This window comes from Mercenaria mercenaria, chromosome 16 (assembly GCF_021730395.1).
Source record: "Mercenaria mercenaria strain notata chromosome 16, MADL_Memer_1, whole genome shotgun sequence".
NCBI lineage: Eukaryota > Metazoa > Mollusca > Bivalvia > Venerida > Veneridae > Mercenaria > Mercenaria mercenaria.
Window position 1 is genome coordinate 63,262,151 of NC_069376.1, and position 122,617 is coordinate 63,384,767.

The 122,617-nt window shown below is 35.7% G+C and overlaps 4 protein-coding genes and 1 long non-coding RNA gene across 5 annotated transcripts; 2 read left to right on the top strand and 3 right to left on the bottom strand.

The window, feature by feature from the left end:
- Positions 1-11,718: 11,718 nt before the first annotated feature.
- Positions 11,719-20,783, bottom strand: LOC128549759 (uncharacterized). The gene is made up of 2 exons (XR_008367918.1): positions 20,605-20,783; positions 11,719-20,192 (listed from the first exon to the last, which is right to left on the bottom strand). It is a non-coding gene; the product is annotated as an uncharacterized LOC128549759 (long non-coding RNA).
- Positions 20,784-28,310: 7,527 nt separating this feature from the next.
- On the top strand, positions 28,311-30,425 carry LOC123539306 (uncharacterized). The gene has a single exon (XM_045323872.2). It carries the CDS (start codon positions 28,311-28,313, stop codon positions 30,423-30,425), a length of 2,115 nt encoding a protein of 704 aa, XP_045179807.2.
- Positions 30,426-55,248: 24,823 nt separating this feature from the next.
- On the top strand, positions 55,249-63,025 carry LOC123562931 (uncharacterized). Its single transcript, XM_053527256.1, has 3 exons — positions 55,249-59,731; positions 61,044-61,172; positions 61,492-63,025. Exons 1-3 carry the CDS (start codon positions 55,419-55,421, stop codon positions 61,679-61,681), a joined length of 4,632 nt encoding a protein of 1,543 aa, XP_053383231.1. The 5' UTR covers positions 55,249-55,418; the 3' UTR covers positions 61,682-63,025.
- Positions 63,026-65,173: 2,148 nt separating this feature from the next.
- Positions 65,174-67,389, bottom strand: LOC123562930 (gastrula zinc finger protein XlCGF26.1-like). Its single transcript, XM_045355511.2, has 2 exons — positions 67,364-67,389; positions 65,174-65,660 (listed from the first exon to the last, which is right to left on the bottom strand). Exons 1-2 carry the CDS (start codon positions 67,387-67,389, stop codon positions 65,174-65,176), a joined length of 513 nt encoding a protein of 170 aa, XP_045211446.2.
- A 493-nt stretch (positions 67,390-67,882) lies between these two features.
- On the bottom strand, positions 67,883-113,457 carry LOC123541503 (uncharacterized). The gene is made up of 2 exons (XM_045327053.2): positions 113,332-113,457; positions 67,883-77,570 (listed from the first exon to the last, which is right to left on the bottom strand). Exons 1-2 carry the CDS (start codon positions 113,417-113,419, stop codon positions 76,354-76,356), a joined length of 1,305 nt encoding a protein of 434 aa, XP_045182988.2. The 5' UTR covers positions 113,420-113,457; the 3' UTR covers positions 67,883-76,353.
- Positions 113,458-122,617: the final 9,160 nt, after the last annotated feature.

A 122,617-nucleotide genomic window follows, 5' to 3' on the forward strand; every position in this document is an offset into this window, starting at 1 on the left:
TATTATGACATCATATACTAATCAGAGGTTGTAGGTCATTGTTTAAGGTTATAGTAGAGATCATAGCTAATTATCATCAGATTTATCTGTTTATTGTTTTCACTGTTTTACTGAATATGTACAGTGAATGTTCAAGAATATGCAATTTTTTAGACAGCCCTGTTATATAACTTGTCATTTTGTGAATCTTAGTATATAATAAATCTATAGGCCAAGTGGCAACACAGTCTGACAGGTGATTCCTAAGACAAGTTGCAATTACACAAAATGTCAATTTGTAGAGTTACCTGACTTGCTGCATAATAATAAAAGGCAAGTAGTTGCTTGATTCAGATGACTGCTAAGACAGGTTGGACTGTATCATATTCTTTGTTATATTTATGTTAATATGCACAACAGACACACACTTAATTCTCTGCACTTATAGAAATTGTTATTAACTTTATAGTAACATTTAAGACTGTATTTGGTATAAAATTTATTACCACACTGAAAGAAGCTTTTATTTGTTTCTATTTCATATATGTTATTTAAATGTACACTACAGTGATTTGAAAGTTTCAGGGAAGTTAGACACTTATATTAACAGACTATTTTGACTGGATGTATGTCCTTGTTTAAAGGGCTCTTTAATGTGTGTGTGCTTGACACATCTATAGTTCTGCTATCATACTTACATAATAGATATCCAAGCTCATTTACCACCTGCATTTGTATCTGCACACAATAAGTGGGAGTAATAAGAAGTAGAAACAGTTATATGCATTTGCTTTATTTAACCCTTACCATGCTAAATTTCTATAATGGACTGGTCCATCTTCCAATATGGGCAGTACCATTTATCATTTGAAGGGGTGTTTACTAAAAATTTACTGACTGAATAGCGAACAGTGCAGACCATGATCAGACTGCATGGATGTGCAGGCTGATCTTGGTCTGCACTGGTCGCAAAGGCAGAATCACTTGCCGCCAGCAGGCTAAGGGTTAAGATATAGAAAGTATTGATAATAGTTTTTAAAGATATTTGCAAATGTAAAAAATGCCATGTTTTATTCTCATTAAATAATAAAGTTTTACTTTTGTATTTCCAGAAGTGCTTACAAGTGTGTTGTCATGTGAAATGGAATTTACCCCAACAGTGCTGCTTGATGTATCTTTAAAATTGTGAGACAACCATGCACCAGTTGTAAACTGAGATGGACCCATACATGACATAATGTTGACTTTTCTATGTATTATCATCTGTACAGAATATGTTTATGACAAGACTGTATACATATATTGTAAATCATCTTTTATTAGCCCACCATCATCAGATGGTGGGCTATTTAAATCACTCTGCGTCCGTGGTCCGTCCGTCCGTCATTCCGTCCGTCCGTCCGTCCTTCCGTCCGTCCGTTAACAATTTCTCGTTATCGCATCTCCTCAGAAACTACTGGGGGGATTTTGACCAAACTTTGTCAGAATGATGTATTGGTACCCTAGTTGTGTCCCCCTGAAAATCAGACTGGTTCAACAATTTATGAGTGAGTTATGGCCCTTTGTTTATTTCTCTATTTTACATAGATTTATATAGGGAAAAACTTTGAAAACCTTCTTATCCAAAACCACAGAGCCTAGGGCTTTGATATTAGGTTTGAAGCATCATCTAGTGGTCCTCTACCAAGATGGTACAAATTATTTCTCTGGGGTCAAATATGGCCCCGCCCTGGGGGTCACATAGTTTATAATGACTTATATAGGGAAAAACTTTGAATAACCCCTTGTCCAAAACCACAGGGCCTAGGGCTTTGATATTTTGTATGTGACATCATCTAGTGGTCTTCAACTAAGATTATTCATATTATACCCCTAGGGTCAAATATGGCCCCGCCCTGAGGGTCATATGATTTACATAGACTTATATAAGGAAAAACTTTGAAAATCTTCTTGTCCAAACCACAAAGCCGAAGGCTTTGATACTTGTAATGTAGCATCATCTAGTGGTTCTCTACCAAGTTTGTTCAAATTATCGCCCTAGGGTCAAAAATGGCCCCGCCCCAGGGGTCACATGGTTCATATAGACATATAGGGAAAAGCTTTTAAAATGTTCTTGTCAATAACTACAACATTCAAATTTGGACCACATGTATATTTTTGAGTGGCAAGATGACCCTTGACATGAGTTGACCTTGATTTTGACCTAGTGACCTACTTTCACATTTCTGTAGCTACAACCTTCAAATTTGGACCACATGTATATTTTTCAGTGGCAAGATGAACCTTGACATGATTTGACCTTGGTTTTGACCTAGTGACCTACTTTCACATTTCTCAAGCTACAGCCTTCAAATTTGGACCACATGCATAGTTTTGTGCACTGGAAAAAACTTTGACCTTGATTTTGACCTAGTGACCTACTTTCACATTTTTGAAGGTACAGGCTCAAATTTGGACCATATGCATAGTTCCGTGCTTCAAAATGAAATTTGACATTGATTTTGACCTAGTGACCTACTTTCACATTTCTCAAGCTACAGCCTTCAAATTTGGACCACATGCATAGTTTTGTGTACCGAAAAAACCTTGACCTTCACATTGACCTAGTGACCTATTTTCACATTTTTAAGATACAGGCTTCAAATTTGGACCACATGCATAGTTTTGTATTCCGAAATAAAATTTGACCATGATTTTGACCTAGTGACCTACTTTTACATTTCTCAAGCTACAGTCTTCAAATTTGGACCACTTGCATAGTTTTGTGTACCGAAATGAACTTTGACCTTTACATTGACCTAGTGACCTACTTTCACATTTTTAAGGTACAGGCTTCAAATTTGGACCACATGCATAGTTTTGTATTCCGAAATAAAATTTGACCTTGATTTTGACCTAGTGACCTACTTTTACATTTCTCAAGCTATAGCCTTCAAATTTGGACCACATGCATAGTTTTGTATACCGAAATGAACTTTGACCTTTACATTGACCTAGTGACCTACTTTCACATTTTTAAGGTACAGGCTTCAAATTTGGACAACATGCATAGTTTTGTATTCCGAAATAGAATTTGACCTTGATTTTGACCTAGTGACCTACTTTTACATTTCTCAAGCTACAGCCTTCAAATTTAGACCACTTGCATAGTTTTGTGTACCGAAATGAACTTTGACCTTAAGATTGACATAGTGACCTACTTTCACATTTCTGTAGCTACAGGCTTCAAATTTAGACCACATGCATAGGATTGTGTACCGAAACAAACTTTGACCTTGACATTGACCTAGTGACCTACTTTCACATTTCTCAAGCTACAGCTTTCGAATTTGGACCACATGCACAGTGTTGTGTACAGAAATGAAATTTGACCTTGAGATAGTCAGTAAGTCTTGAAATTTGGAACACTCAAAAATGGCACATTGGTGGGCGCCAAGATCACTCTGCGATCTCTTGTTTCCATTATGGCCTGCATGTAAGAAGCAACTATTTATGTACCAGTTACGTTAATAGAAATGTTAAAATATGATAAATCTGATTTGAAGAGTAACCTTTTGCTAGACTTTTGAAGTTTAATATTATGTGTCTGTGATTTATTTAAGGGACAAACAGTTATATTACATAGAGTAATTATTTTATTTTGTTAAATAAATGTAATTAAACCCTTAAAGCCAGAATGCATTAAAAGAGGCATAATAATTTTAGATGAATAAAATATTAAGTAAAATTGAAGTTCGACATTTTCATTTAATAGCTATTGATAATTTTGTCAGTCAGAATCAAACTGCTTAAAGCTTTGTTGAGAAATACTGAGGTGTTTTTTTTTCCCTATGAGTGGTGGGGGTATATAGATTTGCTCTTGTCCATCCGTCCTTCCGTCTGTCATTCCGAGAATGTTGTGTAGCGCCTAGCTCCAAAAGTATTTGACGTAGAGTCACAAAACTGTACAGGAATGTTTGTCAGCATGTGTAGTTGTGCACCTAGGGTTTCGCGTCCGGATTCATTCAGTCTTGTTTAAGTTATGGCCTCTGACTCTGTAAAAATTGGTAATTTTATTGTTGTGTTGCGCCTAGCTCCAAAAGTATTTGACTTAGAGTTACTAAACTTTACAGGAATGTTGTTCAGCAAGTGTAGTTGTGCACCTGGGGTTTCGCATCTGGATTCATTTAGTTGCGTAGGAGTTATGGCCCCTGACTTAGTAAAAAATTGTTCATTTTAATGTTGTGTCATGCGTAGCTCCAAACGTATTTGACCAAGAGTCACCAAAGTTTACAGGAATGTTGGTCAGCATGTGCAGTTGTGCACCTGGGGTTTTGTGTCTGGATTCATTCAGTCATGTAGGAGTTATGGCCCCTGACTTATTTTGTTTTTTAAGTTTTTTCATTACACAAGACCAGACTTCTTATCCAGACTTACTAAAAAAAAAAGTTTGTGAAACATGTATGTTAAAATGTACTTGACCTAGAATCATAAAACATTAGAGGATTGTTTTATAGCATGTGAAGTGTTCTCTTTAGGATTTTACTCGGCTAGGCCAGAGTTATAGCTAACTAAGCGAAAAATACACGTAAGGTTCTTAAAAGTTTGTGTTGCAAATATCTTAAAAATTACTAGTATTTAACCTATGTCATAAAACCATGTTACAGTGGCAGGAGGTGGGGGGCACCTGTGTCCTATGGACACACATCTAGTTACTTTCACAACACACATTTTTGAGGAAAATCCTGAAGAGTTAGAATCAAGTTTTTAAAAAAGATATTGTCAGTGAAAAAGTTCCCAACACATCTAAAGCTTTACTAAAATCAGATTGACAACATTTTAAGTTATAATACTGCCAAGATGATATAACTGTTTCTATGAGAGTTTCTACAAGAGAGAGTATTTGTATTATACTTAATATTTGATCTGGTATTATTGCAAACATAAACTTCTATATCTTATAAATATTTTGAAGGTTATTTGAGTTACAATATAATGCAGGTAATTGATAAAATATTGGGAATTACAGTATAATATTCAGATCAATAAAACTTTAAACAATACTGGAATTGTAAACACTGTAAATACAGCTGAATATCATGCCCCAATCGAAGGAGGGGTATATTGTTTTGCAGAGGTCTGTCAGTAGACCAATCTGTTTCCGGATTATAACTCAAGAAAGCTTGGGTTAGGATCATGAAAGTTGATATGGAGGTTGATCATAAGTAACATGACCCCTATTGATTTTGAGATCAGTAGGTCAAAGGTCACAGTGACCTGGAACAATTAAACGGTGTCAGGATGATAACAATGCTTGGGACTAGGATCATGAAAGTTGATAGGGGGGAGAGGGGGCTAGTCATGGGCAGCAAATGAGCCCTTAGTATTGCTTCTGAGGTCACTAGATTAAAGGTCAATGTCACAGTGACCAGAAAAGTTAAATTGTTTCTTCACATCAACTTGAGTATGCTTGGACCTAGGATCACAAAACTTGATAGGGAAATTGATCATGATCAGCAAATGCCCCCTATTGATTTTGAGTTCAGTAGGTCAAAGGTCTAGGTCACAGTGACCCAGAACAGTTAAACGGTTCTCAGATTATAATGCAAGAACATCTGGGCCTAGGGTCATGAAAATTGACAGGGAGGTTGGTTATGACCAGCAGATAATCCATATTGCTTTTTAGGCCAGAGGTCAAGGTCATAGTAACCCAGAATAGTTAAACTGTTTCTGGTCGATAAATTGAGAATGCTTGGGCCTAGTATTGTGAAAGTTATTAGGGAGGTTAATCATGACCACCAGATGACCTCTATTGATTTTGATGTCAAAAGGTCAAGGTCACAGTGACCCAGAACAGTAGAACTTTTGTGTACAGTGACCAAATAATTTCTGATTCTTGTGCAATTACAGAATGCATTTTGTGTTCTATGAGCTCTTGTTTATAACTTTTCATATTTATGTTGTACAATACTGTTTGCTTTATGTACAGTAACTGTTAATTTTATTTTTCTGCACTGTAAATAATCCAGTGAGTCAGTTTTTATTGAGAAAATTTTTTAAGCAGCTTTTGTAATCTGAATTATTATTTAGTTTTTTGATTATTTATGTTGGGTAAATATATAATATATGTTTGCATCTTATGTTAAAACATAATCGTATGTTCATCAAGTCTTTACTTAATAATACATTATTAAACTGTTTTATTCATTTTTTGCCATAAGTCTCATTTACTGAATAATAGCAATACAATGAGTTTTATAACATGTTATTTTATCTGCGTTTTCAAAGAAAAATCTGGCTTTTAGATTAGGTCCATGCAGGCTGATGGATGGGCAGATGGGCCGATGGATGGAATAATGTTAACCTTTTCGTTTACTCAATATTTGGACATGTATTTCTCCTAGGACCTTGAAACATCATAGGTGTCTTGGTCTTAAAGTGTATATGACCCTAATTATTTTAGGGTCACTGGGTCAAAGGTTAAGGTCACAGGGACTTGTTTTAATATTTTGAACAGTGGCAACAAGGCTCAACATTATTTTTGTGTATATCTTGCATTCATGTGTGATAAATGTTTTTATGGTACTCTTCACTAATAGTATATGTTTTTTTGCCTTATTTTGGATTAAAAGATATACATTATTTACTTTTCGGAAAATAAAGGTCAACATACTGACAGATTAAAATGCAATCTGAGAAAGCTTAAGTGATAAAAGGGAGGTAATTTCGATATAAAATATATGGTACATATAATGAAGGGAGGTAATAAAATATTGTGAAGTTCATTGTCTTTATTTCTTTGATTAGTTATTTAATTGTAGTACTTGTTAATTAGTTAGATATAAAGATGACTTAAAATGTGTACCCATCTTGAAGGAAAATAGTGATATGTTTAGTCATTCATCAATAGCAGCTCCAAATATAGCCCAGTTTTGACCGCTTTTTTTCCTGTCCCTAGCATAGGTGTGTACAATGCAAGTTATTTTTGCAAAGGTACCGGGTACTGTTCATTTGCACACAAAGCATGAACTAAAAGAACTAGGGTAAATGTGGATTTTAAAACACGAAATCTTACTGTATTGAGTGATATCTATTTGCATTTTCAAATATTCCTTCATACTAGTTTTAAATACACAGTTTGCAAGGTATTTCATAGTATCATAGAAGTTTTAGACCCAAGCAAGTTGATCAACTGCAACTGCAATTCTTAAATAAAAACATAATAAACGTTATACAGAGTTTGCAAGAAAATGAAAATATTATTTGGAAATGGTGACCACAAAATGTATTATTAATGAGCAAGCTTTGCCTTCTTCATGTATGTGAAGAAAATGTAGTAAAAAAAACAAAAACTTTTTCACGTGGGGTTCGATTTCATAAAATGCAAGTAAGATATCAAAACAAGAAACATTATGCTGATAAAATAATTGATTAATTCACAACGACAAATCACGTAAATCGAAGTATGTGCAATTAGCTGCTTTAACAACATCTGGTGACAAATGGGTAATTTCATGAAGCAATAGTGTAATGTATATTTGAGGCTTGATAGTAAAAATACAAAATGATACTAATATGAACTAAAATGCTTTTCTATTTCTAGAGTGATTTTTAATGAATTATTATATCTACTTCCCTATGGAAGATCTTTGAATGAATATACTCAATAATGCATTATAGATAATTTATCAAAATGAACGATTTATGCAACACTCTGCCTGATTGGACGAGAGTGTCTATTCGTTTCACTTTGCTGATTGTGCTATGCTGGGTGAAATGTAGACAAAGCATTTATGCTAAATGACGCTGTTCACAGTTTTAAAGCAAAGTTTCGCTCAGTATATTTAGCAAGAATATTGATATATCTAAAAAATGATAAGTAAGTTTAATAAATATGACAAAAACATGTTCAAATACCAACATATATCAATTTACAGAAAGAGATGAATACGGTCTGCGTATCACATGAATAAGGGTGTGATTAGAGTCTTCTATGAAGAGAAGTTCGTTTTCTTTTATGGCTGTAGAAATTTCAGTCATATAAATGACAGTGTCTGCTTGTAGCAGTGAGCACAATGCCCTATCCTCTTTATGCTGAGCACCAAGCGAGGAAGCTACTAGTAACATTTTTTAACATCTTTGGTTTGACGCAGCTGGGGATCAAACCCATGACCTCTCAAACTTGAAGCGGACGCTCTACCACTAGGTTACCGAGGCAGTTATCATTGATATATGAACAGTAAAATTGTGTGTATATGGCCCATGGCTGCCATGTGTTTTGACAAATCATAATAATTTGAACAATCTTGACAGAGGTATACATAAGGACAATTTGTGTGAAATTACTTTGAAATCAGACCAGCAGTTTAATCCTTATCATGCTGGACATGATTAATTCTGCTTATGTGACCAAGATAAGCCTGCACATCCATGCAGTCTGATCATGGTCTGCACTGTTATTTAATCAGTATCTATTTGGTAAGCAACCCTTTTAATAGTTAATGGTACAGTCCAAATTGGAAGATGGACAAGTTCATTATAGAAATTTAGCAGGGTAAGGGTTAACAGCAGATGTCATTAAATGATTTTTCTATTTTTAGATTTGGCAGCCCCTATGTGCATCCAAGCAGTTTCCTTTGAACAAGAGGACCATGATGGTCCTGAATCGCTCACCTCTTCCCACATGACCCAGTTTTGAGTATGACGTCGTTTTTTCTATTATTTGACATAGTGACCTAGTTTTTGAGCTCATGTGACCCAGTTTTGAACTTGACCTAGATATTATCAAGATAAAAATTCTGACCAATTTTCATGATGAAGATCCATTGAAAAATATGGTCTCTAGAGAAGTCACAAGGTTTTTCTATTATTTGACCTATTGACCTAGTTTTCGAAGGTACGTGACCCTGTTTTGAAATTTACCTAGATATCATCAAGGAGAACATTCTCACTAATTTTCATGAAGATCTCATGAAAAATATGGCCTCTACAGAGGTCACAAGGCTTTTCTATTTTTATACCTACTGGCCTAGTTTTTGACCACACGTGACCCAGTTTCGAAACTAACCTAGATATCATCAAGGTGAACAATCAGATCAATTTTCATGAAGATCCATTGAAAAATATGGCCTCTAGAGAGGTCAAAAAATTTTAATAATTTTAGACCTACTGACCTAGTTTTTGACCGCAGTTGACCCAGTTTCTAACTTGACCTAGATATCATCAAGATGAACATTCAGACCAACTTTCATACAGATCCCATGAAAAGTATGGCCTCTAGAGAGGTCACAAGGTTTTTTTATTATTTGCCCTACTGACCTAGTTTTTTATGGCACGTGACCCAGTTTCAAACTTGACCTAGATATCATCAAGGTGAACATTCTGACCAATTTTTATGGAGATCCATTCACAAGTATGGCCTCTAGAGAGGTCACAAGGTTTTTCTATTTTTAGACCTACTGACCTAGCTTTTGACCGCACATGACCCTGTTTCGAACTTGACCTAGATATCATCAAGATGAACATTCAGACCAACTTTCATACAGATCCCATGAAAAATATGGCCTTTAGAGAGGTCACAAAGTTTTTCTATTATTTGACCTACTGACCTAGTTTTTGATGGCACGTGACCCACTTTCGAACTTGACCTAGATATCATCAAGATGAACATTCAGACCAACTTTCATACAGATCCCATGAAAAATATGGCCTCTAGAGAGGTCACAAGGTTTCTCTATTATTTGACCTACTGACCTAGTTTTTGAGGGCACGTGACCCACTTTCGAACTCGCCCTAGATATCATCAAGGTGAACATTCTGACCAATTTTCATGAAGATCCATTGAAAAATATGGCCTCTAGAGAGGTCACAAGGTTTTTCTATTTTTAGACCTACTGACCTAGTTTTTGACCGCATGTGACCCAGTTTCGAATCTGACCTAGATATCATCAAGATGAACATTCAGACCAACTTTCATACAGATCCCATGAAAAATATGGCCTTTAGAGAGGTCACAAGGTTTTTCTATTATTTGACCTACTGACCTAGATTTTGACAGCACGTGACCCAGTTTCGAACTTGACCTAGATATCATCAAGGTGAACGTTCTGACCAATTTTCATGAAGATCTTGTGAAATATATGGCCTCTAGAGAGGTCACAAGGTTTTTCTATTTTTAGACCTACTGACCTAGTTTTTGATGGCACGTGACCCAGTTTCGAACTTGACCTAGATATCATCAAGGTGAACATTCTGACCAATTTTCATGAAGATCTTTTGAAATATATGGCCTCTAGAGAGGTCACAAGGTTTTTCTATTTTTAGACCTACTGACCTAGTTTTTGACGGCATGTGACCCAGTTTCGAACTTGACCTAGATATCATCAAGATGAACATTCTGACCAACTTTCATAAAGATCCCATGAAAAATGTGACCTCTAGAGTGGTCACAAGCAAAAGTTTACGGACGCACGCACGCACGGACGCACGACGGACACCGCGCGATCACAAAAGCTCACCTTGTCACTTTGTGACAGGTGAGCTAAAAAAGACCACCAAAGAAACATCCAGGCCATGTTTCATCAACTTTCACCCAATGCTTTCAGAGATGTTGTTTGAAGAAAGGGTGTGGACAGAATGACACCGGGCGATCACAAAATCTCACCCTAAGCACATTGTGCTCAGGTGATCTGAAAACTATCAACAAACATATTAAAGGCTTTTGAAAGAAGAAAACTGTTTTCGAGTATTTAAGCATTCAAATGCCGAAAAAGATTCAGTTTACAATTAATGTTTGAAATTTTGTCTTTCTTATTTGTGTAATGTTATTCTTATTTGTAATGTGACCAGTCATATTATCATTGTGTTTTATATACTAGGATTATTGATGCTTTGTTCATGGACCATAGATGGCTTATTACAAATAAAGATATTCTATTCTATTCTATTCTTTTATTTCATGTGATCTGATTACTGAGCAAGTTAATAAGTAATAAGAGAGACAAAGACGAGTATATCAAAACATTAAATAAGTATTAAAGGGACATGGTGAAAAGGCACCAAAATTGAACTACTAAAATTCAAAGCAAAGAGGCATAATTCATGTAATATTGGTGCAAGAGTTATGGTCCCTGAGTTAAAATGATGTGGAACAACTGTTTGAAGCTTGAATCAAATCCTCTCTCTAATAACTGAGATACAGTGAAAGTGCACCAAAATTCATGACGAGGTTGATGATCTGGAAAAACTAATCTAACTTTTAATCAAATTCATTAAGTCACCACAATTAACCTGAAAATCTAAGTAAAAGGGGGGCATAACTCATGAAATATTGATGCAAGAGTTATGGACCTTGTGTCACATGATGTGGGTGATGATATGAAACAACTACTTTCAGTTTGAATCAAATCCATGTAGTAATAACCGAGATAATGCGAACGTGCAAGTAAAAAGGGGAGATAATTCATGAAATATTGGTGCAAGAGTTATGACCCTTGTGTCATATGATGTAGTGATGATGAGGAATAACTAATTAAAGTTTGAAACAAATCCATTGAGTTGTTACAATGATAAAGGAAGTGCATCAAAACTTGAACAAAGGTGCCGACGCAGGACATAGAAGCTGGGACAGCTCTCCATACTTCATATAGTGGAGGTAAAAGTATTTGCAGATATCTGTCCATTACAGCCATGCATGAACAGTACCTTAATCAGAGTATACTTATCTAAGTGAGGTAATAAATAGAACAAACTAAAATCAAATAATGTTTAAAGTTTACTTACAGAAATCTCATAGACAAAACACGAGGACAATATACTATTTGCATCACGAGAGCATAAAGTAAAACAAGTTTCAAGAACAATTGATTTTACTTCTTAAAAGTTTCAAGCCACAATATAACAAAACCAAAACATTCATATTTTATTACCTACATGACCTGTTTTCCAAAGGAGTTTTACTGTATCTGCCTACTTCTATTTCTAGTTAATGAGCATTAATTTTATATTTGGCAAAACAGGACCTATTTTTAATTTCCATCATCTATGACACTTGAAACACAACTGACAAATAGATGTCCAGATTTCAGCAAAGTAGAAAATAGATCTTGAAGCATTTCCCTTCAAGCTGTAGAAAAAGTTTTTAAAAAAATCAATAATTAAATTCTTGACTTCTGGCTGTGATAAGTAATTCAGAACATTACCCTCTAAAATTTCACAAATATTTTTTCTTTGACTATGAACATCTTCCATTAGATTTTATTGAACTACTCAGTACTGAAAAACACACTATGAACAAAAAATTAAATACTTTCTTTAGATTTAGAAATTGACTAAAATTAAACATTGCTCTTGTAATGAAGTTGAAACACAGGTTATTATACGTGAAAACTAGCTGCCGCAAAGTTTGTAATTTTCAGGGGCAGATCCGGAATTTTGGTTTTGTTGGAGTGCTAAAGTTTTAGTGAGGTGAGAGGCATGCTTTATGTTTAGTTTAGTAAGAATACCCTTAAATGTTGCAACCTGATGTGTATTTGAGATGCATACAGAATAAATACTTGAAACAATGCGAAACACATTTTATGACACACACCCTAAAATGCTTGACAGAATAATATTACATTTTAAGGAATAAGTAAGCAGCCAAAGAAAACCCTAGACAAAATGTGGATTGTCTTCTGTTATAATAATGTCTTGACACCATACCTCACAAATAACAAAATACTTTTTGCAATGAGCTAAGCATGAGATTTATTTCGTTTGCCGAGCAGGATATCAATGCACAAAACATTAAATACTAATTTCGTAAAACATATATAGTTGTAAGTTAATATAAGTATATATTACTATTTACATTCCTTTTAATACCTACAAATTGTAACTTTTCCTCGTATTTTTTACAAAATACAAATGTATATAGCTACATGCTAAATAATTTACGCCAGTATTTAACCAAGTGTCATTAATAATTTGAACTTTAAGCTAACTCCTGTTTTTGTATTGAAAAGTTGTAAACGATTGTACCAAACTTGTCCATCAATGAAACAACAATGCCGCACAGAAAAAACTCCCGTAGAAGAAACCTGTACCCGTGGCAAATGCAAAGCTGTTCTCCGGACAAAGGATGTCGGGATATTCTCATCTCTACGGTACATCGTGAACATACAAAAACATGATTCTCTAAAATTCTGCTCTAAACTGCTTATTTACAGTCTGTACTTTAAAAATGTAGTACGTTACATATTTCAAACTAAATCTGAACATTGTAAAGTTTACTTTGAACAACTTTAATACCTATATTTTGAACTTGAATAACTCTGCTGACGTGTTACTTACGAAACAAAGTGTTGACAACTCGAAGCTTAGCGGACAACTGATTTTCAACACACCAAAATCGCTCACCAATATTTATAATCCCTTATACAACGCTGGCGCGATTTGTGATATACCGTGTCAAGACAACACTGTTCTCCTCTATACTACATAACGCGGAGAACTTTAAAATCTTTATCTATAGAAGGTAGCAAATAAAGATAAAGATTAGTGAAAAGTACAAATGGTACTTCTTACTATTAAATGTGGCCTTCTGAACAACAACAACAAAAACCAAATAAAATTTACACTATCACATATGCTAATTAATATCACATTCATTCTTATACAAATACCCCTTAAAATAGATATTACCTTTAAGTGTCCATTTATACAATTTCCATTTAGGCAATCAATTAGTGACATAATATATACATGCATAATTATATTATAATGGCATAGTTGTTATTCAGCTGATATAAACAAAGAGATTCTTTAGGCAGTGAAATGCAAGTACACTTTTTATATTTCTTTTTAAAAGATGCAAGAAAACATGTTGAGCAAATTTCATTTGGTATTGAATTCCAAACAAAAACATTCAAAACATTTTTAATTAAAGATCAGTATACTTATCTGAAACAGCCATTAACAGGCTTAAAACAATGCAAATTCAAACAAAATCTGCTCCGTCATGTATGCACAAATATTACGTCCGACTTCCCTTCGTAAGTCTTGCTATATCTCTATAATTCCACTATGTACCTTGTCTTTAATATTCGCTGCTTAGAAATGTTAAGATTCTATATTTGATGTTTACAGTTTTATTTCATATAAATCCATTAGGCTAAGAAGCCCATGAGGCATACAAGTACAAAATTTTATGGTGAATAGTAACAGCAATACACCAATATTGACTATGTATACATATAACACAAATAAGGAAATATCATAATTATATAGTTTGTCCCAATGGAGAAGGTTCTATACAGCTGAAAGCAATCTCTAGCTTTCATTGTCATTTTCATACATGTACATACAACTATACATTATATAACACAATCAAATGTCTGTAACATTCCAGTTGTGCGTCACCTTAAAAGAAAGGTGACTGGCTGGAATAGAACTGCATGTATTTACATCATGCAAGAATATATAGAAATATGCTATGAGAAAAATAAACAATCAAAAAGTGCAAATTATCAGAATCATTATTTATATTGATATTCTTATTCACAGCACTATGGTTTTGTTACCAAGGACTTTTCTAGACAATTCATTTATATTTTTGGGTATAATAACATTGCATAATATATCATTAATGATTACCATATAACACTTCATTGCATTTCTTAAAAGCATTGTATATGAATGTTCCAAGCTTTCTTACAATCATTTTGTTTTCATCATTTAATAAGTCTACATGCCCTGCTTCTATTTGTAATCTATGAGAAGAAACTCTTAATCTCACTAATGACTGACAAAATCTATTGTTTGTAATATATTCTAAGTATGGCTGGAACCTAAAATTTGAAATATTTCTGTAAAATAATGCTCTACTAGAGTTTCCTAATCTCTTGTGCCAATTTTGACTGAACTGATTGTGTAACCTTTAACTACCGATAGAAACATACCAATATCACCAACACTTTGTTGTAACCATACAACATAAAAACCAAGAGTACATAAGTTTTTTTTACTAAAGAACACCAGTTTACCTTATTTGGACCAAACATTTGCACCATTATAACAAAAGGTTTTTTTTACCATAATTTGTATGATGTTAATAAGGTACAACTATGTCATTATGAGCAGCGGATCTTAGATTGTATGTTTCATTGCTGAAAAAGGGTAACATTTCAGAGATGTATGGTGTCAAGAAAATAAGAGTTCTTTATAGAAAATAATGAAAATTTAAGGTAGAGCTGCAAAAAATTATTTTGAATAAAATGTTCCTTTTTTGCAAAGCTTGCAACAATTTTGCAATAGTCAAATAATGACATTACATATACATTATAGAGTATTTTTTTCCATTTCATACTATGAAATCATTAATATTTGTGGGGGACTAATTTTCGTGGTTGAGTCAATCCACGAGATTTAATCCCAGCGAACAAGTATATTTCCCATTCATTTTATGTTCGAAAGTTGAAATCCCAGAATTCATATCCCTATAAAATTGTGGTTTTGGCCAAAACCACGAAATTTCATGCCCACGAAATTAAATGATTTTACAGTATGTCATATATTACAATATTATACATCTCAACAATGCTACTTTTGAATCAAGTTTAGTGCAAACTGTTTCAATTTGAACATTACACAACAATGTGTTGTCTATATAAACACCACAATTTTTGCACCTTGACATTTTATGTTACTTGCTTGGAAATAAAAATAGTTCTTTACAGTTGTTACTTTTTGTTTAGTAAACAAAACCATGCATTTTGTTTTCTTTGGATAAAGTGACATTATGGTGGTTTTCAAAAAAAGTGTGACATAGGGGTTGAAAAATCAAACCTATTTCTTATGGTGGTCACAGTCACCTATTTTATATGATAGCAAATACTTCAAATTTTAAGAAAATAGCTTTGGGAAAGTGTTGAGAAATACCAGTCAGAAAATATTTTTAAGAAAATAGCTTTGGGAAAGTGTTGAGAAATACCAGTCAGAAAATATTTCAGCCTTTAATTCGAAAGTTTGGTGAATTTCCAGTAAAATGGGTGATAAATGCTGTATTATTTTATGACAAGGAAATATGTATAACAGTCATTTTTTCAGCATATTATGATGCGTAACAGGTACATGTGTGTGGTTTGAAACTTAATTTATCAAATATTTGTGGACACTGGTTTTTAAAATCACCATTTCTGCATAAATATTACATGAAAATAAAATTCTACCCAGAAAAGTTATTGCTCAATGAAAAATAATTAACATATTATTATAAAACCTATTTTTTTCTCGCAGTTTGCATGTTCATAAACCGCATGCCAAATTTCAAGAATGTACTAAAATCATCATCTTAAAACTGAGTTATTTTACAGGTGCACAGGGGACACATATTGAAAATCATTGTATTCATTTGTAATTAGTTTTCTGTTTATAAAAAGGCTATTGGTGGTCAACTTAAGACAAATTCTTATAAACAAATAGTGCGTTCCACAAAATAACTACAAAACTGAAATTTTTTTGCAACAAAAACATGAAAATGCAGCAGCATGTAATGTTTTAAATGAAAAATAAGTGACTTTAAACATAACTAATACATTGAAATCACTTGGTTTACATGCAATGCTTATTCAAAATATAACAAGAGCACCGCCTTGCGGGTGCTGACGCTCATCTGATTTTGTTTGTATAATAGAAATATTGTCCTACCCATGATTTCTAAGTCTAAAAAGGGCCATCACTCTTGCAAAAAACAGGATAGAGTTATGTTTCTTGATGTACAGTGTCCACTTATGATGGTGAAAAACTGTTGCAAGTTTTAAAGCAATAGCTTTGATAGTTTATGAGAAAAGTTGACTTAAACATAATATTCAACCAAGAAAATGATTTTTCTAAGTCCAAAAGGGGCAATAATTATTGCAAAAAGCAGGATGGAGTTATGTTGGTTGCTGTACAGGGTCAGCTTATGATGGTGAACAAGAGTTGCAAGTTTTAAAGCAATAGCTTTGATAGTTTAAGAGAAAAAGTTGACCTAAACATAAAACTTAACCAAGAAATCTGATAATTTCTAAGTCCAAAAGGGGCCATAAATCTTGCAAAAAGCAGGATGGAGTTATGTTTCTTGCTGTACAGGGTCAGCTTATGATGGTGAACAAGTGTTGAAAGTTTTAAAGGAATAGCTTTGATAGTTTAGGATAAAAGCTGACCTAAACATAAAACTTAACCAAGAAAACTGATTTTCTAAGTCCCAAAGGGGTAATAATTCTTGCAAAAAGCAAGATGGAGTTATGTTTCTTGATGTACAGGGTCTGCTTATGATGGTGAACAAGTATTCCAAGTTTCAAAGCAAAAGCTTTGATAGTTTAGGAGAAAAGTTGACCTAAACATAAAACTTAACCAAGAAATCCGATATTTTCTAAGTACAAAAGGGGCCATAAATCTTGCAAAAAGCAAGATGGAGTTATGTTTCTTGCTATACAGGGTCAGCTTATGGTGGTGAACAAGTATTCCAAGTTTCAAAGCAATAGCTTTGATAGTTTAGGAGAAAAGCTGACCTAAACATAAAACTTAACCAGGCAACGCCGACGCAGACGCCGACAACCGCTCAAGTGATGACAATAACTCATCATTTTTTTCCAAAAAATCAGATGAGCTAAAAATGACAAAACATCATGCATGGTAAAATTCATACATACTTTGTAATGTTACTGAGAAGATGCACAGGGGACAAACTGCACCAAAAATATATTTATAGAATATGTTTATACTTAGGAAAAATTCTTTCAACTACACAATATTCACTAGTGAACATTAACATTTGAAAGGGAACTTGACAGCTTAAGAAGCAATAAAGCTGATATTTCCACTTTTTAACTTGAAAATTGGCAACTACAGCAAAAATGCAAACAATGAATTTTAAATTGTCCAGGGTTTCTTAAATAATGCTATATTATCAAGTAAAGCCTAAATTTTGTTTACACATTGCTTAGTATATAGAACTGCCACCATATATTACAGCAATACTAAGGTAATTGATGAATTTGAAAAAGGGTGCACAGGGAACATCACTTTTGGTTTTGTGAATGTTTAACAGTCTGTTATATGTGAAGTTGAAAGCTGCTTTTGTATCCACTGTAACTCCCTTTCAAGGAAAATAAAGTAAAAACCCATTTTATTTAAAAAATAAAAGAAATCAGACACTTAACAACTGAAAAGGTGCACAGGGGACATTTTTGGGTGTATAGGCATTCATCAAGATTCTTAGAAAGTTGATTTATTAATCCCCCGCCACAAGTGGTGGGGGTTATAGGAATGGTCTCTGTCCGTCCTTCTGTCCTTCCATCCTTCTGTAACAGTTATTTCTGACAAATATCACAGAGTTTTTAAATATGTTTATACTCTTGACACATGCAATTTTTGTTTTAAATGTTGTTTTACTTGAAAGTTTGTGTGCCAAAAATCTTTTTTCTCTATAGTTTGCACAATTTAAAACTATAAAATGCACTGTAGCAAAAAAAACTGAAAACAAGAAATGTAATTTAAAGTTTTCAGACAACTGACTGGACAGTTTACTTTCATTTTGCCACTTGTTCACAAGTAGCTAGAAACATGGAAGGGCAGGTTGGAATACACTTTACACAACAGTGACAAAGGTTCCACGAAGCATCGTGTACAGACACATTTTTTAGATGAGTTTATGAATGATTTAGGGCCCTGAATGGTTACATTTCAAATCTAACCAAGCTTTTTATTTTTATTATCTGTATCACCTGGGTGAATAGTTTTTAAGATTTTAAATGATTTTAACCATTAAAAAAAAAAGTTATAAAATCATAACTCCTTATATGCAAATTTGACTTAAAAATGAAATAAACTACCTTAAATTCTACATACTTTTTTTCAAATTTATCAAAATACAACAGTTTCAGTGTAAGTTACTAAAACAATGTTGAATAAATATATATAAAGATTTATGACATACATTTGTACAAGAATTTATTTGAAATACTTTTCTTTTATACCCTCAGTCGTAAAGTTGGCAATTTTCAGGAAAAAATTCTGGTCTCGACATTTCTTTTTTTTTTTAAGTTATAAGTGTTGTATGTGTAATGACTACATACAAATTATCTGTATCATTGTATGAAACAAATACATAAAGAAAATCTACTTTTACCATCTGAATTTCTAAAAATACCTTCTTTTCGAGTAGGGGTAAAATATAAACAAAAGCTTTATACTGTAAACTTAAATTCACAAGATTTTAAAACAAAGAACTCCCATTTTTTTTTTACTTCTACTAATGAAAAATGCATGTAACACTTGTACATAAAAATAAATATAGTAGTAATAATCCTTTTAATAAAGTAAAATGTTGACATATAATAATATGTTCTAATAGTTCAAAAAAGATAACCAAATCAAAGCATAAAACTTGACATACAGATCAAGACACATCATTTTTGAACATTTCTTACTCTTTCAAAATTAAAATATGGGGCATAAGCAATGAGATATAATAAAATAATTTTTAAGTACTCCATAAGGTTTGGAGTAACTGTCTCTAAAGTATGCCCTCTTTGTGTTTGTAACACATGGTTGTCCTTCACTATATCAACAATGTACGTGTTCTTCAGCCCATCTTCTCCCTTGTGCTTGACAATTATTTACAAAATGATTTAGGTTGAGGCCTGAATATCTGATGTAGATTTTGGAGAATAATTAAATGAAAGCATTGTTTTAGGCGATATTGACACATATTTTCAAAGATTTCCTAATGCTTTAATATCCTCCTTGGCATTATGTGCTCCATAGCTTTCACTCTCCATAACTTCCACTCAAAAGTTTCTGTACAAGATCTTGTTTGTACGAGAAAGTGCCAGGAAAAAGTTTACTTAAATCTGTTAGAGAATCAAGAAATCCAGACACACATTTAAAAAAAACTCTCACGAACTTTACAACAAGCTACTGCTTTCATCAGAACTGGAAAGTCAAATCTTCTGCCACTGCTGGCCACCAGAATGACATTGTCAAATTGTTCTAGCCTTTTACAAAACCTTTTCCAGTGATGTAGTTATAAATTCTGCTTCCACTGGCATTCCATTTACTGACAGAGTTACTACCTGACATTACAATTCCAGTAACTTGTTGGGCTGTTGCGGTGATCAGTGTTTTAGGTAAAACTTATGTATTGAAGGAATGTCCACTGTTCAGCTCTGCAGCAGCTATCAGTGTAATATGAGGAAAATGTCCGCCTCGAACTGCAAAGACAACAACAATAAAATATGATATGAGCCAGATGGTGTTTGCTCTCTGGTGGTCATAACTCTGATGGTAAATTTTGACCCTTTAAGGTGCCATAACTCTGGAACCCATGATGGGATCTGGCCAGTTTTTTGAAAGGAACTGAAATATTATGCCAATACAACTTGTGTGCAAGTTTGATTAAAACTGACTGCAAACTGCTGTCTCTATCGTGTTCACAAGAAACTGTGGATGGACAACAGACTAAGGACGATCACAAAAACACCTAGTTTCTACGTGACAGTTGAGCTAAAAACATTTCTATCATAGTTATGATTCTCTACTTCCTTCAGTGCTGTTTCAATTGGAAATATTCAGATGTTTTTTATCTTACAAATATCATAGAAATATTTTGCAAGAAATATTTACTGAGGCTGATAGTTTCCGAATGTTGGCTCTCCGGGAACCAGGGTTACAGGCTTGAACTCCCCTCTTGAAACAGGATCAGTGGCAGCTTCTCAACATAAACTGTGTCCTTGTGACCAACTCCTAAATAAATATACTCTCACCCATTGAGCTGAACAGACTGGATAACACTATTACAGAATACGAGCTTACATGTTAAACTGTCAAATCCTCTTTTGTGCCAAGCCGTGTCGACTGCACATGACATTCCAATTCTAGTTTGGCATGGAAACTGTTTTTTCCATGTTCTGACAGCACTTCTGTTGACAGAGTGTTGATGATGACTGGGTTGACCTTTTTTCCTCATTTTTTAGAGATGCAGTCATTGTTGTCATCTACACAAGAATGCTTCGCTGCCTTGTCAGTTTCTACTTGCGCCACATCCCTGATAAGAAAATGGTCAGATAATACACAAACTGTCAAAAAATCAATTTATTTAAAAGCAAGGAGCTGCGTTCAATAAACACTGGATGACCCTGGTGGCATCCATGTCGATACAAAGCAACCTAAGTCCAAAACGAGGTCAACTTCAAGGTGATGTCTGAAGATGAGGAATGGTCACAAGTTACATCTGCATTAGTACCAACTTATTCTAGTTAAGGATACTGATGCTAGACGAAACGGTCCCATTTGGTTAACCTTGTACAGACGGACAAACAGACGTTCCCACAGATGGACCTTTATTGGGTATTTCTTTTGTTAAGAAGTACCCAATATGCGACAAAAAGTACCCAATAAACACTACGGAATGAACAGAATTTACCGTTACCTATCGTTCTCTGTACCCAACATTTCATTTGTGGGCTTGGATGGACAAACAGATAGGACAATCACTATATGCCTACTGCATCAGTACTAGGGGCATAAAAATAAACAGGACTTTCTAAGTGCAAATAAGGCATAATTTGGCTAAAATGAAGAGTTATGGGACTTGATGCCATCAACTAGTTTTATAACCTAGAAGACACATGTGAAGTTTCAATTCAATATCTGCATGGTAGCTTTTGGTGATAGAAAACACTGGTTGAAATTTTACATGCAAGTTACTAAGTTCAAAACGGGGCATAATATGCCAAAAATACATGTCAGAGTTATGGGACTTGACCCAGTGAGGTTGGTAATCGATCTAGAAAAAGAAAAAAGAAATTTCAAATCTATATGCCTTTTGATAATAGCTGTATGTACCTACATGCAAAACTTTAACCAGGATTTTCTAAGTCTAAAAGAGGGCATAATTTGACTACAAGAGGGTCATGATGACCTTGAATCGCTCACCAGAGTAATATGAGCTACATGTTTCAAATGTCAAACTGATGATTTTTAGAAATTTTTTGGAAGATTTTCAGATGTACAATCAAGTAACCCATGGGGCGGGGCCAATTTTACCCCGAGGGTCATGATTTGATCTAGGCCTTCTGGTTTATTTTTTGCAAATTTATGAAGATTTCCCTATGTACAATCAAGTAACCCCTGGGGCTGGGTCAAGATTTGAACAACTTTTGTAGAGGTCCACTAGGCAATGCTACATGTCAAATATCTAAGCTCTAGGCCTTCTGGTTTATTTTAAGAAATTTTTTTGAAGATTTTCCTATGTAAAATAAAATGACCCCCGGGGGTCATGATATGAACAAATTTTGTAGAGGTCATGATTTAAACAAATTTTGTAGAAGTCTACTAGGCAATGTCATATGTCAAATATCTAAGATCTAGGCTTTCTGGTTTATTTTTAGAAATTTTTGTATGTAAAATCAATTGACCCCTGGGGCGGGGTCAATTTTGACCCCGGGGTCATGATTTGAACAAATTTTGTAGAGGTCCACTAAGCAATGCTACATGTGAAATATCTAAGCTCTAGGCCTTCTGGTTTATTTTAAGAAATTTTTTTGAAGATTTTCCTATGTAAAATAAAATGACCCCCGGGGGTCATGATATGAACAAATTTTGTAGAGGTCCACTAGGCAATGCTACATGTCAAATATCTAAGCTCTAGGCCTTCTGATTTATTTTTAGAAAATTTTGAAGATTTTTCGATGCACAATCAAGAAACCCCATGGGGCGGGGTCAATTTTGACCCCAGGGGTCATGATTTGAACAAATTTTGTAGAGATCCACTAGACAAAGCTACACGTGAAATATCTAAGCTCTAGGCCTTCAGGTTTATTTTTAGAAGATTTTCCTACGTAAAATCAAGTGACCCCTGGGGTGGGGTCAATTTTGACCCCAGGGGTCATGATTTGAACAAATTTTGTAGAGGTCCACTGGGCAATGCTACATGTCAAATATCTAAGCTCTAGGCCTTCTGGTTTATTTTTAGAAAAATTTTGAAGACTTTTCCTATGTAAAATCAAGTGACCCCTGGGGCGGGGTCAATTTTGACCCCGGGGTCATGATTTGAACAACTTTAGTAGAGGTCCATTAGGCAATGCTACATGTCAAATATCTAAGCTATAGGGCTTCTGGTTTTTGAGAAGAAGATTTTTTACGATTTTCCTATGTAAAATCAAGTGACCTCTGGGGCAGGGTCAATTTTGATCCTAGATCTAGAGTCTAGGCAATGCTTCACACCAAATATCTAAGCTATAGGGCTTCTGGTTTGTGAGAAGAAGAATTTTGAAGTTTTTCCTTTCGGTTGCCATGGCAACCAGAATTCTGCACGGAATTCAATTCTTTGAATAACATCTAAAGAAAACCATCCAAGGAACTTCCCTGTGAAGTTTCATCAAAATTGGCCTGTTGGTTTAGGAGATGTTGTTTAAAGGAAAGTGTGGATGGATGACGGACATACAACAGACGGCCGGACGCCGGACGGTGAGCTAAAAATGCAGGTCGGAGTTATAAGACTTGATGCTATAAACTAGTTTTATAACCCTGAAGACAGATATTAAGTTTCAATTTAATATCTGCATACTTTTGAAGATAGTAGCTTGCATGTAATTTTCTAAGTCCAAATGAGGGCATAATTTGCCAAAAATACATGTCAGACTTATGAAACTTGACCTTGTGAGGCTGGTTATTGACCTAGAAAAAGAAACAAGAGCTGTCCATGTACAGCGCGCTCGACTATTCTCTGTGCTTGATAGTATAATATAAGCAATGAGTAAAACTTTAACATGACAATAAGCATATTCTAAGTCGAAAAGGGACCATAATTCAGTCAAAATGCTTGATAGAGTTGACTCCACCTTTTTACAGACTGGGGTCATCATGGTAAACAAGTTGGCAAAATATGAAAGCAATATCTCAATGGACTTTGAAAATATTTAGGGTGGTACACAAACTTTTAACATTCGTGTGACGCTCACGCCAACACCTGGGTGAGTAGGATAGCTCCCCTATTCTTTGAATAGTCAAGCTAAAAATAAGTTTCAAAGCTATATGCGTTTAAATGATAGCTGTATGTACTTGCACGCAAAACTTTAACCTGGATTTTCTAAGTCCAAAAGGGGGCATAATTTGGCCAAAATGAAGGTCAGAGTTATGGGACTTGGTGCTATCAACTAGTTTTATAACCTAGAAGACATATGGGAAGTTTCAATTCAATATCTGCATTAGTTTTGGAGATTCTCGTTAAAGTTTTACATGCAAGTTACTAAGTCCAAAAGGAGGCATAATTTGCTCAAAATACATGTCAGAGTTATGGAACTTGACCCAGTGAGATTGGTAATTGACCTAGAAAAAGAAACAAGAGCTGTCACTAATGGTGACAAATACCCCAAACAGCACCTTGACCTTTGACCTGGTGACCCAAAAGTCAGCAGGGGTCGTGTACTCAATAAGTACTATCAGCATGTGAAGTTTGAAGGTCCTGGGTGCAGTGGTTCGCGAGTAAAGTACCTTCATGCAAAAAGTTAACGTTGTGACGAACGAACTAACGAACTAACAGACAGACAGTTGAAAACTAATATGCCCCCAAAGGGGGGCACAAAAATAAGTTTCAAAGCTATATGCTTTTAAATGACAGCTGTATGTACTTGCATGTCAAAACTTAACCAAGGTGTGATGCTGACGCTGATGCCAGGGTGAGTAGAATAGCCAGATTAGTCTTCAAAAAGTCAAGCTAGAGACAAAATTATATTGTGGTATAGTTTAAACCTTGAACAGAGGATAACTACTACAGACAGGCCAAGACTTGAGTATGTATCTGGATACTGGGAATGTTAGAAAAAACCTTTTACTAATCTCAAAAATAAGTCAAATAAGTCACTGTCTGACTATATATATTAACTGAGCACGTCCGCATATCTCAGTAGTGAGAGCATTGGTCTGTAGATCACACAGGTTTTTTTTCTAGCTAATTTGGGAACATAGCCTATACCCTCAGAATTGGGAATTTGGACACGTAAATGTTCCGAACTGGGAAATATTTAGTCCCATAGGATGTAGTAAGGATGTGTGTAAGCACTTTGTCATACACTTGTTTCCCATTGTAGAACATCTTTAAACATACTTCCATTACGAAATTGTCCATAACTTGGGTCAATTTTTGTGCAATTTTGATGAATTTTCTTTTTCAGAATGTAGATTGGGAATTTTTGCATTAATTTTGGGAAAAATACATACTTTTTGGCATTGGGAATATAGCCGAATAACGGCTATAAAAACGGCCGAAAAAAAACTTGTCACAGTCGCTAGGTTCGATCAACCAGCTGGGTGTATGTTCTCCATGACTATCAAAAAAATGGTGTTAAACCCAAAACAAACAAATAGACTTTGCTTAGACTTCTTAATTTGATTTCTCTTAAATTCCTTGGCAATACTTATTTAAGTTCTGAAAAATATATTTCAGACCTCCTTATTACAATGTTAAGAAAACCCTATACCACCATGCTTAAAATACATGACATCACAACCTCTCTCAAACTGATACCAAGTTTAGAAATTACATGTACATCAATATTACTACGTCAAAGGTACTTAATTAATTTCAGCAGATTTCTGCAAAACACTGTATGAGAAGTCACACAACTTACCTAACCAATCTACTGCTTCTTTGACTAAAATGCACTGTTCCAAAAAAAACTTCTGCATTCAAATTGTCAGCCACTTTGCAAATAAACTACCTCTCCAATTGATTCATCAATGATGGGTAGTTCTGTGATTGGTCAACATTATATCCTCACTGAGTTCTTCCAAGACATCCCAACATCTACAAACACAAATACATGTACAGTCGACATCGTACTTGCAACCACCTCTATTAAGTGATTTTTATATTAAACGACCGGTCAAAATCCCTCTCGAAAGTTTTCAGTACATAAATATATTCCATTAAACAACTTTTTTATTAAACGACAAGCGACCACATTAATGTAGTCCCGACAGGTAAAATACTGGACAAAAGTATCTTTTAAGTGACCGGGTACCAAAATTCTACCGCATTTCTTCATCTGTGTAATCAGCGAGTACGTTTTGCACGTGACTGAATGCAATTAACCTCTGTATCAGTCGAACTGACAAACAATCTAGCCATAATTTTCACAGTTTATGGACTTGGAAAAGAGTTCACAATGTTTAAACAGATTTTTAAACCATACATGTATGTTCATAATAAATACAGTTACATTAACAGTTAAATGACTTTTCTTTTCATCTGACTGAAATTCATTAAGAGACCACTTCTTAGCAGTCCCTTGAGTGGTCTCTTAACCCTTACCCTGCTAAATTTCTATAATGAACTTGTCCATCTTTCAATTTGGCCAGTACCATTAACAGTTAAAAGGGGTGCTTAGCAAAAAAAATACTGACTGAATGGCGATCAGTGCAGACCATGATCAGACTGCCCGGATGTGCAGGCTGATCTTGGTCTGCACTGGTCGCAAAGGCAGAATCACTTGCCGCCAGCAGGCTAAGGGTTAATACAATGTCGACGTATATACCACTTCAAACTGGGTAAAAAATTTTCCCACCTATTCTGATACCTACAAAGCTTAGAACTGTAATCAACCTTTTCTGCAGATGTATAGACAACCATCTAGATCACTTGGTAAAATCCAGGATTATTCAGTGTAATAAGTGTCATCTTTATTATTCAATCAACTGCCTCATTTTGCAAGACACTACTTTCATCCTTTTACAAGAAGACTTGTATGATAAGGATTTTCATCAATGCAAAGAGGCCTCAATATTTCATATTCAACAAGAACACTGCAATTTGGAGCAATATAAGCCAAAAGGTATGACCTTTGACCCCTAAGTGTGACCTTGACCTTGAAGTGAGCCATCAGAAACATTGGCTCTGCATGTCGTCTTGATGTGGTGACTATTTATGCCAAGTTTCTTTTTTATCCTTCCAGCAGTTCAAGAGTTACAGAGCGGACATGAAACATAGTCATATGATCTTTGACCCCTAAGTTTGACCTGACCTTGAAGCGAGTCATCCAAAACATGCGCTCTGCAGGTCGTTTTGATGTGGTGAACATTTGTGTCAAGTCTCTCCAAAACCCTTCAAGGGGTTAAAGAGTTACAGAGCAGACACAAAATTGCTAAAAGACGGATGGACAACAGGTGGCATGTTGTTACTATAAATAGCTTATATTTATGGACCTTAGACCTAGGGACCTGGTTCTTGCGCATGATACTCCGTCTCATGATGGGGAACAAATGTGCCAAGTTTCATCAAAATCCCTCCATGCATGTAGAAGACATGCTTTGGACAAAGTCTGTGGACGCCGCCCACCTGCCAGAGGCGTTCCCATAATACGTCCAATTTTTCAAACGGGCGTATAAAAATGGCAGCCATATTAGACACCATCTTCAATTTCACAGCCCACACTAGCTTGAGAAATCTATTTTTGCCAGAATCATAAAATTCAGACATTTTCCAACATTTTGGTGCATAACATCCTTTGTTATACTTTTGTGACCACCCCATGTCCATTTTTGCCTTGAAAGTCACCCTATTAATTTATGTACAAGTCTTAAACATATTTTTGAATTTGCTGTAAGAAGCAACTTTTTTTGTAACTAATTCTCTAAACTTCTTATCAGTGTACATCAAAACAAATTTTCCTGCATAATGTTTTCCATCATAATACGATTAATGGGGAAAAACATACTTTTTGGTGAGGGGAATGTGATCAAATCTGGGCCCCTAAAATTACCCCCATAACACTGTATTATTACGTGATTATTGCCAGCATGCTCCATAACCTTTTCATATACAATCTCATTCATTATCTGGAACCTCTTCACTGGTTTCCACACTGTTACATCGATAAACTGTTGTTCTAGTGGTACAGGTCGGAAACTGTTATCAGAAAAGAGCAGACCTTCAGATAGTTCCAAGTGCAGGAAGGTTGCTACATCCTCTTAGTTTGGTAGTATGGCACCAAGACCAACAAGTCGTACATCTTCTTGTGTAGTTTCTGAAAGGTTGACATTTACAAGTTTTAACATTCATTCATTATTTTTAATGAGATATTTTTTAAAAACTTTCTGCATATTTTCAGCTTTTATATCAACTTTCTGCTAAGAAGTCCGCCATATTTAATGCTTATCAGTAGCACTTTTTACATGAATCTGGAACATGTAAAGAATTGATGGAAAGAATTCTGTCAAACAGGTTAACTTGGAAATTGGAAGTTGAGGGGGGTTTGTCAGAGTCTCAAAATGCTTATAGGAAAAACAGGTCATGTACACAGACTGTGGTGCGAATTGTTAATGCAATAGAAATGGCACAGAAAGCCAAAGAGTATGCTGTTCTAACAATCATGGACTATGAATCGTGTTATGAACGGATCTGGCGAGGAGGACTATTGAAAAAGGCAGCAGGTTATGGTGTGAATGGCAGACTCTGGCTATATTTGAAAACTTTTTTGAAGGATAGACAATACTATATTAAAGTAAATGATTATAAGTCTCCTACATTCATCTCCAAAGTTGGAATTCCACAGGGGTCGGTCATATCACCAATTCTTTGCAACATGTACACCAGTGACGCCCTCATAAGCACCAGGGGAATACATGCAGAGTTTGCTGATGATGCTAGTCTGCTTAACTCTGACAGTAGTTTGCAAGAAGCAGTTAAGAAGACAAACAGTGATCTAGACAGCATAGCGACTTGGTGTAATAAGTGGAACATGTCAATAGCACCTGAGAAAACAGAGGTACTTATCTTTGGAGACAATATCACTGATATGGACAGACAACATGCTGCTGTGAAAATGAACAGTATTTCACTCCCTATTGTTAAACACAAAAAACTATTGGGAATCACTCTGGACGATGAACTTAACTTCAATAAACATATATCTGATAAGGTTGCAAGTGGTTTTAGTGCTCTGAACAGCTTAGATAATTTTGCCAACTCTCACGCTGGCTGCCCACAATCAACATTCATGAGACTGTACAAGGCGTTAGTACTACCAGTAGTTGATTATGGAGCTGCAGCTTTGGTTTCTGCCGGAGACAAGTTCAGCCAAAATATGGAAAAGATCCAAAGAAGTGCAATGTTAAAAGCATCTGGTTGTCTCCGTAGTACTAGCACAGATACACTGGAGATACTAACAAACTGCACACCATTTGATCTTCACATCAAACTCAGACAGGCTCAAGAAGTGATCAGAATAGCAGCAAAACATAATACAGACCCTTTGAAATCTGACTTTGATAAATGGATGACAGACGCCAAACAGTTTAGAGGAAAACCAACATCCTTTCAACTTCTTTTAGCAAGATTCAACGAAGTACGAGACAATATTGAGATAGACAGTATAGAGAAAGAGTTTGAGTATAACAAGGAGTTATTTGGATTGTCAAGAGTTAAAGGTAAAGTAAATAAAGAGCAGTTTGGAGAAAGCAAAGAGGTACAGGTTGAAAATATTCGAGAAATATTAGAGGCATGCAACAAGCAAGACATCTTAGTATTTACAGATGGGTCATCATTTGGAAACCCTGGTCCAACTGGTGGTGGAGCTGCTGTCTATCTGGAAGGGTACAGCAGTCAGCCAATCCTTTTAAACAAAGGAGTAAGCAAAAGTGGTAACAATTTCTCAGGAGAGGTAGTTGGTATTGAGATAGCAATGGATTTTTTAGTAGAGGCAACTCACATAATGGATAAGAAAATACACCTTTTTACCGATTGCCAATCAGCTATCATTTCGGTCTTCTGCAAAGAAACACCTGCATATAAAGTGGAGACAATACTGAAAATAAAAGGTAAAATTGGTTTACTGGAAGATCGCCGAAACACAGTAACGGTACACTGGATACCTGGCCACAAAGGTCTGAAAGGCAATGAACTTGCAGATCAACAAGCAAAGTTAGCAGCAAAAAGCATGATTGACAGTACAGATGAAGGGACAGGAATGTTAGACTCAAGGGATGCAGTCAGAATTATGAAAGAAAAGGTTAAGCAAAAATGGAACAACAAGTATATACACTCCGATAAAGTTGACAAAACACAGGAAATATACACATCTGTAGGAACCAGGGTTTTATTTGGGGAATTCAGTCGCAACACATTCAGTATATTCAACCAAATGATCAGTGGACACTGTAGATTAAACCATCATATGGCCAAGATTAATGTGGAACAGGTTCCGGAGTGTGATCACTGCGGGGTTGCAGAGACAGTGGAACACTTTATATTTGATTGTGAAAGATACAACAGTATGAGGATTGAAATGGTGGAAACTGTGGAGGATTTGCTCCACAGAAATTATATTAAGTGTGGGCCAGTTACTCTAAAAGTATTAGCTGGAGAGATTGAAGAGGCTCCTGTGTCAGTTAGAGAGGGTATAGCCGCTGCCTTTCAAAATTTCTTAGTGAAAACGAAGAGATTTTAAAACTAAAAACAACGTCCCTCAAGCTATGTAAATTAAGTAACATGAGTAAAAGTACCTGGAGAATACAGTACCGAGAAGACGACAACAGCACATGTGTTCATTGGCGTCAGTCATCGCCATGACCTTCCGGTCAAAAACAGATCAACAACAACAACAACATGTAATCATTTGCAGCACCTGAATTCTATTTTGCCACTTCATTTATAAAACAAGAAATAGATAAAGCGAAGAACTAACTCCAGAAATATACTTTTTACTTCAAAACTAACATGTTTCGTCCATTGGACTTCATCAGAGTATAATAACAAAATAGTATGACGTCACAGGAAAGTACGACGTCAATGACGACGTCAAAAGACGTTACCCATTTTGGCGTAATATTCACATATAGCATAGGATCAAAAATAGATACTTATTCCCTGCAAAAATTGCAAAGCAAAAATAATATTAATACAGGCGAGGAAAACTAACTTATATGCAAAAATACATTAGGAAGAATCTGTGAAAAAATGAAAGACTAAAATAATATTTTAGCATTCATGCCATGAGGCCAGGCTGTATTCAATGTATGAATCCAACGAGTCTCTTTCAAGAGCCTAAACCAGTCATTTTTTACCAAGTCGATTGGCATGAAAGAAAAATCACTAACAGAGTGATTTTCAGAATTGAAATGTTCAGATACATTTGTAGGAGTATCAGGAAAATGTCTGATATCAAATTTATGGCTGTTCATTCTTTGAGAACATTTCTGATGTGTTTGTCCCACATATTGTAACTTACACTTTTTGCATGTGATGAAATAGATAACATTTTCAGACATGCAGTTAAGATTTTGTTTAACATCGTAAGTTTTTAAAGTTTCAGAGCTTGTAAACTGTACAGATTCAGTGATATTAGCGCAATGAGAACACCGTGCTCTATTACATTTAAGAACACCACCATTTACATCCGAAGACATCAGGCTACTGTGAACCAAGATATCACTAAGATTTGTAGGTCGCTTGTAAGCAATAATTGGTTTGCATTTAACCAGGTTGCGTACACTGCTTTTCTCAGATAGTTCAAAAAGCCCCCAATATTTATTAAGGATCTGACCAATGTTTGGTAAGGATGGGTTGTATACGCAAACAAAGGGGATAATATCATCTGTGTTCTGCCTGTGATTGGTCATAGCTTCTTCGGTTGACAATGCTGATGCTTTATCTAAAGCATCATCAAGGATATGACTTGGATAATTACGATTTTGGAAATACGTTCGCAATTTCTCCAATTCATTTGTGAACAAATCATCATTAGAAGAGAGACGCCTGTATCGCTTAGCTTGGCTATACGGGATCCCTTTCTTGCATGAAAGAGGGTGACAGGATGAAAATTCAATGTATTGATGCGTATTGGTTGCTTTTTCATGAACAGAAAAATCAAAATTACCATCTCCTGTTCTACCAATATTAACATCAAGAAATGTTGCTGTATCTCTTGAATAACTGTGGGTGAATTTTATATTGGGATGGACATTGTTTAAACTGTCAATAAATTTAAGTAGGTCTGCTTCACTGTGTTCCCATATAAAAAAAATGTCATCGAGGAAACGTAACCAAAGCGATGGCTTAACAGTAGTATTAGCTAGGAAATCGCTTTCCAGTTTACCCATAAAAAGTGAAGCATAAGTAGGAGCCATACGTGTACCCATAGCAGTACCTAAAATTTGAACATAATTTTCATTATTGAACTGAAAATGGTTTTTAGTCAAGACTAGTTCAATAAGCTGGCAAATATCATTGACTGACTGATGTGACAAGTATGAATGAGCTTTGTCCAAATATTCCCGGCAAGCCTCTATCCCGTCATCATGCGGAATATTAGTGTATAAGGATGAAACATCCATAGTAACCAAAAATGCATTAGGGGAGATATTAGGCATAGACCCTAGCTTTTTAATGAAGTCAGTAGAGTCTTTAACATATCAGGGCAGGGCTTCCATGTGTGGCTTCAAGATATTATCAATGTATTCAGATATGCCTTCAGTAACAGAGTTATACCCAGATACAATTGGCCGTCCCGGGTAACCAAGTGGTAGTTCTGAGTTAATATCTTTATGAATTTTGGGCAAGATGTAAAACTGTGGCGTTCTGGCATCACTAGGTACAACTAAAGTATCATTAGAATCACCATTAACATTCCTACAAATAACATCTAAAACATCAGTAACATCTTTTGAAAACTGTTCAACAGGGTTATGATCAAGTTTTTTGTAGTAAGTATTATTCAGCTGTCTGTTGACTTCAGCAATATAATCAGTTCTGTTCATTACCACAATAACCGAGCCTTTGTCAGATTTCTTAAGGATTATAACAAACAAGCAAATTCGATGAATTGGTATCCCCCGCCAAAAGGGTCTGTGGTGAGGAATGGCAAAAAAATATATACGGCAAAAAGTTAAGGATGTTACTAAAGAAGCAAATAATTTCATTCGTCAGGATCATTTTAACAGAAAATGAATGTTTTTTTGTTTGTTTTTTTTTTGGGTGGGAGGGGGGTGGGGTGGAGGGCAGCGGGGGTGACCAAGAAAGGGTACAAAATCTCTCATGTTCATTATAAATATTGTGGGGGTTGAGGGTTGAGGGAGGGAGGGGACCAAGGCAAGGTGGTGACCAGGTGTGGGTACAAAACTTCACGTGTTTATAATAAATTTTTGTGGAAAAGAATGAAAGAAGTTTAATGGTTGGTTTGATATGTACAAATCTGTAGATTTTTAATTAATCAAAGGGCAATAACTCTAAGAAAAATTAACCAATTGAAAAAAAAATGACAGGCATCATCAAAGTATGTTGGTTCATATTTATTTCAAGTTTCATGAAATTTTATCAGCTTATTACTAAGAAATTGCTGCAGACGCAGATTTTTCATTAAATCAAGGGCAATAACTCTAAGGGAAATTGACTAACCAAAAAAATACTTGACGGGCATCATCTCAGTAGGTTGGTGCATGTTAATTTAAGTTTCATGAAATTCTACCTGATAATTACTGAGAAATGGCTGCGGACTGACATTTTTGGGCATTTTTCATTAAATCAAGGGCAATAACTCCAAGGGAAATTGACCAATCAAAAACAAACTTGACGGGCATCATTGCAGTAGGTTGGTGCATGTTTATTTCAAGATTCATGAAATTCTACCTCATAGTTACTAAGAAATGGCTGCGGACTGACATTTTTCATTAAATCAAGGGCAATAACTCTAAAGGCAATTGACCAATCAAAAACAAACTTGATGGGCATCATCACAGTATGTTGGTTCATGTTTATTTAAGTTTCATGAAATTCTACCAGCTAGTTACTGAGGAATGGCTGCGGACGGACTGACAGACTGACGGACGGACAACGCCATTTCAATACCCCCTTCCAATTTTATTGGCAGGGGATAACAAGAAAATCCATGAATGTTACAATGAATATCAGACAAAAGAAAGCCATTGTTTTCCAACAATGCCTGTATTTCTCACTGCAAGAAATCGTAGTAGTATTTTATAAGACCTACATATTTTTGCAGCTACTGAAATCTTACAGAAGAAAACTACATAACAAAAGGTGAAAAACTCTGTCTAAAGTTTATTTCTCATGATATAATATTCCGGTGCACGATGTTTGGTTAAAAGACAACTAGTCTAATTAAAATTTTGCCAAATGGTCAAATACGTCAGCTGGTCTAGTAAGACAATTGGTCTTTTTCTTCTTTATAGATGCAACATTTCGTCCATTTCTTTTTTCTGTCCAAAAGATTATCAGATTTGTCTAAATGTCACAGATCAATTTTGTTTACCGTAAAATGAAGTCTGACTTATTAAAGCTTGTATTTGCGAACAATGTTCATCCCATTATGTAACCTGTTGAGCGATGTTCACCCATTTCGTACCGTGTTATAGATTTGCTTTAGGTCAGTATACTATATTTTTTGAGTGAAAACAGAACTATTTTTTCAAGTCGTTTTTATTAGTTTCGATTACCATGACAACAAAGCCAGATTTTTTTTCTAAGTTCAAGGGGAGGAAAAAAAAGCAAGTTTCAATGGATTTCCCTACTGTATGTTGCTGAAAAGGCACTAGGAAAGGAAAAAAGATAAGCACTATTTATATTTGGACTACTTGTGACTAGACCTGCAGAGGCTCACATTTGATTTGGTAGTGATAAAGCCTTACAGCTCAATGAAAATGAAAGTAGTATGATACATTGTTGTGTAAATTTTTGACCATATTTTGACCATTTTTCAATGAAATAATTATTAAGACTTATTAACATGGTCACCCTTGTGTCGCAGTAGAGGAAATTATCATGTAGACCAAATTTTAATTAGACAAAATGTCTTTCGACCAAACGTCACAGAAGCATAATATTCAGCCATGTATGTCTAATACAGTACTGTTGTATAAAATAATAGAGTTACATGACAGAACATACAGATGATTTAACCATGGAAACTTACAAAGATCATTAATCTGACAAGTTGTGTAAAAGTTCTCTCCCCTCCTTTCCTAGAGATGATATCCCACTTCTCCGGCGTGCACACGATCTGTGTGGCATTTATCTGTTCCTTAGTCACCAGAGAGTCCCCGTCAACTTGGGCGCGCACACGATGACCTGTGTGGTATTTATCTGTTCCTTGGTCACCTGACGTCATCTGATCCAGGTGCGTAGCACGGCTGTAACAAGTAGTTACCATTTTTTCTAACACTGTTGTACTAGTATTTCATGTTAAAATCGAAATAACAAGTTCCCAAGTGTGATTTATTATAAGTTTTTCGTTCTTATTCGAAATAATATATCACGAAGGCCATAGGCCTTCGTGATATATTTTTACCTATAAGAACTCAAAACTTTGGTTATTCTATGATAAACCACTTTTGTGAACTTACTATTTCTTAAAGCTATGTTTTAAATATCTTCAAAACTCTATGGAAGTCTTCTCACTCAGTGATAAAAGACTACTGTATTTCTGTGTAGTTCCAATAAGGCGTTAGTAGTAGGCATGCCTTACACAGGGACTAATACTGTAAATTCAACATCATTCAAGGGGAACAACTCTTTGTGGATTACATTGTTACATTAATTCATGTAGTACCAGTGAACTTTCCATGTTCTGCATTAAACCAATGTAAGCAGGTTTTTTTGCTCATAAAAATTTTATGTAACTAAACTCAAATTTTTAATGATTTCAAATCTTTCTTGCAAAAATTTTATGCCACTAAACTGAACAAAACTGCACTTTTTATGCTTTAAACAGGGCCAGTGATGTTGGTAATCAACTCACTGATGCTCTTAAGGCATTACCTTATTTGATTTCATTTTTTGAAACAAAAATAATTTCCAAAAAGTCTCCCTTAATAAAAAAACAAGAGGGTCATGATGACCCTGGATCGCTCACCTGTGTAATATGAGCTACATGTTTCAAAGATCAAACTGATGATAAAATATTAAGAAAGTCAGTAGGTCATATTCATGGTCAATGATATTCAGTTTTAAGGCTGGTGTGCAAAACGTTGTATGTCGTCAAAATTTCAAGGCTGTATCTTAAAAAACAAGAAAGTATGTCAGTAGGTCAAGGTCAAAGTCAAGTGACATCATATTACTTGGGTTCATCAGGTAATTATTATTAAACACAGTCTTGGAAATAGGATCAAATGATTTTTTAAGCATTTTTTTCCTGTATAACTCACATAGTAACTAAGTTACCCCAGGGCGGGGCTTCTTTTAACCCCAGGGGCATAATTTGAACAACTTTGGTATCGGACTACTAGACAATGCATCATACCAAATATCAAATGCATAGGTTGTATGGTTTCAGACAAGAAAATTTTTAAAGCTTTTTCCTATATAAGTCTATATAAAACTTGGGACCCCCAGGGCAGGGCCTCTTTTCACCCAAGGGGTACAATTTTAACAATTTTGGTTAAAGACCATAACACAATGCTACAAACCAATATCAAAGGTCTAAGAGTTGTGGTTTCAGACAAGACGATTTTTAATCTTTTTTTTCATAATAAGTCTATGTAAAACCTGAGACCCCTGGGGTGGCGCCATAATCGACCGTAGAGGGATAATTTGAACACTCTTGGTAGAGGACCACTAGATGATGCTAAATACCAAATATCAAAGCCCTAGGCTGTGTGGTTTTGTACAAGATTTTCAAAATTTTCCCCATATAAGTCTACATAAACCATGTGACCCCCAGGGCAGGGCCATATTTGACCCTAGGGGGATAATTTGAGCAATTTTGGTAGAGGACCACCAGATGATGCTACATACCAAACATCGAAGCCCTAGGCCATGTGATTTTGTAGAAGAAGATTTTCAAAGTTTTCCCTATATAAGTCTATATAAACCATGTGACCCCCGGGGACAGGGCCATATTTGACCCTAGGGGGATAATTTGAACAATTTTGGTAGAGGACCACTAGATGATGCTACACACCAGATATCAAAGCTCTAGGCTCTGTGGTTTTGGACAAAAAGATTTCTGCATGGAATTCTATTCTTTGAAACAAGAGGACCATAATGGTCCTGAATCGCTCACGTGTCTCCGTATGACCCAATTTTCATAAAGATCCATTGAAAAATATGGCTTCTAGAGAGGTCACAAGGTTTTTCTATTATCTGACCTAATGACCTAGTTTTTGAAGATACATGACCCAGTTTTGAACTTGACCTAGATATTATCAAGGTGAACATTCTCAACAATTTTCATGAAGAGTATGGCCTCTAGAGAGGTCACAAGGTTTTTCTATTTTTATACTTACTGACCTAGTTTTGACCACATGTGACCCAGTTTCAAACTTTAACTAGATATCATCAAGGTGAACATTCAGACAAATTTTCATGAAGATCCATTGAAAAATATGGCCTCTAGAGTGCTCAAAAGGTTTTTCTATTTTTAGAACTACTGACCTAGTTTTTCACTGCAGCTGACCTAGTTTCAAACTTGACCTAGATATCATCAAGATGAATATTCAGACCAACTTTCATACAGATCCCATGAAAAATATGGCCTCTAGAGAGGTCACAAGTTCTTTTATTATTTGACCTACTGACCTAGTTTTTTATGGCACGTGACCCAGTTTCGAACTTGATCTAGATATAATCAAAGTGAACATTCTGCCAATTTTCATGATGATCCATTGAAAAGTATGGCCTCTAGAGAGGTCACAAGGTTCTTCCATTTTTAGATATACTGACCTAGTTTTTGACCGCAGTTGACCCAATTTCGAACTTGACCTAGATATCATCAAGATGAACATTCAGAACAACTTTCATACAGATCCCATGAAAAACCTGGCCTCTAGAGAGGTCACAAGGTTTTTCTATTATTTGACCTACTGACCTGTTTTTGAAGGCATGTGACCCAGTTTTGAACTTGACCTAGATATCGTCAAGGTGAACATTCTGACCAAGTTTCATGAAGATCCATTGAAAAGTACAGCCTCTAGAGAGGTCACAAGGTTTTTCTACTTTCAGACCTGCTGACCTAGTTTTTGACTGCAGTTGACCCAGTTTCGAAATTGACCTAGATATCATTAAGATGAACATTCAAACCAACTTTCATACAGATTCCATGAAAAATATGGCCTCTAGAGAGGTCACAAGGTTTTTCTATTATTTGATCTTCTGACCTAGTTTTTGACAGCACATGACCCAGTTTCAAACTTGACCTAGATGCCATCAAGGTTAACATTCTGACTAATTTTCATGAAGATCCATTGGAAAGTATGGCCTTTAGAGAGGTCACAAGGTTTTTCTATTTTTAGACCTACTGACCTAGTTTTCAAACGCACATGACCCAGTTTCAAATTTGACCTAGATATCATTAAGATGAACATTCAAACCAACTTTCATACAGATCCCATGAAAAATATGGCCTCTAGAGAGGTCACAAGGTTTTTCTATTTTTAGACCTACTGACCTAGTTTTTGACCGCACGTAACCCAGTTTCGAACTTGACCTAGATATTATCAAGGTAAACATTCTGACCAATTTTCATAAAGATTCCATGAAAACTGTGTCCTCTAAAGTGGTCACAAGCAAACGTTTACGCACAGACGGACGGATGCATGCACACACGACAGACGCTGAGCGATCACAATAGCTCACCTTTTCACTTTATGACAGCTGAGCTAAAAATTGAAAGGGGGCCACACAAGGATCATTCCTGTGAAGTTTTGTGTAATTCTACCATGTGGTTTTCAAGAAGATATTTTTAGAAAATGCTGACAGACACACGACAGACAACAGACATTGAGCAGTCACAATAGCTCACCATGAGCCTTTGGGTCAGGTGAGCTAAAAAAACAAACAAAAAAAACCCCTAGAAATTGCAAAGTCCTATAGGCAAGAAGGCAATAGAGGTCAGAAGCGAAAGTCAAAGAGACACTGATGGTTGGCTGCAATAGGGATCATCTACTTGACATGTCCAGTCATCCCGCTAAGTTTCAACACTCTTAACCTAGTGGTTCTCAAGTCACTGTTCAGGCTCCGGTGACCTTGACCTTTGATCAAGTGACCCCAAAATAAATAGGGGTCATCTACTCTGCATGTTCAATCATTCTATGAAGTTTCAACATTCTGGGTCAAGAGGTTCTCAAGTTATTGATTGGAAATGGTAATCAATGTTCAGGCCCCTGTGACCTTGACCTTTCCAGAGTGACCCAGGGGTCATTTACTCTGCAGGAACTATCATCCTATGAAGTTTCAACACTCTGGGCTGAGAGGTTCTCAAGTTATTGATCGGAAACTGACTTCAATGTTCAGGCCCCTGTGACCTTGACCTTTTACAGAGTGACCCCAAAATCAATAGGGGTCATACTCTGCATGACCAATCATCCTATTAAGTTTCAACATTCTGGGTTAAGTGGTTCTCAAGTTACTGAATGGAAATGGTTTTCAATGTTCAGGCCCCTGTGACCTTGACCTTTAACAGAGTGACCCCAAAAACAATACGGGTCATCTACTCTACATGACCAATCATCCTATGAAGTTTCAACATTCTGGGTCAAGTGGTTCTCTAGTTATTGATGGAAATGGTTTTCAATGTTCAGGCCCCTGTGACATTGACCTTTGATGGAGTGACCCCAAAAACAATAGGGGTTGTCTACTCCAGCAGCCCTACAACCCTATGAAGTTTGAAGGCTCTAGATAAAATCGTTCTCCAGTTATTGATCGGAAATGAAGTGTGATGTAAGGACGGTCAGGGCAAAAACAATATGTCTCCCCCCAGGGGAGACATAATTCTGATTTACCTACCCTAATTCTTTTGCGCATGTTACCGGAAACAAAGAAATTTTTTAAAGCCTAATTCACTTGTAAAGTAACAGTAGATGTTAATCATATACAGTAAAATCACCAGATCATTCATAAATTATTTGATAATTTTTACATAAACCAATCAGGAATTTAAAACCCTTTTGATACAATAGTTGCATTTGAATTTATTGGCAATTCCATGAAATTATTGCCATTAAAACCTATAGCATGTAAAATGTCAGCAGCGATGAAAGTTTCATCTGAAATTGCTTCAACTATTTTGGTCTTTCTTGTGTTTGACGCGAGTGGAGATATTGCTCATATGATAAAATATCTCAGTATTTCCAAGGACCGCGTCAAATTAGTTTGACTACTGGACGGCTAGAAGGCAGGCTAGTAGTAGACATCCAGTTACTGAACAGCTTGACACTTCCAACAAGAAACGCCGCAATGCCACGAAACCAGGTTTTCAACACTTTTCATAAGAATAACAAGAGGACCATGATGGTCCTGAATCGCTCACCTCTTCCCACATGACCCAGTTTTGAGTAGGACGTCGTTTTTTCTATTATTTGACATAGTGACCTAGTTTTTGAGCTCATGTGACCCAGTTTTGAACTTGACCTAGATATTATCAAGATAAAAATTCTGACCAATTATCATGAAGATCCAGTGAAAAATATGGTCTCTAGAGAGGTCTCAAGGTTTTTCTATTATTTGACCTATTGACCTAGTTTTCGAAGGTACGTGACCCTGTTTTGAACTTTATCTAGATATCATCAAGGTGAAAATTCAGATCAATTTTCATGAAGATCCATTGAAAAATATGGCCTCTAGAGAGGTCAAAATATTTTAATAATTTTAGACCTACTAACCTAGTTTTTGACCGCAGTTGACCCAGTTTCAAATTTGACCTAGATATCATCAAGATGAACGTTCAGACCAACTTTCATACAGATCCCATGAAAAGTATAGCCTCTAGAGAGGTCACAAGTTTTCTTTATTATTTGACCTACTGACCTAGTTTTGTAAGGCACGTGACCCAGTTTCAAACTTGATCTAGATATCATCAAGGTGAACATTCTGACCAACTTTTATGGAGATCCATTCACAAGTATGGCCTCTAGAGCGGTGACAAGGTTTTTCTATTATCTGACCTACTGACCTAGTTTTTGACCGCACATGACCCTGTTTCAAACTTGACCTAGATATCGTCAAGATAAACATTCAGACCAATTTTCATACAGATCCCATGACATTATGGCCTCTAGAGAGGTCACAAGGTTTTTCTATTATTTGACCTACTGACCTAGATTTTGAAGGCACGTGACCCACTTTCGAACTTGACCTAGATATCATCAAGGTGAACATTCTTACCAATTTTCATGAAGATCTCGTGAAATATATAGCCTCTAGAGAGGTGACAAGGTTTTTCTATTATTTGACCTACTGACCTAGATTTTGAAGGCACGTGACCCACTTTCGAACTTGACCTAGATATCATCAAGGTGAACATTCTGACCAATTTTCATGAAGATCTCGTGAAATATATAGCCTCTAGAGTGCTCAAAAGGTTGTTCAATTTTTAGAACTACTGACGTAGTTTTTGATGGCACGTGACCAAGTTTCAAACTTGACCTAGATATCATCAAGATGAACATTCAGACCAACTTTCATACAGATCCCATGAAAAATATGGCCTTTAGAGAGGTCACAAGGTTTTTCTATTATTTGACCTACTGACCTAGTTTTAGAAGGCACTGACCCACTTTCGAACTTGACCTAGATATCATCAAGATGAATATTCTGACCAATTTTCATGAAGATCTTGTGAAATATATGGCCTCTAGAGAGGTCACAAGGTTTTTCTATTTTTAGACCTACTGACCTAGTTTTTGAATGAACATTCTGACCAACTTTCATAAAGATCCCATGAAAAATGTGACCTCTAGAGTGGTCACAAGCAAAAGTTTACGGACGCACGCACACACGGACGACGACGGCACCGCGCGATCACAAAAGCTCACCTTGTCATTTTGTGACAGGTGAGCTAAAAAAGTATACTGAATCACAGTGCACCACTTTAAAGCACAACCCTAACCCTAACTTTAAAGCACAACCCTAACCCTATTTTTAGTAACAATGACCTTGACCTTGATCCCAGAAACCCCAAAATCAATCCCAAGCTACAACATAAGAATAAAAAAGTATACTGAATCACAGTGCACCACTTTAAAGCACAACCCTAACCCTAACCAAACCCTAACCCTATTTTTAGTAACAATGACCTTGACCTTGATCCCAGAAACCCCAAAATCAATCCCAAGCTACAACTTTATATAAGTTTTCTATACACCAAGTTTCATCATGCTAGCTCATTCCTAAGTTATTGACTGGAAACCCTTTTTCTATTTTAAGTAACAGTGACCTTGACCTTGACCCCAGAAACCCCAAAATCAATCCCAGCCTTTGTCTTGATATAAGCTACATTCATACCAAGTTTTATTCAAATATCTTTACCGAAACAAAAGTTATTGACCGGAAACACCACTTTGACGCCGCTGCCCACCATCCGCCCGACCAACGACATACCCCAATCTAATAACTCAGGTTTTCGTTGAAACCGAAAACCTGGTTAATAACAAAATAACAATTTGTACACCATAATCAGAAGCTTTTCTTAAATTCTTATTTGTCCTGGAACTGACTGATGAAAATAATTAACGTTTCCTGCAGTCAATGGACTATAAAATATATTTATTTTTATAGCTTTTTGCTTTAGTACATAAAGCATGGATTGTGCTGTTAACTTGCTGTAATTACAAATAAAACATTAACAACAAGAGCTGTCGGAGGACAGCAATGCTCGACTATTTAACAGCCTTGTCAACTGAATTAATACAAAAGTCGAAAAAGGGGCATAATTTTGTAAAAATGGGAAGAAGCGTTATCAAACCTTCACAGTGCTTATCAGCTCATAAAGTGAACATGTGTGTGAAGTTTCAATCCTTTTCCGTAGGTGGATACTGAAATACCAGCTTACATACAAAAACTTAACATAAAACTGCTAAGTCGAAAAAGGGGCATAATTTTGAAAAAAAAATGCAAAGTAGAGTTATGGGACCTACACAGTGCATGTCAGATCATGACAGTGAATAAGTGTGTGAAGTTTCGATCCATTCCAACAAGTGGTTAATGTGATACCAGTTTACATACAAAACCTTAACCAAATCGGGACGCCGACGCATGGGTTAACCCAATAGCTCTACTATTCTTTGAATAGTCGAGCTAAAAATCATGATAACAACTAATCATAACTGTTTCCAGTAATTACTTGCTAACAGTACAAGTTACTTATTGTATACTGAGTAAAGAATCTCTAACCAATTCCATTAAAATTGGGGATGAACTGACTGGGGCGAAATTACGCCTTAAATTATCCTGCATAAACAGATAAATTTATACTTTCATTAATAAACTAGAGCATTTACAGATTAAATAAGCATTTTTTGTAAAATAAAGTTAAGATTTGCTGCGTATTTGCGTAAATACTCAATTAAAATTTGCAAAATACCCAATAGATTTATTTTTAATGAGTATCAAAACTCAAACAACAAGAGCTGTCCATAAGACAGCCAAGCTCGACCATTCGAAATATTGTCACAGAAGCAGGAAATTATTACCCAAAACGTTACATATCAAAAGAGTTCTAAGTTCGAAGGGGAAATAATTTGATCAAAATGCAAATCAGAGTTATGGGACTTGATGCTACCAACTAGTTTTATAACCCCAAAGAAACAGGTTAAGTTTCAATTCAATATCTGCATTAATTTTGGAGATAGTAACTTGCATGTAAACTTTAACCAGAATTTTCTAAGTCCAAAAGGGGGCATAATTTGCTCAAAATACATGTTAAAAGTTATGGAACTTGACCCAGTGAGGTTGGTAATTGACCTAAAAAAAGAATAAATAAGTTTCAAAGCTATATGCCTTTTGGTAATAGCTGTATGTACATGCACGCAAAACTTTAACCAGGATTTTCTAAGTCCAAAAGGGGCTATAATTTGCCCAAAATACATGTCAGAGTTATGGGACTTGATTCTATCACATAGTTTTATAAAGCCGAAGACACATGTGAAGTTACAATTTAATATCTGCATTAGTTTTGGAGATAGTAACTTGCATGTAAAACTTTAACCAGGATTTTCTAAGTCCAAAAGGGGGCATAATTTGGCCAAAATACATGTCAGAGATATGGGACTTGACCAAGTGAGGTAGGTAATTGATCTAGAAAAAGAAAAAATAAGTTTCAAATCTATATGCCTTTTAGTAATAGCTGTATGTACTTGCACTCAAAACTTTAAACAGAATTTTTTAAGTCCAAAAGGGGGCATAATTTGGCCAAAATGAAGGTCAGAGTTATGGGACTTGGTGTTATCAACTAGTTTTATAACCCCAAAGACACATATGAAGTTTCAATTCAATATCTGCATTAGTTTTGGAGATAGTAACTTGCATGTAAAACTTTAACCAGAATTTTTTAAGTCCAAAAGGGGGCATACTTTGCTCAAAATACATGTTAGAGTTATGGAACTTGACCCAGGGAGGTAGGTAATTGACCTAGAAAAAAAATAAATAAGTTTCAAAGCTATATGCCTTTAAATGATAGCTGTATGTACTTGCATGCAAAAACTTAACCAAGGTGTGACGCCGACGCTGACGCCAGGGTGAGTAGAATAGCTGGACTATTCTTCAAATAGTCGAGCTAAAAACCCAAAATACCCAATTCTCATCCAGATGCGTGTGTATCTTTGAAATAATAAATGATTCATCAGCATGTCTACTGTTCGAATAATGTTACTTTTGTCAGCTGTATCAGTCTCGGGCACTTGATAACAACGATGCAGTCTCTTTTAGCAAAATCGTGTTATGTAAAATTGAGTTGGAAAAAAAATCCAGAGGAATTAAAGCAGTCTAGTGTGATAACAAATGTTTTCCTGTTTGTCTCGAATGGGGAGAAGTGTATTAAATGATACAATATTTGTAGTTGTGTAAGTTAATCACCTGTAAATGAAATAGTGGGTGATCTACAGGACCAACTACTGTGTTATGCGCAGTAAACAATAATTCTTATAAAAAATTTACACATTCCGGCAATCTTTAAAAAAAAAAACAACAACTTTGAGTGAATGGAAATTCAAGCATGATGGCTGCTGATTAAAGGCGAGTTAAACGAAACGACCCAATGCGGGGTAATTATGTGTTAGAATATGAGCAACTGACTTTTAGACAATACCCAATTAAAACCAGAATGATGGGGTAATTCCCAATTTATTCTGAAAGCTTATCTGCTGCTCTGTCAGATCTGAACAGCTAGAATGAGATATTAACCTCTTTTTGTTCGTGGAAAAATATGGTATTGCTAAGCATGCAAAGGACGTAAATGAAACAAAGGGAGGCAACTTTTTTTAAGACTAATCAAACTACAGCGTTTCCCATGCTATCTCGGACTGTTTTTGGTTTTTTTTTCAGTTCAATAAAATCTTAACAAATAAATAATGTCAGGCGCAGGTATTTGTATTGAAGACTTAAAACCCATTCATGGCAGGTCGGGTTGTGAAGGCCTAAAAGTTTTTTCTTCAACAGTTAGTGTCTGCTCCTGAGAAAGCAGCAAAAATGTTGTTAAGTAGTTTGAAGAGGCCCGGGCGAGTCAATAGGATACTGTATTATATGATTACAAGTATAAAGATATAAGAAAGACTCTTTTACCGCAATATTATATAAGAAGACCTAGTATGTTTAAATCTTTGTAATAAGAGAATAACTTTTTACAATGTGTGAACATATGTTGAAAAAGCGTTAGTATGTGTGAATATTGTTTAAGAAATATACAAATGTAGTAAGTGAGAATTTCCGTGTAAAAGTCTAGATGCAGTTTAATACATTGTATATCTATCATCATCCTTTATTATCATTTACTATATATTAAAATACCTAGTATTTGTGTTAATGATTATGTTAATGGATAAGAAACTGTAAAGTTTAAATCCTAGATAAAATGCTCTGTTCTGTTCTCAGTTCTGATTATCCGTTTTTGTGAGAAAAAAAATGTAACAAAATACAATTAGTGAGTATCATTTATGATTTAATAAAGCTGCTTGTTTACATTTACAATAAATGGATATCTATAAATGATTCAACATAAACAACGTAAATCAACTGGTCCAGTTTTGACGTTTGATTCTCGGTGTTATTTACAACGGTATGTTTTGTTCGATAACAGAATAGCGAAAAATCTTACATGATGACCACCATATTTTTTTCCATGAATCATTTTGTTTATACATGTTGCACAAAATGTGGAAATATGAAAAATATTCACCGTTTAAAAACATGCTTTTTTCGCTATTTTATCTTACGGACGAGGCAAAATTTTCGGATGTCAGAAAAGGTTTTTGTGGTTGGTTGCACCGAATAATCGTTTCAATTTATAAAAAATCATTGAAAAATAAATTCAGTGATAAAAAAGAATGTCTGTAGAGTGCAATGAACATTTTACCACTGAAATCGGATAAAAATTGTCAAAATCATGAGCATTCAACACTAAAAGAACGCAAATTTATTGTTTCCGCTAGGGGGCGCTTCGACGCCAAAACTATATCAGACATTAATTTAAACAAGAGCTGTCACTAATTGTGACAAATGCCCCCACAGCACCTTGACCTTTGACCTGGTGACCCCAAAGTCAGTAGGGGTGGTGTACTCAATAAGAACTATCAGCATGTAAAGTTTGAAGGTCCTGGGTGAAGTGGTTCGCGAGTAAAGTGCCTTCATGCAAAAAGTTAACGTTGACCCCTGTGACCTTGACCTTTGACATGGCGATCCCTAAGTCAGTTGGGGTGGTGTACTCAATAAGTACTATCAGCATGTGAAGTTTGAAGGTCCTTGGTGCAGTGGTTCGCGAGTAAAGTGCCTTCATGCAAAAACTTAACGTTGGCCCCTGTGACTTTGACCTTTGACCTGGCGATCCCAAAGTCAGTTGGGGTGGTGTACTCAATAAGTACTATCAGCATGTGAAGTTTGAAGGTCCTGGGTGCAGTGGTTCGCGAGTAAAGTGCCTGCATGCAAAAAGTTAACGTTGGCCCCTGTGACCTTGACCTTTGACCTGGTGACCCCAAAGTCAGTAGGGGTGGTGTACTCAATAAGTACTATAAGCACATGAAGTTTAAAGATCCTGGGTGCAGTGGTTCGCAAGTAAAGTGCCTTCATGCAAAAAGTTAATGTTGTGACTAACGAACGAACGAACGGACGGACAGTTGAAAACTAATATGCCTCCCTTCGGGGGCATAAAAATGCATCATTTGAAAAGGAATGCATTATCGTTCAGTTATGCCAAAAATCATCACAATCTGTGATGGTGCCAAAATTCGTGAGGAAAGTAGCGAGCCACGTTAAGGCGAACCAACCGACACAAAAAGACCATATATCACCAAAAGCAAGCCCTTTGAAAACGTAAATTGTAAAGCATCTCTAAATAACTATTATGTAAATATGTATAAACATATAAAATGTAAAGTAAATTGTAAAGCACGTCTAAAAACATTTATGCAAAAACATATATAAAGGGTTAAAATATTAGTGACAAACAACAATTCTGCAAAATGTGTAAAGAAAAATATATGGTTTCAGATTGTGATAAATGCCTATCTGCTTTAAAAAGGACAAGGTATTGCTGACTGAAATGTTTTCAAATAACTCTTTCATAGATTGAACGTCAGTCAGCTAGATGACTTCCTCACAAAGAATTCTGCAATCCATATAAAGTTATTTCAGACACACATGGAGGCCCCGCACCCCCTCCCCGCCCCGCCGTGTCGAGTAGGATAGCTCTCCTTATACTTCGTATAGTTGGGCTAAAACTTATAACAGTATTGCATAGTACCTCTTCTGAATCAAAGGATTGTGGTTAGTGCTGCAACATGTACTTACTCATATCCTTTCCTCTGTTTCCTGAACAAACCGTCCCACAATTGATACTCCTTGTTTGCCATTAAGTTACTGCCATGTGTGAAGGACAGGTCCTCAAGGTCAAATTTACTCACAAACCAAAGCTGAAAATACACTCTGAATGGTCTTTACAGGTAAAGTTTGCATTTTGAAACTATATTTGTCAGACCCAATGTTTATTCAGTAATAATAGAGATAGCGTGAAAGTGCATCAAAACTTTAATCTGAAATTCTAAGTAAAAAGCTGGTACTGTGCAGACAAGGTCAAAACAGCTAATTTTGGCCCTTTCAGGGGCCATAACTCTAGAACCCATAATGGGATCTAGCCAGTTCAAGAAAGGAAACAAGATCTTATGGTAATACAAGTTGTGTGCAAGTTTGGTAAAAATAAAATCATAAATGAAAGCTGCTATTGTGCAGACAATCAATTGTTCATGCACAAAAATAGCAAATTCTGGCCCGTTAAGTGACAGTAACTCTAGAACCCATGATAGGATCTGGCCAGTTTTCAAAAGGAACCGAGATATGCCAATACAAGTTCTGTACAAGTTTGATCAAAATTGCTTGCAAAATGTGGTCTTTGGCGTGTTCACAAGAAATTGTGGATGGATGGCAGGAAGACGGATGGATGACGGACGAAGGGTGATCACAAAAGCTCACCCTGTCACTAAGTGACAGGTGACCTAAAATACATTAACCAAGGTGGGGATGCAGAGAGACGCCGATGCCAACATGGGTCGAGTAGGATAGCCCTCCTTATACTTGGTATAGTTGAGCTAAAAAAACATTTTGACCTTTTGACTTCCAAGTGCGACCTTAACCTTTCAGCTGTAAGTCTGGGTTTTACATATGACGCATAGTTTTATTCAGGGGAACATTTGTGTTAACTGATATATTAATCCTATTTTGCATGACAAAGTTACAGACCAGACAAGATAAACAAGAGGACCATGATGGTCCTGAATCGCTCACCTATCTCCACATGACCCAGTGTTCAACTGAGTATGACATCATTATTTCTATTATTTGACATAGTGACCTAGTTTTTGAGCACATGTGACCTAGATATCATCAAGATAAAAATTCTGACCAATTTTCATGAAGATCCATTGAAAAATATGGCCTCTAGAGAGGTCACAAGGTTTTTCTATTATTTGACCTAATGACCTAGTTTTTGAAGGCACGTGACCCACTTTTAAACTTGACTTAGATATCATCAAGGTGAACATTCTCACCAATTTTCATGAAGATCTCGTGAAAAATATGGCCTCTAGAGAGGTCACAAGGTTTTTCTATTTTTCGACCTACTGACCTAGTTTTTGACCGCACATGACCCAGTTACGAACTTGACCTAGATATCATCAAGCTGAACATTCTCACCAATTTTCATGAAGATCCATTGAGAAATATGGCCTCTAGAGAGGTCACAAGGTTTTTTCTATTTTTAGACCTACTGACCTAGTTTTTGACCCCACGTGACCCAGTTTCGAATCTGACTTAGATATCATCAAGATGAACATTCTGACCAATATTCATGAAGATCTCATGAAAAATATGGCCTCTAGAGAGGTCACAAGGTTTTTCTATTTTTAGATCTACTGACCTAGTTTTTAACCCCACGTGACCCAGTTTCGAACTTGACCTAGATATCTTCAAGGTAAACATTCTGACCAATTTTCATGAAGATCCATTGAAAAATATCGCCTCTAGAAAGGTCACAAGGTTTTCCTATTTTTAGACCTACTGACCTAGTTTTTGACCGCACATGACCCAGTTTCGAACTTGACCTAGATATCATCAAGTTGAACATTCAGACCAATTTTCATGAAGATCCATTCAGAAATATGGCCACTAGAGAGGTCACAAGGTTTTTCTATTTTTAGATCTACTGACCTAGTTTTTGACCCCACATGACCCAGTTTCGAACCTGACCTAGATATCATCAAGGTGAACATTCTGACCAATATTCATGAAGATCTCATGAAAAATATGGCCTCTAGAGAGGTCACAAGGTTTTTGTATTTTTAGATCTACTGACCTAGTTTTCAACCCCACGTGACCCAGTTTCGAACTTGACCTAGATATCATCAAGATGAACATTCTGACCAATTTTCATGAAGATGCATTGAGAAATATGGCCTCTAGAGAGGTCACAAGGTTTTTCTATTTTTAGACCTAATGACCTAGTGTTGACCCTACGTGACCCAGTTTCGAACTTGACCTAGATATCATCAAGATAAACATTCTGACCAATATTCATGAAGATCTCATGAAAAATATGGCCTCTAGAGAGGTCACAAGGTTTTTCTATTTTTAGACCTACTGACCTAGTTTTTGACCCCACGTGACCCAGTTTCGAACTTGACCTAGATATCATCAAGGTGAACATTCTGACCAATTTTCATGAAGATCTTGTGAAATATATGGCCTCTAGAGAGGTCACAAGGTTTTTCTATTTTTAGACCTACTGACCTAGTTTTTGATTGCACGTGACCCAGTTTCGAACTTGACCTAGATATCATCAAGATGAACATTCTGACCAACTTTCATAAAGATCCCATGAAAAATGTGACCTCTAGAGTGGTCACAAGCAAAAGTTTACGGACGGACGCACGGACGCACGGACGGACGACGGACACCGCGCGATCACAAAAGCTCACCTTGTCACTTTGTGACAGGTGAGCTAAAAATGCTATTGAACTTTGAAGTGTAACCTTGGCCTTTAAGCTAGGGTTCTTGGTGTTGCACATATAACATGTCATCTCATCAATGGAAACGTGCTGAGTAATATTGTAATCCCTTGATGGATAGTTTATGACCGGACAGGGAAAAAAACCTGTCGACCTTTGACCCCCAATTGTGACCTTACCTTTGAGCTACGGCTTCAGGTTTAGCACATGACACATCGTCTCATCATGTGAAATATTTGTGTCAAGATATATTTAAATTCCTTAATGAATGTTATGAACTGGACACGAAACAGACCGTTTATGCCATGTAAACATTTGACTGCCAAGTGTGAGCTAGGGGTCTCTAAGTTTTGCATGAAACATCGTCTTATTATGAGGTATATTTGTGTCAAGTAATCCTTTCATGGATAGCAGAGTTATGGACTGGACAGGAAAAAGGCCCTGCTGACCTTTGACCTCCTATTGTGATCTTGACTTTTGAGCCAGAGGTACGGGTCATATGCATGATATATTGTCTCATCATGGGGAACACTTGTTCCAAGTAATATTAAAATCCCTTCACGAATGACAGACTCGTGGACCAGACACGAAATTTTGAATGGACAGACGAATGGAAAAGTGCATTCCTATAGTCCCCGAAACTGGTAGGGGACTAATAATTCAATGCATCAAATGATCATGGCAGATGTAATTTACCAAATATCAAACAAAACCTTTGTATTTCAATGACCAAACAGTCTGTCTTCTCCTAAGCCTGCCCTTCATTGTATCACCTGCTCATTCTGTTTGATTTACACATATAAGCTCTTAATTCTTCCCACTGCTCTGCTAACATATCCATCATTAACCTCTTACCTATGTGTCATCTGTATCCATAGCCTCTATGTCTGCCACGACTTGACTTTTCCTTGCATGATCTCTCCTTGACCTCTCCCTCTTGATCTATAGCCTGAAGGGCTTGTAGAATCTTCAACAGTTGTGGTTTATTCTCAATCTTCTCTTTCTCATTCTGTGCCTGAGCCAGTCATGAACAGCAAAGGACTGAAAAAGAATTGTTTCAACCTCAGTAAGAAAACAATTCTTAGCCAAGGGACAATGTGAACTTTATCTAATGATAACAAATCATCATTTACATTTGTATAACAAAATTAAGAACCTAGATGCCTGTAGTCACCTCAGTCCATCATTTCAATCTACTTATTTTTCTTGCAACTGGCATACCAATTAATGTGACAGGAAAACTTGCACAACTGGTATACACCAGATGCACTGTTAATGCAGCAATTAAGCAATTCCAGTGATGAATGAAATACCAAGAAAATTAGATTATGATTACTTACTAATTCCTCTGTACTGTCTGAGGACTTCAATGAAAACAAAGGCATCCACACCCAGCAGCATGACTAGTTGGTTCTCTGCTTCCCTGTAATCACCAGATGCCTGTAATATAAAATTCAAACATTAACCAATCAGAGCCAGAATCCAAACACAGTAACATGACTAGTTGGTTCTCTGCTTCCCTGTAATCACCAGATGCCTGTAATATAAAATTCAAACACCAAAATATTAGCTTGGCCAAGCTTCTATCATACTGGTAACTCACTCACAAACCACCCTCTAGACTACAGTTTAATTCCCTATCTACCTGAAAGAGAAAGGGGCATCTAAGAATGGCTCTGGCAATGCAGAGTTCCCTATCCAGGGGCATCTATCTAAGAATGGCTCTGTCAATGCAGAGTTCCAATCCAAACTAAAAACAATACTTTCTTGTAGCTTTAGTTTCACACTTTGAAGGACAGCAAGATCAAACAGTCACAGGTTTGATCCCAGCGCAAGTGGTAGGTTTGATCATAGCCCAAGTGGTAGGCTCTCTGCCAGGCTACGGTCAAAGGTTTGATCCCAGTGACAGTGGTAGGTTCGGTCCCAGCCCTTGTGGTAGGCTCTCTGCCAGGCTACGGTCACAGGTTCGATCCCAGCCGAAGTGGTAGGTTCTCTGCCTGGCTACAGTCACAGGTTTGATCCCAGCACAAGTGGTAGATTTAATCCCAGCGCAAGTAGTAGGTTCTCTGCCGGGCTGAAGTCACAGGTTCGATCCCAGCGCAAGTGGTAGGTTCGATCCCTGCACAAGTGGTAGGTTCTCTGCCAGGCTACGGTCACAGGTTCAATCCCAGCCCAAGTGCTATGCTCTCTGCCAGGCTAGTCGCAGGTTCCATCCCAGCCCAAGTGATAGGTTCAATCCCATGGCAATGGTAGGTTTTCTGCTGGGCTACGGTCCGATCCCAGCGCAAGTGGTAGGTTCGATCCCTGCCCAAGTGGTAGGTTCTCTGCCAGGCTACGGTCAGAGGTTCGATCCCAGCACAAGTGGTAGGTTCAATCCCAGCCCAAGTGCTATGCAATCTGCCAGGCTAGTCACAGGTTCCATCCCAGCCCAGGTTCTCTGCTGGGCTATGGTCACAGGTTTGATCCCAGCAAAATTGGTAGGTTCAATACCAGCCTAAGTGCTATGCTCTCTGCTGGGCTACGGTCACAGGTTTGATCCCAGCACAAGTGGTAGGTTCAATCCCATGGCAATGGTAGGTTTTCTGCTGGGCTACGGTCACAGGTTCGATCCCAGCGCAAGTGGTAGGTTCTCTGCAGGGCTACGGTCACAGGTTCGATCCCAGCGAAAGTGGTAGGTTCAATCCCAGCCCAACTGGTAGGTTCTCTGCCGAGCTACGGTCACAGGTTCGATCCCAGTCAGTGGTAGGTTCGATCCCAGGACAAGTGGTAGGTTCAATCCCAGCATAAGTGGTAGGTTCAATCCCAGGACAAGTGGTAGACTCTCTGCCAGGCTATGGTCACAGGTTCAATCCCAGCCCAAGTTGTAAGTTTGATCCCAGTCCAAGTGGTAGGTTCTCTGCCGGGCTACGATCACAGGTTCAATCCCAGCGAAAGTGTTAGGTTTGATTCCAACCAAAGTGGTAGGCTCTCTGCCATCCTACGGTCACAGGTTCGATCCCAGCGAAAGTGGTAGGTTCGATCCCAGCCAAGTGGTAGGTTCTCTCCCGGGCTACAATCAAAGGTCTGATCCCGGCAAAAGTGGTAGGCTCGATCCCAGCCAGAGTTCTAGGCTCTCTGCCAAGCTACGGTCACAGGTTCGATCCCAGAGAAAGTGGTAGGTTCAATCCCAGCCCAAGTGGTAGGCTCTCTGCCGGGCTATGGTCACAGGTTCGATCCCAGCCCAAGTGGTAAGTTCTCGGCCTGGCTACGGTCACAGGTTCGATCCCAGTGGAAGTGGTAGGTTCAATCCCAGCCCAAGTGCTATGCTCTCTGCCGAGCTACGGTCACAAGTTCGATCCCAGTGCAAGTGGTAGGTTTGATCCCTGCCCAAGTGGTAGGTTCGATCCCAGCCAAAGTGGTAGGTTCTCTGCCGGGCTATGGTCACAGGTTCAATCCCAGCACAAGTGGTAGGTTCAATCCCAGCACAAGTGGTAGGTTCTTTGCCGGACTATGGTCACAAGTTCGATCCCAGCAAAAGTGGTAGGTTTGATCCCAGCCCAAGTGGTAAGTTCGATCCCAGCCCAAGTTGATATCTCTGCCGGGCTATGGTAACAGGTTCGATCCCAGCGCAAGTGGTAGGTTCAATCCCAGCGCAAGTGGTAGGTTCGATCCCAGCACAAGTTGTAGGTTCTCTGCCAGGTTACAGCCCGCCCGCTTAGCTCAGTAGGTAAGAGTGTTGGTCTACGGATCTCGGGGTCGTGAATTCGATCCTTGTTCTCCGTGACTATTTGATAAACGACATTGTGTCTGAAATCATTAGTCCTCCACCTCTGATTCATGTGGGGAAGTTGGCAGTTACTTACGGAGAACTGGTTTGTACTGATACAGAATCCAGGAACACTAGTTAGGTTAACAGCCCACGGTTACATGACTGAAATACTGTTGAAAAACGGCGTTAAACCCAAAACAAACAAACAAAAAAATCTACCAGGCTACGGTCACAAGTTTGATCCCAGCGCAAGTGGTAGTTTCTCTGTCGGGCTACGCTCACAGATTCGATCCCAGCACAAGTGGTAGGTTTGATCCCTGCCCAAGTGGTAGGTTCTCTGCCAGGCACCCAAACACCCAGTAGCTTAAGAGATTTAGCTTAAACAATTTTCACTGTTCGCCAAAATGTGAGCCTGTCCAATGTAATGTCCTAATCCTCTTTCCCGACTTGCAATTACTTACTGCTCTTGACACCACCCATTTGATTCTAAAGACCAGTTATATTATTTTTTAGCAGGCTTCAAATGCCTTTCCAAAGGAGACGCATTGTCCGCCTGCATACTTACATAACCTTATACTTGAGAGATCTTCCCTTATCTACATAATTTAGTTCCCTATCTAGCTGAAAGAGAAAAGGACACCTAAGAATGGCTCTGCAAATGCAGAGTTCCCTATCCACACTGTCTTGTAAGCTGTACGGCCGTAAATGTTTAGACACTTCCAAGATGGCGGAGGCTGAAAGTCAACACAGGTAGGTGTTCCAGTTTTTCATTAATAACATGTTTTCTTCAACACTTTGAACGGCCACACTTATAGCAAATGATAGCGGAATAACATGTTCCTCCTCGGCATTATCTAAAAGTTTGTTGATTTCATTGTTTCTCGAATTATATGGACTCAAAATGTGCCAATTTGATGAAATTAAAATCGAATCGAGGAACGCACATTATTTTCGGTCGTATCTTATTCAATAATCATATCTGTTTGAATATTTCTGTGGTATTTTGAAGCTTTTTACCGGTTCTTTACGATGGTAATGCTTGATTTTACGAAACATATCTGGAAATATCAAATTTTTTACGATTTTTAAATTGTCAATACAGCGGCGTAGACTATACCAACATATTCACGATGAGCGGTGTAGACTCGGTTTTTTGTGAACGGTTTATACTTAGAATTAAGCGAAAAAACTGTACGGTGTAGATACAAGTTCTGAATGGTGTTCATACTGATATCAATACATTGTTTTCTATTACAGGCTTATGCCATTCACGTGTTATTACTGTTGCTTCGAGGGAGACTTTGATAGGGTCGTTGAACACTGCACAGAACTCCACTCCAATCAAATTTTGAAAATAAGACGTAAAGAAATTAATGACAGAAATGGTAGAAAAGGTCTAAGAACTCTAAATTTCAATATCATCCCGGACATTTTAAAATCAACTAATAAACAAATTTTGCCTTCATATCAGCATGGAACTCCAAACATTGAAATAATTGACATCGACATTGATGAAGAGGATTTCGGACTCTGTGATTTATCGTTAGAAGAACCTTGTAACAGCCCTTTTTTAAAAAGAACAAAAACTTCAACCCCTCAAAAAATTGCCCAAGAAACTCCTAAAGATAATGAAATGCTTTTTACAGCATCATTACTTGAAGAAGACATGATAGAATGTTCAGTTGACGAGGATGATCAGGAAATGATAAATGAAATTAACCGGATTTTGCCCGATGTTATCAAATCTCTAAGAGATATCGACCAGCTTCAAAATTGGTTGTCTTTTCACCAAATGATAAAAGAGGGCCGTTTTCCACTTGAAAATATTGCATTTCACTTATTCATGGATGTCTGTAAATTTTATTCGCTGGGAAACACAGCTTCAATGCGTTTCAGTCCTGTAGTTAAACGCTTCTGGAGAATAGGATACTGTTTATTTCACGGTAAGTGGCTACATTTTATGAGTGGGCCTAAAAACTTAGGACAAAAGTTTATAAATCCTGACGAAGAGATATCAGCTGAGAACGCAGAGATAAATTTTGCAGTACCGTATAGAGCTACAGTTGGAAATCGTAATAAGCTGTTCAGTGAAGATGACGTCAAACCAGGCCTACTTATACCGATGATAGATAAATTGGCATCTCAAACTAGAGTTGATAAAACATATAAACTATGTGTAGACGGTAAGAAAATCAATGCTGGAAAAAGTAAAAAACACGGAGATATCGACTTGTTTGGGTTCGAAAAGCCACCGACACTATCAGACAGGAGAGCTACATTAGAAGGAGAAACTTTGTTATTGAAATCAGTAGCTGATATTTTAGATGTTATGTCTATATGTCAGAAGACTAAGCTGAAACAGATACCCGAGAACGAAACAAAACATTTAATTCAATTATTGATAGAAGTTGTAAGAGTAGTTGGAGAGAAATTGCATACACTAAGAAGCACGAAAGTGAGTAAAGAGCTAATGTTGGAAAAACTGAAGAAACAGAGCGGACCTGATTGGCGTAAATCAAAATTTGTGTTTGTAATAAGCTCATTGGAAACAGATTTGTATGACGTGTCAAACTGCATTAAAGAGTTGCTGGATATTGTGGACGAAATAGGATTTACAGTAGCTACTTTACGAGATGCAGAGAAGTTGTATGCTAAAGGAAGAAGCGTATCACTTCATTCACAGATGAATTATATCCACATTTCCAGCACATCTGAAGGAACTGGTTATGTAGAGCCGAGACATATTAAACAGCTGAGTGATAAATGGCATGCAATACGTAATTCTGCAAAAGTAACAGGAAGTTCTTTGAATAAAGCTCTTGGATTAGGCTCATTAAAACAGCAACTGGAGCACTTTGACAAAGTATTCTTTAAAAAAGAACCTAAACAGGTCTCTAGTGATGTACAATTAAAAATGAAATATGGTTCTGAACAGGAGATAAACGCAATTGCTACTTTAGTAAGCAAGGTTCTACCAGTATTCGAACCATCACTCATTTATGTGGAAGAAGGGTGCTATAAGAAGACTATAGGAACTGAACCAAATGAAGTTCCAATTGTTGTCAGTCCTGATGGGAGCATCAGAAACAGTGCAGATAGCACAGCGTCATTCGGCGTTGAATGCAAGTGTCCTTATCCTGGGAAAATATTTACTACCCCAGTATACTATGAAATCCCGAAATACTACGTCACTCAGGTTTTGGCAGAGATGTTTGTTATGGATTGTAACGCACTATATTTTATTTGCTATTCGAAGGATTCATCTACAGTCTTTCACGTTCAGTTTTGTCCTGATCTATGGAGTGACCTTGAAAACGAGACGGTAGCCATATATGGACAAAAACATGCAATAAGACCTGCAAAGAAATCAAACAGAGTTTTTGCAATAAATGAAAAAATTGATAAATTTGTAAATGAGAATGTGAAATTTGTTGGAGAATTTCCATCTATTTTGGGCGAAGAGTGTAAAATAAAAACAAGTGAAATATACTGTATCCATACAAAATCGAACAGAGAGATTGAGATTCCAACTCTAAGAGATCTACAAGAAACAGTTCAAAAGGCAATCGTGAGCATTAACAGAGCATACGAATTGAGCAGAACCAGGGCGAGCGAATTTTTAGGATTCATGGTTTCTGATCTGGATCGCGAGTACAATTCAGAAAGATATCATGCTGTTCCCGTTGCATATGGCTTAAAGGGTTACAGTTTACCTACGCAAACGCTCCGAGATATTATTGAATACGTGTTGCGGGAATGCTGGAGTAAAGGTTTGTACATACCTATTTGCAGTTTTGATGGGCAGTGGTTTCGAATGGCCGTTAGAGACAGAAATGAAAAACCGTTGACAGTCCTTCAGCTGCAAAAAGATGTATATGCGGATGTCAAGAGAATGTCAAAAGGCCAGATCATTAAAAGCATCAGTGAACTGAACTTAGTTCAACTGCAATCAGATGCCGTACCCGAGGATATTATTGAAATTCGTAGAGAAGGGACAAAAGTCATTCTCGCAAATGGAAATAAATCTGCAATGATAGTAATGACACCAACTCTGATACAATTACTGAAAAGATCGTTTGATGCTGAAGAAAGTAAACCAGATGAAAATGAACCAGACAATGTAATGACTGATGTCGTTATTAGTGCATTACCAGAAAAGTATGTTAATGAAATAGAGGAAGATTTACTAGATGAAGTTGCGGTTTTAGCATCGACATTGACGGGAGGAAATTATGAAATCGAACCTGGAAATGCAGATCTTGAACATGTAAACGCATTGTTCGATGAACCTTCAAGTCAATCAGATGACACTGTTATGGAAGTTGATATAATACCTGAAAATGTACATCACTCCACTGGAGAAGCAACAGTGTCGGAACCTGTTTCAAATTCCGAAGACTCGTTTTTAAAATCGCTAAACACACAAGAACATTTAGAATTAATGTTATTTGAATTGCAATCGAAAAACATAAATCTTGAAATCAGTTTAGCTGAATTAACCTCAAAATTGAAAACTGCAGAGAAAATAAATAAATCGTTTACGAAAAACCAAGTATTTACACTGATCTCACCGTTGTCTGGCATTTTAAAAAGTAAAGGTTTTAAATGCAATGTCTCGCAACCAAAGTACAAACTTACAAATATACTGTCCGAAATATTTGGAGATGGTTCAATGATACAACAAAAACCTATCCGAAAGGTGAAAGTACCACTGAGTCTTAAAAGCTTGGCCCGAAAGGCTGTCCAGAAACTGTCAAAGACAATTCTAAATTGTGTTTATGCACAGCATATCTACCCTGATGCTCTACAAAGGTGGCAGAATGATTCACCATTCGGTGACAATATTCAGATAGAAGAAGTTGATAACATAACACCGGCAAAATGGTATTCAAAACCTGAATTCAACGATGTAATCGGAAGCTATCTGTTTGTTATACTTGACGCTTATCATCAAATATGTGGTTTGCGTAGAGTTTTCTGTGGTCCAGGCATGCCAAAAGCTGGCGTGTTTAGTAAACCTGTTAACATTATAGCAGAAAACAGTGATTCCAACGGTTCTGGATTAAGCATTGCGTTAGTTCGCGATATGATTGACAAACAAAGTATTGCATACGCGGTACAAACATTTTCTGAGAATGTAGAAGAAGCGCTTACTGAAATAAATGCTTGTAATGAGGCATATTTTTGCAATATCGTAAGAAATTGGTATTTATCAGAAGATGAACCAGGACTGTCTGCACTAGATAGATGTAAAGCAAGACTTGAATTCAGAAAATGGCTGTTGAATGGAGTAAGGTTTGATACATTCCCACCCTATGGCTCTTATGTAAAAGATATACCTGTTGTACTTTACGAAGGATTACTTATTGGAATTGAGCGCAAGTTACAACTTTATCCGTTCACAAAGGCAGGCACATACAACGTACGTGCAGTTGGGAGTCTAGATATAGAAAACTTCTTTGGAAGTTTCCAGGACATTGATCCCCGTGGAACAGGAGTACTAAGACCTGCCGATGTACCAATTGCAATTGGAGTAGCCATGGAACTTCTTGATGCACGACTAGACCCAGAAAGGTAAATATATTTCTTTGGAGAAAAATTAACATTGCAGATAATACCTTCACCCTATATTTATTTTCATCTCATTTTCTTTCATTTTGATATAAATACCAATCAGTGTGGGGAATCACATAATAAAAATAACATCTAAACCAAAGTAATATTTTGAAGAACATGAATAAATTTAAACAAAGCCTATCATATGACTAATGAAAATTATTAAATTATTGTGCAGTTGACAATAATCATCGACATCCTGTAGTTACAAACACTAAGGACAATAAGAAGACTCAGTTTCTTAAAGTGTTCCAGATAATCAGAAGGTGATTTTGATTGAAATCTATGTAGTTTTAAGGAACCTCTATGTTGCCATATGATAGGCTATATTTTAGATTTAAAGCATAAGTTGCTTCAAAATTAATTTATATTATTCCAAGATTTATTTTGGTTTAGAGATTATTTTGATCATGTGATTCCCCACAGTGACCAATGAAACTGCTTATGTTCTGTTTCAATGAAAGAAGTAGCCCAGGCAAAGGCCTGAAATGGAATTGAACTTTTCAAGGAGTGCACGATTTAATGATTGAAACTAGAGCTGTCCGTAGACAGCGAGCTCGACTTTACACAGTGCTTGATTTTGAATAAGTTTTATCAGTGGAAAGTTTAAAACATTTTACTAAAAGTTTGAAGTAAAAGACGCATTACTTTGTCACAATTTATCCAGAGTCACTGGGATTGTTATTCCTGTTGTTGACTTTGATAGTGAATTTTAGAAACTGTGTTTAAAGTTTCATGTCAAAAGCTTTGATACTGACAGATATATGACTTTATAAAGAAAACTTCAAACCAAAGGTTCTAAGTAAAAATTGGGCATAACTCTGTCAAATGCAAACAGAGTAATTGGGACTTTTTCGCAAGATTGAGATTTTAATACTTAACTGTTTGAAATTTCAAGTCAATAGTTCTGATAGTAACATTGACATTTTACTTTATAAAAACTTTAACCTGAAATTTCTAAGTTTGAGATCATTTCTACTGATTTAGACATTGATTTAAGGTTCGAGTCAATACCTTTGATAGTAACAAAGATATTAAACTTTATCAATAACTTTAACCAACGCCGACGCTGAGACCGACGTAGACGCAGACGCCGTCGCCGACGAAAGAGTGACAGTAAGAGCTCTCCTTTCTTCGAAAAATCGAGCTAAAAATGTTAGAAACTCATTGAGAAAATTATAATGTGCGATCTGTAACTACGACTAGCCCCGGTCTATTTTATAATTGCCATTCAATGATTGACTGAATTATAGTTGAATTTTATTAACAGGGGATTTTACATGAACACATCCAGGAAAAGAGTTTACCCCTCTAAAGAAAACATGTCTGCCTGCACAACACAACAGATTATAGATGACTGGGATGGGCCTTTAAGAGACGTATCAACCATTCGTTTAAGGTATATTTATTGATTTTGAAAGCGTCTGTTCTTCTTTTTTCATCCTATTTGGAAATTTCAAGTTATTGACTGCGTAATTTAATTTGTAAGTATGTACACCAATAGCAATAATCATTAATATTTTCTACATAACTAAAAGTGTTACCATTATATCAGTAGGTATTGCTACTTTGTTTGTTTACAATCATCTTGAACCATACACCGCTCTGGATACGGTAACGATTACTCCATGTAAAATCATTGAAAAATAGTTCTGTTATTGTTTGTGTATCTTACTGACAAATGCAATCCTTTCATTACTAAAAATTTCATTTATTAGGGACCATTCGTTTGATCTAGAGGAGCGAAGGCGAGGAAAAAGAACCAGAAAATCTGGAAAAGTGTCTAAGCCAAATCAGCCAGCACGAAATCCGTTCCCAGTTCGGGAGTACCACAAGGCGTCAGAGGCAAAGATACTTCCCCATGTGCGTCGTGGGTTAAACCTGGAATCTTTTAACGACTCATGGTAACTAGACTCTTTGAAAGACTCATAGAAACACTACTCTTTTAATACCTCATAGAAACTGGACTCTTTTAACGACTCTTCATGTCAAAATAGTTACACAATGGTATATGAACTTGATAAGTTTATGTGCTACCATTTTTTTTAAACAGTTGCTTAAATACTTATATTTACACTGTTGGCTAAGTACTGATTATTAATAAATGGAAAGTAAAAATGATATAACATATAATCATGTAGTTTATCTTTTTATTAAATGTCTTATTTAGACTTCAATATTGCAAATCATAAATAAATATAAAACAACAAAACAAGTATATAATCAAATAACAATTGAAATTAAAACATAGAACATGTATAATGATTAATCTCATAAAGGTAAATCTCTAAAGGTAAAAAAATAACTTCTTTATTTCGGAATATTTCCAAATGATTTACATATGATTGCAATGCATATCACAATAAGCTTTAAATCACAATTATGTTTATCACGATTATTATGAAATCAAGAAATGAGCACAATTCCACACAAATGTGTGTCTACATATCAATGATCAATAAAATCTGTGATCAGACTACATATCAATGATCAATAATATCTGTGACCAGACTACATATCAATGATCAATAATATCTGTGAACAGACTACATATCAATGATCAATAAAATCTGTGATCGGACCATATCAATGATCAATAAAATATCAATGATCAATAAAATCTGTGAACAGAACAGAACAAAATAAGAAATACTGAAAATATTTACACACTTTTTAGTGTATTGAGAAAATGGTAGACAGGAAATAATAAGTTATCACTGCTTGTGACATACTTGAAGAAACACAAACCAAAAAGTTTTCAAAAGATTTCAAAATGATTGCATATGCTTATAATGTGCCAAAATGATGATTTTATGCATAACACTATTAGCTTTTTGTATCTGATCCATAAATAGCTCTAAAGACTTCGGCAAACATCGTCACTTTAGCAATAAAATCAATAAATGTCGATATCACAACGATATAAAATTATCACCTTTTACGGAAAGTGACAAGTTTTTCAGACTTTTCACCTATTTGTGGATCGGATACTTAAATCACATTTATTGTTTATCACGATTATTACAAAATCAATAAATGAGCACGATTTGATACAAATGTCCGTCTCCATATCGATCATTATGACTATTCAACAAACACAACAGGACAGACAAAATTATATAAAATGAGATATAGAGATAAGTGGTGAAGACAGGAAATTATCAGAATTATCAGTTATCAGAATTAGTGAAGAAAGATGAATCGATAGGCTGGAACAAACATTGAAGGGCTAATTTTTTTTAACTCGGAACATAATCTTTTTAGTGTATAAAAATGTCAAAAACAGTTTTATGTGTGAGTTTGGGAGGGAGTAAGTGGGGGGGGGGGGGGGGGGGGGGGGGGGAAGGGTTCAAGCAAGGTAAGGATGGGAATAGAAAATGTGAACATTGGGAAAAGATATTTAACGACAGTTGTCAGGTGGTCATGTCATCTACAGGAAGGAAAGAAGATAGAAAAGATTGCATGATATATAGATAAAATATTTAACATCGGTCAAGTATGCATTAACATTTACTATATGTTTGTGCGCCGTTTTCTATAGTCAAAACAAATAGATACATAAAAATTTGAACAGTCGAACGGACAGAACGCTCAGCTATTCGAAAGTGAGTTTATTCAAATTAAGATAGAAGTATGTATTTAAAAAAAACAACACAACATAAAGAGAGAACTACTTGCATGTTATACATTTGAAAACATTGCTGCTTTACTAATATCAAAAAGTTGCCAAAATGTTTCATCACCCTTGTGACAAAAAAGAAAAAAACACAGAACAAATAATGCAAATTTCATATAATAAATTTATGAAAAAATATCTTTTGCCTTCGATACTTTGTATTAAAACTAGTGGTAATTTATAACTAAATGTATATATGTAAATCGTCTCTTCAGGATAGCTTTTAGCTAATGCATGTACAAGTAAATGAATTGTTTTTGCATATACTATATATTATATAGATACCGGTTTGCTTGAATGTACGAAAAAATGTGTTCATGTTGCTTCTGGTTGAAATAATAAAGCTACTAAACGAAATATATCTCACCATTTTCCTTCCTCTTGCATTGAATGTGTTAGAAATGATATAAACACAAGTTCCTCTAATGTAAAACGTTCATTGTTCTTATGTTAGGACATTAATTAGATTACTCGGGCTTAGACCCTCATGGATAATTTCATGCGCATCATTATTCTGAGCCAGTATCAGTGTGGACATACCACATGGTATTTTACGTACTGTATTTTTTTATTGTACCACAAGAAAAAAACTCTCGACTGACAATATAAACAACCATAAGTAAGTCATTTTTTCACTGATTTCAATAAAACTTTAGCGAGGATTGGAGGGAAAAAAGTGAGCTATGCGCACAACTTACCACACCAGTTTCCTCAAAGGTAGGATCTTAGTACCGTCTTTGAAAATTGGAACCGACCTTTGAATAAGCTGCTGTGATTTTCAGCAAAATATTGTGTGATGCTTATAGCTTACTATTTTCCTTTGAACCTCGCAAAATCTTACTGAAATCTGTGAAAAACGGACGACTGATTTTATTGTTCAATCGAGAGATTTCTTCTTGTGGTGTAGCCCAAACATTACGTCAAAACACCCCGTGGTATGTCCAAACTTAGAATACATGAGACGAGATGCAACAGGAAAGTTTTAACTGATACATAGATAATGGAATACCTACAATATATACAAATTGTGTTACTGAAAAAGCTACTTTAAAGTACTCCGATTTTATGACAATTTAAAGCATTATAAAATAAGAAAAAGAAATTTAAAAATTCAGAGCCTTACCATTGAAAGGTTATTATATGAAATAAATCGGTTGTTAAACGTTGGTAAATGAAAGTGTATTTTGTAAAATATTAAAAAATTGTCAATGCACACATATTTCAACTGACAATGATGTTAGAATAACCGGTTTCAAATCTACTCTTAATTTTTCGCAATAAAACACTACAGTTTCCGGATATATTTCTCAAAATCGAAAGAAACAATAGGCTAATTAACAGTTAAAATATAATGTTTTATAATTATTTCAATTTTCATGCCAATTTCAATAATGGTGTTTTCTAAATGCCTGTTGAAATTTCTATTGAGGAGGTACTAAGGCGTTTTTTAGTTTAAGCTTATTTATTTAGCTTGATTGTGATGAAAGCTTAAAGCTTATTTGAACCACTTTCGACTCCGGCTGACTGGAAAACCAGTACTGGTGCCTTATGAGAGGTCATGATCATGACCTGGATGGGGTTCGAATCCGAGACCTCTGGTTTGAGCGGACGACACCTTAACCACTAGAGTACCGCTCCCCTTAAGGCGTTTTAACGTTGATTATACATCTGCATTACTTATAAAAACGTTCAGGAAACTCATCTTTCTTTTAAAGGTAATAAGTTCATTCTGTGTGTTTCTTCTTGTTGTGGTTGCAGAGACTAGATCTCCATTTGTAGTACTTTCCACAAATGGTACACTCATAGCGACGAGAACTCCTATGTACGCCATTTACATGATCAGTGAGTGTGTCCTTCCTAGTAAACTGAATGCCACAATCATCACATTTGAAAGAAGAGTGACCACCACTGTTATCCTCCTTTATGGAGCATGTCTTCATATGCCTCTTCACGGACTGTAAATGTGTAAAGCTTTTGTGGCATTTGTCACATGTTAACATATCTGATCCGTGTTTTCTCATGTGACCTTCATACTGGTGTTTTTCTACAAATTTCTGATGACATTCTGCACATTTGTATTTGTGCGAAAGTTCATGCCGGATCATGTGCTTTCTAAGCCCACTCCTGGTCTTGAACTCTCTCCCACAACCAGCACATAGCTTTGTCTGTGTTTCCTCATGAAATGATTCTTCAAGTGCATTGATTGTTAACCTAAAACAGGAAATCAAATAAAATTTAATAATAGGCCAAAGAAAAAACAAGGTGCAATGCCGTTTGCAAAATCTACTTAATTCGTTTCGGGGATATTTTAAAAATATCTCGGACATTTAAAAAATCCAGCTTTCATTGAAATGACAGCTCTAAATAGTTGAGGAACACCACCCGTTCCCCTCTGTGCATTATTTCAGAATTTCAGAAATGAATGGGCACCTAGGTAGAAGTACCGATCTTCCATAACCCATCTTAGCTTCCATACATGAAAGAATGGTACCATCTTTAGATTCGAACCAACGGCGAGTGGCAAAAGGTGGTAATCTGTTTTGATCTTCCGTGGATTTCTCTTAAACTTTGACAACTGATCTTATGCATTCATTGATAACCATTTTGCACCTTATATGTGAATGTTTCGACTTTAATTATTTCTAAAATCAGGTATTTCCTAGCCTAGTTGTACAACCAAGATAAGAAGTTGTTAACAAAAGTATTTTTATTACAAAATCGTTATCTGAAATAAATGTAAAAGCAAACGTATCATATTTGTTAAAAGTTGCAATTTTTAAGCTGAAAATTAATAGGAATCCACGTCTGTTTAATATTTATTATCTCCATTCTTCTACCTCAAGACGCAAACAGGATAATAAAAATAAATGTATTATCAAATTTCGAGCAGACTTTAGACTCGCCTTTTAAATCATTTTATTAGCTATTCAAATATAACTAAAATATAAAATATTTATTTTTATTGTCAGGGTATTAAATTACGGTAACATCGCAAGAGAGGGTTAAAATCCGTAGTGCGTCTTATATTAGAGCAAAATAATGATCTCCCTTTCAAATACTGCGTCTGAAGACGGCCAGAACAGCAAAAATACCTAACCTACGTACAACGTGTGTCCCCGACAACACTTTAAACTAAGATGAAACTGTTAACAATATAAACATTATATCTACGAATAAAAAAAAACAAAACTGAATTTAAAATTTAATGGTAAAAACAAATTGCTAAACAATTAAAAAAAAGCGAAAAACTAATGGCAGTGGCTAGGATTACGGATCCGAACAAATATAATGTATGATCTCCCTCAAATACTGCCGCTATCCTATCCTTTTCTGATAGAGTTGTCTAAGTACACCGTCGGAACTTCCTTTATCCTATACTCGGAGGCTAGGATTACGGAACCGTAGTTAATTTACATATATTTTTAAGTGGCATTTTTTAGCATAGACGAAATTAACTTGTATCTACACCGTACAGTTTTTTCGCTTAATTCTAAGTATAAACCGTTCACAAAAAACCGAGTCTACACCGCTCATCGTGAATATGTTGGTATAGTCTACGCCGCTGTATTGACAATTTAAAAATCGTAAAAAATTTGATATTTCCAGATATGTTTCGTAAAATCAAGCATTACCATCGTAAAGAACCGGTAAAAAGCTTCAAAATACCACAGAAATATTCAAACAGATATGATTATTGAATAAGATACGACCGAAAATAATGTGCGTTCCTCGATTCGATTTTAATTTCATCAAATTGGCACATTTTGAGTCCATATAATTCGAGAAACAATGAAATCAACAAACTTTTAGATAATGCCGAGGAGGAACATGTTATTCCGCTATCATTTGCTATAAGTGTGGCCGTTCAAAGTGTTGAAGAAAACATGTTATTAATGAAAAACTGGAACACCTACCTGTGTTGACTTTCAGCCTCCGCCATCTTGGAAGTGTCTAAACATTTACGGCCGTACAGCTTACAAGACAGTGATCCAAAGGACTTCAGACGAATGGTGATCACAAAAGCTCACCTTGTCATTATGTCGTCACCTCAACGCAACAAAGTTGTATCTTATTATAAATTTATAATAAGATATGACCGTTGCGTTGAGGTGATGATGTGACAGGTGAGCTAATACTTATCCTAGGCTTCACATTCTGGGGAAACAGCAAGAAAGAGGAATTTTGACATAACCAATAAAGAAACACCTTCTACAACCGGAATTACATGTGTATTTGTTTGTTTGTTTGTTTTGTTTTGGGTTTAACACCGTTTTTCAACAGTATTTCAGTCATGTAATGGCGGGCAATTAACGTTCCTGGATTCTGTACCAGTACAAACCTGTTCTCCGCAAATAACTGCCAACTTTCCCACATGAATTATCAGAGGTGGGGGACTAATGATTTCAGACACAATGTCGTTTCAAATAGTCACGGAGAACATATACACCCTGCCCGAGGATCAAACTCATGACCCCGTGATCCGTAGACCAACGCTATATCTACTTAGCTAAGCCGGTGGGCGTCACAGGTTCCATTCCAGCACCAATGGTAAATTTGATTCCAGCCGAAGCGGTAGGTTCTCTGCCTGGCTATGGTCACATATTTGATCCCAGCACATGGTAGGTTCTCTGCATGGCTACACAGGACAAGGCAGTCTGAAAAACAGCTTAATCCCCCGCCACTGTTATGGATAGTAAGAGGGTAAACCTTTCACCTTTAGTAGCGGGGGATTAAAAATGTTGCTGAAATCAAACAAACATATGTAAGAAACCTATGCATATATATTTATAAACAACAATTCATGCAGTTATCTTTTTTGGTTTGGAAATTACAGTCTAGTAGCCCAAGGTCAGTGTGATGTAGGAGACCTGTCAAGTTGTTTTGTCCAGAACGTATATACCTAGTAGACTCAGGTTTTCTTACTTACTTATTGCTAGATATGCAAGTCTTGCTTATAAAAATTATTAATTCAAACATAACAATAATTTAAAGATAAACATGGATGTACTTAATTAATTTCTGAAACTTAGTCCAAATGCTCTAACAGTTCAAAAATAAAGAATGGATTAATGATGGGTGACTCACAGCCAGAAATTATCTATTAAACAATGCATGTGGGGGCAAACATCCAATTAATAGATAATAACAAAGGAAATGGCATTGAATCAACTCAAAAAAACACCCTAAAATTTTAAATAATACTGGAAATTCAAAAATTTAATGATAGAAACAAATGTACTTATTAATTTCTGAGTCTTGCCTATAAAAATTATTAATTCAAACAGAACAAAAATTTAAAGATATACATGAATGTACTTAATTAATTTCTGAAACTTAGTCCTAATGCTCTAGCAGTTCAAACATATTAGAATGGATTGATGATGGGTGACTCACAGTCAGAAATTATCTATTAAACAATGCATGTGGGGGCAAACATCCAATTAATAGATAATAACAAAGGAAATGGCATTGAATCAACTCAACAAAAAACCCTAACATTTTAAATGATACTGGAAATTCAAAAATTTAATGATAGAAACAAATGTGCATATTATTTTCTGAGTCTTGCCTATAAAAATTATTAATTCAAACAGAACAAAAATTTAAAGATAAACATGAATGTACATAATTAATTTCTGAAACGTAGTCCTAATGCTCTAGCAGTTCAAACATAATAGAATGGATTGATGATGGGTGACTCACAGTCAGAAATTATCTATTAAACGATGCATGTGGGGGCAAACATCCAATTAATACATAATAACAAAGGAAATGGCATTGAATCAACTCAACAAAAAACCCTAAAATTTTAAATAATACTGGAAATTCAAAAATTTAATGATAGAAACAAATGTGCATATTAATTTCTGAGTCTTGCCTATAAAAATTATTAATTCAAACAGAACAAAAATTTAAAGATAAACATGAATGTACATAATTAATTTCTGAAACTTAGTCCAAATGCTCTAGCAGTTCAAAAATAAAGAATGGATTAACGATGGGTGGCTCACAGTCAGAAATTATCTATTAAACAATGCATGTGGGGGCATACATCCAATTAATAGATAATAACAAAGGAAAAGGCATTGAATCAACCCAACAAAACCCCCAAAATTTTAAATAATACTGGAAATTCAAAAATTTAATGATGGAAACAAATGTACTTACTTATTTTCTGAGTCTTGCCTATAAAAATTATTAATTCAAACATAACAAAAATTTTAAGATAAACATGAATGTACTTAATTAATTTCTGAAACTTAGTCTAAATGCTCTAGAAGTTCAAAAATAAAGAATGGATTAATGATGGGTGACTCACAGTCAGAAATTATCTATTAAACAATGCATGTGGGGGTAAACATCCAATTAATAGATAATAACAAAGGAAATGCCATTGAATCAACTCAAAAAAAAACCCTAAAATTTTAAATAATACTGGAAATTCAAAAATTTAATGATAGAAACAAATGTGCATATTAATTTCAAAGTCCTGCCTATAAAAATTATTAATTCAAACAGAACAAAAATTTAAAGATAAACATGAATGTACATAATTAATTTCTGAAACATAGTCTAAATGCTCTAGCAGTTCAAAAATCAAGAATGAATTAATGATGGGTGGCTCACAGTCAGAAATTATCTTTTAAACAATGCATGTGGGGGCATACATCCAATTAATAGATAGTAACAAAGGAAAAGGCATCGAATCAACCCAACAAAAAACCCAAAATTTTAAATAATACTGGAAATTCAAAAATTTAATGATAGAAACAAATGTACTTATTAATTTCTGAGTCTTACCTTTAAAACTTATTAATTCAAACATAACAAAAATTAAAAGATAAACATGAATGTACTTTATTAATTACTGAAACTTAGTCCTAAATCAAATGCTCTAGCAGTTCAAAAATAAAGAATGGATTAATGATGGGTGACTCACAGCCAGAAATTATCTATTAAACAATGCATGTGGGGGCAAACATCCAATTAATAGATAATAACAAAGGAAATGGCATTGAATCAACTCAACAAAAAACCCTAAAATTTTAATTAATACTGGAAATTCAAAAATTTAATGATAGAAACAAATGTGCATATTAATTTCTGAGTCCTGCCTATAAAAATTATTAATTCAAACAGAACAAAAATTTAAAGATAAACATGAATGTACATAATTAATTTCTGAAACTTAGTCCAAATGCTCTAGCAGTTCAAAAATAAAGAATGAATTAATGATGGGTGGCTCACAGTCAGAAATTATCTATTAAACAATGCATGTGGGGGCATACATCCAATTAATAGATAATAACAAAGGAAAAGGCATTGAATCAACCCAACAAAACCCCCAAAATTTTAAATAATACTGGAAATTCAAAAATTTAATGATGGAAACAAATGTACTTACTAATTCTTAAGTCTTGCCTATAAAAATTCTTAATTCAAACATAACAAAAATTTAAAGATAAACATGAATGTACTTAATTAATTTATGAAACTTAGTCCAAATGCTCTAGCAGTTCAAAAATAAAGAATGGATTAATGATGGGTGACTCACAGTCAGAAATTATCTATTAAACAATGCATGTGGGGGTAAACATCCAATTAATAGATAATAACAAAGGAAATGGCATTGAATCAACTCAACAAAAAACCCTAAAATTTTAAATAATACTGGAAATTCAAAAATTTAATGATAGAAACAAATGTGCATATTAATTTCTGAGTCTTGCCTATAAAAATTATTAATTCAAACAGAACAAAAATTTAAAGATAAACATGAATGTACTTTATTAATTTCTGAAACTTAGTCTAAATGCTCTAGCAGTTCAAAAATAAAGAATGAATTAATGATGGGTGGCTCACAGTCAGAAATTATCTTTTAAACAATGCATGTGGGGGCATACATCCAATTAATAGATAGTAACAAAGGAAAAGGCATCGAATCAACCCAACAAAAAACCCAAAATTTTAAATAATACTGGAAATTCAAAAATTTAATGATAGAAACAAATGTGCATATTAATTTCTGAGTCTTGCCTATAAAAATTATTAATTCAAACAGAACAAAAATTTAAAGATAAACATGAATGTACGTAATTAATTTCTAAAACTTAGTCCTAATGCTCTAGCAGTTCAAACATAATAGAATGGATTAATGATGGGTGACTCACAGTCAGAAATTATCTATTAAACAATGCATGTGGGGGCATACATCCAATAAACAGATAATAACAAAGGGAAAGGCATCGAATCAACCCAACAAAAAACCCAAAATTTTAAATAATACTGGAAATTCAAAAATTTAATGATAGAAACAAATGTACTTATTAATTTCTGAGTCTTGCCTTTAAAACTTATTAATTCAAACATAACAAAAATTTAAAGATAAACATGAATGTACTTAATTAATTTCTGAAACTTAGTCCTAAATCAAATGCTCTAGCAGTTCAAAAATAAAGAATGGATTAATGATGGGTGATTCACAGTCAGAAATTATCTATTAAACAATGCATGTGGGGGCAAACATCCAATTAATAGATAATAACAAAGGAAATGGCATTGAATCAACTCAACAAAAAACCCTAAAATTTTAAATAATACTGGAAATTCAAAAATTTAATGATAGAAACAAATGTGCGTATTAATTTCTGAGTCTTGCCTATAAAAATTATTAATTCAAACAGAACAAAAATTTAAAGATAAACATGAATGTACATAATTAATTTCTGAAACTTAGTCCTAATGCTCTAGCAGTTCAAAAATAAAGAATGGATTAATGATGGGTGGCTCACAGTCAGAAATTATCTATTTAACAATGCATGTGGGGGCAAACATCCAATTAATAGATAATAACAAAGGAAATGGCATTGAATCAACCCAACAAAACCCCCAAAATTTTAAATAATACTGGAAATTCAAAAATTTAATGATAGAAACAAATGTACTTACTAATTTTTAAGTCTTGCCTATAAAAATTATTAATTCAAACATAACAAAAATTTAAAGATAAACATGAATGTACTTAATTAATTTATGAAACTTAGTCCAAATGCTCTAGCAGTTCAAAAATAAAGAATGGATTAATGATGGGTGACTCACAGTCAGAAATTATCTATTAAACAATGCATGTGGGGGCAAACATCCAATTAATAGATAGTAACAAAGGAAAAGGCATCGAATCAACCCAACAAAAAATCCAAAATTTTAAATAATACTGGAAATTCAAAAATTTAATGATAGAAACAAATGTACTTATTAATTTCTGAGTCTTGCCTTTAAAACTTATTAATTCAAACATAACAAAAATTTAAAGATAAACATGAATGTACTTTATTAATTTCTGAAACTTAGTCCTAAATCAAATGCTCTAGCAGTTCAAAAATAAAGAATGGATTAATGATGGGTGACTCACAGTCAGAAATTATCTATTAAACAATGCATGTGGGGGCAAACATCCAATTAATAGATAATAACAAAGGAAATGGCATTGAATCAACTCAACAAAACACCCTAAAATTTTAAATAATACTGGAAATTCAAAAATTTAATGATAGAAACAAATGTGCATATTAATTTCTGAGTCTTGCCTATAAAAATTATTAATTCAAACAGAACAAAAATTTAAAGATAAACATGAATGTACGTAATTAATTTCTAAAACTTAGTCCTAATGCTCTAGCAGTTCAAACATGATAGAATGGATTAATGATGGGTGACTCACAGTCAGAAATTATCTATTAAACAATGCATGTGGGGGCAAACATCTAATTAATAGATAATAACAAAGGAAATGGCATTGAATCAACTCAACAAAAAACCCTAAAATTTTAAATAATACTGGAAATTCAAAAATTTAATGATAGAAACAAATGTGCATATTAATTTCTGAGTCTTGCCTATAAAAATTATTAATTCAAACATAACAAAAATTTAAAGATAAACATGAATGTACTTAATTAATTTCTGAAACTTAGTCCTAATGCTCTAGCAGTTCAAAAGTAAAGAATGAATTAATGATGGGTGGCTCACAGTCAGAAATTATCTTTTAAACAATGCATGTGGGGGCATACATCCAATAAATAGATAATAACAAAGGAAAAGGCATCGAATCAACCCAACAAAAAACCCAAAATTTTAAATAATACTGGAAATTCAAAAATTTAATGATAGAAACAAATGTACTTATTAATTTCTGAGTCTTGCCTTTAAAACTTATTAATTCAAACATAACAAAAATTTAAAGATAAACATGAATGTACTTAATTAATTTCTGAAACTTAGTCCTAAATCAAATGCTCTAGCAGTTCAAAAATAAAGAATGGATTAATGATGTTTGTTTGTTTTGTTTTGGGTTTAACACCGTTTTTCAACAGTATTTCAGTCATGTAATGGCGGGCAATTAACGTTCCTGGATTCTGTACCAGTACAAACCTGTTCTCCGCAAATAACTGCCAACTTTCCCACATGCATTATCAGAGGTGGGGGACTTATGATTTCAGACACAATGTCGTTTCAAATAGTCACGGAGAACATATACACCCTGCCCGAGGATCAAACTCATGACCCCGTGATCCGTAGACCAACGCTATATCTACTTAGCTAAGCCGGTGGGCGTCACAGGTTCCATTCCAGCACCAATGGTAGATTTGATTCCAGCCCAAGCTGTAGGTTTTCTGCCTGGCTATGGTCACATATTTGATCCCAGCACATGGTAGGTTCTCTGCATGGCTACACAGGACAAGGCAGTCTGAAAAACAGCTTAATCCCCCGCCACTGTTATGGATAGTAAGAGGGTAAACCTTTCACCTTTAGTAGCGGGGGATTAAAAATGTTGCTGAAATCGAACAAACATATGTAAGAAACCTATGCATATATATTTATAAACAACAATTCATGCAGTTATCTTTTTTGGTTTGGAAATTACAGTCTAGTAGCCCAAGGTCAGTGTGATGTAGGAGACCTGTCAAGTTGTTTTGTCCAGAACGTATATACCTAGTAGACTCAGGTTTTCTTACTTACTTATTGCTAGATATGCAAGTCTTGCTTATAAAAATTATTAATTCAAACATAACAAAAATTTAAAGATAAACATGGATGTACTTAATTAATTTCTGAAACTTAGTCCTAATGCTCTAGCAGTTCAAAAATAAAGAATGGATTAATGATGGGTGACTCACAGTCAGAAATTACCTATTAAACAATGCATGTGGGGGCATACATCCAATTAATAGATAATAACAAAGGAAAAGGCATTGAATCAACTCAACAAAAAACCCTTAAATTTTAAATAATACTGGAAATTCAAAAATTTAATGATAGAAACAAATGTGCATATTAATCTCTGAGTCTTGCCTATAAAAATTATTAATTCAAACAGAACAAAAATTTAAAGATAAACATGAATGAACATAATTAATTTCTGAAACTTAGTCCTAATGCTCTAGCAGTTCAAAAATAAAGAATGGATTAATGATGGGTGACTCACAGTCAGAAATTATCTATTAAACAATGCATGTGGGGGCATACATCCAATTAATAGATAATAACAAAGGAAAAGGCATTGAATCAACCCAACAAAACCCCCAAAATTTTAAATAATACTGAAAATTCAAACATTTAATGATGGAAACAAATGTACTTACTAATTTTTAAGTCTTGCCTATAAAAATTATTAATTCAAACAGAACAAAAATTTAAAGATATACATGAATGTACTTAATTAATTTCTGAAACTTAGTCCTAATGCTCTAGCAGTTCAAACATAATAGAATGGATTAATGATGGGTGACTCACAGTCAGAAATTACCTATTAAACAATGCATGTGGGGGCATACATCCAATTAATAGATAATAACAAAGGAAAAGGCATCGAATCAACCCAACAAAACCCCCAAAATTTTAAATAATACTAGAAATTCAAAAATTTAATGATAGAAACAAATGTACTTACTAATTTCTGAGTCTTGCCTATAAAACATATTAATTCAAACATAACAAAAATTTAAAGATAAACATGAATGTACTTAATTAATTTATGAAACTTAGTCCTAATGCTCTAGCAGTTCAAAAATAAAGAATGGATTAATGATGGGTGACTCACAGTCAGAAATTATCTATTAAACAATGCATGTGGGGGCATACATCCAATTAATAGATAATAACAAAGGAAATAGCATTGAATCAACCCAACAAAAACCAAAAAAAAATAAATACTGGAAATTCAAAAATTTAATGATAGAAACAAATGTACTTATTAATTTCTGAGTCTTGCCCATAAAAATCATTAATTCAAACATAACAAAAATTTAAAGATAAACATGAATGTACTTAATTAATTTCTGAAACTTAGTCCTAATGTTCTAGCTGTTTAAAAATAATAGAATGGATTAATGATGGGTGACTCACAGTCAGAAATTATCTATTAAACAATGCATGTGGGGGGCATACATCCAATTTATAGATAATAACAATATAGGAAAGGCATCGAATCAACCCAACAAAAACCCCAAAATTTTAAATAATATTGGAAATTCAAAAATTTAATGATAGAAACAAAATTAATGTACTTATTAATTTCTTATTTTTATTCCTAACAGTAATAGCAATTCAAAAGTAAAAAATTTAATAATGAAGGGATAAATGTGATTGGAAGAATAATGATATTTGAATGATGAACTTTAAAGATATATGAGGAAGACATCCAGTTGGCTTATAGCAGGTTAGTGATTGTACCCTGGTCATCTAGATATAGTCATGTCTAGGTTTGTGGAGGAAGAGTAGAACGTAGAACATATTTGTATATTAGAGTTCCTAATTAACCTTGAAATATCAATTAAAAAGTTATGACACCTTTGATCTGAGTATACATATCTGGCATACCAAGTTTGAAGAGTAAATCACTATCTTAACATATAACCCTTCTTTGTCTTATTCTTGACGGATACATTCTGAGCACATCACCGTTCCATTCCCTAAGATACCACTTAAGCAAATCATCAAAATCAGAGACCTGATCAACAACTGGTGGAAACACTGGAGGTTCATCACCATCTGTTGAGAAATACACAGTATATTCATCACTAATGGATGTTCTGTTCAAAGTGTCAACAGTGAACGTCCTATCTAATCTGTCCTCCAACGACACTAACGTGTACGTGGTGTTCAGACTCTCCTCCACAGAGTCCTCGCTCGTCGACTCTATCACGTACGTAGTGTCCAATCTGCCGTCGTCTCCTACATCAAGCAGCTCCGAGACACTGGTTCGATCCCAAACAACCTGGTCATCCTCTGCTGTAGCTGTACCTTCATACCCAACACAACTCTTACCATCATCCTGCTCCAAGTCAGTTTTACCTGTATACCTGCCAAAGTCCCTGTGTCCGTGCTCCTTAACATCAACTTGCTCCTTATATGGGCCAAGGAAGCTGAAAGTCAACGTTGGGAGCAACTCCACAACAAACACGGGACCTGGCTGCTCTTGCACCATCAAGAGCTGGTCTGTGGTTCTAGGTAGAGCGTTCTCTATGGGCTGTGGCTCACTCACAGACAGGAAAACAGGGCATATCTCCTCCACCACAGCCTGACCAACATCCTGCGACTTGACCTCAACAGCCACCGGAGAAGAGGTCTCAACCGTAGGATAAGAAGAAGAAAATGTCTCACCTACACCAAACCTGCCAGGGTCCTCGTTCCCATCCTCGTCCGCACCAACTAGTTCCTTATATGAGCCAAGGAAACTAACGGTCAGTGTTGGGAGCAACTCCGCAACAAACACGGGACCTGGCTGCTCTTGCACCATCAAGAGCTGGTCTGTGGTTCTAGGTAGAACATTCTCTATGGGCTGTGGCTCACTCACAGACAGGAAAGCGGGGCAAGTCTTCTCCACCACAGCCTGACCAACATCCTGTGGCTGGACCTCAACAGCCACCGGAGAAGAGGTCTCAACCATAGGATTAGAAAAAGAAAATACCATCCCCTCACAACTTGGCCCCAGCTGCACCAAGGACACAACATCTACTGGCTCATCATCATTCATCCACTCCACGGCCAGGGAAGGAGTGGGTTCCTCATCCTCATCCTGGATCTCACTTCGAGTCACGATGACAGGCACCGGCTCAGAGCCTGAAATGATAGAACACAGCCTTGAACTATGAACAAGAGTGTCATGATGAACCTGGATCACTCACCTGAGTAATATAAGCTACATGTTTCAAATGTCAAACTGATACTAAAATATCAAACAAGAGGGTCATGATGACCCTGAATCGCTCACCTGAGTAATATGAGCCACATGTTGAAAATGCCAAACTGATGCTAAAATATTAGAAAGTAGGTCAGATTCATGGCCATTGAAAGTCAGTTTTAAGACTGGTGTGCAAATTCAAGGCTGTATCTTAAGGTATTAGGCCCATAATAGAGTACCTCCTTTTTGAAGAGATTCAATTCCTACTATAAACCTACTTTGACTGCAATTCTCAGAGGGGCGTAGGTTCAAGCCCCACTGGGACCAATATTTTTTCTCTTTATTTTCCTTTTTTCTAGCACGTTTTTACTTCTTTCAAGACTTGTTATTGATTTATTGTACGAAAGTGGAAAAAATTCATTTGATAAGCGATTTCTTGCTGTTCGAAGTAAATTTACCTCTGTAACAGAAGGGGTAGAGTTCGACATTTTTAAAAATACTGAGTTACATATGGTAAAAGTTCTCTATTTTGCCTTCATTCTTTAGATTACATATTGTGGAAGAAATGTAGGTAGGTTTTACTTCTGCTCCAAGGTTATTTTTGAATGAAGTGAGCAAAATTCAAAACAGACCCGTAGGATTCAACCTTAATTTTACGGTGTTGGGAGTTAGAACTCTGGTCACATTAAATCCGTTAACTTGAGACACCCTTGAAAAAATGATATTGACTGTTCTATTTTATGTTTTATAATTGTTAACCAATAGTTTGATGTTTCTTCGTAAAAAATAATGGTATAATAAATTCTCTGCAAATGTTTTAGATAAAGGCCATCATTTTGAAATTTGTCTCTACTTGAGCTTGAGGAAATACCATAAATTACACAAAATTTATAAAAAACGGCACAGTAAAAGTTTATAAATTTTGCAACACTGCGAATCACGGGCAACTGTAAGAATATACAAAGCAAATGCCATTTTTTAAACATTACTATTAGGGGCCTAATACCTTAAAAAAACAAGTAGGTCAGTAGGTCAAGGTCACGATCAAGTGACACCTAATCGCTTGGGGTCATCAGGTAATTATGATTAAACAGTCTAGGAAATATGATCCGATAATTTTTAAGTATTTATTCCTATATAACTCATATAACAAGTGACCAAGGGCAGGGCCTCTTTTCACCCTAGGGGAATAATTTAAACAATCTTACTAGAGATCTACTAGGCAATGCTACATACCAAATATCAAAGGCCTAGGCCTTGAACTTGTAGACAAAAAGATTTTTTTTCTCATGTTTCTCAAGTCTATGTTAAATTTGGGACCCTTTTCACCCCAGTGGCATAATTTGAACAATTTTTGTAGAGGACTACACGGCAATGCAATATACCAAATATCAAAAGCCTAGGCCTTGCAGTTTAAGGCAAGAAGATCTTTAAAGTTTTTTCATGTATAAGTCTATGTAAAACTTGAGACCCCCACGGCAGGGCCTTTTCACCCCAGGGACATAATTTGAACAATTTTGGTACAGGACCACAAGGTAATGCTACATACCAAATATCAAAGGCCTAGGTCTTGTGGTTTTACACAAGAAGATTTTTAAAATTTCTCCTATATAAACCTATGTAAAACTTGAGACCACCCGAGGCTGAGCCTCTTTTCACCCCAGGGTCAGAATCTGAATAATTATGGTAGAGGACCACAAGGTAATGCTACATACAAAATGTCAAAGGCCTAGGTCTTGTGGTTTTAGACAAGAAGATTTTTATGTTTTTCCTATACAAGTCTAAGGGAGGGGCCTCTTTTCACCCCAGGGGCATAATTTGAACAATCTTCATAGAGGACCATAAGATGATGTCACATGCCAAATATCAAGGCTCTACGCCTTATGGTTTTGGACAAGAGGATTTTTATAATTTTTCCTTTCGGTTGCCATGGCAACAAGAGTTCTGCATAGAATTTAATTCTTTGAACAATTTTGAAAGGGGCCACCTGGATCATTCCTGTGAAGTTTGGTGTAATTTTGTAATTGTTGACGGGAAACACACCGCACGACGGACATTGAACAGTCACAAAAGCTCACCATGAGCCTTCCACGACAGACAACATACATTGAGTGGTCACAAAAGCTCACCATGAGCCTTAGACTCAGGTGAGCTAAAAAGTAGGTCTGTAGGTCACATTCATGGTCGCTAAAAGTCAGTTTTATTTAAGACTGGTGTGCAAAACTGTGTATGTCATCCAAATTTCAAGACTGTATCTTGAAAAAAAAAAGTAGGTCATTAGGTCAAGGTTACAGTCAAACGACACCTACTTTGGGTCATCATGTAATTTTAATTAAACAGACAAGGACATGATCAGATAATTTCTGAAGTATTTTTTTCTATATAACTCATATAACTAGGGTTGGATATCGTTAAGGACGAAGCAGTCCGATACCGATACGGTATTTTTAACGATACCGATACCGATACCATGCTTTGTAGTAAATTACATAAGCAATGATTTGCTTAGTATTATATACACCTATGTAGGTAGATATACATGAAAATTTGCTGTGATAAATAAACATTTTAAGTCTGTTAATGGAATGTTGTATGTATTAGATTATGAAAGTATAAAGCATATCTTACAGACTAAGTTTTCCAAAATAAATCTCTAGAGCAGATACCTCGCTCACTATGCAATTTAAATCTATGAATACTCTTACTGTAGCAGTGCTTTTAAAGCTCAGTATACTGTCTAGAACTGTTAATTACCCCTCTAACAAGTCATTCTCACTAGGTTGACTGGTAATGTTTTTAAAGTGAAACACTTTGCAACACATTTTTAATTGAACAATAACCTTCAAAACAGTTGAAACGAACATTCCAACAATAACATTATTTCTAATGGTTCGCGAAAACCGATTATTTGTTTACGTAGGTTACAGCTTAGTCTCGTAATTTTTTATTTACATCATTTTTTTTCATTGGTTTTAAAAGAAAACTACAAAGAAAAATAGTGTCGTATATTTTGAAATTAAGTATTGGTTTACGTTGTTTAAAACGACGGGAAAAGAAGTATTTCAGGTAATATTTAGCATACGAAACTATTCGCTGGTTAGCTCTCCATGTCAAGGGATGTTATTCTGAGTGGTATCACAGTAAACAATGTCGATCGCGTTGAATTACGCTATTTGCTTAAATTTCTGCTTTATTTTGCTGCAGATTTCGTAAGAATTTTGTTTTTACTTTTATGGAAATACCGAAATCGGAACCGGTTCTTTTACGAAACGGTATATACCGGTACTTTTCGAAGTGATTATTGGGTATTGTACCGATACCAGGAACCGGTATTCAACCCTACATATAACGAGTAACCCAGAGCAGGGCCTCTTTTCACTCCATGGGCATAATTTGAATAATCTTGGTAAAGGACCACTAGGCAATGCTACATACCAGATATCAAAGGCCTAGGCTTTATACTTTCAGGCAAGAAGATCTTAAGTTTTTTTTCCTATATATGTAAAACTTGGGACCCCCAGGGCAGGGCCTCTTCACCCAAGGGGCATAATTTGAACAGTTTTGATAGAGGACCACAAGGAAATGCTACAAACCAAATACCAAAGGCCTAGGTCTTGTGGTTTCAGAGAAGAAGATTTTTAAATGTTTTTCCTATACAAGTCTTTGTAAAATTTGCGACTCCTAGGGCGGGGCCTCTTTTCTCCCAAGGGGCATACTTTGAACAATCCATATAGAGGACCATTAGATGTCACATGCTAATATCAAGGCTCTACGCCTTGTGGTTTTGGACAAGAAGATTTTCAGAATTTTTCCTATATAAGTCCATGTAAACCATGTGAGCACTGGACGGAGCCATATTTGACCCTAGGGGAATAATTTGAACAATCTTGGTAGAGGACAACTATATGATGCTACATACCAAATATGAAAGTCCTATGACCTGCGGTTTGGACAAGATTTTTAAGTTTTTCCTTTTCATTGCCATGGCAACCAGAGTTCTGTATGGAATTCAATTCTTTTAACAATTTTGAAAGGGGACCACCCAAGGATCATTCCTATGAAGTTTGGGGTAATTCTGCCCAGTGATTTTTAAGAAGAAAATTTATTTAGAAATTGTTGACAGACGGGACGACTGATGATGGACACCGCATAATGGACAACAGACACTGAGCGGTCAAGTAAGCTCACCTTGAGCCTTTGGCTCTGGTGAGCTAATAAGTATTGAATTCAAGCCTACACTTTAATGTCTATGAAACAAGAGCTGTCTGTTGAATGAAGTATAGGGTCAAAATATTACCACGGAATTTTAGACAAATGGAAACAAGATGGCCCTGTATCCCCCACCAGAGTGATATTGGTGTCAGTGGAAGTATATCATATGACATAAACAAATAAACTAGGAATAGAAATGTGTTTGTATTGCAGATTTGCAGAGTGAAAGAAAATCCCAGGACATATCAAGGCAGTGGTGTAGAGTTAAGGTATTAGGTCACTATTAGTAATGTTTACAAAATGGCCTTTGCTTGGTATATTCTGAAAGGTAACCGTGTTTTGCATTATTTTGCAAATTTTAAACAACTTTTACCGTGCCGTTTTTTATTTATAAATTTTGAATAATTTATGGTATCTCCTCAAGCTCAAATAGAGACAAATTTCAAAGTGATAGCCACTATCCAAAACGTTTGCAGAGAACTCATTTTACCATTAATTTCAATGGAAGAAACATCAAACTATTAGTAAACGATTCTAAAACACGAAATAAAACTGTCAATATAATTTTTTTTATATGTTGCCTCAAGTAAACAGATTTAACGAGACAGAATTCATACTTCAACATTGAAAAAATAAGGTCGAATGATGTGTTTCTGGTTCGAATTTTGCTTACTCCATTTAAAAATAACCTTAGGGAAGACGTAAAACCTACCTAAATTTCTTCCACAATATATAATCTAAGAGTGAAAGCAAAATAGAGAACTTTCACCGTGCGTAACTCAATATTTTTAAAAGATGTGTAACTCTACCCCTTCTGTTTAAGTAGTAAATTCTCTTCGAACACCAAGAAATCACTTATAAGATTCATTTTTTTCCATTTTTGTACAAAACATCAATAATAAGTCTTGAAAGAAGTAAAAACTTACTAGTAAAAAAGGAAAATAAAGAAAAAAAAAATTGGTTCCTGTAGGGCTTGAACCTACGCCCCCCTAAGAATTGCAGTAAAAGTAGGTTTATTGCAGGAATTGAATACTCTTCAAAAAGGAGGTTCTCTATTAGTGATCTAATACCTTAAAATAATCTTATACTTCTCACTTTTGGTGTAGAACTGTGTGATAAATTTTGACACGATGAAAAAGTGTGAGAGTTTGAATTTTAAGTCTTTTCCTGGGCTGTACAGCACAGCCACAAAGAGTGAAGCATTCAGTGCCAATATCAAAGATCTTTTTACGTAGTGCAGTCATTTCTAGTGTCAAAAACCTATTTGAATTGTCAAAGGTTCTTTTAATTTACCATATTATGCTTAAATACAGTGAATTTCAGGAATGTTTGAAAATTATTATTATCTATACTGGTTTCCAGGTTTAAAATTTTTGAGGAGAGCTACACTTGTTGGAGTATAGACATGCACATGCATTTTTTTCTAGTAGGGAAACAAATAACTGAAACAAGCAGTGATTTGTTTTAAGTGCTGATGAGCCCTGTGTCACATGGCTAAATAGTATTATATGCAAAAGGTTGAAACTATTTAATAGTGCAAATCATATGTAAAGAAATGTAACCAACTGATTCTGCCTTTGTGACCAGTGTAGATCATGATCAGCCTGCACATCCTTGCAGTCTGATCATGATCTACACTGTTTGCCATTCAGTCAGTATATTTTGGTAAGCACTCCTTTTCACAGTTAATGGTACTGTCCAAAGTGAAAGATGGATGAGCTCATTGTAGAAATTTAGCAGGGTATGGGTTAAGAATGTTATCCAGTGTATGATTAGAGCATTGTTCGGAAGACTTACATTTATTATCAGAGGTATAAAGGAGTACTGTCAGTTCTACCAGGTAGGGCTGTCATCAATAGAAACAATATCGATGTATCAACAATATTTTTTTGTCGATCAATTATCGATTCCCATTTTCAAAAATCGATATTTTACAGAGAGAAAAAACTATCCAGATAAACACTCAGACCCTCAAAAACAATTAAGCTTACAAAGTTGTAAATTTAGATCAATGCAAAAGAGAAGTGAAGGCAAAATAAAAATGAAAGATTTTATTTATTTTTATTTGTTTCTTTTATTTTCATAAATACAAATACAGCACAATCAAACAGTAGTATGAAAAGTAGGCAATAAAACTAAAAATAGCACTTACAGGTGCATATGAACAAATAGGTTGTTAATCTAACTTAATAATCGATATATCGATGTATCATCGATATTTGTCTTCTGATATATCGGTATCGTCGATATGCCTAAGACCCAATCAATGACAGCCCTACTACCAGGCAAGTAGAGTAAACTAACTCTGAATTACCCAGTATCAAATGTAAACTACTTTGAACTTTATTGACATTAAAGCTGTGAGCTATTACAGTTGTACACTTGTATTTAATTTGAAGTAAATACACACTACAGTGCCAATTCCTAGTACGGAAGTCACAACTGTCCCATAGAAATTTCTGAATGTCACATAAATTTTTTAAATATCTCAATTTATTGTGTATGGTAGGCCATTGTCCCATGGACAAAATTATTTCCTAGTCACTGAACAAGTGAATGACATTTGTAACTGATATTTAAAATAGCTTCAATAGCTGCTGTCAAAACATAAACTCAGGATAATTTAGGAAACTTGCATGACAGAGTTATGGGTCTTATTATAATGACACTGACTATTTACATGGAAGACCGTGTGTGATGTTTCAATCCCATACTTACTATAGTATTGTACATACATTTGTATAAACTTTGATAAAGTGGCAGTTGAGTCCAATAAGTCCAGGGGTATTCAATGATAATCCATCATAGATCTATTGTAAAGCAAATATGGTTTTACCTGTATTGGAAATTAAACAGTGTTGATTGTATTTAGGTCAAATGCCACATTATCAAAGTTTATTAGTAGATATAAACTTGCAAACAAAAATTTCAAAGATCAAAAAATAGTTACGAGGATTGACCTTCTTATATATGTGTTGGTAGAAATGAAATATTCCTAGTTTCAAGTCAATACCTTTGATAGTATCCGAAATATTGGGCTTTAAATAAAATCTTAACCAAAATCTTAAGTAAAAACAAGAAGCTGCGTTCAATAAATGCTTGATGCTCCCTGTGGCATCCTAGTCGATACAAAGCAACCTAAGTCCAAAACAAGGTCAAGGTCAAACTGAGGCCAGGTGATGTCTGAAGATGAGGAATGGTAATAGGTTACATCTGCATTAGTATCAAGTCTTTCTAGTAAGGGATATTGATGCTAGATGAAACAGTCCGATTTGGTTAACCAAGAGGTGGCCCATATAAAGCAACCTAAGTCCAAAATGAGGTCAAGGTCAAACTGAGGTCAGGTGATGTCAGAAGATGAGGAATGGTTACAGGTTACATATGCATTAGTATCAAGTCATTCTAGTAAAGGGTATTGATGCTACACAAAACGGCCCAATTTGGTTAACCAAGAGGTGGCCCATATAAAGCAACCTAAGTCCAAAATGAGGTCAAGGTCAACGTCAAACTGAGGTCAGGTGATGTCTGAAGATGAGGAATGGTTACAGGTTACATCTGCATTAGTATAAAGTCATTAAAGTAAAGGGTATTGATGCTAGACAAAACAGTCCCATTTGGTAAAACCAAGAGATGGCCAATTTATTATAGAATTAGGTTGGATAGTGAGTTACAGACCCCAACACAGCCCCCTCATCCCACCCCCCTCCTTTTCCTTCTTTGAAAATATTTGGGGTGGTACGCAAACTTTAACATTACAATAAGCATATTCTAAGTCGAAAAGGGGCCATAATTCAGTCAAAATGCATGACAGATTTGCCTCCTTCTTCTTACAGACTGAGGTCATGATGGTGAACAAGTATGCAAAATATGAAAGCAATATCTAAATGGACTTTGAAAATATTTGGGGTGGTACGCAAACTTTAACATTACAATAAGCATATTCTAAGTCGAAAAGGGGCCATAATTCAGTCAAAATGCTTGATAGAGTTATCTGCTCCTTCTTACAGACTAGTGTCAAGATGATAAACAAGTATGCAAAATATGAGAGCAATATCTAAATGGACTTTGAAAATATTTGGGGTGGTATGCAAACTTTAACTTTACAATAAGCATATTCTAAGTCGAAAAGGGGCCATAATTCAGTCAAAATGCAGGGTTCTGAGGAGGATCAAAAATGGTGGGGACACATTTCCCCTTTGTATGAAAAATGTGTGGACTTAAATCTTTTTCAAAGTCTTGGGGACAACAACTTTTAAACAATAAAAATAAAGACAGTAACATCGCTAAAACTGAAATTTTTATTTTAGCTAGTCCAACCATTGATATTCTTAAAATCAACTCTCCTGAAATTTGGAGATACTTTCCTTCTTGGCTTCATTTGATTTTTCTGTGCCCTTTGTGGTTTAATTTTGTGACACATTTTCAATTTTGGAGGCAATGACTGAACTGGTTGACAGATTTTAAGCAGCTAACAGACTCACTTTCAATTTCACCTGCCGAGACAGTGGCCACTGTCAGTGGGTGGGGAAAGATTAACAATACAGGGTTTGTGTTTTCTATGGGGTTCTATGAAGCTACTTGTACAAGTACTACCAGTACTAGACCGTGAAATATGAATGCCTTTCTTGTCAGCAGATAGGTCTAGTTTTACATTTGCATTTGATAGACATATCAACTATTGAACAATCTGGACCAAAATGCAAGTTTAAAAGCTGTGTGTAGCTTCTGAATTCATTTATTTCCAATCTATCTTGGTTGCGCAACCAAGACAGGCAAAGGGAGGTAATAATAATTTTTCAAACTTGCGTTTCTAATGAATTCCATCTAAATACATAATTTTTAATGCAAATATTTTACAAATATATTACAATATGTCTAATATTTATACATTTAAAGTATGTTTATCAAATTTATACTTATGATAAAATAACTCTATCTTGGTTGGGCAACCTGGATAGGAAAATGAAATTTTAAAAATACCTCCAGTGAAAATCTAATTTGTATCAAGTGTTAAGTGAACATAAATGAGTGTAAATGATCAGATGCTAAAGTTTCGAACAAATCCGTTACATGGCCAAAATCTGATTATCCACCTTTAAAAACTGTTCATTGTTGATCAAAATGACGTTTTTGGGGGAAACTTCTATTCCGATACGGTACGATTCGTACTTACTTCCTGTTGTCCCATAAGGACCTTCACCCCCAACTTTTCGAAACGCAACAACTGACGCTTCTAGACCTATTTTAGTGTGACATTCTTATTTTTAACGCGAGATTCTCGCAATAACGGGGCCTCCGCAGAACCGTGAAAATGCTTGATAGAGTGATTTAAGAGGGGATAAAAGAGGTCCCAAAAAGCATTGTTGCAGCACAAGTGGAATATTTTGCAGTTCAACAAAGAGAGTTATCTGTTAGTGACGATGTAGTGTCACAGATACTGGATGACATCTTATGGGAGAACAGCATATTGCTGTGAACATGTGAACACATTGGGATATTGATCTCCGGCTGCATTTAAAGTGAAAGAAGAAATCCAGCATTGAACAAAAATATCTTTGGTACAACAAATTAAAATACAAATGTTTACACTGCTTACAAGCATGTAAACAGCTGTACGTAAGACAGCGCACTCTACTTTTCAGGGATTTGACAGTAAAATGAATACATGTCTGAAAAGGAAGATACAACAAGGGGCATAATTCCATCAAATACACAAATTAGGATTGTTACAACAAATGCAGATGATGATGGTAAAGATATATTTTGAGTTTGAAGTCATTATCTGATATAGTACTAAAGTTATGTCCAGAAAACAAAGTTTGTTAAAACATTTAAGTATAAAATAAAATTTGGTCAAATTTTGGCGATTGTTACCAAACAAAGTCATGCAGATGATGGTGATAAAGATACATTTTAAGTTACAAGTCCTTATCTTATATTGCATTAAAGTAATATCCTAGGAAGTGTAATGTGCAAAAAAAGTACAAAAGGGGCATAATTCTGTCAAAAATACTATCAGAGTTATGAGGTATGTAACCACATATGCATCTGATGATTATATAGAGGATATTTGTTTCTTTCAGTGAAATATCAATTTCATTTCACAAGTGAGCATCAAAAACTGACCAGGTGACCTAGTTAGAAACTAGGTCACCTGGTCAAATCAAAGGAAAATCTAGTTAACATTTTAGAGATCACCTTTCTGACCATAACTTAATGAAACTTGGTCAGAATGTTAATCTTGATGAGCTTTAGGTCAATAGGTCAGGTGTGCGATACAGGGCCTTCATGGCCCTCTTGTTTACTGATAAAATCAGTGATAAGCATAAAACACATGCAATTGTTTTATAGTTGAGGTAATAAAATTTGGCCACATGACCACAGAATGTTTTTTTGTTGTTTTTTTTGATGAGTTTAATGTTGCACCAACACAACTAGAAATTGCTTCTGTAAAAAAGCGCATATCTCCCCCAATGCAAAGTCCTATAGGCAAGAAGTCAATAGGGGTCAGGAGCAAAGGTGAAAGACACACGGATGGTTGTCTGCAATAGAGATCAACTACTTGGCATGTCAAGTCATCCTGCTAAGTTTCAACACTCTTGGCCTAGTGGTTCTAAAGTCACTGTTCAGGCTCCTGTGACTTTGACCTTTGATCAAGGGACCCCAAAATAAATAGGGGGCATCTACTCTGCATGTCCAATCATCCTATTAAGTTTCAACATTCTAGGTCAAGTAGTTCTCAAGTTATTTTCCGGAAATGATTTTACATGACCAGGCCCCTGTGACCTTTAATAGACTGACCAAAAAATCAATAAGGGTCATCTACGCTGCATGTTCAATCATCCTATGAACTTTCAACATTTTGGGTCAAGTAGTTCTCAAGCTATTGATCAGAAATTGTTTTCCATGTTCAGGCTCCTGTGACCATGACCTTTAACAGAGTGACCCCAAAATTGATAGGGGTCATCTACTCTGCATGTCCAATCATCCTATGAAGTTTCAACATTCTGGATCAAGAGGGTCTCAAGTTATTGATTGGAAATAGCTATCCATGTTCAAGCCCTGTGACCCTGACCTTTAACAGACTGACCCCAAAAACAATAGGGGTCATTAATTCTGCATGAACAGTCATCCTATGAAGTTTCAACATTCTGGTCGAGAGATTCTGAAGTTATTTTCAAGAAACGGTTTTCCATGTTCAGGCTCCTGGGACCTTGACCTTTAACAGAGTGACCCCAAAGAAAAACAATAGGGGTCATTAACTCTGCTTGAACAATCATCCTATGAAGTTTCAACATTCTGGATCAAGAGGTTCTCTAGTTAATGGTCCGAAACGGTTTTCCATGTTCATGCCCATGTGACCTTGACCTTTAACAAAGTAACCTCAAAATCAATAGGAGTCATCTACTCTGCATGACCAAACAACCTATGAAGTTACAACGTTCTGGGTCAAGTGGTTTTTAATGTTCAGGCCCCTGTGACCTTGACCTTTGATGGAGTGACCCCAAAAACAACAGGGGTCATCTACTCCAGCAGCCCTATAACCCTATTAAGTTTGAAGGTTCTAGATCAAATGGTTCTCCAGTTACTGAATGGAAATAAAGTGTGACGTACGGACGGACAGAGCAAAAACAATATGTCTCCCCCAGAGGGGTGGTGGGAGACATAATTATAGGTCGTACTGTCCAGCTTTGATGGAGGAAGACCCAAGGTCATTTCATAACAAATATAAAACCAGATTTCAAATTGACAAAAATGATGAAGTTTTTTTTCTTCATTTCAATTTCAAAAAGAATGAAAGATGTATTACCACTATATTCTAGAATAATTTAGTAAGTAAGTAAGTAAGGACTTTATTTATAGTGGATGACATATTTGGCAGAGCCAATTTACAATATGGTAATCCAATGTGGTCCAATGAAAAGACATCAAACTAAATAAGTAAATAATGCATTTTTTTTTTCAGTGTATTATAACAAACATTATGTTTTATTATATATAATTTTTATGGTATTTGTATTCCATTCTATTCATTTGATCTTGCTTATGTAACATTTTTCCTTTTTTGCAACCAATGATAATAATCTTTATAGTGATTGTTGCAGTGATCAGGTACATGGCTATATACACATTCTCTTCAGATACTGGCTTAAATCATTTAACCCTCCAGTTCTAGGACAAAGGTCAGCTGGAGAATCAATTTTGATTTGGAAATTTCAGGCTTGTTGTCAGCATGACGTACAATTAAGGTAGTTCTGCACGTTTGATAAACTGGAAATGATGGTGTTACATCATTTATCCCGAAAATGTTGAATAAAGCCTGGATTCAAGCATATAACAAGCGCACCGCCTTGCGGGTGCTGACGCTCATCTGATTTTTTTTGTGTAATAGAAATATTGTCCTACCCATGATTTTCTAAGTCTAAAAAGGGCCATCATTCTTGCAAAAAGCAGGATAGAGTTATGTTTCTTGATGTACAGTGTCCACTTATGATGGTGAAAAACTGTTGCAAGTTTTAAAGCAATAGCTTTAATAGTTTATGAGAAAAGTTGACTTAAACCTAATACTCAACCAAGAAAATGATTTTCTAAGTCCAAAAGGGGCAATAATTATTGCAAAAAGCAGGATGGAGTTATGTTGCTTGCTGTACAGGGTCAGCTTATGATGGTGAACAAGTGTTGCAAGTTTCAAAGCAATAGCTTTGATAGTTTAAGAGAAAAAGTTGACCTAAACATAAAACTTAACCAAGAAATCTGATATTTTCTAAGTCAAAAAGGGGCCATAAATCTTGCAAAAAGCAGGACGGAGTTATGTTTCTTGCTATACAGGGTCAACTTATGATGGTAAACAAGTGTTGCAAGTTTTAAAGCAATAGCTTTGATAGTTTAGGATAAAAGCTGACCTAAACATAAAACTTAACCAAGAAAACTGATTTTCTAAGTCCAAAAGGGGCAATAAATCTTGCAAAAAGCAAGATGGAGTTATGATTCTTGACGTACAGGGTCTGCTTATGATGGTGAACAAGTATTCCAAGTTTCAAAGCAATAGCTTTGATAGTTTAGGAGAAAAGTTGACCTAAACATAAAACTTAACCAAGAAATCTGATATTTTCTAAGTACAAAAGGGGCCATAAATCTTGCAAAAAGCAAGATGGAGTTATGTTTCTTGCTATACAGGGTCAGCTTATGATGGTGAACAAGTATTCCAAGTTTCAAAGCAATAGCTTTGATAGTTTAGGAGAAAAGCTGACCTAAACATAAAACTTAACCAGGCAACGCCGACGCAGACGCCGACGCCGACGCCGACGCCGACAACCGCTCAAGTGATGACAATAACTCATCATTTTTTTTCAAAAAATCAGATGAGCTAAAAATGAAAATAGTTTTATGATTTAATCAAAATCTGTGAGAAAATTTATTACAATGGCACTATTGCTAAATTTCTAAAGTCAAAATATGATATTAAAACATAATGTCATGTTAAAAAATTCAAAAAAATGTCTTAAAATTAGCATGAAATGTCCGGTTCAAATTAATCTTGGTCAAATATCTCCAAAATAAGCACATGGACCTATAAGTTTATTTAGAACTGTGAGAAGTTTCATCAAAATCTACATTGTAGAAAAATTTCTATTCTCGAAAAAGTTATGAAAGTTAAGATTTTCCCATAATAGACTCCCATTATGAAATACTGTATTTTAAATCAGTCTAGCAAAAAATCAAGCACACGACCCCATTTTTTTTATTTGCTAAATTTTCTAGGTACATTTTGAAGTTTTGAAAAAATCGGAGTTTAATCAAATTCTACATTGTAGAAAAAATTTCGATCAAACATGCAGAACAACCTTAAGGATCTGATAACCTGGCCATCTGATAAGCTTGGAACCTGGTACATATGCGCGTTAATGTTTTAAAGCAGCTAATTAAGCCTCATTAGCAAATAATCAATAGATTGATCAATTACACAATTTTGTGTATGCGTATTAAAAGTACACTATATACTATATTCCTCACACGATCAAATAAACTTGAAAGCGACATTTTATGATAACAGTTTTCAAGATTTCAAGATTTTATTTCATTTTACCTAAGGTGGCCTCTAAATATAGACGATTATGTACAAGAAAATGTAACACCTGATTGTTCAGTGAATTTCGTACATTGTGGTATTTAGTATGATCCTAGAGTCATACTAATTCAATTGTTTTGAAAACTAAATAATATGTCTTTAAGTTATTTCAATTTAGTACGACCCAGGGTCATACTAATTGGAATATGTCCAACCCTGGGTCGTACTAAAGATGGCTGCTGTAACTGAGGGTCATACTAAATTGGAATTGTCTTAAAGCTTATAGAATATATCCGACCCAGGGTCATACTAATTGGAATATGTCTGACCCAGGGCTGTACTAAAGATGGCTGCTATAACTGAGGGTCGTACTAATTCGAAATTGTCTTAGAACTAATTGGAATATGTCTAACCCAGGGTCATACTAATTGTTACAAGAGCGCTGCCAAGCGGGGCAATATACACCCGAAGGGTTACATCAGAGGATGGGAGCAAAATTTAACAAGAGCGTCGCTAAGCGGTGCAATATACGCCCGAAGGCTTACATCATAGGATGGGAGCAAAATTTTAAGAACTTGACTGTTGTAGCCCCAAAGGACTGGAACAACAAAAGGAAAACTTCAAAAACAAATCTAAGTCCACAAAAAAAATATTCAAAGTCTACAAAAAAATCCTTATCAGGTACAGGTATGTAAAAAATCACCTTAAAATTGGAGGTACCATCCATGTTGTACCACAGAAAAGTGGTCTCGGTTTTTCCCTACGGCCAATAATAAAAAAGTTTCAAAATAAGCTATTTAAAGTAACATAAAAGGGAAGTAATTAAAAAAAAAATTATTTTAAGTACAAAAAAGAGATCTGCCAAATAAAAACAAGAGCACTGCAATGCAGAGCAATGTACACAAAGCAAAGTCATATATGACCTTTGACCCTTAAGTGTGACCTTGACCTTGAAGCGAGTCATCCGGAACATGCGCTCTGCACATCGTTACAATGTGGTGAACATTTCTGCCAAGTTTCTTTGAAATCCTTCCAGCAGTTCAAGAGTTACAGAGCGGACACGAAACAAACTGACATGACTTTTGACCCCTAAGTGTGACCTTGACCTTCAAGCAAGTCATCCGGAACATGCGCTCTGCATGTCGTCTTGGTGTGGTGAACATTTGTGTCAAGTTTCTTTGAAATCCTTCAGGGGGTTCAAGAGTTACAGAGCGGACACGAAACAAAGTGATATGACCTTTGACTCCTAAGTGTGACCTTGACCTTGAAGCGAGACATCCAAAACATGCGCTCTGCACATCGTCTCGGTGTGGTGAACATTTGTGTAAAGTTTCCCTGAAATCCTTCAAGGGGTTAAATAGTTACAGAGCGGACACGAAATTGCTAACGGACAGACGGACAGACAGACGGACACCAGCGTCATAACATAATACGTCCCTTCGGGCGAATAAAAAACTTGACTGTTGAAGCCCAAAGGACAGGAACAACAAAAAAGAAGAAATTCGAAAAAAAAAAATTCTAAGTCCACAAAAAAATTCTTACCAGTTAAAGTTATGTCAAAATACATCTAATAATTGGATGTATCATCCATGTTGTACCACAGAAAAGTGGTCTCGGTTTTTCCCTACGGCCAATAATAAAAAAGTTTCAAAATGCAGGGGTGTAAAATTCTTTTTCACACAACTCGCCTTGCGGGACTAGTAGCTAGTAAAATCTACTCGCCCTTAGTGAACAGTCACTCGCCCTAATAACTGACATTTTAATACTGTCACGTTTTATGGAAGGAGTATTATGTAGAACAAGCAAATTTCAAATAAAACACACGGCTCGTACACTACGTTTCCTTTTTGATTATTCATTTTTGTTACTCTTAAATTTCCTTTTCACACCAGAAATTTTTCTTTTTCTTTCACTAATTTTGTCATCACCATCAAGTTGTATTTCATAATAACTGCGTCGTAGTAATAATACAGTCTAACCCCTGCCTTAGTTTCCCAAAGTGTGTGGAAAGTATTAAATATCAGTTATTTTCATTTTCTCAAGACTTATTTCGCGAAAAGTAATTATTTTGAAAAAAGTCTTAAAAATATGGACACAATAATCATCATACACCTACCCGTCTTGAAAGCGAAAAAAAAAAACTGACGATCATCGGTAATTATTCTGTTGATAAACTAAGTAATTGGCCTTGTTTTCATCATCAATTAACATCCTCTCAAAGAGCTAAACTAAGTGTGTCGGTATTACGACATCTGAAGTAGAGATCAAAGCTGTACTGTTGCACGAGATTGTCATGGCATTACGTCATATTACAGTTTTAGCGCCATGTGACACATCACTGTCTAATCCAAGGAATTGCGAAGAATATTTTATCAAAAATACATGTACAAAGATTTATTTAAAACTTATTAAAAACCGCAACAACATCATTTACGTCCACGAGGTCACGTAACCTATTCTGCCGCACTAACAGAAAACTTTTTACCAAAAAAAAAAATCGTTTTACTGAATGTTTTTAAATTATTGCTGCTTTTTCATTATTTAAGATTTTTTTATTCTGTTTTTTGTTCTTTCTGGTCAAAGGTTTAAATTGAATTTTATGCCCATAGTATGTATCACTTGTTTTCTCCTAAAAAGAAATAAGTAATTAAGATCGCGCTGTTTGTAATTTAACAAATGATTATATGAAAATTCGACCGTTTTTATACAAATCTGTAAAATCGATATTTTACTGAAATCTTAATAGAATTCAAATTGTATCACTTCTCAAGCGGTATTGAAAAACTGAAGCGATAATGTTAATCAAAGTCTTGAGATGTCTGATGGTTGCGGGTTTTACTAGATTTATTTTCTGTTTAAATGCCAATCTATAAATATACATGTATAAGAATCAAATACTAATGTGCCTAATGTCTAAGATTAACTCTGCCTGACCTTACATGAACTTATCTAAATTGACAGCTGAAGTCAGTGATGTAACAATGGGCTGGAATACCTTATCATTTCTCTCGGAATGGGAAATTACCGGCATGACGTTTTGATATCTTTACGATTCGCTGGAAAATTCCAGTCAATCATAGTAGCAACTGAACCATCCCAAAGCTTGCTGACGTTTTTCGGGATGTAATTTCTGAATTTCATTAAAAGTATGACATAAAAACCTTCCGCCCAATCGGTCGAGTATACAGCGAGGTCCACTCATCCTATCAAGACTTAAACTGCCAATGCGAGCAGGCGAGTGGAATTTTACACCCCTGAAATAAGCTATTTATAGTAACAAAAAAGGGAAGTAATTCAAAAACAAAAATTATTGTAAGAGAACAAAAAAGGATCTGCAAAATAAAAACGAGCACTGCAATGCAGAGCAATAAACACAAAGCAGTCATATATGACCTTTGACCCCTAAGTGTGACCTTGACCTTGAAGCGAGTCAAACAAAACATGCGCTCTGCACGTCGCCTCAGTGTGGTGAACATTTGTGCCAAGTTTCTTTGAAATCATTCAAGCAGTTCAAGAGTTACAGAGCACACTCATATGACCTTTGACCCCTATGTGTGACCTTGACCTTGAAATGATACCTCCAAAACATGCGCTCTGCATGGCGTCTTGGTGTAATGAACTTTTGTGTCAAGTTTCTTTGAAATCCTTCAAGGGGTTCAAGAGTTACAGAACTGACACGAAACTGCTGACGGACGGACGGACAGACGGACGGACACCGGGACCATAACATAATACGTCCCTTCGGGCGTATAGATATAGGCATAGGAAACAGAGATCAATATACTAATCCTACCAGGTGTTCTGTATACAAAAGTGCTTCTATTGTGACACTTTGCAGGGTTTTTTTTTCAGCTGTTTTTATAGCCGTTATTGGGCTCTATTCCCAATGCCAAAAAGTATGTATTTTTCCCAAAATGAGTGCAAAAATTCCTCATCTACATTCTGAGAAATAAAATCAGCAAAATTGCACAAATATTATAGACAATTTTGTAATGGCAGTTTGTTGAAGAGGTTGTACAATGTGAAAAATACGTATGAGAAAGTGCCTAAATACATCCTTACTATATCCTATGGGTCTCGTCAAAATTCCCAATGCTTAGGGTATAGGCTATGTTCCCAAAACAGCAAGAAAAAACCCTGCTTTGATACAAGCAAAACTGTACTATCTGCACTATAAAATACTTACTGGTATTTCATTTTATTATCGGCTTGTTAAAAGTTAATTTTTACCATAAATAAGTTGACAAAATCATAGGAACCAGTGTTTCAGGGGTAAATCAAACACATATTAATAATTCCTAAACGATTTTGTTGTGCAAAAATGTATAATATTGTGTCTTAAACCGCTTTCGTTTTCTACTCTATTGTGTAATTGCAAGGGAAGTAAACTAATAGATATCTCTTAGGCAAGAGTTGACATTCTTTGCGGATCACAACTTTGAATTAAATATTAAAATTTCTGTTATTGATATTAGCAAAATTATCATACATTAAACATTTGTGAAATCATTTTTGTTAATTTCAAGGACTTGGAAATCAATTTCTAGACTTTATTTAACGTATTTTCTATCAATGAAAATGTTAGGGTCTATCTCTAGTAAATATGAATGACCCAGGGTCATACTGATTGGAATATGTCTGACCCATGGTCATACTTATTTGAATTGTCATAAGAGCTAAATAGATTTATCTTAATTCAGGGATCAGGGGTTTTTTTTATTCTATAGCAGAGGCCGAATATCGGCCTCGTCCCCCAGCCGAGGATTTCCCCCATAGCCAAGGATTTCCCCTACCGCAGTCGAAATTCCCCTACGTCCAAAATTCCCCCCTCCAAAATCGTAAACAAAGCAATGGAGATTACTCACAGCGATTTTCCCGACCGAATATCGGACCCGTTCACAATTGCAGACGGTCTTTCACAATTTTCAATGGGTGTGAAAACCTTTAGAAATAGTAGAAAAATGTTAGAAAACCGTTCAGTGGACCCGAGGTTCCGGTTTTGACCAGCGAAAATCGATAAAAACTCGTATCTGACCCGCACATAATATGCCGTGGGCGTCTGCTTGTCTCGCGGTAATACTCTTTGATGCGTAACCAGTTCGAAAGCTCTGTCCCTTGTCAATCAAAATCCCAGTGAACTTCATACTGTTTGTCGACACCAGCGTAAGTATGACAGTAGGTGGAGCGTCGTATGTTAATTAGCTACTGACAGATGTCAATCACGCCACGCGCGGACTGACACGTGGTTATCATCCGTATGTAATATAGATGATTGATAAACAATGCAGCGTCAGATTATCGTGTTTGTACCTCTTGTTAATTAGCGGTAACAGCTTATGCTGTATTGTGTAATATGTGTTGTTAATTTAAAGTAATTATTTTATGTGCGGATTCGATTAAATAAGCCAGTCGGCCGTTACGCAAATTTATTATCTTTGCCGAGGTATTTTGCTAGAGCAAAATTAAATATAAATGTTTTAAGTAATCAGATGTTATAAGTATGGAATAGTTCTGGTGAAAAGATGAAATTTTATCAAGAATTTTTAATGTTTGCTTTCGTTTTTTTTTTCATATTTGTCACACGTTTTCGCGATCGTGATTTTCGGACTTTTTTTATCCTCTCTTACAAGATTTTCTAGTACAATTGAAATAAAACGCCAACAAAAGTATGCATTTAATAATAATATGATGACTCTTGCAAAAGCAACTCTTATTTTAAAGCATTTTTTTTGTGAATAAAAGCATGTGATCTTTAAATATTCAATGATTTGAGCATTTCAACTCTCCCCACCCACCTTGTTACAATGATAAGTGAACATTAGTGCAAGTCCATCTAAGTGACAGTGTGTATAGTTGCTAAAAGTTGCAAGAATATGTAATAAAAACATAGTTTAAAGTGTTTATTATGCATAATTGTAAATTCCCCCCTGAGTGAAAAAATTCCCCAAAACTGCTTGTCGCGCGCTATTTTCTTCCCCCAATGACAGGCTGGGGCCTCTTCCCCCAGTCGTAAAAAAAACCCCTGGGGATGTACTAATTCGATTTAGTATCATACTAATTGAAATTGTCTGACCCTGGGTCGTACAAAATGAAATAGCTTTAAGCTAATTCTCAACCATGGTCATACCAATTGGAGTATGTCCAAACCTGGGTCATACTAAATCGAATTGTCTTAAAGCTAAATCGGCATTTTTGACCCTCAGACAAAGAGCTATAAAAACAAATAGACTAGCAATTTGAAAGGCATATAGAGCAAATCTCACTAACATCACACATAGCTGTCAAGGCTCCACTAAGGCCACGAGTGTGATCGGGGTTCGAAGGGAAGGCTGTCCCTGGTGGGGGTCTTGGGGGCGATGATCCCTAAAAGCCGGAAATGCCCTCACATGGAAAATTTAGATTTTTAACACAAAATAGATATGGTTTTGAATAGTCTTCCTCCATGTTTACTTTTTGTGACATTTATTCATGCGGTAGAAATAACACGCTGCACCGGTGAATGTAAAAGCTGTATTATACGGTATGAAAACACCGTGTCAACGTCACCTCGCATGTTTGATTCAATAATTTTCTACGAAAAAACAATTGATTGTTTTATCGCTTTAAAATGCGTGTGACCTTGAATAGTAGGCGTGTGAGCGTGATCTAGGGCCGAAATGCGTGTGACACACGCACAATGTGTGTGTCTTGACAGGTATGCATCACAGGATAACTGAATGAGATCTTGTTCACGGGAAGTGAGGCTTTCTCCATGTGCCATTTTGTATGCAAAAGCAATTGGTTTGGTTTATACTAAGTCTTAAAGACTATTTCACATTAAACTAATGTTGTTCTAGAAGCTAACATGTATAGGAGAGATTGCCGTGACGTCACGCGCACCTGATTTATTTATGTAAACACAGCTGGTGGGCAGAAAATCAATACACCGATAGCACTGGCAGGTCAACATAATAAATTGTACAAGTATTCTACAAACAAATTTAAGCAATGGTTCTGGAAGCATACACTGACTGAAATCATAAAGTAATTTAATACCATATCTCTGTCTTGCCTCCAGGGGTAACTTTTTTACATAATCTGACAGATTAATTTCATCAGATAATGGATCGGTTCTTTTACATGTCAACAGAAGGTCATCCATTGTTGTTTGTTTTGCCCACCAGCATAGTGCGCATGCCCGGAAATGCATCGGTTTGTTTACAAACACGATCTCTCCTATTTTAAATGTAGTTTTAAAGGTACAAATTGTAACTCCATACTTAATGTTTGTTCTTACTAAAAAACGCCGATTCATGCTCTGACACAAGATCACGTGAGATTACCAGGGTTTTCCCTTGGAAATTTTGATAGGGGGTTATCATCACCTCTTAATGTTTGACTTTGGGGGTCATTTTTAATTTCAAGGAGTGATTTTTTTTAAGTTTCAAAAAATGAATAAAGAAATGGTAATGAAATCTATACTGTTTGAAAAAAAAATCCAATAGAAAACACTGTGTTTTTGTTAACTTGCAATGTACTGTTTAGAACAAAAAGAAATACATGTACATCTACAAATTTATTTTTTACACTTTCTTTTTAAAATCAGCCAGTAATTGCAACCTTTTGAATGCATCTGCGTAACTGAGGGAACTTTCGTGACGAGTAAGTAAAGAATTTTCGCAGCTCGGTACCAAAGGATTGCTTTGAGATTCACCTGGAGGGGATAACTTTTATTTACACTGTCCCGTGTCTTTGGATCATGATGGGGGTAAGAGTGAGGTTGGGTGCACACCATAAACCGGTTTAAGCTCCCCAGTGGTGTTTTTGTCACTGACCGTTCCAAGGCGATGCCCCACTGTGTTCCTTTGTTTGTTCGTTTTGTCCTAATTGTGTTGGCTTTGTGTGTGCGAGCTTGTGTGTGTGTGTGTGTGTGTGTGTGTGTGTGTGTGTGTGTGTTTTTGTGGTGTACGCGTCTGCGTGCTGTGGGTTTGGTTTTGGGGAGGCTGCGTTTTTGGTACGTGGCATTCCCTGTTTGATATTTGTCTTTGTTTTTTTGATATATGGCCAGCATTTCCTTTTGCCATTTTCAAAAAAATAGCCAGTTATTTTTTACAGAACCCTCTCGGTGTGCAGACTTTTATATGGGTGTTTGCATTTTCAGTCGAGACAGTTTCAACAGGGTTTTCCCTGCGTGCAGATGACAAGATTTTAAACGTCATCTTTTGTTGAACTTGATGCACCATTTTGTTAAGTACCAAAAAGGTACTTACTTACAATATTGGGTACGAAAATTCACATCGCCATAATTTTGATCGGTAGTTGAGTTGCGCCACCAATGACGCGTTCAGAATTATTTTGAGGGTCATTTTGAAAATCAGTGTGTTAAAACGCACAAAAATAAGCGTCAAGGAAAATCCTGGATTACAGCCAGTTGCCATTCTGTGTTTTTTTATATTTCTTTGCCTCATGGTTGGAGAAGCTAATACGGGGACTGGAATGCGGCATTTATCTTATCTTACGCTTTTGTCCAATCGAAGCGTATGCCGTAGGCTATTCTGCTATTACTTACGCCTTACAGTATCACTGTGACCTTGACCTTTGACATACAGATCTCAAAATCAACAGGGGTCTGCTGGTGATGACAAACCTTCCTATCAACTTCCACGATCCTAGGCCCAAGCATTCTTGAGTTATCATCCGGAAACGGATTGGTCTACATTGCGACCGAACGATCGGCATCTGCAAAACAATATACCCCTCCTTCTTCGAAGGGGGGGCATAAAAAGTAGGAAAAGTAGTTGTTTTGTTTTTTTAAAAAGTAGGAAAAAAATAGGAACAGACCTAAAAAGCAGGACTACTTGTAAGCCTTGGATGGATGCTATGCGCACTTGACCTACTTTCTAACTTTACCTAGATATCATCAAGGTGAACATTCAGACCAACGTTCATGACGATCCATTGAAAAATATGGCCTCTAGAGAGGTCAGTTTTTTAATTTTAGACCTACTGACCTAGTTTTTGACCACACGTGTCCCAGTTTCAAACTTGACCTAGACATCATCAAGATGAACATTCTGACCATTTTCATGAAGATCCATTGAAAAAAATGGCCTCTAGGGAGGTCACAAGGATTTTCTATTTTTAGACCTACTGACCTAGTCTTGGATCACATGAGACCCAGTTTCAAACTTGACCTAGACATCATCAAGATGAACATTCTGACCAATTTTCATGAAAATCCATTGATATATAAAATATGGCCATATGGCCTCTTGGGAGGTCACAAGGTTTTTCTATTTTTAGACCTAATGACCTAGTTTTGGACAGTATGTGACCTAGTTTCAAACTTGACCTAGATATCATCAAGATGAACATTCTGACCAACTTTCATAAAGATCCCATGAAAAATGCGACTTCTAGAGTGGTCACAATAAACAGTTAACAGACGGATGGACACATGGATGGGCGATGAATGCCACGTGATCACAAAAGCTCACCTTGTCACTTTATGACTGGTGAGCTAAAAAGTGTTATAGCTCCATGATTAACAAGAGGTAATATGCCAATTACGCGCTAATCTTAGCCGAAACAAAATATTGATCGCTAACAACTAGTTGATATTTACAGGTATGGACAATGGCATAATACAGATAACAGAGAGTGTCTATATTAGACCTTCCTGCTCATGGTAACTCATATTCACACTATGTACCGGGCTAATCCTAACTAGATGTTCAGTGACCCTAACTCAGTGCCAACATGGCTGTCAGAAAGACATTGTATGTAGTTGATTTCCCTGTCTTTTTCATGTTTTTTGTTTATATGCAATGTTAGTGTAAAACTTTTGATAGCCATAATACCTTGTATGGACAACATTTTTTGTGTACTAAATATTTCAATCGACAAGTCACATTATGTGGCTGGAATTCATTACTAGATGCCCACGGGCAATATGTCGAGCCCGCCAGCTCTCAAAAGGACTGGGAGTTGTACATGAAACTCCTTGTCTCATTGAAGCAAACATTTATGCAGTGTTCCAGCTATAATAGAATAGAAGGGCGCGGCGCCCTGCCCCTTTCTCAAGGCGTCCTGCCTTTTTTAATAGTGCCCTGTGCCCTTTTGAGTCCAGTAAATATATGCCTTAGGCCACACCAAACTGATTACCTATTCGTCGGATTTCCCGCACCAATTTGACGGGAAATGAAAAAAAAATTTACTTTTTTTTGACCGCGCACACCTATGGCGTATTTTTTGCGCTGGGTCGAAATCAGTAGGAACGAAAAAAGGCTGGAAATTCCGAAGCTTAAACGCACCTAGCTTGTAATTTAGGCCAGCATTTTTTAATTTTCTAGTTTACGGGAGCGCAGAGCCAATTTTTTTGACAAAAGGAAATAACAAGAGCCGTCTGATGACAGCGCGCTCGACTATTCGAAGAATTGATTGAAGAATTGGGTCAAAATATTTCCACGGATATTCAGACAAAAGAAATAAATAGATTAGACAAACGATGTTCCTGTATTACTTTGATTTCGATAAGTCTTGCACTAAATCGCAATATATGAGCCAATTTCAAAGTCCAAAAAGGGCCATAATTCAGTCAAAATAGTTATGTACTCTTGCCTACAGATGGAAATCATAATGCTAAACAAGTGTTCAAAGTTTAAAAGCCATATGTCAAATAGTTTTGACAAAACATGAACTTGTATGAAAACAGAACAAATTTCAAAATCCAAAAAGGACCATAATTCAGCCAAAATAGATGACAGAGTTATGTTCTCTTTCCTACAGATAGAGACTATTATACTAAACAAGTGATAAAAGTTTCAAAGCCATATGTCAAACACTTTACAAAAAATATGAACTGGTACGAAAAACTTAACCAAGATTTCTAGGTCAAAAAGGGCCATAATTCAGCCAAAATCCTTGATGGAGTTATGTACTCTTGCCTATAACTGGACATGGTAATGGTAAAGAGGTGTTGAAAGTTTCAAAGCTTTATCTCAAAAGACTGTCAAAATATGAACTGGTACGAAATATTAACCCAGATTTCTAAGTCAAAAAGGGCCATAATTCAGCCAAAATCCTTGATGGAGTTATGTGCTCTTGCCTATAACTGGACATGGTGATGGTAAACAAGTATTGAAAGTTTCAAAGCTTTAGCTCAAAAGACTTTGTCAAAATATGAACTGGTACGAAAAACTTAACCATGATTTCTAAGTCAAAAGGGGCCATAATTCAGCCAAAATCCTTGATGGAGTTATGTACTCTTGCCTATAACTGGACATGGTGATGGTAAAGAGGTGTTGAAAGTTTCAAAGCTTTATCTCAAAAGACTGACAAAATATGAACTGGTACGAAATATTAACCCAGATTTCTAAGTCAAAAAGGGCCATAATTCAGCCAAAATTCTTGATGGAGTTATGTGCTCTTGCCTATAACTGGACATGGTGATGGTAAACAAATATTGAAAGTTTCAAAGCTTTATCTCAAAAGACTTTGTCAAAATATGAACTGGTACGAAAAACTTAACCATGATCTCTAAGTCAAAAGGGGCCATAATTCAGCCAAAATCCTTGATTGAGTTATGTGCTCTTGCCTATAACTGGCCGTGATGATGGTAAACAAGTGTTGAAAGTTTCAAAGCTTTATCTCAAAAGACTTTGTCAAAATATGGACTGGTACGAAAAACTTAACCCAAGGTGTGACGCCGACGCCGACACCGACGCCGACGCCATGGTGAGTAGGATAGCTCTACTTATTCTTCGAATAGTCGGGCTAAAAATAAAAGTCATTTTCAGTACTTTTATTTTCAGTTTACCCCTCGACCGTCCACATTTGCTACTGTCAATCTGGCATATCACATGTACCAGATTTGTTGTCTGTATATTATAACTGGACAACGATCAAATTCATGTGGGACTGCCAGAAAAATACCACAATTAATAAAAAGGAAAGACACCAAAGATATGGCGAAATGGAAGAGCAAAAGTGAGTATCAGCTTGTAAAAGCATTTTTTTCTTTGAAGTATTGAGAGTCTTTTCCTTTGAAGTATTAGGGGTCAGAGAAGAAAAGAGGGTCATGATGACCCTGGATCGATCACCAGAGTAATATGAGCTACATGTTTCAAATGTCAAACTGATGATTTTTAGAATTTTTTTAGAAGATTTTCCGATGGAAAATCAAGTGACCCCTGAGGCGGGGCCAATTTTACCCTGAGGGTCATGTTTTGATCTAGGCCTTCTTAGTTTATTTTTAGCAAATTTATGAAGATTTCCCTACGTACAATCAAGTAACCCCTGGGGCTGGGTCAATTTGACCCAAGGCGTGGGGGGTGGGGGGGGTCAAGATTTGAACAACTTTTGTAGAGGTCCACTAGGCAATGCTACATGTCAAATATCTAAGCTCTAGGCCTTCTGCTTCTTTTTTTAGAAAATTTTGAAGATTTTTCTATGTACAATCAAGAAACCTCATGGGGCGGGGTCAATTTGACCCTGGGGGTCATGATTTGAACAAATTTTGTAGAAGTCTACTAGGCAATGCTACATGTCAAATATCTAAGATCTAGGCCTTCTGGTTTATTTTTAGAAAATTTTTGAAGATTTTCCTATGTAAAATCAAGTGACCCCGGGGTCATTATTTGAACAAATTTTGTAGATGTCCACTAGGCAATGCTACATGTCAAATATCTAAGCTCTAGGTCTTCCGGTTTATTTTTAGAATTTTTTTGAAGATTTTCCTATGTAAAATAAAGTGACCCCTGGGGCAGGGTCAATTTTGACCCTGGGGGTCATGATTTGAACGAATTTTGTAGAGGTCTACTAGGCAATGCTACATATCAAATATCTAAGCTCTTGGCCTTCTGGTTTATTTTTAGAAAATTTTGAAGATTTTTTCTATGTACAATCAAGAAACCCCATGGGGCGGGGTCAATTTGACCCTGGGGGTCATGATTTTAACAATTTTGAAGAAGTCTACTAGGCAATGCTACAGGTCAAATATCTAAGATCTAGGCATTCTGGTTTATTTTTAGAATTTTTTTGAAGATTTTCCTATGTAAAATCAAGTGACCCCTGGGGCGCGGTCAATTTTGACCCAGGGGGTCATGATTTGAACAAATTTTGTAGAGGTCCACTACGCAATGCTACACGTGAAATATCTAAGCTCTAGGCCTTCTGGTTTATTTTTAGAAAATTTTTGAAGATTTCCTATGTAAAATCAAGTGACCCCAGGGTCATGATTTCAACAACTTTAGTAGAGGTCCATTAGACAATGCTATACGTCAAATAACTAAGCTCTAGGGCCTCTGTTTTTTCGAGAAGATTTTTTAAGATTTTCCTATGTAACATCAAGTGACCCCTGGGGCAGGGTAAATTTTCACCCCGGGGTCATGATTTGAACAAATTTGGTAGAGGTCCACTAGGCAATGCTTCACACCAAATATCTAAGCTCTAGGGCTTCTGGTTTTTGAGAAGAAGATTTTTAAAGTTTTTCCTTTCGGTTTTTCCTTTCGGTTTTGCCATGGCAACCAGAGTTCAGTATGGAATTCAATTCTTTGAACAATTTTTAAAGAGGACCATCCATGAAACATCCCTGTGAAGTTTCATCAAAATTGGCCTGGTGGTTTAGGAGATGTTGTTTAAAGGAAAGTGTGGACGGATGGATGCTGGACGGTGAGCGATCACAATAGCTCACCCCGAGCACTTCGTGCTCAGGTGAGCTAAAAATAAGTAATATCACAATTGTTGGTAATTATGTTTAAAACAAACTGCATTTTCAATGTAATGATTGATGTCCCCTGCAAATGCAAACATGTGATAAAACAAGAGCTGTCCGTAAGACAGCCAAGCTCGACTATTCGAAATATTGTCACAGAAGCAGGAAATTATTACCCAAAATGTTAAATATCAAAAGAGTTTTAAGTTTGAAAGGGGACATAATTTGACCAAAATGCATATCAGAGTTATGGGACTTGATGCTATCAACTAGTTTTATAACCCCGAAGAAACATGTTAAGTTTCAATTCCATATCTGCATTAGTTTTGGAGATAGTAACTTGAATGTAAAACTTTAACCAGAATTTTCTAAGTCCAAAAGGGGGCATAATTTGCCCAAAATACATGTCAGAGTTATGGGACCTGATTCTGTCAACTAGTTTTATAACCCCGAAGACACATGTGAAATTTCAATTTAATATCTGCATTAGTTTTGGAGACAGTAACTTGCATGTAAAACTTTAACCAGAATTTTCTAAGTCCAAAAGGGGCATAATTTGCCCAAAATACATGTCAGAGTTATGGGACTTGACCCAGTGAGGTAGGTAATTGATCTAGAAAAAGAAAAAATAAGTTTTAAATCCATATGCCTTTTAGTAATAGCTGTATGTACTTGCATGCAAAACTTTAACCAGAATTTTCTAAGTCCAAAAGGGGGCATAATTTGGCCAAAATACATGTCAGAGTTATTGGACTTGACCTAGTGATGTAGGTAATTGATCTAGAAAAAGAAAAAATAAGTTTCAAATCTATATGCCTTTTGGTAATAGCTGTATGTACTTGCACGCAAAACTTTAACCAAAATTTTCTAAGTCCAAAAGGGGGCATAATTTGGCCAAAATGAAGGTCAGAGTTATGGGACTTGCTGCTATGAACTAGTTTTATAACCCCGAAGACACATGTTAAGTTTCAATTCAATATCTACATTAGTTTTGGAGATAGTAACTTGCATGTAAAACTTTAACCAGAATTTTCTAAGTCCAAAAGGGGGCATAATTTGCCCAAAATACATGTCAGAGTTATGGGACTTGACCCAGTGAGGTAGGTAATTGATCTAGAAAAAGAAAAAATAAGTTTTAAATCCATATGCCTTTTAGTAATAGCTGTATGTACTTGCATGCAAAACTTTAACCAGAATTTTCTAAGTCCAAAAGGGGGCATAATTTGGCCAAAATACATGTCAGAGTTATTGGACTTAACCTAGTGATGTAGGTAATTGATCTAGAAAAAGAAAAAATAAGTTTCAAATCTATATGCCTTTTGGTAATAGCTGTATGTACTTGCACGCAAAACTTTAACCAAAATTTTCTAAGTCCAAAAGGGGGCATAATTTGGCCAAAAACAAGGTCAGAGTTATGGGACTTGCTGCTATGAACTAGTTTTATAACCCCGAAGACACATGTGAAGTTTCAATTCAATATCTACATTAGTTTTGGAGATAGTAACTTGCATGTAAAACTTTAACCAGAATTTTCTAAGTCCAAAAGGGGGCATAATTTGCTCAAAATACATGTTAGAGTTATGGAACTTGACCCAGTGAGGTTGGTAATTGACCTAGAAAAAGAATAAATAAGTTTCAAAGCTATATGCCTTTAAATGATAGCTGTATGTACTTGCATGCAAAAACTTAACCAAGGTGTGACGCCGACGCCGACGCCAGGGTGAGTAGAATAGCTAGACTATTCTTCGAATAGTCGAGCTAATAACAAACCCTTGCATTGATACATATCAATTTCAAAACTTAATGTTAAGATATTATTTCGTAATATAACTTCTTAAACTTGTATATCAGTGTCACGACCAGGAAGTAATTTGATATGATTATCACCAATAGAAACTGCAAATCAATAAACATCAAATAAAGATTACTACAGAGGATTATATACTTTAAACAAGAATAGGAAGTTCTCTAGTGGTATGTAATTTAAATCTTTATTTATAATTTAATATATGATTAAGGTTTTACCACAAGCAAAGTTTCATGATATTATGCGCGGATAATGTTATAAATGAGAGGACAATAATGTACATTGTACTGTATCAAACATGAACTTAATTGTTCTAACCCAAAATAACCCAGTATCCCGTTTGACCAAAACTTCTTTGAAGACAAATATTCTGACCATGTTTTATGTAAATCAGGTAGGAAATGTGGCATTTTTAGCATAAACCAAGTTATCCCTGATTTAATCTAGTGACCTAGTTTTATACTCGAGGTAAAGTGTGAAGTTCAGTAAGAAACATATGATATTATTATGAGGTTTTTCACTTATTTGTCTGGATGATCCAGTTTCAAACCTGTCTGCGATTTCATATAAAGCACACCATATACAGTGATAACCACATCATATACATGTATAAGCACTGCACATACAAGTAGAAGCACATCATATACAGATATATGCACATCATAAAGTGCTAAATCAACATCATAAGACAGCTATGGTGTTCCATACACAATATTTAAGATTCTTTTATATGCAATTTTTCATTTCATACCTGTGGCTCAGAGCCATTTTTTAAACAATCTACTGATACTGTTATACTTTTAATGTTATTCAAACAATTTTATAAGTTCAAAACTTTAGGACAATGATTACAAATATGAAATCCTTATCAATGATCTTTTTTTTTTTATTATTGTATCTGGCTGTAATTAAGCATGGTTAACCTTTGTGTGTCCTACAGCATGCAATGCTCTATTACTGTTAGGCATAAAAAAAAATGTTTGTTTCCGGTATCCCGACCTACCCTAAATTTTTGGCCCGACCCTAAATGTTTTTAGAATATCTTGGAAGAGAATATTGGAGAATATTTTTTTCAACTTTTTAACAAAAAATTGCAAAACTGCACTTTTTATGCTTTGAACATGGTCAGTTATATTAGAAATCAACTTAGTGATGATTTAAAGGCATAAGGCGTAAAAAAAAAATTGTTTGTTTCCGGTATCCCGACCTACCCTAAATTTTTGGCCCGACCCTAAATGTTTTTATGGCCTTGGAAAATATTTTTTTCAATTTTTTAACAAAAAGATGCAAAACTGCACTTTTTATGCTTTAAACATGGCCAGTGATGTTAGAAATCAACTGTCTGATGCTCTAAAGGCATAACCCCCTTATTTGTATTCATTTTTTGACAAAAAAATAATTTCCGAAAAGTCTCCCTTAATAAAAAAAATTTCCAAAAAAAAAAATTTCAGACCAACCTGCCCTAATTTTTTTTGAGCATGTTACCGGAAACAAAGAATTTTTTTTTAGGCCTAATCCCCCTGATTTGTACTCATTTTTTGACACAAAAATAATTTCTGAAAAGGCCCCCTTAATTAAAAAAAAAAAAAAAAAATTCCAACCTATCTACCCTAATTTTTTTTTTAGCATGTTACTGGAAACAAAGAATTTTTTTTAGGCCTTACAGTCAACATTGATAAATGGTATCACTGTATTTTGAATGGAAAAGAGCTGTCCGTAAGAAAGTCAGTGCTCGACTATTTGAATTGTTGTCCCAGAAGCAGGAATATTACCCTGAATGTTAAAATATCTATAGAGTTTCAATCCAATATTTACATTAGTTTTGGAGATAGTAACTTGCATGCATACTTTAAACACAAGTTTTCAGTTCAAAAGGAGACATGATTCGGCCAAAATGCAATTTTGTCAGGGTCATGGGACTTGATGCAATCAACTAGTTTTATAACCCTGAAAACACATTGAGGGCTTAGAGCGAAACTGGTCTGTCTGCTTTTATTTCTATATACAGATAGACCAGTTTCGCTCTAAGCACTGTCATGTGAAGTTTCAGTTTAATATCTGCACCCAGAAGACACATGAAGTTTCAATTTTATATCTGCATTGTAACTTGCACACAAAACTTAAACCAGAATTTTCTAAGTCCAAAAGGGGAAATAATTTGCCCAAAACACATGTCAAAGTTATGGGACTTGACCCAGTGAGGTTTATTCGGTAAATCATCTGCTGAAAAAGAAACAAGAGGACCATGATGGTCCTGAATCGCTCACCTCTTCCCACATGACCCAGTTTTGAGTATGAAGTCGTTTTTTCTATTATTTGACATAGTGACCTAGTTTTTGAGCTCATGTGACCCAGTTTTGAACTTGACCTAGATATTACCAAGATAAAAATTCTGACCAATTTTCATGAAGATCCATTGAAAAATATGGTCTCTAGAGAGGTCACAAGGTTTTTCTATTATTTGACCTATTGACCTAGTTTTCGAAGGTACGTGACCCTGTTTTGAACTTGACCTAGATATCATCAAGGTGAACATTCTCACTAATTTTCATGAAGATCTCGTGAAAAATATGGCCTCTAGAGAGTTAACAAGGTTTTTCTATTTTTATACCTACTGGCCTAGTATTTGACCGCACGTGACCCAGTTTCGAAACTGACCTAGATATCATCAAGGTGAACATTCAGATCAATTTTCATGAAGATCCATTGAAAAATATGGCCTCTAGAGAGGTCAAAAGATTTTAATAATTTGAGACCTACCGACCTAGTTTTTGACCGCAGTTGACCCAGTTTCAAATTTGACCTAGATACCATTAAGATGAACATTCAGACCAACTTTCATACAGATCCCATGAAAAGTGTGGCCTCTAGAGAGGTCACAAGGTTTTTTTATTATTTGACCTACTGACCTAGTTTTTTAAGGCACGTGACCCAGTTTCGAATTTTACCTAGATATCATCAAGGTGAACATTCTGACCAATTTTTATGGAGATCCATTCATAAGTACGGCCTCTAGAGAGGTCACAAGGTTTTTCTATTTTTAGACCTACTGACCTAGTTTTTGACCGCACATCAAACTGTTTCAAACTTGACCTAGATATCATCAAGATGAACATTCAGACCAATTTTCATACAGATCCCATAAAAAATATGGCCTTTAGAGAGGTCACAAGGTTTTTCTATTATTTGACCTACTGACCTAGTTTTTGATGGCAAGTGACCCACTTTTGAACCTGACCTAGATATCATCAAGATGAACATTCAGACCAACTTTCATACAGATCCCATGAAAAATATGGCCTCTAGAGAGGTCACAAGGTTTTTCTATTATTTGACCTACTGACCTAGTTTTTGACAGCATGTGACCCATTTTCGAACTTGACCTAGATATCATCAAGATGAACATTCTGACCAATTTTCATGAAGATCTCATGTAATATATGGCCTCTAGAGAGGTCACAAGGTTTTTCTATTTTTAGACCTACTGACCTAGTTTTTGACCGCACGCGACCCAGTTTCGAACTTGACCTAGATATCATCAAGATGAACATTCAGACTAATTTTCATACAGATCCTATGAAAAATATGGCCTTTAGAGAGGTCACAAGGTTTTTCTATTATTTGACCTACTGACCTAGTTTTTGAAGGCACGTGATCCAGTTTCAAACCTGACCTAGATATCATCGAGGTGAATGTTCTGACCAATTTTCATGAAGATCTTTTGAAATATATGGCCTCTAGAGAGGTCACAAGGTTTTTCTATTTTTAGACCTGCTGACCTAGTTTTTGACGGCACGTGACCCAGTTTCGAACTTGACCTAGATATCATCAAGGTGAACATTCTAACCAATTTTCATGAAGATCTTATGAAATATATGGCCTCTAGAGAAGTCACAAGGTTTTTCTATTTTTAACCTACTGACCTAGTTTTTGATGGCACGTGACCCAATTTCGAACCTGAACTAGATATCATCAAGATGAACATTCTGACCATCTTTCATAAAGATCCCATGAAAAATGTGACCTCTAGAGTGGTCACAAGCAAAAGTTTACGGACGCATGGATGGACGTTCTAACAAAACGGTCTTTAAGTGACTCCCCCATTGTTCTCTCTATTGTTCTAACAGTCACATAAAAAGAAAAATAGTCACATAAACAGAACGGAATGAATGACATCAAAGAGAAAGTACCGTTATGCAGTCACTTAACCATCATTTCGCGGGCACGCACGGACGGACGACGGACACCACGCGATCACAAAAGCTCACCTTGTCACTTTGTGACAGGTGAGCTAAAAATAAGTTTCAAATCTATTATGCCTTTAGGTAATAGCTATATATACTTGTACATAAAACTTTCTAAGTCCAAAAGGGGGCATAATTTGGCCAAAAACAAGGTCAGAGTTATGGGACTTGCTGCTATGAACTAGTTTTATAACCCCGAAGACACATGTGAAGTTTCAATTCAATATCTACATTAGTTTTGGAGATAGTAACTTGCATGTAAAACTTTAACCAGAATTTTCTAAGTCCAAAAGGGGGCATAATTTGCTCAAAATACATGTTAGAGTTATGGAACTTGACCCAGTGAGGTTGGTAATTGACCTAGAAAAAGAATAAATAAGTTTCAAAGCTATATGCCTTTAAATGATAGCTGTATGTACTTGCATGCAAAAACTTAACCAAGGTGTGACGCCGACGCCGACGCCAGGGTGAGTAGAATAGCTAGACTATTCTTCGAATAGTCGAGCTAAAAATTCAAACTAGTCCAAACAATTTGACGGTCACATTAATGATTGTTTTGTATTTCTGTCGGGCAACCTAACTAAGTGGAGATATCTGCATATGAAAAGCTTATCTCAATATTCCGAGGATCAAGTCAAATTAGTTTGAATAATTTAAAGTTCTAACCAGTTACCCTAACTCAAAAGATAATTATCAAACATGAAACTCCTGGCAATATTCTCATGTCCATTTAAGTATACTAATAAAGAAGACCCATTGAAAGTATGTATGTGACAAACATTCAGTCACTAATTGCCACATGTGCCTTTTACACTGAGGAACACAATAAAATATCCAGTAATAAATGTTTTTTCGGACTCCTAACTAATACTACGTCAAAGTCCCATTTCAGTAGAGTCTTTTTTCCGAAACTGTTGTTTGAACATCAGCTGGCGGAAAAGGTTATTTTGTACACATTTCTGCTGAACCAAAATTAAGATTGTTTCGGCTTGTCATACAATATAGATGGAAATACTCTTTATTTAAACATGACACGAGCGATAATCACTTTTTTTTTTTCATCGCTCTTCGCTTGCATCAATAAATGTTGATTTGAAAAAAAAAAAAATTTTATTTTTTTTTTGCTCGCTCGCCAAATGTGGTAATTTAAAAAGCAAAAGGATTATCCTTTCTTCCTGTGCAAAAATTTGTTTTAAAAGATACATTTCCGAAGCTCTATAACAAATATAGCCCTTAGTCATCCGGAACTGACCAATCAACTGTACATTGAAATAAATGTAATACCCTTGATCAATGGGACAGATATAACAACCAAAATATTAATTCCTTTTTACAGCAAAATCACACAGAAAACAAAGCTGTATCAGCTTTACATCCGCCATGTTGGCACTGAGTTTGGGTCGCTGAACAGAGTTAAGATTATCTGGTAACAAAGTGTGGTGTGATATTTGCAAAACAAAATTCAATCACAAACTCTGAACTAGATCACTAGCAACATCGACCCTGCCACATCCAGCAGAACTATCTGATATAACCAGTGCATTACTGCTTATCAGAAGGTGGCAATGGGCTGACCACTTTGGGCGGGAACATCGTTACAGGTGGGTGGGGTGTAGGGGTAAAAAAAATTAAGAGATTTCTGGCAGCTGAAAAAAAGAAACCATATCAATCTTACTGAGGTCCGTAAGCTCTTCCTGCGTAGAAGGCACGAAGCCACAACAAAGAAAACGAACAGCACGACTAAAGAAACTCATGCAAGCCATTTTCAAATTGAATGCGTTACCGACTTTTTACACTCGTATCATTCAAAGATTTCCGGTCGACAAGCCCCTTATATATAGGCACCATCACGTGACCAGATTAGCAGTGGCGGCACGGTTATGTGGATAAATTCACCCCTTTGAAGAAGTCAAAAGCAGACTTTCGCAACAATGACACTGGCAAACAAAACCGTGAGCTGAACAGAGCGTATAGACTTTAAATTGGTCAATTATGCTGATCTTATCTATGTTTACTGCCTCACTCCTGTTGCGATTACTATAGGCAGGATGCACGCCGGGTGTTTGTGAATATAAAAGTAAAACTGGAAGAAGACTTCCAGGCATAGTAGATCTAAGAATATAAGACATATATAGATCTAGCATGTTTGTTAAAATGTTAAAAACAGTAGAATAAAAGAAAGTTAAAAACAGCTGCTATATTTAATACTGGAACAGGACCACTGCCTGCTTTCAAGAAGGATTCAATATCAGGCAGAGTCGCAGTATGCGGGGGTAACCTGTTCCACAGGACTGTGGTGTGGGGGAAGAAGGAGAATTTAAAAATGTCCGAGTTGACATGAATTTGGCGGAGACTGAGGGGATGCATCTGTCTTGTTAACCTGATTGGGACTTCTAAGTAAGTTGGGAGGGGGATCAGTGGCTACAAGATGGTGATAAATCTTGTAAAACATGATCAGTTTGGACTCTATACGTCTCTTCTCAAGTGTGTGCTCCAGCCTATAGTGTTCAGTAGGTTCGTTACGCTTGTGTATCGTGAATAATCATTTTTGACCCATCTGACTGAACGTCACTGGGCCATTTCCAGCTTATGTATGTTAACCTCTGTGTGGGAGGGTGGGCGTGGGCATACAGATGATGCATATTCTAATTGTGATCTGACCAGTGTTTTGAGAAAACCTAGTGTTCTGTTTGCATTTGTTGATATTCTGCTGATATGTGTGTTCCAGTTGAGGCCGTTGCTGCTATTTTGCATCCTTAACTAAGGATAATGTTTGACCATGTAACTTATAAGGAAACTGGATGGGCTGATTGAAGCAATCAATCTGTATATACTCTAGCTCTAGTAAATAGGTGCTGGAATTATTTTGGGGTCCTGGACTGTCTGTAAATGTTGTTATTTTTTAAATAATATATAGCATCATTATTGACCTAACAAATGCGCTGAATGACTATGCATAAGTGAACTAATCGTACAGTCTGTTTTATATTGTCACGGACAACAAATGTCAGAAATTATATAAAACACAGTAAGCTATGAGATGGTAATGTTATTCCTTAGATCGTGTCTTTGCATGAGTTGTAATAATCAGTATGCTTTTGGGGAGTTTAGGTCTGCTATCGGTGATAAACTTCATAGTTATATACTGGGTTTATAACGGTGTCATCAGATGTTTGTCCCCAGTCAGAATCATTATATTCTTAATATATACAGAGGTTATTACTTTTATCCTCTGATATTGAGCGTAATCCGGATCCGCAACTGAAACCCAGTAAATACTTGATGCAATTAACGAATCCAACCACAAAATTGAACAGGTGAGAAGTGAAGTGTTGGCTGTTAGATCTGAACTAGTGGAGGTAAAAAATCAAGTGTTTGAAATTAAGTTAAAAGTCGATGGCATTGAAACGAGCAGATCAGCATGGAACTTACGGAAGTTTAATCTCAGACAGAAAAATGTTTTACAGAAATGGTGTTCTTCAAAAATGACTAGGGAGGAGGCCAAAGCTCTGCACGTTTCTGTAGTAACTTGAACATTTTATTCTGGAATATATGTGGTTTCGTAGAAAAGGTAAATAAATTTGACTTAATGAGTATCTAAAAACATTTGATAGTATCTGTCTAATAAAAAGTTGGGTTAATGATACAGATTCAAGCCAGTATTATTTGAATAACTATACTTGTTTTGTTTGCAATGCAAAGATGTCGAAAAAGGTGGCAGAAAAATAGGCGGCTGTAAAAAGTCTCCCCGTAAGCGTTGTTATAGTTTCTGGTCTTTTGGGATCATGGAGTCCATTCGACATATGTGAGTTCCGCTTAAGCCAGTGCTAGGGGGCGTGAGAGGTGTTGCACATTTCATTACCTCTCATGAACAGACTCAATCAAACCGAGTCTGCTATTATTCTCCTTGGTTGCATTCTTTGCTTCCAAAGGATCTTTTTACAGATTTTATTATAGTTTCTATATTGAAAATAGCCTTTCAGCACTATTTAGCCGGTTTTTAAATGTCATGAATATGGAACATTTTTTTCGCGTTGATAAAAATGTTTTAACTTAGGGGTAGATGTTATTTTTGCGTGTTAATAACTCTGATAAGTACAAAGGCATTGCACTTACAGATTTTTAGTAAACTGTACATAAGCATATTAACTACACGTGTAACTTTTTATTCCGAGGGATTTTCTAAAATTACAGAGGCTCAGGCAGGATTTCGTTTTGGGTATTCAACCATTGACAATGGATTTGTATTACATTCTATAGTAAGTAAATATTTATGTATGAAAAGGAAAAACGAGTATGTCGCCTTTATAGATTTCAAGAAGGCCTATGATTCTGTAAATAGATCTAAACTTTAAACGCATTGTTCCATCAGGGAATCAAGGGTAAATTGCTTATGTCTATACAAAGTGTACATAAAACAGTAAAAATGTGTAAGATGTAATAACACAAAAACAGATACTTTTGAATGCCTATTGGGCTGAGACAGGGCTGTAAACTAAGACCTATACTGTTTTGTTTATTTATAAATGAACTAGATTACTTTGTAAGAACGCGAGTAACAAAAAGCACAAGGTGAAGTTAAAATATTCCTTTTAATGTTTGCTAATGATGTAGGATTAATTTCTGACACCACTGGTGAGTTGCAGTCTCAGTTAAATTCTCTACAGCGATATTGTCTGGAATGGAAGTTAAATGTAAACGTTGATAAAACAAAAATTGTTGTCTTTAAAAATGTTTCTTTTAATTCATGCAGTAGTGCAGTTGTCATGGTTGATTAATGATAGATATGTTAAGAAATGCTATGTTATGCTTCAGCGCTTAGATGAACATGGATATAAAATTGGGCGACTACATTAAGATTAAATCTATTTAAGAATGATTTTGGTTATATATGGGAGAGACAAAAGTAGAAAACCCAAATCCATTTATTACAATTTACGTTATTAGATTGAAAGACCAATACTGTATATAAAAAGTTGGAGTAATGAATGTTTTGAAAACAGGAAATTAATATTATATAGAAACTGATATTGTGAAATTCAGGCGTAGTATTGCAGCCTTTATGTCTTCTTCTCATCAACTGATGATTGAGAAAGGAAGACATATTGGAATATCAAGAGATAAACTTTAGTTTTCTCATTTTTTTTAAAACAAATCACACTTTTAACTCGCCATAGCTGTTTTGTCAGCAACGAACTGTTTTGAACGCAACGGGTTAACGGGTGTGATAATTGGTTAGTGCTGGTACATGTTCAAATATATCTTCCGACAAAGTTAGCATGACCATCAATCCCTTTATGTTAGATTTATATAAATATATGTTGTTTTTTATATATAAAATAGAAATGCTTACTTTCAAAATAATACTCATATCTTGACCAATATGAACAGTTAATTATACTTGTGTATTCATAACTTTATCATGACATCACAGTACATTAGGGGTTCTAATTGACCAATCAGACAGCTGCATTTTCGAGTACCTGCCAGTTTCCACTTGGGTATAACAAAGTATTTTTACAATGAACATATAGTGACTTTAGAAATAAATATCACACTATTTTAGAAATCAAATTAAGATTTCTCACTGCACATGCCCCAGATGATGCTACAAAAAAACAAAACTTGGAAGTTTCATTGAAATATTATATCAATTTAATACTTTTATTTTAGTTGAAAGTTTGAGATTTTACACAGGGAGTCTATGATAAAGTCCGAGTAAAATGTAATCATTACCCAAGGGAAATTAGTATCATTCCGCAATGTTTTGGACATGTTAAAATTATGAATTTAATCAAACCAAGATTTTAACTGCCAATTTAGAAGGCAGTCTTTTCAAGATTTTTGACATGGATACCAGATGACATGAAACCGTCTGTTACAATTGTAAACATTTAGTTGCAAGCAGATACTGTTGCACACCTCAAGCGTAGTATTTAATAGACGACTCATTTAGTGTATGACTGGTGTACTACAAGGTTTATACTCCCTCAGTGTTGATTTTGCTGACAGTTCCAAGGAATACGGTCCAAGAAAAAATCATGAGTTGATAAAATTGTAAAAGAGAAGAACAAAAAAAAATGTGAAAATGGAAATTAGAAGAGAGAGAATGAACGATAAAGAAATCAATAGAATGAAATAATTTTATTATGCCATAAACATGACAAGATTCATGAGCATAGCATGATATACAATTCATGATCTACTAGTATTCTACACTATTCTATATTTTAAGGAAGAGATTTAAGTGAATTGCATTTAGTGCGAAGTTGTTTATGTTTAAGTTGTTTTTAAACGGAGATGCGGATTGGTGGTGCCATAGTTCCTCTCTCGAATAGCTGTGGGTAGAAAGGAATTATGATCTAAAGTTGTTATAACAGAAACGCGAGTCCTCCTTCTCAGGGACGAAAGATGATAGGCAAGTTTGTGTTATATTAGACTTCATCCTAAACAACATAGTTAGTATATTTTTGTATCGTCTGTCTGAGAGAGTTTCCCAAGTTACTTCTCCATGTATAGATTTTCCAAGGAAACAAGTCCTGTAGTACCTTAAGCGTTGCGTTGCGTTGCGTGCATATTCAGTTTGTGTTTTATTCGTATAATAAGCATAATTACTCAATACCATGTCAACGTATTCGAGGATAGGTCTTATGAAAGAGGTTTATATTGTTTCAAGAGATCGACCGTCTAATGAGAATTTTAGTTTGCGCATAATATTAACCTAACCCTCTTCCATACTTCTTCTGCATTGATGTACCAGCAACAGTCATCTGACAGAAAGATTTCAAGATGTTTATGTTGGAGTACCTTATATGATGATTGAACATTTAAAGAGGAGGGTGGGGTTGACATTTCATCCGAAAACAGACTAATATAATAATATAATATCTGATTTCATCGATGTTGTCATTTATAAAGATTAAACGGACAAGAATTTATCCCTGAGGAACGCCTGTCCGTAGGAGAGCACATAAGGATTTAGCTCACGTTATTATCTGTTTGAAACAGATAAGAAGAGATCCTGTTATGTCAGAGTATTCGAACTTAGAAAGCACATCTTAGACTTTAATTAAATTGTGCCAAACTTTTGGCACTTGAAGTTGTTGTTTGATTGTGTCATACTTACGCTATAATATGCAAACGTGATCGAGGGTCGTCTACAAAATTGATCGAAATTCTTCAAAATCAGAAGTCCCTAGTAATAAAAATGTGCGCATTAATTAAGAAAAAACTTGCACTGAACAAGACCTTGTGGCTGTTGCATTACAGACTCGTCAGATCCACTGAAAAGCACCCACTGACCACTCTCTTACTTGTATGTTTGTTGTATGGAATATTCATTCCTATACAGTTTTGTCTCAGTGACTTTATATCCACCTACATTATAACATCAAGTGGCTAGAAGAGTACATTATATTACATAGTAGAGTTGAATTATAGATGAAAGATTTGAGCGTTACCCATCAGTGAATGAAGCAGTGTTGATCAAACACAGAACAGAACATATTCTTTTATTTCATCCAGGCATTTTGCAATATCACATGGATATAGCTCTTATGTCATGGTATAAATGCAACATAAACAATAGAATGGTTCCAACACAAGAAATAATGTTAAATGATAACAATTATCGATGCATTTAAAAGGAGGGTAGGGGTTCATTTACCAATAAATGGTTAGAAATCTTGAGCGTGACATCACTAAATCTACGAAAAATTGTCATCAAAAAAAAAAAAGAAAAAAAAGGATGTGTCTATCAGGGGGCATTTAGTAATTTAGTATAAGAGTGCGTTATATATACGCACCTGTAATGTAACTAACCCAAACCGAACCTCACAATCAATTCGCCGCGAAAAGTAGTACCTTTATATTTCTGAATGTATCTAGCTCTATGAAAACGCTGTAAACATATAACAATAATTATTATGAAAAAAGTTAAAACTGTAACAATTAGATCTATGTTACATTTAGATGGATGATATGTGAAATATTTGTTTTAAATGTTTAGGAGAATCGATTAGTTCTGCACGTGAATTACGGGGATTTCGTGATTACTGTAGTCTACAGTCGTGAGCATATCACTTCATCATGCATTTCCAGTAAACAACTGACCCAGTGGCTTATCCTAATCAGGGCACATAGACAAAACATTCAGCTTTTGACAGAAATTCATGTTTTTTTTTCTCCATTCCATTGTATTTAGCCTACTTTAGGGTGTACAGTACAATGAGTTGTCCCCCTTTGAATAAGAATGCCATTTGTAAAGAAATAAATGTATCAAAAGGATCTGCAAAAAAAAAAAAAACAGTTAGTTTGATAGATATATCATACCGCCAGTATCTATATAGGTTCCCTTCAGCAGGCTGGTAAAAAGATTGCCCGATAGGGCTTTCGAAATAAAACTAATATTTCTTGAAAAATAATGAAGATATTTCTTTCAAACTTGGGTCCATTTATTAGGGAAACACTACTTTCTATAGTTTTGTCGGCCATAGTCCAGGCTTTGCACCACTAAAATTATGACTCTAATATACTGACTAGAGGTTAGGGTTAGGTCGACTATGGCCACAGTGGTTCGTTTGCCATAGCCTTACCCCATTTATTAAGCATAACATATGATGCTTATTAAGGTTTAGCTGTATATCACAAAACAACAGATTTTTTAGCGAAAGAACATCATCTTGACACACAACTTATCTGTCCAATACATGTTTTACTGTTCTGTCCGACGGAGTTGGATACTTAAAATATTCTAAATGAGTTGTCCCCCTTTAAATAAGAATGCCATTTGTAAAGAAATAGATGTAAACAATTGTCAAAACGATGTTTTACCTTGTTATGTAAACTTTAAAAACTCGCACGATGTTGCAAATGCATCAAAACGAAGAAATGTAACAGCTTTTAAAAAATGGTGAGTTTTTAAAGGCGCTGGACTGTCCAGAAGTGTGGCCCCTTCATGTAGTCCCTTTTCGGAATTCAATACATATATGAATAAATTGACAATGGTTTTGTACAATAATATAAATGTTTTATATGCTGTTATATTCATGTAAAATGATTCTTTCTTTTTATGATTTGAAGACGTTCGAACTTTTTTCACCGAAACATGGACCTATACCTTAAGATAGAAATAACGTTGTTGCCTTCAGTTTTGTTAGAATTACTTCCCTTTTTCAGATTTTTATTCAAAGAATAGTCTAGCTATTCTACTCACCCTGGCATCGGCGTCACACCTTGGTTAAGTTTTTGCATGCAAGTACATACAGCCATCATTTAAAGGCATATAGCTTTGAAACTTATTTATTCTTTTTCTAGGTCAATTACCAACCTCACTGGATCAAGTTCCATAACTCTGACATGTATTTTGAGCAAATTATGCCCCCTTTTGGACTTAGAAAAATTCTGGTTAAAGTTTTACATGCAAGTTACTATCTCCAAAACTAATGCATATATATATTGAATTGAAACTCCACATGTGTCTTCGGGATTATAAAACCAGTTGATATCAGCAAGTCCCATAACTCTGATATGCATTTTGGTCAAATTATGTCCCCTTTTGAACTTAAAACTTTTTTGATATTTAACATTTTGGGTAATATTTTCCTGCTTCTAGGACAGTATTTCGAATAGTTGAGCTTGGCTGTCTTACGGACAGCTCTTGTTAAAATTGTGCCCCTTTTTAGCTCACCTTCGTCCGTCGTCCGTCCACAATTTCTTGTCTGCACGATAGTGGTTTCATTTATGATTTTATTTTAACCAAACTTGCACACAAATTGTATCACCATAAGATCTTGGTTCCTTTCTTGAACTGGCCAGATCCCATTATGGGTTCCAGAGTTATGGCCCCTGAAAGGGCCAAAATTAGCTATTTTGACCTTGTCTGCACAATAGTGGTTTCATTTATGATTTTATTTTAACCAAACTTGCACACAAATTGTATCACCATAAGATCCTGGTTCCTTTCTTGAACTGGCCAGATCCCTTCATGAGTTCCAGAGTTATGGCCCCTGAAAAGGCCAAACTTAGCTATTTTGACCTTGTCTACACAATAGCAACGTTATTTATGATTTAATTTTTACCAAACTTGCACGCAACTTGTATCACCATAAGATCTTGGTTCCTTTTTGAACTGGCCAGATTCCATTATGGGTTCCAGAGTTATGGCCCCTGAAAGGGCCAAAATTAGCTATTTTGACCTTGTCTGCACAATAGCAGCTTCATTTATGATTTGAATTTAATCAAACCTTCACAAAACTTGTGTTACCATAAGATCTTGTTTCCTTTCTTGAACCAGCCAGATCCCTTAATGTGTTTTAGAGTTATGGCCCCTGAAAGGGCCAAAATTAGCTATTTTGACCTTGTCTACACAATAGCAACTTTATTTATGATTTGATTTTTACCAAACTTGCACGCAACTTGTATCACCATAAGATCTTGGTTCCTTTCTTGAACTGGCCAGATTCCATTATGGGTTCCAGAGATATGACCCCTGAAAGGGCCAAAATTAGCTATTTTGACCTTGTCTGCACAATAGCAGCTTCATTTATGATTTGAATTTAATCAAACCTTCACAAAACTTGTGTTACCATAAGATCTTGTTTCCTTTCTTGAACCAGCCATATCCCTTGATGTGTTTTAGAGTTATGGCCCCTGAAAGGGCCAAAATTAGCAATTTTGACCTTGTCTGTGCAATAGCAGCTTCATTTATGATTTGATTTTAAACTAACTTGCACACAATTTGTATCACCACAAGGTCTTGATAACTTTCTTGAACTGGCCAGATTCCATTATGGATTCCAGAGTTATGGCCCCTGATAGGGCCAGAATTAGCTATTTTGACCTTGTCTGCACAATAGCAGCTTCATTTCTGATTTGAATTTAATCAAACTTGCACAAAAACTTGTGTCACCATAAAATCTTGGTTCCTTTCTTGAACTGGCCAGATCCCTTTATGGGTTCCA

Coding starts and splice junctions, on each gene's coding strand:
- LOC123539306 (XM_045323872.2), top strand. CDS start 28,311: ATGGCACAGAAAGCCAAAGAGTATGCTGTTCTAACAATCATGGACTAT.
- LOC123562931 (XM_053527256.1), top strand. CDS start 55,419: ATGCCATTCACGTGTTATTACTGTTGCTTCGAGGGAGACTTTGATAGG. Junction 59,732..61,043: donor GCACGACTAGACCCAGAAAG/GTAAATATATTT, acceptor TTTTATTAACAG/GGGATTTTACATGAACACAT. Junction 61,173..61,491: donor GTATCAACCATTCGTTTAAG/GTATATTTATTG, acceptor TTCATTTATTAG/GGACCATTCGTTTGATCTAG.
- LOC123562930 (XM_045355511.2), bottom strand. CDS start 67,389: ATGGCGGAGGCTGAAAGTCAACACAG. Junction 65,661..67,363: donor GAGGCTGAAAGTCAACACAG/GTAGGTGTTCCA, acceptor TTCCTGTTTTAG/GTTAACAATCAATGCACTTG.
- LOC123541503 (XM_045327053.2), bottom strand. CDS start 113,419: ATGGCTTGCATGAGTTTCTTTAGTCGTGCTGTTCGTTTTCTTTGTTGT. Junction 77,571..113,331: donor GGAAGAGCTTACGGACCTCA/GTAAGATTGATA, acceptor CTATCATTTCAG/GCTCTGAGCCGGTGCCTGTC.